Source organism: Aotus nancymaae, unplaced genomic scaffold (genome assembly GCF_030222135.1).
Source record: "Aotus nancymaae isolate 86718 unplaced genomic scaffold, 86718_ANA_hifiasm-v0.15.2.pri h1tg000019l, whole genome shotgun sequence".
NCBI lineage: Eukaryota > Metazoa > Chordata > Mammalia > Primates > Aotidae > Aotus > Aotus nancymaae.
Window position 1 is genome coordinate 10,520,806 of NW_026988431.1, and position 144,179 is coordinate 10,664,984.

At 38.3% G+C, this 144,179-nt stretch overlaps 1 long non-coding RNA gene and 1 pseudogene across 1 annotated transcript; both read left to right on the forward strand.

The window, feature by feature from the left end:
• The first annotated feature begins 46,500 nt into the window (after positions 1-46,500).
• LOC135275871 (uncharacterized) lies at positions 46,501-107,019 on the forward strand. Its single transcript, XR_010343437.1, has 3 exons — positions 46,501-46,548; positions 70,747-70,876; positions 106,955-107,019. It is a non-coding gene; the product is annotated as an uncharacterized LOC135275871 (long non-coding RNA).
• On the forward strand, positions 62,705-66,038 carry LOC105705572 (zinc finger protein 217-like; annotated as a pseudogene).
• Positions 107,020-144,179: the final 37,160 nt, after the last annotated feature.

Consider the following 144,179-nt stretch of genomic DNA (forward strand, 5'->3'; position numbering starts at 1 on the left):
TTGTACATTATATATCTGATAAGGGGTTAATATCCAAAATACATAAGAAATTCAAACAACTTAATAGCAAGAAAACAAATAACTTAAAAATGAGCAAAAGACCCATGGATTTCTCAAAAGAAGTTGTACTAGCCATTTGCTAATAGGTACATGGAAAAATGCTCAGTATCACTAATTAGAAAAATGTAAATTAAAACCACAATTGAAATATTATCTCACACCCAATAGACTGGCTTTTATCAAAAAGATGAAAGATAACAAGTATTAAGAGGATGCAGAAAAATTGAACATATATATATATATATTGTTGGTGGGAATACAAATTAATACAGCCATTATAAGAGTATGGAGCTTCCCTGAAAAACAAAAAATAGAATTACCTTTCAACCCAGTAATCTCACTTCTGGGTATATATCCAAAAGAACTGAAATCAGTATGTAAAGGGTGTCTGCACTGCCATGCTCATTGCAGCATTATTCACAATAGCCAAGATACAGAAACAACTTAAATGTCCATCGACAGGTGAATGGAGAAAGGAAACACGGTTCACATACACGATGGAATATTATTTAGTCTACAAAGGAGGGAGATCTTGTCATTTGTGACAACATGGATGACTCTGGAGGACATGGAGCTAAGTGAAATAAGTCAAACACAAAGACAAATACTGTGTGATCTCATCCATGTGTGAAATCTAATAAAGTTGAACTCTACCAGAAGTTAAAATTAAATTAAATTTTAAAAAAGATAAAGTTGAACTCACAGAATTAGAGCAACTGTTAGCAGTGGTTAAGGTGACAGGTAGGGAGGGATAGGCAAAAAGGGGATGATGACTTGTTAATCAAAGGGTACAAAGTTGGCCTGGGGCGGTGGCTTATGCATGTAATCCCAGCACTTTGGGAGGCTGAGGCAGGCAGATCACGAGGTCAAGAGATTGAGATCATCCTGGCCAACATGGTGAAACCCTAACTCTACTAAAAAATACAAAAATTAGCTGGGTGTGGTGGTGCACGCCTGTAGTCCCAGCTACTCGGGAGGCTGAGGCAGGAGAATTGCTTGAATCCAGGTGGTGGAGATTGCACTGAGCCAAGATGGGGCCACTGCACTCCAGCCTGGTGCCTGGCAACAGAGCGAGACTCTGCCTCAAAAAAAAAAAAAGGGTACAAAGTTTCAGATAAACACGAGTAATATGTTTTGAGAACTGTTTCCCAGCAGGGTGACTATAGTCAATAATAATATGTATTTCAAAATAAGAGAGAAAATTTTTAATGTCTGGTCATAAAGATAATAGGTAAGCAAGGTGATAAACATGTTAACTAGTTTGATTTAATTACGCCATATTGAATATATATATCAAAACATCATTCTGCACCCCATAAATGTAGACAATTATGATTTGTCAATAAAAAATAATATTAATGCTTTAATAAATAAATATGAAGCCAAAACAAAAGCACAGAAAGCTTAAATGTTTTAGCTCAAAAAGCTAATTAATTATGTAACACCACTATTCAAATACATAGCCCAATGTTGTGCAAAATATTTGCAACAGAGAACAAATTACTAATTTTCTCTGCTTTGGGGCTTTTAAAAGAACTGTCCACAGTATATATGAAGACTTTGAAAATCTGTTTGCAATGGTCATATTCTAGAGCCAGTAGAAAAATAGGTTTTCTGATAAGGCATCAGTTTTGCAATGGACACAATGAAATATGTCACTTTCAAGTTGAGTCCATTTTTGAAATTCCAGGCAAAACCATCATAGCCCCTGCCATGGATACTGGATAATTGGGATTCGTTGCACAACCTACATTCTCTAAAAGATGATTGACATTCCTGCAGTTTGTATTGTGTGAAAGTGGCCGCACTGTCAAAACCTGGGCAAACACAATCTTCTCAAAAGGTTAATTGAAATTCAGTTGAACACAAAGAATGGAGAGCTTGTCTCATGTAATTTTAATACACATTTTAAAAGTTATGATTAGAATAAAGTATTTTATCTAGATTAGCACTGACCACTATGTAGCCACCAGCTCTGTGTGGCTACAGAGCACTTGAAATGTGGTTAATCCAAAATGAGGTATGCTATAAGTATAAAATAGGCACCAGACCTTTTAAGACTGTTTTATTAAGAAAATGAATGAAAAATAACTCATTAATTTTTAACTGATTACCTATTGAAGCAGTAATATTTTGGACATATCAAATTAAAATATAATAGTAAAATTATTTTTACTTTTTTTACTTTTTAATGTGACTACTGGAAAATATACATGTATATCTCACATATTTCTACTGGGCAGCTTTGTTTTCAAAAAAGATTAAAGGGTGTATCTTCTCAAACAGTTTAATTAATGCTATTTGAAGCTCATTGGAGTATGTATTTCTATCCACAGCATGTGAAATCAAGATAATAATGTCGTTTCCTACAAGTTTATTTTATATTATGCCCTACTGATGCCTCTAAAATATGAAATAAAAATTTCAGAATAATTTTGATTTATGTCTTAAAGGACCTTGTCAAAACACAGTGCCTTACAGAGTCAGAATTTCTAGACATCCTAAAAAATTATCTAATTTCATCTCATCCTTTTAGAGGAAGAAAATAATAATTTAACCAATCACCTTAATATTATTTATGAGCAAAGCAAAAATTGGAACTCAGATCTCTGAATCCCAAACCACAAGATTTCTAGTGTACCAGTACTATTTCAATCTGACAGTGTTTTAAAAGTAGAATAAAACTATTCGAAGCTTTTTTACCCATAATAAGTAGTCTTATTTTTTCAAAAGAACTTCAGTTCAAAAGCTATGTTTCTAAAAATTGCCACAATTCAGGTCACACTCATTAACCCAAAGATATTTGATTAAAGTAATTGAATAATACATTTCTGTTGGTCTCCTTCCCCAACACATAGAGTTTTATCTAAAAAGGTTTTATGGCACAAAGCGATCAAAGCACAAAACTGACAAAATCACCAAGAAGGAATGACATTTCTAAACCGAAGAAGGGATGCAAGGAAGAAACCAGCTTTATTCAACGAAGTGTCTTAAAGCCATGGAGCAAAGTTGGATTACCTGGAAAACTAGCCCAGCAGGCACGCTGCCTGCATAACAAAAGGCAACAGTACTCCAGAAGGGATAAAATCAGAAAAACAGAAAATAGGAGGACACTGACCAACTTGCAGGAGATATTTTGAAAACCTTGTTAATGTCCTGTATTTGACACAAAAGAAGGTTAATAGAGAACTGTGATTCCTTTTTAGATAGGAAGAGAAAACTGCCCCATAGCTGAGCTTTCCTTGGCGAGAGAGGACCCCTTCAGTTTTGCATCCAACTGCTTCACCGGTCACTCTGATACACCCTCTGTAAAGTGAGAAATTCAGTCAAGCTTTTACCGTTTTTGCACTGTTAATAAAATAATCAGAATTGATATTCCATTTTGGGGAGGCTGGGAGGGAAGGGGACCTAAATTAGTCTTTTCGAGGTCATTTAAAAATAGTCTCAAGATAAAAGGAAAATAGTCATTCTAAATATTGCTTTTACAGAATTGATCAATTATTTTTGGCAAAATAATTCCATGATATATATTGCATAAAGTGACTGGCACAGTACCTGCAAACACTACTCAGTAAATGTTAATTTTATCTGAATCACTCAAAGAGATGCCAGTGTAATAGAAGGTTGGAAATAATTAAGCACTGGGGAGAAAAAAAGCATCTGTATTCTATTTCTTCTTAACATTCACTATTTTATTTTAACATCCTAATTGCAATGAATTTTCATTGCATGTTACCCAAAAAATATAAATAAGGAATATGCCTGGGTACAGTAGCTCATGGCTGTAATCCCAACACTTTGCAAGGCTGAGGCAGGTGGATCCCCTGAGGTCAGGAGTTTGAGATCAGCCTGGCCAACATGGTAAAGCCCATTTCTACTGAAAATACAATAATTAGCTGGGTGTGGTGGTGCATGCCTGTGATCCCAGCCACTCAGGAGGCTGAAGCAGGAAAATTGCTTGAAACTTGGAGGCAGAGGTAACAGTGAGCCAAGATTGCACCACTGCGTTGAAGCCTGGACGATAGAGCAAGACTCCACCTCAAATAATATAAATATAAATAAAATATAAGGAATATAAAGTATAAAATCCTTTTTCTCTTTCATTCCACCCAATATCCCAGTTTCTATTCCCTTAGCATCTGATTTGATTAAACACTATTTTTTGCTACCTTAGTCTTTCTCAAACTCTATTCTCTTCACTTAGAAACCACTTTACTGAATTTGAGAATACATGATACTCAGTTAGGACAAAATGAAATAGCATTAACATCAGTCTCTTTGGCTACCAAGGGAAGGCCAAAGAGTATCACCATGGGGTCGTCAGCACTTTAACTCTAGAACTCAGTGTGTCACTGCATCTAGAAGGGATCAGGCTCTGGGGACCTGGCTCCTATTAATCAAATCATTAAGAACCTGATCTAGAAACCAGCATGTCAATTATCAACATGCTAAGAAGAAAAGATCTACTGATGTTATGGGATCTTTGGTGTGTTGCTTTTCTTGCCAGAAACCTCTGTGGCTGGTGGCGCCTTTGCCTAAATTCTTGTCCTGCATCCAGGAAGAAGGAGACAGACAAGTGGAAGGTGAGCAAACTGAAGAGGAGCTTTACTGAGTGTTAGAACAGCTCAGAGGAGACCCATGGTGGGTAGCTCCTCTCTACAGGCAAGTCATCCCATCAGTGTTCAGCTCTCAGCAGAGAGGAGACCCTGGAGTAGGTAGCTTCTCTAGCTGGTGGTCCAGATACCTATCTGCTCTGCTCTGGCTGAGTCCAGAGTTTTTACGGTCTTGTGGGGGGACACAGGAAACTGTGTGCTGATTGGTCCATCAGCAGCCATGTGTGGGCCCAGGAAAAAGTACCATCAGTTCCCCCTTCAGTCTACAGGACTGGCATCCAGACCCCCAGGCTTCAAGCCTTCCCCAGCTTGAGGGTGGGGCTTCACTGTGGACCCACCACCTTCACCCCAGCATCCTATCTGCCTTTCCCACTGTTCACAGCACCCAGGCTATTCATACCAAGGGGCTGCAGGCCAGCACTGAGCTGCCTTCAGCTCTCCTTTGACATCCCCCCATGCTTGTCAGCACCCAATGTCTTGAGGGAGCCAAGGTGGCAGGGGGGCTGACATGTCAGTGCTTCCCTGAGCATGCCTGACCCATCAGGACCCCAACCTTGCTCCATGATCTCAGTGGGCACCAGGAATGGGGAGAGGCCAGATAATGGGAGCAGGCAATTCAGAACCTGTCAGGGGTGGGGGTTAGGGAGGCCTTCCCAGGCCCTCAAGAGCACAGAGATGACTGGGTCCACAGCCGGGCTTGGGCAGCTACAGCTGCCCATGAGGAGCTCCTGCCCTGCCAATTTGGAAGTGGTAGGGCTCCCACTTGTCCCTTGGAACAGGAGGCCTGGGACCTGGGGGCGGAACTCCTGCCTGCTCTGTGGAGTGGGAGGCCTGGCTGTGCCTCCCCACTGAAGCTGACATGTTGGCAGCAGCCACTCTAGATGGGCCACTGCTGCCATCACTAAAAAGATAGGAAAGTTCCCATCAGTTGGTCAGACATTACTTTCCTGTAAGATAATACACATGGGACACTAAATTATAATTAGTAACTTGCTTGAGGTAGATGGCCTTAATGATTTGTGTCCTGGAGCTATATAGGCCAAATACATTTACCCACTTTGTAGAATTTGCCTGCCATAAGGTCTGGGGAATTTACAGAACTAACAAGAATCCTAGGGAGTGCTGAAGATATTCTGACAAATATTAGTTCTTGATACTTCTTTTTAATTATTCTAGTCTAATCATCTCTCTTCTTTTAATATGACCTTTCTACAAAAGTCTATCATAAGATTGATCAAATTTAGCTTACTCTACCACAAGCATATTCCCATTCTATTTTTCTAAGACGTCTCCTTGTTGGAGTTTTAGGTGTTACCAAGATGTTCCAGTCTTACATTTACAAATATCTCCTGCTTTATCCATCGTGGATGGTAATCCAATCTGTCATGTGGAGATTTTGTTAGATAAACTCCCTGAGGGTGATGCCATTTCCAAGGTCTTGGTGAACACCTCACTCTTCCACCATTTATTGACTGTACAAGGTCCCTTATATACTTTCCTTAGTAATGGAAGTATTGAGCCTCATTCTAAATAATTTAGGACATGTCTAAACACATTTTTCATGAGTAATTTTGACCCACATGACTCAGTCACTTCAGAGAATGCAATATCATCATCTAAAATTTCCAGATCTAGACAACAGGATAAGTTCCTCTGAAGGGCAAATGGTTTTCTATTTCAATTCCTTCTCAGACTTCTGAGGAAAATAGGATTCTTATAGTATTTTCCTAAGCCAAGTAAAAATCAAGTAGTCCTTTGGCAAAGCTTGGGTTTATTAAGTAATGTTTCCATTTGAACTTTAAATATAAAAACCATCTTCGTGTTACATTTGCCTACACCCTAAGGTTGGATCTAGGCATTCACTTCAAATGCTAGTGTAGACGTAGGATTTAGCATACTGCTTTATGCTGCAGTAACATCCTGAGTGAGATACCTGTATAATTTCTATGAAGAACTCAAAGAAAACTTTTTCAAAAATGAATTCACTACACAATATTTACAAATGTTTAATACTTGCATTAACTACAGCTTCTAGAAAAGTACAGATTATAATTTTAATGAACATACCATTGGTTAGATTTCTTGAGATTTATATTACATTAAACCAGACATTGTCTTTTTTCCCTCTGCAGTCCTTAAATTTTAATCACCCTTAATGCAGTTGTATCACAATTCTAATTTTAGAAAATGTACGGAATATTTAAGGAAAGGCAAATGAAGATAAAAATCATCCATTCCTCCCTACTAATCCCCTATATTTTGGAATATATGTTCATTTTTCTCATTAAGGCTAAATTTTTAAGAAGGCTCCCAGAACTGGACCTACCAACTTCCATCTTCCATCAAGTTATAAACCAAAAACATGGTGATGTGCAAGGGGCAGATGTGGTAGAGGTGAGGCTGTGGAAATCAGTAATAGGTCAGTACATGGGCTGTTCATCTCTTTGAACTTTCTAGAAGTCCAAAGTAGCTGCAGTCGTTTAAAATGTGGGAGAAATTTTAAAGTACATGAAGTCTGCTCAGTAAATTGTGAAATGTTATGACTATTAATCTTGAGAAATTATTTAAAACCTCAATTTTTGTTGACATAGAAAAAGAAACAAGAAAACCTACTGACTCAAAGCATCTGGAGATGATATAGTGATTCTGTTGCCTTGCCATCATCACATATATGATTATAGATAGACATGCATCTATATGATGGTGATAGGATCTGAGAAATGCATTATTAGGTGATTTTGTGGTTGTGCAAACATCATAGAGTGATTGTACTTAAACACACCTTGATAGTGTAGTCTACTACACACTAGGCTACACATTAGTATAAATTGTTACTGTACTGAATACTGTAGGCAATGGTAACACAATGGCAACTATATGCATATACAAACATATCTAATCATAGAAATGTTACAGTAAAAATATTGTATTAAGTTGGTGCAAACCTAATTGTGGTTTTTAAATGGGACCTGATCAAACTCCACAGCTTCTGCAGAGCAAAGGAAACAGTCATTAGAGTGAATTGGCAACCAACAGAATGGAAAGAAATTTTTGCAGTTTACCCATCTGACAAAGGGCTGATATCCAGAATTTACCACGAACTAAAGCAGATTTACAAGAAAAAAACAAACAAGCCCATTCAAAAGTGGGCAAAGGATATAAACAGACACTTTACAAAAGAAGACATACATGTGGCCAACAAACATATGAAAAAATGCTCATCATCACTGGTCATTAGAGAAATGCAAATCAAAACTACATTAAGATACCATCTCATGCCAGTTAGAATGGCGATCATTAAAAAATCTGGAGACAACAGATGCTGGAGAGGATGTGGAGAAATAGGAACACTCTTACACTGTTGATGGGAGTGTAAATTAGTTCAACCATTGTGGAAGACAGTGTGGCGATTCCTCAAGGACCTAGAAATAGAAATTCCATTTGACCCAGCAATCCCATTACTGGGTATATATCCAAAGGATTATAAATCGTTCTACTATAAGGACACATGCACACGAATGTTCATTGCAGCACAGTTTACAATAGCAAAGACCTGGAACCAACCTAAATGCCCAGCGATGATAGACTGGACAGGGAAAATGTGGCAAATATACACCATGGAATATTATGCAGCCATGAAAAATAATGAGTTCGTGTCCTTTGTAGGGACATGGATGAACCTGGAAACCATCATTCTCAGCAAACTGACCCAAGAACAGAAAATCAAATACCGCATGTTCTCACTCATAGGCAGGTGTTGAACAATGAGAACACATGGACACAGGGAGGGGAGCACTACACAATGGGGTCTGTTGGGGGGAAATAGGGGAGGGGACAGCGGGGGGTGGGGAGTGGGGGAGAGATATCATGAGGAGAAATGCCAGATATAGGTGAAGGGGAGGAAGGCAGCAAATCACACTGCCATGTGTGTATCTATGCAACAATCTTGCATGTTCTTCACATGTACCCCAAAACCTAAAATACAATTTAAAAAAAAAAGTAATTGCAAAAACCACAATTACATTTGCACCAAACTAATACTATAAATTTGTGGGCCCACCATTGTATATGTGCTCCATTGTTGACTGAAACCTTATTATGCAGACCGTGACTGTATTTGTCTTCTTATTTTCCCATCTTTACACATCCTGGATTAAAAATCTCAGGCTTTTTATTTATTATTTTTTAATTTTTTTATTATGCTTTAAGTTCTGGGATACATGTGCAGAGCGTGCAGGTTTGTTACATAGGTATACATGTGCCATAGTGGTTGGCTGCATCCATCAACCTGTCATCTACATTAGGTATTTCTCCTAATGCTATCCATGCCATAGCCCCCTGCCACCCAGCGGGCCCCAGTGTATGATGTTCCCCACCCTGTATCCATGTGTTCTCATTGTTCAGCTCACACTTATGAGTGCAAACATGCGGTGTTTAGTTTTCTATTCCTGCGTTAGTTTGCTGTGAATGATGGTTTCCAGCTTCATCCATGTCCCTGCAAAGGATATGAACTCATCCTTTTTTATGGCTGCATAGTATTCCATGGTGTCTATGTGCCACATTTTCTTTATCCAGTCTATCATTGATGGACATTTGAGTTGTTTCTAAGTCTTTGCTATTGTGAACAGTGCTGCAGTTAACATATGTTCATGTGTCTTTATAGTAGAATGATTCATAATCCTTAGGGTATATAACCAGTAATGGGCTTGCTGGGTCAAATGGTATTTCTGGTTCTACATCCTTGAGGAATCATCACACTGTCTTCCACAATGGTTGAACTTACTTTTACTCCCACCAACAGTGTAAAAGCATTCCTATTTCTCCATATGCTCTCCAGCATCTGTTTTCAGACTTTTTAATGATTGCCATTCTAACAGATGTGATGGTATCTCATTGTGGTTTTGATTTGCATTTCTCTAATGACCAGTGATGATTAGCATTTTTTCATATGTTTGTTGACCACCAAAATGTCTTCTTTTGAGAAGTTTCTGTTCATAGCAATTGCCCACTTTTTGATGGGGTTGTTTGTTTTTTCTTGTAAATTTATTTAAGTTCTTTGTAGATTCTGAACATTAGCATTTTGTCAGAAGGATAGATTGCAAAAATTTTCTTCCATTCTGTAGGTTGCCTGTTCATCTGATGATTGTTTTTCTTTTTCCTTTTTTTTTTTTTTTTTTTTTTGCTGTGCAGAAGCTCTTAAGTTTAATTATATCCCATTTGTCAATTTTGGCTTTTGTTGCCATCGTTTTATGTGTTTTAGTCATGGAGTCTTTGCCCATGCCTATGACTTGAATGGTATTGCCTAGGTTTTCTTCTAGGTTTTTTTCTTCTATGGTTTTAGGTCTTACATTTAAGTCTTTAATCCATCTTGAGTTAATTTTTGTATAAGGTGTAAGGAAGGGGTCCATTTTCTGTTTTCTACATATGGCTAGCCAGTTTTCCCAGCACCATTAAATAGAGAATCCTTTCCGCATTGCTTGTTTTTGTCAAGTTTGTCAAAAATCAGATGGTTGAAGATGAGTAGTAGTATTTCTGAGGCCTCTGTTCTGTTCCATTGGTCTATATATCTGTTTTCCTATTAGTACCATGCTGTTTTGGTTACTGTAGCCTTGTAGTATAGTTTGAAGTCAGGTAACATGATGCCTCCAGCTTTGTTCTTTTTGCTTAGGATTGTCTTGGCTATATGGGCTCTTTTTTGGTTACATGTGAAATTTAAAGTAGTTTTTTCTAATTCTGTGAAGAAAGTCAGTGGTAACTTGATGAAGATAGCATTGAATCTATGAATTACATTAGGCAATATGGCCATTTTCATGAAATTGCTTCTTCCTATCCATGAGCATGGAATGTTTTTCCATTTGTTTGTGTCTTCTCTTATTTCCTTGAGCAGTGGTTTGTAGTTCTCCTTGAAGAGGTCCTTCACATTCCTTGTAAGTTGTATTTCTAGGTATTTTATTCTCTTTGTAGCAATTGTGGATGGGAGTTCACTCATAATTTGGCTCTATTTTTGTCTGTTATTGGTGTATAGGAATCTTGTGATCATTGCACATTTTATTTACTGAGACTTTGTCAAAGTTGCTTATCAGCCTAAGGAGATTTTGTGCTGAGATGATGGGGTTTTCTAAACATACAATCGTGTCATCTGCAAACAGAGACAATTTGACTTCCTCTATTTCTATTTGAATACTCTTTATTTCTTTCTCTTACCTGATTGCCCTGGGCAGAACTTTCAATACTATGTTGAATAGGAGTGGTGAGAAAGGGCACCCTTGTCTTGTGCCAGTTCTCAAAGGAAATACTTCCAGTTTTTGCCCATTCATTATATTGGCTGTGGTTTTGCCATAAATAGCTCTTATCATTTTAAGATACATCCCATCAATACCTAGTTTATTGAGAGTTTTAAGCATAAAGGGCTGTTGAATTTATCGAAGGTCTTTTCTGCATCCGTTGAGATAATCATGTGATTTTTGTCATTGGTTCTGTTTATGTGATGAATTGTGTTTATTGATTTGCATATGCTGAACCAGCCTTGCATCCAGGGATGAAGCCAATTTGATTGTGGTGGATAAGCTTATTGATGTGCTGCTGGATTCAGTTTTCCAGTATTTTACTGAGGATTTTCACATTAATGTTCATCAAAGATATTGGCCTGAAATTTTATTTTTTTGTTGTGTCTCTGCCAAGTTTTGGTATCAGGATGATTCTGGCTTCATAAAATGAGATAGGGAGGAATCCCACTTTTTCTATTTTTTGGAACAGTTTTAGAAGGAATGGCACCAACTCTTCTTTGTACCTCTAGTAAAATTTGGCAGCGAATCTGTCTTGATCCTGGGCTTTTTTTGGATGGTAGGCTATTAATTACTGCCTCAGTTTCAGAACTTGATATTGGTCTATTCAGGGATTCGAATTCTTCATGGTTTAGCCTTGGGAGGGTGTATGTGTCCAGGAATGTATCCATTTCTTCTCGATTTTCTAGTTCATTTGCATAGTGACATTTATAGTATTCTTTCATGGTAGTTTGTATTTCTGAGGGATCAGTGGTGATAGCCCCTTTAGCCTTTTTTATTGTGTCTATTTGATTCTTCTTTCTTTTTGTCTTTATTAGTCTAGCTAGTGGTCTACTTTGTTAATCTTTTCAAAAACCCAGCTCCTGGATTCAATGATTTTTTGAAGGGTTTTTCGTGTCTCTATCTTTTTGTGTTCCACTCTCATCTTAATTATTTCTTGTCTTCTGCTAGCTTTTGAATTAATTTGCTCTTGCTTCTGCAATTCTTTTATTTTGATGTTAGGGTGTTGACTTTAGATCCTTCCTACTTTCTCCTGTGGGAATTTAGTGCTATACATTTCCCTCTAAATACTGCTTTAGCAGTGTCCCAGAGATTCTGGTATGTTGTGTCTTTGTTCTCATTGGTTTCAAAGAACTTATTTATTGCTGCCTGAGTTTTGTTATTTACCTCATAGTCATTCACGAGCAGGTGTTTCAGTTTCCAGGTAGTTGTGCAGTTTTGTTTCTTAATCCTGAGTTCTAATTTGATTGCATTGTGGTCTGAGAGACTGTTTTTTATGATTTCTGTTTTTTTGCATTTGCTGAGGAATGTTTTGCTTCCAATTATGTGGTCAATTTTAGAATAAATGTAATGTGGTGCTGAGAAGTAGGTATATTCTGTTGATTTGGGGTGCAGAGTTCTGTAGATGTCTATTAGGTCCACTTAGTACAGAGCTGAGTCCTGAATATTCTTGTTAATTTTTTGTCTCGTTGATCTGTCTAATATGAACAGTAAGGTGTTAAAGTCTCCCACTGTTATTATGTGGGAACCTAAGTCTCTTTGTAGGTCTCTAAGAACTTGCTTTATGAATCTGGGTGCTTCTGTATTGGATGAGTGTATATTTAGGATAGTTAAGCCCTTCTGTGTATTTTTTTTTTATCATTGTTCATTTAAAGTCTGTTTTATCAGAGAGTAGGATTGCAAACTCTGCTTTTTTTTTAATTATTTCCATTTGTTTGGTAAATATTCCTCCATCCCTTTATTTTGAGCCTACGTGTGTCTTTGCATGTAAAATGGGTCTACTGAATACAACACACTCATTGGTCTTGACTCTTTATCCAATTTGCCAGTCTGTGTCTTTTAATTGGGGCATTTAGCCCATTTACATTTAAGGTTAATATTGTTACGTGTAAATTTGATCCTGTCATTATGATGCTAGTTGGTTATTTTGCCCATTAGTTGGTGCAGTTTCTTCATAGTGTTGATGGTCTTTACAATTTGGTATGTTTTTGCAGTGGCTGGTACCAGTTTTTCTTTTCCATATTTAGTGCTTTTTTCAGGAGCTCTTATAAGGCAGGACTGGTGGTGACAAAATCCCTCACCATTTGCTTATCTGGAAAGGATTTTATTTCTCATTCATTTATGAAGCTTAGTTTGGCTGGACATGAAATTCTGGGCTGAAAATTCTTTTCTTTAAGAACTTTGAATGTTGTCCCCCATACTCTTCTGACTGTAGGGTTTCTTCAGAGAAATCTGCTGTTAGTCTGATGGGCTTCCCTTTGAGGGTAACCTGACCTTTCTCTCTGGCTGCCCTTAACATTTTTTCCTTCATTTTAACCTTGGTGAACCTGACAATTATGTGTCTTTGGGTTGCTCTTCTCGAGAAATATCTTTGTGGTGTTCTCTGTATTTCCTGAATTTGAATGTTGGCCTGTCTTGCTAGGTTGGGGGAGTTCTCCTGGATAATATCCTGAAGAGTTTTTTCCAACTGGGTTCCATTCTCCTTGTCACTTTCAGGTACATCAATCAAACATAGGTTTGGTCTTTTCACATAGTTCCATATATTTTGGAGGCTTGTTTGTTCCTTTTCATTCTTTTTTCTCTAATCTTTTCTTCATACTTTATTTCATTAAGTTGATCTTCAATATCTGATATACTTTATTCTGCTTGATTGATTCAGCTATTAATACTTGTGTATGCATTATGACATCCTCGTGCTGTGTTTTTCAGCTTCTTCAGTTTATTTATGTTCTTCTCTAAACTGGATATTCTAGTTAGCAGTTCCTCTAACCTTTTTTCAAGGTTGTTAGCTTTTTTGCCTTGGGTTAGAACATGCTCTTTTAGCTTGAATTTGTTATTACACACCCTCTGAAGCCTACTTCTGTCAATTTGTCAAAGTCATTCTCTGTCCAGTTTTATTCCCTTGCTAGTGAGGAGTTGTGATCCTTTGGAAGAGAAGAGGCATTCTGGGTTTTGGAATTTTCAGTCCTTTTGTGTTGGTTTTTCCTTATCTTGGTAGATTTATCTACCTTTGGTCTTTGATGTTGGTGACCTTTGGATGGGGATTTTGTGTGAACATTCTTTTTGTTGATGTTGATGCTGTTCCTTTCTGTGTGTTAGTTTTCCTTCTAACAGTCAGCCTCTTCTGCTGCAGCTCTGCTGGAGTTTGGTTGAGGTCTACTCCAGACTGTTTGCCTGTATCACCAGCAGAGGCTGCAGAACAGCAAAGATTGCTGCCTGTTCCTCCCTCTGGAAGCTTTGTCCCAGAGGGGCACCTGCCAGATGCCAGCTGGAGCTCTCATGTATGAGGTGTTTGTTGACCCCTGCTGGGAGGTGTCTCCCAGTCAGGAGGCATGGGGGTCAGGGACCCACTTGAGGAGAAAGTCTGTCCCTTAGCAGGCCTCAAGCTCTGTGCTGGGAGATCCACTGCTCTCTTCAGAGCCTACAGGCAGGAATGTTTAAGTCTGCCAAAACTGTACCCATAGCTACCCCTTCCCCCAGGTACTGTGTCCTAGGAAAATGGGAGTTTTATCTATAAGCCCCTGATTGGAGCTGCTGCCTTTCTTTCAGAGCTGCCCTGCCCAGAGAGGAGGAATCTAGAGAGGCAGTTTGGCTGCAGCAGCTTTATGGCACTTCAGTGGGTTTCACCAAGTTTGAACTTCCTGGTGGTTTTGTTTATACTGTGAGGGGAAAACTGTCTACTCAAGCCTCAGTAATGGTGGATGCCCTTTCTTCCACCAAGCTTGAGTGTCCCAGGTCAACTGCAGACAGCCATGCTGGCAGTGGGAATTTCAAGCCAGTGGATCTTAGCTTGCTAAGTTCTGTCTGGGATCTGCTTAGCTAGACCACTTGGCTTCCTGGCTTCAGCCCCCTTTCCAGGGGAGTGAATGGTTCTATCTTGCTGGTGTTCCAGGCTTTACTGGAGTATGAAAAAAAAACTCCTGCAGGTAGCTTGGCATCTGCCCAAACAGCCACTCAGTTTTCTGCTTGAAACCCAGGACCCTGGTGGCGTAGGCACTCAAGGGAATCTTCAGGTCTATGGGTTGTGAAGACCATGGGGAAAGCATAGTATCTACGCCAGAGTACACTGTTCCTCATGGCACAGTCCCTCATGGCTTCCCTTGGCTAGAGGGAGGGAGTTCTCTGACCCCTTGTGCTTCCCAGGTGAGGCAACACCCCACCCTGCTTTGGCTCACCCTCCCTGGGCTGCATCCACTCAGATGAGCCAGGTGGGAAATGCAGAAATCACACATCCTCTGTGTTGATCTTTCTGAGAGCTGCAGGCCAGAGCTGTTCCTATTCGACCATCTTGCCAGCCACTGAATTTTTATTATAATTTTGGATAATTGTGAAATTTTTGATTTGATAACTATGATTAATTTTTATTTTAATTTTGGATAATTATGAAATTTTTTGTTTGATAACTACAATTCTTTGAAAATGATGTCAAAACCAAGATATTTTCTCCTATTTCAACAGCCTCAACCCATTTTCATCTCTCTTCATCACATATCTCCTTGTTCTCTCACACTTTGGCATTTTTCCTCACAAAGTTTAGAATTTCTGTAAGAGGTTAGCAAAGGTGACCTATGTCCAGCACGAGAAACAACCCTGTCATAATGAAGGACAGATCCAGGCTACAGTGAGTGATCTATTCATTTGCTGCATGTCTTAGTCTCTTCAGGCTGCTTATAACAAAATACTTCAGACTGAGTAATTGATAAACAACAGAGATTTATTGCTTAGAGTTCTGGAGGCTGGTAAGTCCAACATCAAAGCACCAGTAGATTTGGTGTCTGATAATGGCCTAATAGATAATGAGTAGTTGCTGCATCCTCACATTGCAAGAAAGGGCCAGTGAGCTCACTCAAGCCTCTTTTATAAGGTCACTATTCTCATTCATTAGGGTGAAGCCCTCACGTCATGGCCTAATCACTTCTCAAAGGCCATACTTCTTGATACTATCACATTGGGTATTAGATCTCAACATACAAATTCATGGGGTACACCAATTTAGAACACAGTGCTGCACTTCCATGCAATTTAATGGACTATCTTCTGGTTAAACTTCTCTCTGTGAAACTCTTTAACCCTACAAGCTTACCTCATTAGTGATGCTCTCTGACAGTCTTCCGCTTGGCAATGTACCTTTGTATGGGCACTGCATCCGTGTTACAACACAGTTCTCCATAGGGTTCTGTATCACGAGTTATAGCAGGCATGTTAAGCAAGCTAGCATGAGCTTTTAAGACTCTGAAACACACACTGAAAATCCACAAACATCATCCAGCATATGGAAAGCAAACCTAGGAGGAAATATGGGATTTGGAAAAAGGCATGAGAGAATGACATTAGCAAAATAAATAAAACAATAACAATTTTGGGCAATAGCCAAAAACATAAGTAAAAAAGGAGAGGCATTTTGACCCCCTAATATATTAAAATGTGTCATTCACATACTCGCACTGTATGCATGATTTAGCTTTCTTTTTTCTCAGCCTTAGCAATAGCTAGGAATACTTTGTTGACAGTTTTTACCTCATAAATTTAGTTCCCTGATCTAATTTTTCATTACAGGAAAAAAGAAAGAAAAACACTTAAAGATCTTCCTTCAAATGAGATAGTCTTTCCCTCTGGGTTTTTATTGATTTATAATTGTACAGATATTTCACATTTCTATTAAAAAAAACACCATGTTCTAATGCTCAGTCTGGCAGAGGCTTCCTTTTGCATTTGACAGGACGCCCACCAAATCATTCTATTATGGAGACAGCTTGGGTTTCTGGGAAAATCAATAGGTGTTTAGCTCCTGGGAGGCAGAGAGATGGAGAAATGTGAGCAGTGACTGCTAGCAACCACTGGGTAGGAATGTCTCTGGAGGCTAAAGTAAGGGGCCACAGGTCTGCACACTGGAATTTTAGCAGTTACGTAACTACATTTTTAGGTTAATGATTCAGTCTCTGTGTTTTGGCCCTGCTTCCTTTAGGGTAGCTGCTCCTGAGAGAGAAACATTGTTGTTTCACTGAGAATTGCCACTTCACTGACCATCATTTTTCTGTGAAAAAGAAAGGCCTTTTAGAAAAGGCATATTTGTTTTTAAGTTTCTAAACAGCAAATCTTTGGCCCCTATAATTCACATTACTTTGCCATCAATTTTAGACAGTGTTCAATTACACATTGAGGCAAAGACAGGTCTTCTCTTTAGTTATATCCTGTCAAAAGCCTGCCTCCCTACTGTTTGTGGTAGGTGTTCCATTGTAATGATTCTGCTAACTCTTTTTCCCCCATCTGTGCCTGCAAATCAAATCATCTGCTCAAAAGTCAATGAAATGTCTTAAGCTGCTAGGGCAGCTAAACAAATCTGCTGAGAACAATAACCTTACTGAGGAGGAATGTAAAAAACAAAAAAAAAAAATTTACTTTGTGTTCCTCAGAAGGCATTCTGGGAAACAGCCACACCACACCAAAGCCCAGCACTAAAATGCAACCTATCACTGTGCTGAGCAGATCATATTTTGTGAGTAGGGCCGATGGTTCATGTGTAAACCTATGGCATTTATTCTGCTAATGCCCCACCCACAACTGCTGAGAGTGAGCTTCTGCAATGAACTGCTTCAGAGTGGTTGGGGCTATTATTTAATGAGTTTGTATTCATCATAAAGCCGAGGACCTGAGACTTACTTGAAAAATGTTTAAGATTAAGGCTTTCAAGCAGCAAACCTTAACATCAAGGAGAAAGAATAGCCTCCTATGGGAGATAGCCAAACTTAAAATAAAATTGACCAAGCAGAAAGTTATAAATAATATTATTTTAACAGGGTTTTGAGGTGCAGCCAAACATTTTGGAATGTTCTCAGTCCAAACAAAACCAGCATATTTCTCATTTTTTCCAAACTCATGACTGAGGCAAGAGATAAATGGAAAGGAAAAAAGCCTGCAGTTGCAAAATGTAAATTTAAAAGAAAAATCAATCTGGACAGTCATATAAACCAGGTGGCAGGCAAAAATTAGACTCATTTATGAAGAAATGCAAAGCATCCTGTAACAGGCAACAATTAAGGAACAGTAAAAAGACCAAAGAACTCGGAAACAGAAAGAGGTTCAAATCTTAAGTCCACTACTCACAGAATGTGTATGTCTGGATAAATTTCTTAGCTTCTCTGAGACTCATGGTTCCTCATCTGGAACATGGAGAGGAGAGCACTGATCTCACAGAGTTGTTGCATTTAAAGAGGTTGAAAATGGAAGTACCTAGCACAGTACTCCAGGATTAAGAACATTTAACTTAAGAACATTAAATCTCCACTGTCTCCTACTCTTCCCAAGTCCCTCCACCCCACCTCCCACTCCAGCAAACCAGAAGAACTAAAGATTTGCCTTGGATTAAAATGTTTTAAGCAATTTGGGTTTTGTTGGTTGTTGTTAAGAGTGATAGTGTCATACTAAAAAACTGTAACTGAGCTAGGAATCTCGAGAACTGAGTCTGCTTGATTCTGCAACTTTCTAACGATTAGTTTAAAGGAGTGACCTCACCTTTCTGGGCTTCAGGTTCTTCTGTAAAGTGAGGCCAATGTAATAATCTATAAGGAATACCAGTTTTAGTATTCAAGAAATTGCTAGGATTCTATGCCTGTTATATTATTTAGGGGGAAAGATACAACAGGTCTCCTGTTGTTTTGTTCATTTGTTTGAAGACAGGGCCTTGCTCTGTTGCCCAGGCTTGAGTGCAAAGGCACGATCATAGCTCACTGCAGCCTCTACCTTCTGGGCTCAAGTGATCCTCCCACCTCAGCCTCCCAAGTAACTGGGACTACAGGGGTGCACCACCACACCCTGCTAATGTTTTCATTCTTTGTAGAGACAAGTTCTCTACGTTGCCCAGGATGGTTTCAAACTCCTGGTCTAAAGCGATTCTCCCACCTCGGTCTCCCAAAGCGCATAAGCCACCACACCTGGCCCTGTTTTGTTTTGATTTTGCCTCCGTCTAGTATATTATTTCAAAGTTTTTGTATAACTACTACTATTATTTTCTTTTACATGCAGAGATTTTAGTGAAGGCAAAAAGAGTCTTATTTTCAGAAGTTGTTCAATACATGTTTGTGGAATGAATAAGTTATATTAATTAGGATAAAACAGAATGTAGTTCTTAATATAAAACCTTGGTCCAATCCCAGTGCATTGTTCCTCCTTAATTATAGCTCTCCTGCCCACTACTCCAATTCTCTGAAAACACCAGAAGCATTGCCCCTTAATATTGTCAAATAAGTACATAGCATGTGGTTTAAAAACTTTTGCTTTGGACCTTTTTTTTTTTTTTTTTTTTTTTTTTTTTTTTTTTTTGAGACGGAGTTTCGCTCTTGTTACCCAGGCTGGAGTGCAATGGCATGATCTCGGCTCACCTCAACCTCCTCTTCCTGGGTTCAAGCAATTCTTCCGCCTCAGCCTCCTGAGTAGCTGGGATTACAGGCACGCGCCACCATGCCCAGCTAAGTTTTTGTGTTTTTAGTAGAGACGGGGTTTCACCATGTTGACCAGGGTGGTCTCGATCTCTTGACCTCGTGATCCACCCGCCTCGGCCTCCCAAAGTGCTGGGATTATAGACGTGAGCCACCGCGCCCGGCCCTTGGACCTTTTTTTAAATCAGTAGTTCATTAATCTTTTACTGTTATGTGAAGTTTGAGAGATTCTGAAAAATAATATAATTATCTCTCTCCCTAAATGATATAATCATCTCTCCCGAAATAAATAAAAAATAATTATGAGCCATTCTTTTCAATAATACCTTGTATTAAGACCACAACTAACTGTAGTATTACCTTTCTCTCAGGCCAAAATGAGCAAGAAAGCAGAAGAGAAATTCTTTCTTAGACAACAAGACTTTCTGACCTTGTGGGGTTTCTGTCAAGCATACGTCAGGCCTACAGAACATGAAAATGTCTAGATTAATCTATCAATCAAAGTACTTTTATTTGTATCTTGGGAATTTTTATCCAGTGGGAAGTAAAACTTTAAAATCATGCTTTTCTGTGAAAGAAGAATCCTGCTGTTATTGATGTTTAATATTTGTGGAAGGGGGAATATGTATTCCTTCTACTTTCATTGATTTCTGGATTACTTATTGATCAAGATTGGAATTCAAATGGCTAAAAAGAGAAAGAGGCATTGACTGGGGTTTTCTGGATTCAAGGTGCACACGTGTTATTGCTGTCACTGCCCCACACTCGCATTCTTCTGGTATTTGTGCATCACTAGACTCAGTCCTTCTAGGGGTCCATAACAATGACTGGTATTTGGCTCTGCTTTTAGGGTGAATCCATTTCAATTCTTCACTTGTCACATTATAATTTTCTGCTTTCATGGATGTGTTTTGAATTTCCTCGGCAGTAAGTTCTTCTGTTGAGTGGACGCAATAGATCTAAAAAGGAGTTCTGCCAACACCCCCCCCCCAAAATTTTTTTTAAATCATAGCGTTTTATTGTTGAGATTTCAGACATGTTTGTTTGGCTTTCATGCTTATGCAAATGTAACCATTGACTAGACTACATCTGTTGAGTTGTCGGTTTTAAATAGATTCTCCACTTCTTGAATATGTTCCAATTATGATTCTCTGTATTTAGTTATTCATTTTCTTTTTTGCTGTCAGAAACTTAAGGAAATTTGTAATTGTGCAGATTCTGGGTGAGTATATATAAACAACAAAGTTTTTTTCCCACATATCTCTGCAGTGTGAAAATTTTGTGTTTATAAATTTAGAAAGAACATTATAAAAATTCAGGTTTTCTTTTAATATTTACAACTACTTATTTCCAATAATATCAAAATTATCTTGAAAAACACTGGAAAATTTATTCTGAACCTACTAGGTCATTGCTAAAAAGAAATAAAAAAATTTTTCATGAACATATGAATCATTTATATTAGCTGTCAGTAAAATTTCAATACCTAGGGTACTTATAATTTAAGTTTTACTCAAAACTTTGCTATAGACAATTAACCATCATGTTAATACACATGACCTTTGTGACTCTTCACAATATGGTAGACAATGCTCCTTAATGTTAGTTGCCATTACTCCCTTCCCCACTATTTTATTCCATGTGATCTGAGTAGTGCATATATATTTGCACCTCTTCACCCTTATCTATGTTGGGAATGTTCTACTCTCTCTTTCTATGTGTGGCAGTGATCTAGTCTTTCAAGATATATGTGCAAGTCTTATACTTCTTTAAGACCTAGTGTTGTGCAGGACATCAAGAATATCCACTAAATGTACAAGAGTGACAACTAGAACACTTTCTTTTCAGTAATGTGTAACTACAAGGCAGTCCTCTTGTGTTTTTCTTTATTTTTTAGAATTTTGATAGATTATATCTGGAATATCATGCATATTATATTGAAATACTCTTATTGTATTATCTATCCCTTCACACTAGTTAATATTTGATTAATATATTTAGGTGCTGTAATGTTGGGTGCATATATATTTACAATTGCTATATCCTTTTGATGAATTAACCCCTTTCTCATATAAATATATAAGATGTATGTATCTGTTATTTACAGAAGATAAAATAGACTTCAAGTCAAAAACTGCAAAAAGAGACAGAGATATTTATAAATCTATATATTTACAGTTATATATGGCACATATAATAATAAATATTATAAAGATATATACTAGATATAAGGATATATATTATATAACATAATATACATTATATATTATAATTTACGAAGATATTACATATTATATAATATATATTATTATGTTTGTCTCTTTTTACAGTTTTTGACATAAAATCTATTTTATGTTATATATATAGCAGATACTCCTCCTGCTTGTTTTGGTTGCCATTTGCATGAAATGTATTTTTTCCATCTCTTCACTTTTAGCCTATATGTGTCCTAAAAGCTAAAGCAAGTCTCTTGTAGACATTATATTGTTGAATCTTGCTTGTTTGTTTTTATCCATTTAGCCATTTTAGGTCTTATGATTAAAGAATTTAGTTCATTTATAAAGTAATTATTGATAGGTTAGGATTCATTATTGCCACTTTGGTAATTGTTTTCTATTTTGTAGTTCTTTTCTTCCTTTTTCCCTCTCTTGCTCTTCTTTGTATTTTCATGATTTTCTGCAGTGGTATGCTTTAATAGCTTTATTTTTTCTCTATCTACTAAAAAGTTTTACTTTGTGGCTACCATGGGACTTACAGAAAATATCTTGTTTATAACAGCCTATTTTAAACTGATTTCAACTACAATTGCATACAAACACTTTACATGTTTACTCCCCTATTCTACATTTTAAGTTTTGGATATCATATTTTACTTTTTTAATATTATGTACCCAATTAACAAATTATTACAGTGATTACTTTTAATAATTTTGTCTTTTCACTTCTATTCTAGAGTAAAAGTGGTTTATACACCACCATTACAGTATTAGAGTATTCTGAACTTGACAATATATGCTACCTTTACCAGTGAGTTTTATACTTTTATGTGTTTTTATATTACTAATTAGCATCCTTACTTTTCCATTTGAGAACTCCCTCTAACATTTTTTATATGGCATATCTAGTGATGATAATAATATCCCTCAAATTTTCTTTATCAGGCAAAGTCTTTATCTCTCCTTCATTTCTGGAAGATGTTTTTTCCAGTTAAAATATTCTTGGTTAACAATTCTTTTTTCTTTCAGGACTTGAAATATATCACCTCACTCTCTCCTGGCCTGCAAGATTCATGCTTAGAAATCTGATAGTCTAATGGAATTTCCTTGAATGTGATAAGTTTCTTTTCTCGTGCTGCTTTCAAAATTCTCTTTGATGTTTGACAATTTGATTATAATGTGTCTCAGTGAAGTCCTCTTTAAGTCAAACCTATTTGGGTACATTTGAGACTTGTGTACCTGAATGCCCATATCTTCCCCAATATTGGAGAAGTTTTCAGCTATTAAAGCCCTCCTCCCTTATCTATGGGGATTCATTCCAAGCCCCCCCATGGCTGCCTGAAACCATGGGTAGTACCAAAACCTATATATATTATGTTTCTGCCTATACAGGATCCTTAGGGTGTTGCTTTGCTAGCCAGAAACCGCTGTGGCCAGCAGTGCTTCTGCTTGAGTTTTGCTCATGGCCCCTGGGCTTGTTCTGTCCACTCAGCCTCGAAGGCTTCATTCGGCTCATGCTACCGGCCCGGATCCCATTCCTGCCAAGGGCGATCCAGGCGTAGAGTGGTGAGGGGCCTGTGAGCAAGCAAGTGTGGGGTCTGGCACTTCACACAGCCGGGCATACCATCTGCTGCAGTGAGGCGGGCAGCTTCAGGCACTAACACAGACACCACATCCACATGAAGCTGCAGCTGAACCAGATGTATCACAAGTAGCTTTAGCTGCAGACACCAGCATCTGGACAAGGGGAACACAGTGGCATCCAAAATCTCAGAGACACCAGGAAGTACAGAATCCTAAAGAAGGTGTCACAGCATGTCACAGCCCTAGCTCAGGGAGCCCCAAGGTCTGACCTCCTAGAAGGGTTGCAGCTCTTCTCTTCTCATCACCCACAGCACTGCAAGTGAGTGAGGCATGTTTTGGCAGATGTGTGTTACAGCTCTTTCAGTCCCACCATCCCACTCAGGCCCATGGCTCCTGGGCTGGCCCAGGCCTGCTGCTGCTTTTTGTTGCATGGGGTGGCCACCTGGCACCAGCAGAGGGCAGGAGGGCTATAGTGTTACAGAAGCTCTGGCTTGGGAATCCTGAGGTCTGGGCCCCCAAAAGGGTAGCCACTCTTCACTCCCATAGTCTGGGAGTATGTCACCACTTCAGTTTGGCAAACTGGCCAGGAACATGTTACAGCTCCTTTTGCTCCCACCGTTTAGCAGGTCCTGAGTTATTGTCCCCCATCCAGGAAGAATGAGGTTAAGCGAATAAGTGGAGGGTGAGTAAGGCATAGAGGAACTTTACTAAGTGACAGAATAGCTCTCAGAGGAGTGCATACACAAAGTGGGTAGATCCTATCTGCAGGCATGGCATCCTGATGAGTGGCTGAGTCTGGGGTTTTCATAGGCTCAGAATAGAGGAAGTGCATACTGCCTGGTCCATGAGCTGCCATTGGAGGGTCTGGAAAAAGCACCATCCAATTGGCTAAAAGGCATCAATGAAGTTTTCACTCCAGGTGGCAGACTCCAACCGGAACTAGCAGCCAGGCCCCCATGCTTCAGGCCATCCCTGTCTTGAAGGTGAGTTTTCACCAGGATGCACTCCTTCCCACCTTACAAGGGTGTCTGCCTCTCACTGCCATGAACACACTATCCACAGCACCCAGGCTGTCTGCACTAAGGGGTGTCCACAGGCCCACAGCCAGCTCCTCTCAGCCCTGCTGGCATTCCCCTCTTGCTCAACAGCATCCAAAGTTTCAGCCTCAGAAGCAGTTTCCAGAGGAGACTAAGGTATATCAGGCGTATCTTCCAAGGAGGAGCCTGGTATGTCAGAACTGCCCTGAGCATACACACCTGACCAGCTTGCAATAGCTCCCAGTGTCTGCTATCATGACACATCCACAATTTTGCTGTGCCAGAGAGTGGGTGCCAGAAGTGTAAGGGCAGGGGATTTCTGGGGCCCCTGAGAGCATAGGGATGGCTGGGTGGCTGCAGCTATGCCTGGAAGCACAGGATCCCACCTCACCAACTCAGTAGGGCATAGGGCTCCCACTAGGATCACCTGTTGCTGGCCCCCACCTGCTCTGCAGAGCACACACCCCCAGCTATACCTCTCCTGCTACAGCTAGTGTCCTGATGGTGGCAGTGGCCACTCCAGACAGGCCACCGCCACGATCAGTATGATAAAGTTTAATTTATAAATTAGGCACAGTAAGAGACTAACAATAACTAATAATAAAATAGAATAATTATGAAAATATACAGTAATAAAAGTTATGTCAATATTTTATGCTCTCTCTCACTGTCTGTCTCTCAAAACATATCATTTATACTGTTCCTGAAACCAAGGAAAACAAAACTACAGATAAATGGGGATTAATATAGTTCTTTAAGTTCGTTTTCTTTCCCTTTATATCTTTCTTTTTCTGAGACTCCCATAGTGCATATATTACTTCTTTTCATGGTGTCACATAAATTGCATAAGCATTTTTCATTCCCTTTCATTTTTTCTTCTTTTACAGAATAATTTCAAATGGCTAGTCTTTGAGTTGACAGATCCTTTCTTCTGCTTGATCAAGTCTGCTATTGAAACTCTATTATAGTTTCCATTTCGTTCATTGTATTCTCAGCTCCGAAATCATGGTTGTTGTTTTTAGTAATTTTTATCTTCCTTTTGAACTTCTTATTTTGTTCAGATATTGCTTTGTTAATATCATTATGTTCTCATCTGTGGTCTCTTGTAGTTTACTGAGCTTCCTTAAACAATTGTTTTGAATTCTTCGTCAGACAATTTGTGTATCTCCATTTCTTTGTGGTTGGTTACCGGAAAATTATGTTCCTTTGGTGGTGCCAGGTATCCTTGATTTTTCAAGTTCCTCAAAGTCTTGCACTGCTGTCTTCACATTTGAAGAAAGAGTCACTTCCTCCAGCCTTTAGTAACTGGATTTGAGAGAAATATTTTCAACAGTTAGCCTGGCTAGGGAATCTGAGGCTCTCTCAGAACTTTTCCATGGTTTCACACAATCCATGCTTCTTGGTTGGGTGGAGAAGGAATTCTGATGATTCAATGATTGCATGTCTGCTCTTAAATCCACAAAACCAAGCTGGCTCCTGAAAACTTACTGTTTGTTTCCTCTGGGACAGTGCCCTGAAATACTCAATTTTGTATGCTTCCCAGTTCTTCAAAGTTGAGCCTGCTGACTGCATGTACTCAAAAGTTGTATGTAAAGGCTCACACTCACCATCTGGAGTGCATGTACAGGCAACTGACTACAAGGAGAAAGGAAGGGGAATATGCACAAAACACTGGGAGTACCTATGGGCCAGTTATGGGGAGGTGCTATAGACATGGTGTTCCAAGTGGTTCATGGGTGGGCCTCCTGATGGGCTCTGTGAAATGCTTCAAAGGATACATACTCTGTACTGAGTTTCAAGTCCTGGTTGCTGTGTGTCCTCTCCTTTCTTTCCTGCTACTGCCCTATCCTAGCCATACAGCCATGCTAATATGCTCAATATTCTCAGTTGAGTGAAAGAAAGATGGGCTTCTTGGGAAGTGTCTCACACAGCTGGAATAGCTGAGTACTCACTCATTATACTCTCCTTTTCCCCATGGGAGGAATTGCAGGCTGAAGGGAATCTAAATTAGCACTAAAAAGTGAACCCTGGGGGTGAGGTGATGCAGGTAATTGTTCTTCTTACTTTCTTGACTGCATCTACTCTCAGATATTTTTCTCTAACAGTGTGCTGTTAACTTCTCTATTTAACTCGTAGACTCTGGCAAATGTACTGTCATCCATAGGTGATTGTCAAAATCAGTGCACTATGCAGAGATTATGGTAGGAAACTCTATTTCACCATTGCACTGATATAATTCTTGTCCATGGATTTATATAACTCATATCAAGTACCTCAAGAAAATCTGAATAAATGAAAACAATAGTTTGATATTTAGCTAGCATAATTTTTGCTTAAATAAACATACTTAGAGACCTTGTTTTTATTTTTATGCTGTCATTTCCAAACACACATCCTTTGGGTCATCAGTTCTGTAGAATATCCAACAAATGAGGACAAATTTGATCTTGTGATCAAATATTTTTGGAGAAGTTAGTTAAACGTAATTAAAATAGGTTTTTTATTTTAAGACTATAATATACTAATGAACAATGTGAATTTACAAGAAATAATATAGTATGCAATTTTTCTCAATTTATTTAACTTATTTGACTATGGTACTCTATCTTTATTTTCACCACGCATCCTAAGAAACTAAAGTTTAATAGACACACATTTGGGGGCAAATGCTTCATCCAAGTCTGCAATTTAGAAACCATTGTAGGAAAGCTGAGGAATACAATCAAGTGGTTGAATGTTTTCACATATGTTTTGTTTGTATTGTTAGAGATGTCTAGATTTGTTTTATTCTCTTTTTCATGTACTCTAATTACATGGCACATATTTGAAAATTAAAAACAAACTCAATCCCTGGGCTCACTAATTTTGATTATTTCCTATTGTTTTGATTTCTGCTATTTAATATAATGTATTACGTGTGAAGCTTAGGAAAGCATTTTTATTTGGCCCTGGACATGCCAGAAGTCAAGTTTCTAAATATGATACGCCCTGTGAACAAGAAAGTGAGACAGCATTGAATCTTGTCACAGTAAGTGGTCACAGTTCATTGAGCACTTGCATGAAATAGGATCTCTTTTAAGACCCTTATGATGCGGCATGGTTGCTCACACTTTTAATCCCAGCATGTAGAGAGGCTGAGGTAGGAGGATCATTAGAGCCCAGAAGTTCATGGCAACAGTGAGCTATGATTGCATTGCTGCACTCCAACCAGGACGATAGACTCTGTGTCAAAAAAAAAAAAAAAAAAAAAAAAAAAAGGCCCTTGTCCTCCTTAAACATATTAATTCATTTAGTGCTTATGCTTATGAAAACCTTGAAAAGTAAGTATTATCATTGTCTCCTTTTACAAACAGAGAAATACAGAATTTGAGCTCATGCAGTCATCTTCAGAGTTTGTGTATCTAACCACCACTTTAAACTATCTTCAAGCATTAGCTATAGAAATGTAATTATTTTGAAGTTTCTATTCTTGCTACTTAAATAGATTTAAAAAACTGATATATTTAAGTGTCTTCCATTGCTGAATATTGAAAGAAATACATTTGTCAAACCCCAAAGTTTAAATTATTTTTTCTTATATTAAAATCAACTCTGACATCTAATTCTGCTTAAACCAATGAAACATCATACAAAAGATGCTAGCAGGAAGCATCAGTTTGATTTTATATGTAAGACTTAATAGAAATGAAAATCTTATTCTAAGTCAAAGATATGTAACTAATTCTTCTTCCTTTGTTCAGTATAACTAACATATCCTAAAGGAGTGTTTTCACTGAATACATTCATGTGTGGCTTAAGTGTCATAAATTTAAACCAAAAAGAAAAGAAGAAAAAGCTTAGATTAAAAAATGACAGTTAGCCTGAAAATTACTGGTCTCTAAGATGTACCCTTTAATTATTTCTGAGACGGGAACTTAAAATGAGGAACATTTATTAGTGAATTATTTTTAGCATTGAACTGATCCCTAATGGCTTTCAGAGAAGTCCTGGTTTAACCTTGGGATATATTTCATTAACACGTCTATGGGCAGAGCTCTTTCACAGTGCAGATTGAAACTATAATTTTGAGAGAGAAAATTAGGTAGATGTGTTCTATTTAATTCAATCACCTATATATGATTAATTTCAAATTTTTGTGACACTTTGTGAAATATTAACAATAAGAATAATAAAAAATAATAAATAAAAGTACACAATCCAAATTTAATAATACCCCAAACTCACGAGTTCTTTCTCAAGTATATGCAAGGGTATTATGTAATATTTTTCTTGACAATATCTTTGAAATCCAGGCAATTGACACGTCTTATTCTCTATAAGGGATCTGAATCACAGCAAAACGAAATGACTTATTTAAGGTGAGACAGATGGTTCATGCTATGAACCATGATATCCCATATAGTGTTTTGCTTTGCTTTTTCTTTAAACTCCAGTTCTCCAAGTGACAAATGGAGAGATAAATGTGAAAGTATTTTGTGAATTCTTTTTTGATTAATTAACAATGATGATTTATTTATATGTCCACTTACTTGTTTGGTTATCCTTCTCTGCCTTAAAGAACTTAAAGATGTTACTAAAGCAATAATGTTTATTTTATAGTCATATAATAAGGTTATAGAAATTCTAAGTGAAGTGCTATTGTTTTTCTAAAGGAAATTTGCATTGCATTTACTTTAATCATGATGATAAACCTTGATGCTTGTATATCAGGTTTTAAAAAGTAACCACAGTTGATGTAAAGAACACAGGTAAAGGGCCTCTTATTTCTCTGATAGAATTATTTGTGTTAAGGTACATATAATAATCTGATATAATTTTCAAATACTCCAGTAAAGAAAACTAAAACTACTCCAGGTATTCTAAGCAGCAAGGGATTCAATACAGAGAATTCAGTGTTTATGAAATTGTTGGAAAGGCTAGAAGAGTTGATTCTGGGCTGGGCCTCCAGGAATTTTTTCTAAAACAACACAGAGTCACTGCTTTGTTACCACCACTGAAACTATTGAGTAGGAAAGTACACCCCAGAACAGTGCTCCAGACACCAGGAAGCTGGAATTAGGGACCCATTGCATCTGCTGCTGCCATTCCCATAGCTGCCCCTAGGACACAGGAAGCTGGAAGAAGGCTACCAGAATGCTCTTGCAGAGAAACATATTGTCTTCAAAATCCTGATTGACAGTAGCACACACCCAAAAGTGACAAGAAGACACTCTTTGTCTCACTTCCACATTCTAAGTTTTGTGTGCTCATCTATTTGGCAAAACCCAATTCTTAGTTACAGCTCTAGCTACATTGAAGTCTAAAATATTTTTAAGCATTGGAATTTCCATAGTACAGAGAAGCACAGCAACAGGAGAATGGAAGGAGATTGAATGAGACATCATACAATATCTGCCAAACATGAATTAAAATTTTTAGCCATAATTAGCTTTAGACTAGTTCTTATCAACTCTAAGGCACCCCTGGTTGCATAATATGCCATTGTTTTATTTAGTCCTAAGAGATAAAAATTACTGTCCATTCAATCCTGAAATAGTACTAAGGTGCCTTCAATTGTAAAATACAGCCAATTTTAGAGATAGTAACATGTTAAAAGATGTGCATGTTAGAATCAATGAAATACAGTACACATTTCATGACAGATTGTGATGGTATGGCCTTTTTATGATGGCATGCATGGACATACAGAGCATTTGCTGTTTTAAACAAACACTGATAAGTTGAAATAAATAGATATTTCCATTGTAATTGGTATAATGTATAAAGAAAAAAGAGCAAAACAATAATAGAATGGTAAAAGACTGAAAGAGATATTTTATAATCTACCAATATACAGACAATTTACTAAATTAAATAATAAGAAACTACTTATATCTCCTTAGGTAAAGAGTAGATTACATTGCAGATTTCCTTAAGAAGTGTAAACCTGTTGAAAAATGGAAACATACATTTTGTGGATGATGTTAAAATACATTAAATCGAGCCACCAAGAATGACTGTATTCTGTCAAAATCACCCAATGACAATTACCATGCAAAGGATAGCCTGCCTTTCTCCCTGAGTAGGCCAATGCTTTCATAGGAGGGTAGAGAGCAGTAGAGAGCCAGGAACATGTGCAGAACTGTAACTGGGCAGTTGTGAGCTGACTGGAAGCCTATAAGGCAACCAAGGCCTTAGGTTAAGGCTCACCCCAGATGAATACAGCAGGATCTGCACACAGTATAACACCCTAGAGATTAATCAAGTGAAGTTCAGGAGAAGAAACAATCAGTCAACAGTACTGAGGAAATATAAAGTAAATAGTCTAAGATTGGAGTCTGAGGTAGACATTTGTTGAGTATCTATTACATGTCAGGCACTATTGCAGGTGCTGTTAGCAGAGGCAGGGATTAAGGTCACATAAGATCAGAAAAGTAGTATTCAGAGACCAGAGTTCTCAGAACAAAGTATGTTAGCAGGCCCTGACAAATTATTTGCCTGATGTCTCCATTATCCCACTTTGGTCTTGTCAAATGAGCCTGCTGACCTGAGATCAGAACTTAAAGAGCTGCTCCCTCAGTTGCTAAGAGGACTGAACGTGTTCTGCTATCACCAGTAAGCACAAGTGTTTTTTCACACTCATAATCTGTTCCTGGGTAGCAGCACCAAAACGTCTAGAAAAGAAAAGTTGGCCTGAGATATTTATGGTTCATAATATATTTTGCTGTCAGCTCAAAGATTGCAGATGTCATCTGCCAACAACTTGCTTATTTGATTTATGGAACAATTAATTGTATGTAAGATAAGCAGTGCACTGAAGACAGTTATAATTAATAGATGCTTGCTGCAAAAAAAAAAAAAGAGTCTTTATGAAATTGCAAATGTGAGTTCAGAGTCCACACTACCAGTGTCTCTCACATTGCTTTGCTCTTTCTTCAGGTGCAGGCCGAGAGCTGTTAATTATAGTAATAACCCTTTATATTCATTTCATGTTTTGTAATTTACAAATACAAAGTGATTTCTGACTTGTGCTATTTTGTTAGGCCACTACAACACTCCTGTAATGAACACAGGGAAGGCTTTGCTGTCCTGGGGGCTGAGGAAACAAATACTGAGACATTAAGTGATTTGCCCAAGGACACACAGTGTCAAAGCTGATGAAAACTCAAGCACATGACTTCCAAGTCTGCTGTGGGTAATGACACATATTGTAGCATGTAAAGAAAAGCACTGCTTCAAACGACCTGGATTTAAACCCTGCCTCTTCCATGCATCGCCTATGCAAACAAATCTCTCAATCTCTAGCAGCCTGTTTTTTCACATATAAAAGGGAACGATACAATTTCCATTGCAAGTTTCTTGGAGGATTTGGTGAAATAAAGCATAAGAAAGCTCCTCTCTCCTCTGACTGCTTCCTGTTCCCCATCTCCGAGCCCAGCTCATATCCATCACTCTTTTCCACTGCCTGGCTTAGCTGGATGCTAAGTTCATCAAATCCTCCCCATAATTCTGCCCATGTCAAGGAAAGATCAGACAGCCTTCAAGTGTGTCCTTTATGACTCTTCAATAAAATCCTTTGGAAATAATCCAAACAGATCCACTCCAAAAGAGATTGTGCTTCAAGTAAAAATAAAACAACATTTGAGCCAGGTTCATACTTTTCTATGATAACAAATGCCCCAGTCTAGACATAGTCACGTATAAGAGTCATGGAATTTTGGTCACCATCAGTGCAGTAGCTGTACTTTCATATCTGCCTTCAAGGAATTTAGAGCTTATGGAAAAGATATATATATAGTAACATACATAAATCCTTAGTTATCTTTTCTTTAATTGAACATGGGAGCATAGCTTCTTCACCTGTTAACCTTAAATCACTGCTCAAAATTACAGTTTTTATTTCCTTACAAATGAGGCAACTGTCCTAATTATAATTAATAATAACTCTTGTTCAAAATATCGACAGTGCTCTTCTTACTAATTAATGGCAGACTCACTCAAACAAACAGCAATGGTCACTTTCCCTGGCAACATTTCTGATTGTAAGCTGCAAGGCCTTTACTAAAATAGAATCTCTAGTTCTCACTGTGTCTATCTCTCCTGGCTGGATTATTTCCTACCTAAATCTTGCTGGAGTGTGTGTGCTTGTATGTTTGTTTTGTCTACGTGAGTGCATACATCCTGGAGAGAGGGAGTAGATGGTGAATGCATTGAGGAGTGTACACAACAGAAACCTAACATGGAGTGCAGTTCAGGAAATGGGTCAAACAGCTCCTGCTTTATTGCTCTCTTTCTGAGCACATTTTCATCATCGTCAATAACACTTCTTAGAGCACAGTCTCCAAGTGTGTGATTTCCTCTCTAGGCTGTGGACCATGACTGCAGACTCAGCTGCCGAACAATTTTCCAAAACATTCCTAAGGTAGCTGTGGGTGATATGCCAAATGGGCTGGTCCATTTTTCATCAGAGACCAATAAGCACCAATTTTTCTGATCACCCCTTCATGGAATGTGGTTTCCTCCAATCAATTTAATCGAACGTAACAACTAAAATGAACCGACCAGAATAGCCCTGCTACTGAAATCAGAAATATCTGCCGTGTGATAGAAAATGAATAGTGTTTAGTGAGCTAAACTGATTTGTTTATGGTCATGTGCTTAAGCCTGTTGAATGGCTTTGGGTATTGTATTATTTGTTTTGAAGCAGGTACAGAAAAAGAATAATTAATTTAAAAAAAATAAGTGGGAATGTAAAATATTTGAGCTACTTTAAAGCAATATAGATTGGATGTAATTTTAACAAACACATAATAAACACCTCCCCAGTTCATGGTCCTGTTCTAGGAAATACTGAAAGACAGACCAAAAGACGACATAGGAAGTGATCTTCATGGAGCTCCCTGCCTAGATGGGGAGGCAGGAAGTCACTATGACAGTGCAGTGGGGCAAGATCTACAAAAGAACAATCAAAAGAGGCTGTGGGCACATGAGAGGGGGCCAAGGAAGCATCTCTATAGAGGTGAGGGCTCAGCTGAAAATGAGAGGTTGTGTAGGAAACAGCCTGGAGCAAAAAGCAAGAAAACATTCAGGAGAGGACATGAAAGCCCAGCAGAGTATCATAGGTTCAGGGGACAGGATGCAGTCTGGCCTGACTGTATGTACTGGTGCCAAGGTTGCAAGAGGAAAAATGGTGAGAACTAAAGCAAGGCCAGGTCTTCACAGGCTTAAATGACTTGACAAAGAAACCTCGGAATTTCAACAGATGATGTGATCTAACGTACTTTTTGAAGCATCTCTCTGGTCACACAGTGGAGTGTGAATTTGAAGAGGGTGAGATGGTAGGCAGGGATGCATCCAGAAGAAAGTAATCCTCTCCATTCCAGGACCCGAATCAAAGCAGTCAGAGTAGAACTGGTGCAGAGGGAGCACAGTTTAAAAGTATGTATAAACTAATGTGCCAGGCATTTAAAAAGTAAGATTAATTTTTAAATTAAATCTCCGTATAGAGAGAACACTTCATTTTCCTTTGGCATTTTCTGGTAATGCAATAGCTGGATTGTGCATAAGAAACTTTAAGTTTTAACAGTGAATTTAGCTTTTCATTTGATGGTGTTTTAATCACAATAAAATCAACAAAAAGCTGGAAAGGAGAATCTTTGAGTTACCTAGGCTGACTTAACAAAGAAAGCCTCTTTACCTCTTTCATTCTTTGCTATAGAAAATATTAGAATGGCATTTTCAGCTGTTAAGATTACATATCAGGGACATCCAACCTTTACTAGGCCTATCATTGAAAGCAAAAACTAGAAGTGGCAATGTTAGTTGCCTAGGGAAAGTCCCAGATGAGCCATGTCACTCAGCCTACGAGCATTATAGGGGATGTGGTTACTGAGTGGCAGCCCTACAAAAGGAAGAATAAAATATTCTGCCCAACATAAAATACTAATTTGCTTTTTTGTCCTTAAAAGTTGCTCCTTGAATTCATCTCAAAAATGTGTCACAAAAACAGATTGTTTTTCCGGCTGACTCTTTTTGCCCAGATGTCACTAAATGTTCAAGTGTTCACAGTTTTGCCGTGTACTGAACAGAAGCTGTTTTTTTTGTTTTTTTTTTTTGTATGTCCAGATTACTTTTTATTCCACATTTTATCAGGCATAACTGAAACACATTGTAGTTTTGTTCTTAAACATATAATCATACTGTTTTCTTTTTCCTGCCCAAAGTAAGATAGTAAAGGGATTGTAACTATTTTAAAAGAATGTTAATGACATTTTTCTTCTTCACTAAAGACTGTTTTCATGTCAAGGATGTTATATATTTTAGTCTAATTCAGAATAATTATAGTAAGTTAATTGCTTATCCTTTATGCAGAGCAAAAGTCCCCTGTATACCCGTGTGTACACATGTGAGTGTGTATATGGGGGTGGGGAGGGAATAGCTGGTATGAGGAAAAATATATGGAGATTTTAGAGTTCAAAATTGTAAGAATAAAAAGCCCCATATTAGATATTTATTTGCCTTTCCATTAGGCTTCCTTTTTAGTATTTCAAATGTAAAAGAATATAACTTGTCTCTCTAGGCCCTAGTCTTTCACTATACTTTAAGGAAACTTTTCACTACACTTTAAGGAAACATGTCTCAAATACTCGTGGTATGCCTACTCTGTTGCTACCATTTCCTCAAGGTAAGGACCAAATGTATCTACCATTTCCTCAAGGCCTTTATCATCTCAGGAAATAGTGTAGAATATAGATAATTCTAAAACAAGCCAAATGGGGGAAACTGAGAGAAACAGAAAGACAATTCTCTTTCTCAGAACTGAAATTCCTAATCTCAAAGACATTAGGAAGGGAGAGATCATGTTTATTTACAGGAATTGGGGAATTCCTCATGAAGGAACTGGTTTTGAACTGACTTTGAGGATGAGTTAATGTTCTATTGATAGGAATAGAGACATTTCATAGGAAGGAGGTAACAAAAACAAAACCAAGGTGGCCGGAGAGGGTGTACTGCATTGAAAGTGCACCAAAGAGGTGAGCAGGAAAGGCTCTGAGAAGGGAAAGCTGGGCCAGAGTGTGAAGTTCTTTACAAATATCTGAGTCAGAAGGAAACATTCGAGTTAGAAACTATTATTAGAGCAAACCAGCAACCAACAGAATGGGAAAAAAAATGTTTGCAATCTACCCATCTGACAAAGGGCTAATATCCAGAATCTACAAAGAACTAAAACAAATTTATAAGAAAAAAAAATCCCCACCAAAAAGTGGGCAAAGGATATGAACAGACACTTCTCAAAAGAAGACATTTATGTAGCCAACAAACATTTAAAAAAAAAAGCTCATCATCACTGGTCATTAGAGAAATGCAGATCAAAACCACAATGAGATATCATCTCATGCCAGTTAAAATGGCAATTATTAATAAATCAGGAGACAACAGATGCTGGAGAGGATGAGGAGAAATAGGAACACTTTTACACTGTTGGTGGGAGTATAAATTAGTTCAACCATTGTGGAAGGCAGCATGGCAGTTCCTCAAGGATCTAGAACTAGGAATACCATTTGACCCAGCAATCCCGTTACTGGTTGTATACCCAAAGGATTATAAATCATTCTACTATAAAGACACATGTACATGTACGTTTATTGTGGCACTGCTCACAATAACAGACTTGGAATCAACCCAAATGCTCATCAATAATAGACTTGATAAAGAAAATGTGGCACATATACACCATGGAATACTATGCAACCTTAAAAAAGGATGAGTTCACGTCCTTTGCAGGGACATGGTTGAATCTGGAAACCATCATTCTCAGCAAACTGACACAAGAACGGAAAACCAAACGCTGCATGTTCTTACTCATAAGTGGGTGTTGAACAATAAGAACACATGGACAAAGGGATCTGTTGGGGGTTGGGGGTCTAAGGGAGGGGTAACAGGGTTAGGGGGCTAGGGGAGGGATAGCATTAGGAGAAATACCTAATTTAGATGACAGGTGATGTGTGCAGCAAACCACCATGACATGTGTATGCCTATGCAACAAATCTGCACATTCTGCACATGTACCCCAGAACTTAAAATATAATAATAAAAAAGAATCCTTATAAGAAAAAAATAAAATTACATAAAATATTGAATTAAATTAAAAAAAAAGAAAAAGAAGAAATAGAGATCCACTGAGGGTTTTGAGTAAGAAAATGACTATCATACCTGTAGTTAAGAAACATGTATCTGGCAGTTACGTATTTTAAGGAGATGGAGAGGGAAGACAGTAAATACACTAGGAGGTAGGGAAATTAGGAAGCTGTCTCTTTAGAAAGAAAGTATTCACAGAATCTGAAGAGGATCAGTAAGATGAGAAAAGAGCAACTAAATGCATGCTCATTCTTTCTGTGTCATGGTTATTGTATCATTTTATTGTGATTGGCAAAGGTGCTTCTTTATGTAAGTAAATATAGTGGTTCCCTTGAGTGACATTCCATCATGGAATGTTCCAGATGCAGATCAGTGAGTTCACGCTGATAAACTTCCTGCAAGAGCCAATTCACGAAAGATAACAATGAAGGGGAAAAACATTCAGCTAGTTACTACCAAAAAAAAAATTGTTATAAACTAAATCTTCTTTTATGGTGAAAACCAGAATGAAGTGGGAGGACACTATGGAATGTGTAAAGACAGAAAATTAATGAAAAGTAAATATTACAAAGTTAGTCCTTTAATTAGGTATTACAAGTCCATGGAAACACCACCTAGAAGCAAAAGTGTTGCATTTATTGACAGGCTGGTCTCAAACTCCTGCCCTCAAGTGATCCACCTGCCTTGGCCTCCCAAGGTGCTGGGATTACAGGCGTGAGCCATCGCATCCAGCATATTTATCCAAGTTTTGGATGAGAAGGTTTCATTTTACTTCCTAAAGAAGGCTATCATCTGACAGAATGTAGGAGTCACTGCTGAGGCAGAATTAACAAGATCTGAGTGGTGAGAAGGTAGGAACTTTTCAAGATTCCAGGGAGCCTTGAGCCTACAAGACCAATTCAAGACGAGAAAGAATATCACAGTGGCTGTGTACTTCCCCTCCACTATTCTGAGTAAAGCTCACCCGCCCTACTTTATTCGCTTCCCTTTGTGTGTGCCCTTTCTCATATACACGTTTGGTAGTTGATGAAAGAAAAAATAAAGAGTAGTTTTAGATAAAGTTACCGCACTTTCCAATTCAAGCCAAAGACAATCATAAAGAGCCAAAGTGCTGAATCCACTTTTCATTATAATTTTCTTACTTTTCTAACCGAAATTATCTCTCCTTAACCTCAAACTCTGTCCTTTCTCATGATGAGTTCTGGAGACAGGTCATGGTATCTTAGTTTCAGGTCTTCTTTGACTATCTTATTCCTTTAAAGTCTCTGTGCTCTTTTGCAGCACAAGTAAAGTATGTTCTGTTTTTTTGTTTGTTTGTTTGTTTTTTCTGCCTTACCTCCCATAGAACCAAGCTAAAGCTATTAGTCTACAGCAGAAGTTCTCAACCTTGGCTGCACATTAGAATAATTTTGGGACCTTTAAAAAATCCTGATGCATAAGCCATATCAAAAACCAATTAAATCTGAGTCTCTGGGGATTAAACTCAGGCACCAGTATTTTTAAGACTCCCCAGATGATTCCAATGTGCAGCCAGGGTTGAGAAGCACTAATCAATAGCAACACCTAATTACTTCTAAATTCCCCAAACTGGCATTTACTTTCATAATTTTCTTGCCCATCCTATCTTCTTGGCATCAAATGCCTTGCAGTGTTTTACCACCTAAATGAAACAAAACCTGACCAACCAACAAAGTTCGACTCGAATGCTCCCTTCTCTAAAAAGTCCTCTTTTCTTCCCTACTTCTGGCCTGAACTTTTTGTTTTCCCATTCACTCCCATCTAAGTGATTTGTAGCTATACTCAACATATATGACATTGGGCTTTAAACTCTAGTGACAGGCATGTCCTTTTCCTAAATGGATTTTAAGCTAGAGACTTAAGCTTATTCACATAGTGAACATTCAATTAAATATTTTGAAATCAAATGAAATTGCCAAAAATGAATGATATAAATAAATCTATACTCTTCCTATATATAGTGTAGTGATGACTTGTGCCTTCTATTAAAAATCAGTTATTCAGAAAAGCCATGATACCATCTCTTACAAAAATGCAAGATGTGATTTACTATTCCTGGCAACAGCTGCTGCTCATCAATGATAAACTTTGAAGTCAGTGATAACATAATTCAGCAGACATGGTGATTCTCAATCTATGCATGATGCCATATGGGTTTCAAGACCAAGACAGCATTTTTTCCCTGCTCAAACAAATCCGCTACATGTTTTGTTTTGCAAAATTTGACCTAGATTAAATGTACATTGGTCAAAACATCTAAGTCCTCCCAAAGCAATGTTTATGGGTTAAATGCTAAAGAATGCATCTCCGTGTGTGTTTGCGTGGGGCAGGGACGGGGGGGTTGGGGGTGTGTGTGGTGAGTGTAACACATGTACAAAATTCACTCCAGGAAGAGAGACAACTTAGGCAGGACCACATCTTCCCTGTATTGCGGGTGTCCCCATCTTTCCTCTCTGCTCCCATTTAAACTCCGGGATCTTGATCTTCATATGACTGTGTCCCTGCGCTAGCAAATAGGGGAACAACTGAAACGTAAACATCACATTTTGCTCATTTTTATTCATACATAGCATTTACCTGTCATGGTTCCTATCACACAACAGCAGTCAAAAGGTATTTTTTGAATTCGTAATTGAACAAAAGGAAGAACCCTGAATGATAAAGGAAAGTATTGGTGTGAATAGATCCCTGACTCCAAACTTCCCCTTTAGTTGCCTACGAAAAGCAAGCAGATTTCATACCATGCCTACAGGTACAGTGACTTGAATAGGTTCTTGAGTAGATAGTAACACCTAGAAGAAAAATAATTAAATTAAATATTAATTAAATAGACCAGTAAAAATTAGAGCAAATGTTATTGATTAAGTGATATTACTTGATAATACTTATATAAAAGTTAAGTTATAATCTTCACCTTACTGCTCAAAAATCTTAAGTTACATTTAACTTCTAGGACTAGGACTAGGGTAAAGCAAGTCGGGCACTCACATTGGGTGCAAAATTTAAGTAGTGCAAATAATATTTAATGAGATATTTTTAAAAATCAAAATTAATACAACAAATCATGATGAATAAAATATCACAATTATAAACAAAACTGTGGCATGGATTTTCAAAATATTATATGAGAATTGTATTATGAGCAATATTTTATCAAAATATTATACAAGCATTATTATATAACGCCATTAATAAAACCTTAAGCATAATAACAGCAGCCCACAGGTTTTGGCGCACAGAATTTTAAAACCATGGCCAGCTGTGCACAGATCTGGTTGTTTTAGGAAATAGTTTAACACCAAAGAATGTTGTGGGTTATTTTTCCATAAGAAACAGCAAGTAATTTTTCATGCTTAGGCTTTAATTAGTGGTCAAAGTGTCAAACGTGTAAGAAATTAAATTGATACTGCTCCCACTACAGTGCTCTAAAAAGGTATTTATCTAGTGAAAGACATATGTTTCCATTTAACTACCCATCCTTCTCTCATTTCTTTAGTGTCTAGTGCTGTGCGGAGCATTCAGGCTAATAGTCTGGCCAGCTTGGGGCAGATATTCTCATGAGCAAACACTGATTATAGAACACTAAGAAAGATACAAGAGAACTCAATGGGATTATTATGGGAATGGAAACAACTTATCTCTAGGGAAAGTATAAAAGAACAAACCGAAAGAAATTTCAGGTCAGGGTAATGGAGCTAACTTTAACATGCACCTTTCAAAACTGCATTGTTTTCTTCCCTAAGAGCTAGCTGGCAGTATTTATTAAATGTCTTTAAAATTCTGAATAAATCTGATGAAGCACTTCCATTTCAAGAAAATTCCCTTAAGGAAATGTTAATAGACATATATAAAGATTTTTCACCCCCAAAATATTTAGCATAGTATTTTTTATAGCATATTAAGAGCAAAGGAGTAAACTTAAGTAGTCAATTACATGACAGTGTTGAGATACATACATCGTATAACAGAAGATTTGCAGCGATTAAAAATAAGTTGGTGGATTATTACAGGCACGGTGGCTCACGCCTGTAATCCCAGCACTTTGGAAGGCCAAGGCAGGCAGAAAACTAGAGGTCAGAAGTTCAAGACCAGCCTGTCCAATATGGTGAAAGCCCATCTTTACTAAAAATACAAAAATGAGCCAGGCGTGGTGGCGTGCTCCTGTAGTCCCAGCTACCTGGGAGGCTGAGACAGAAGAATTGCTTGAGCCGGGGAGGCAGAGGTTGCAGTGAGCTGAAATTGCACTACTGCACTCCAGCCTGGGTGACAGAGCAAGACTCTGTCTCAAATAATAATAATAATAAGTTGGTAAGGAATCAGTAATGACATACAATGGTGTAGACACCTGCTACTCCAAGTGTGCTCCCGTGACCAACAGCATGTGCTTCCCAGGAACTTGTTAGACATGCAGAATTCCAGGCTCCGCCCAGACCTACTGAATAGGAATCTGCATCTTAACAAAGTTCCCCAAATGATTTCTATGTGCATTATCATTTGAGAAGCAGTGGTATATGCTGTATTTTTTTAAGCAAAAGAAAAATATGTATATTATGATTCCATTTTTGACTCCCTCAAGTATGACTACATGAATAGAAAAAAAAAGTAGATAGATAGACACGAAAATGTATGCAGTAATGATCTTGGGGTGCTGTACTTTTTATGTTCTGCTTTTATTCTAAATTTACTAAATATTTTCTGTATATTCAACGAAACGTGTATTACCTTTGTTATAAGAAAGAAAAGTAAGTTTTTTAAGTGTATTTATCTTTGTTGTTTTTTTCTTTTAAAATGATTGTTCATGGTAAGTAAATCACTTTTCTATAAAGTAAAAATTCAGGTTAATTGCACATTGAGGTTTGCAAAATTAAAAGTATAATTTTACAGCAACAGGTTTACATCTATAATCATATATATAGTATAATTGTGATGTAGAATATTTCTTCACACTGTTTCCATAAGAATGTTTCTATCTTTCTATTCCTGTATCTTGTTCTTCTGCCTAATAAAGACACGAGTATGTTTGTAGAGCAAGTCTCACCCATCAGGAGATTATGCACTCCCTCAAAAAGTTAGTGATTTTTTTAGAACTTTACCTTCTTCCATGATGTTGTCCTAAAACTGCTAAAATATACAAAATTTCAGTGGTTCTCTTTCATTTAGTTTTACTTTTTGAAAAGCCTCCTTTCAAAAGGCAGGTAATTAGCATATCAAGCTCTGATTAGAATAAATGCCCTTGTTGGGACTGTTTCCTGTTTTTTAGGTTTTGGTTTTGAGACAGGATCTTGCTCTGTTGGCCAGGCTGGAGTGCAGTTGTGCAATAATAGCTAATTGCAGCCTTGACTTCCCAGGCTCAAGTGATCCTCCTACCTCAGCCTCCTGAAGAGCTATAGGACTACAGAGCTACTCTGTGGCTATTTTTAAAATTTTTTTATAGAGATGGGGTCTCATTATGTTGCCAGGCTGATCTCAAACTCCCGGACTTAAGCAATCTTCCTGCCTTGGGCTCCCAATTTGCTGGGATTACAAGCATGAGCCACTATGTCCCTTAGAGGATGCTAAGGGAGGTGCACACAGGATCTGTCAGATTTGAAGCCATAACAAAAGAAAGGAAAGATCATAAATGCTGCTTAGGTGAGCCCTGGTAGCTGCTGAACACACTGAAGCCCACAGAACCCAGACAGATGAAAGGTATCCGGAAAATGAGAAGGGCCTGCTTCCAGCGCTTGCCTACAGCAGTCCCAGCACATTCCAAGACATTGAAGGAACATAAGTAAAATTTCATTTTAATGCAAACTATTGTAAGGCAACATTTTGATAATGACTCGGAATTCATTAGCAAATGTACATGTCCTCTGAGAAGGCACACGGTAAATGTGCTTTGCTCACCTTCCACCATGGATCTTAAAGTATCAGTAGAGTAACAAGGCCTGTGCATGTAGCAGTTTGATTAAAGAAAACCTGACCCTGCTGGGCATCTGTCCTTTTTTTCTATAGCAGGGACCTTAAGTAATAGCAATGAGGTGATAAACAAGACCAAGAAACTGCTTTCCAGAAAGATCACGGGTGAAGATGAGGCAAATTATTGAAAAAATACTAGAAGAGGCCGGGCGCGGTGGCTCAAGCCTGTAATCCCAGCACTTTGGGAGGCCGAGGAGGGCGGATCACAAGGTCAAGAGATCGAGACCATCCTGGCCAACGTGGTAAAACCCCGTCTCTACTAAAAATACAAAAATTAGCTGGGCGTGGTAGTGTGCGCCTGTAGTCCCAGCTACTCAGGAGGCTGAGGCAGGAGAATTGCTTGAACCCAGGAGGCGGAGGTTGCAGTGAGCCAAGATTGTGCCACTGCACTCCAGCATGGTGCCTGGTGACAGAGTCAGACTCTGCCAAAAAAAAGAAAAGAAAAAATACTAGAAGAAAACAAAATAGAGAGGAAGTCCCATTTACAGAGCCTGCGGTTAGGCTCTTACACACATCATCTCATTTAATCCCCATTACAGACTTGTGACGTGCGTGAGCTGGCTGAGATGCAGTGAGACTCATAATTTCTCCAAGTTCACCCACGTAATAAATGGCAGAAAGAGAAATCAGTTTCAGTTTAGCTAATGCCAAAGCCCATGTTCTTTCCACAATAACACACTGCCTCCAGACACAATTCTGATTATGACTCATTTACTATATACTGAAAAACAAAATTTTCAAAATTCCTCAAAGCAGGGTTCTTCCATTCCAATGCATAGACCAACTTATATCAAAATATCCTAGGTATCTTTTTAAAATACAGATTCCTAGTTTTCTTTCCATATAGTCGGTAGGTCTAAATGGAGCCTAGGAATTTACATTTTAGATATTTCCCAGGAAGCTCTGACACACAGACCACACACAGAGATGCCTAAAAGGGACATAATCTAGATATCATTGAAAAAAGACACCTTGTCACTCCTGGAGCCAACGTCGCCTTTTGCCATCAACGCGCCACTGATAACACTGATCCCTTGGTCTGTACTCATATTTCAGTGGCTACTCCAAGGCTCTCTCAGATAGAGGAGAAAGCTCTGAAGTGAAAGGAGGTTGAGACTTAGACCTGGCCATTAACTAGTTATGCTAAGTAAAGAAGTAATAACCTCTTTGAATCTGTTGTTGTTTTTTTTTTCTAGAAAAATGGAGACAATAACTCCTGCCTCAAACATTTCACATGGGGATTATGAGGAAAAAAATAAGATTTGATTAAAATGGACTCAGACTGTTACCGATTTTCCATACAGATGCTAGTAATTGAGTAGAGGATGTGAGAAATGAAAACCCCTGGAATTGAAGTCAGATGTGAATCAGAATTCTGATTCCCCCTCTCAGCCATATAACCTTGAACACTTAACCTCCCAGAACCTCAGTTTCCTTTTGTGTATATAAAGAATGACAGGCCGGATGTGGTAGCTCACACCTGTAATCCCAGCACTTTGGGAGGCTGAGGCAGGTGGATCACAAGGTCAGGAGTTCGAGACTAGCCTGGCCAACATGGTGAAACCCCGTCTGGACTAAAAATACAAAAAATAGCTGGGTGTGGTGGTGGGCACCTATAATCCCAGCTACTCGGGAGGCTGAGGGAGAATTATTTGAACCGGGGAGGCAGGGGTTGCAGTGAGCCAATATCGCACCATAGCACTCCAGCATGAATGACACGGCGACACTCCGTCTCGAAAAAAATAACAAAAATGCATGCCCAGTAGCAGGAATGGAAGTAACCTATACTACCATCCACAGGAGTAGCTAAATAAGGATGTGCTGTACTCTGCCTGTACTGTCAGAGAGGAGTACCTTCTACTCTCTGTAGGCTTCCCTGCAAAGGAGTTTTTAAAGCACCCTGATGATCTTGCTTTTGCCCGTGACTCACTTCACCTGTGAGAAGGTGGTATCACTTATCTGACCGGTAGGTCTTGTCTCAACTGTATTTTTCATTGTGGGAACTGCTGTAAGCTACACAGCAAGATCTACATACACAGCTTCGGTAATAACGAGCCTGCTTGACTAGTCACATAAAACTCTAACTTCTGGTCTTGCCTCTGTCTGCAATAAAATTGAATTTGTGGCCTCCTTATGCCAACTATTTGTCTTTTTTCTCAAACTCTTCAGAACCCAGGGGAAGGGGGCAGAGGTAAAGGGGCATTATTTATTGTTCTGTCAAAAATCCAACATATATATTGAAAACTATTAGCCATAAACAAACAAACAAAAAAATAGAGATGAAGCCATATATACATATTGTCACTTAAATTATCTTAGGACATGCTGTTAAGTGAAAACTGTCAGGTCCAGAACAGGGTATTTAGTGTACTCTTATTTTTATAAAAATAGAGGATGTATACAATTAAACACACATATATTTAATTAGAATATTATCAGGAAAATAAACAAGAAACCTTTTACTCTGCTTGCCCTTAGGGATAGACTGAGACTAAGGTGAGATGAGGAGTCATTTTTCATTGTATATGCTCTAACACTTTTAATTTTTAGTTACACTTGTCTCATTTAAAAAAATATATAAATATATACAAGGCAGGGCACCGTGGTTCACGCCTGTACTCCCAGCACTTTGGGCAAATCACTTGAGGTTAGGAGTCCAAGACCAGCCTGGCCGACATTGTGAAACCCCATATCTACTAAAAATATAAAGGATTAGCTGGGTGTGATGGCACACACCTGTAATCCCAGCTACTCGGGAGGCTGAGGCAAGAGAATCCCTTGAACTGGGGACGCGGAGCTTGCAGTGAGCTGAGATCATGCCACTGCACTCCAGCCTGGGCGACAGAGCGAGACTCCATCTCAAGAAAAACAAAATACAAGAAGTGCTTCACACTGTTGTGTTGAGGAGTAAGCAATACTGCATAGCAGAGTCAATAAATTTTGCTGTCCTTTCTTCATCCTTCTGCCGGCAAGTCAGCTTCCACGTCACAGTACTCCTTTGGGATTGTTGGAGCATTGTACACTGACTTCTCCTAGCCTGAATACATCCCTAGTTATGGGAGGCTTTTCCCCCACCGGAAAGCAAGCTACAGAATAGCAAGGGACCAAGGAACTGTAGCCTTCCCAGCAGTTAGTTCAGTCTCTTAGACTAACTAAGACGCGTTTAGAGCCAACATGTTTACAACACTAAAGAGTACATGAGGCTTTTAGTGCCCAGGCCAGTCATCTACTCTGATTGCCATAGATTTGAAGTTGAGACAAAGAAAGGCTTTGCACAATTCCACTAAGTAGAAAGCACAGCTTCAAAGAGCAGCTGAAACTTCCTGGCAGAACACGGACCCGGCATGTGACATTATGTGCAAAATCACCACATGCCTGCTGCTCCTAACCACCATCCTCTCCCAAGATGATATTTTAAATGGAAACATATGGCTAACACAAAACAAAGCTGATTTTTTTTCTTCCGTGTGTTTGGTGATTATTTATTTATCTGAGTTTAAGAAAGAATAATACACAAATTACCAAAACAAGGGGAAATCAGCTTCAGGCTCCTTTGAAGTTTTTTACCTTGGGCATGGTTACAAAGTTATGCATTCACACCGCAGGCTGAAAAGTTTGGCTAAAGTTCATCTTAGATGGTAGAGTACTCTGGTGAAAGACAGAGGACTAGAAAGTCAGATAGAATGGGTTCAAATCTTGACTTCAACCTAGGCATCTCTGCTGTATTCTCTCTAAGCCTTGGTTTCTACTGTTCTGAAATTAGAGTAACACCTACCTTGAAGGTACAAACAGAACAATATCTGTAAAACACTAGGCAGATGCCCTGTGTATGGTTATAATGATTAATATAGAAATTAATTTGTAAACGATAATAGAATGGAGAATGCTTATAATCACCTATTCAGTTATTCATCGTGCCTTTCCACGGATCTGTAGATCTCTTAGAGGGTGCTCACTTTCCTTTGTTCATTTCCTTTGTTCCTTTGTTCATTTTTAGTGACTCTAGCACTAAGTACATTGTGCTGTTATAGCACTCCCCAGTGAACATTTTGAATGAATGAGGAAGAGAATTGACAGTAACTGCAAGCCTGCTGACCAATGTTATTTTTAGCCATTCCCAAAATGAACCTGCGTATCAGTGCCTGAGATCTCTTTCCTCTTTCTTTTAACACAGCATACTCAATACAAGGAAGAGGAAGAAAATCGGGCCAATTGCATGGAAATAGGTACTAATTCCTTTAAGATTTAAAAATATTAAAAAAAAGAACAGGAAAAAAAAAAAGCTAGAAGCATGTTCCTTGAGTTGAGAAACCAAGTTATAGAAAGTATTTCTTAGCAATATGTAATTTGAATCTCCTTACTTCAAACTCATGTCTTCCTTGTGGGGGTCAATTTATGTTTTGAATAACTTGTTTTGGGACACAAAATAATTTTGAAAAAATAATTAAAGTATAAAATTTGGTCTTGTTAAATGGGGTTTGCCATAGAAAGCTGATTATTTCAATTCCTCAAATATACACTAAACTTCTATCTGCCAGGTGTTATGAAATACAGAAAAATTCAACATGGTTAAGATATAACTCTATTTTGCAAATACTATGTTTGTCACCTGGTAAAAAGACTACATCTCCTTGCTCTACTTTTATTTCTTGTAATTTGTGAAGGTCTCATTAACTTGTTTAAACTGGTACTCCAAAGAATCCTCCATCATTTTCCCACATTTCTAATAAAATTCTACATAATGCAAAAGATAATTATTAAATTTTTTATCAATCAACAAGTGTTTACTTTGCAATTATGTACTATGAGCCCAGTTTTGCCAAAATATGGACACACAGCTTATATGTGCCTTGAATAACTACAAGGCATCTAGGTACTAGCCTGTGTATTTTTGTTTGTCTTGTTTTTTTTTTTTTTTTTTTTTTTTTAGATGGAATCTCACTCTATCGCCCAGGCTGGAGTGCAGTGGCATGATCTTGGCTCACTGCAACCTCTGCCACCTGGGTTCAAGGAATTCTCCTGTCTCAGCCTCCCGAGTAGCTCAGATTACAGGCGCACTACCACGCCTGGCTAATTTTTGTATTTTTAGTAGAGACAGGGTTTCAACATCTTGGCCAGGCTGGTCTTGAATTCCTGACCTCATGATCTACCTACCTCAGCCTCCCAAAGTGCTAGGAATAGCCTGTGTATTTTTCAAATGCATATATTTAAAAGCAAAGCAACATTTGCCAAAATACAGAGTGTTGTCTATTTATTCAAATTAAAAAATAGACTTTTTGTTGAAATACAATTCACATATGGTATACAGTTTGATGATTTTGACAGATGTTTACACCTGTGTAAATATCACATTCCTAACAAGATATAAACTTTCTGTCACCCTAGAAATTTTCCTCCTGCCCGATATCAATCAGTCCCCACCTCATACTCACCAAAGGCAACCACTGCTCTTATTTGTACCATTCTATAGTTTATATATGTACTCTAGAACTTACACAAATAGAATTAGACAGTATGTACTCTTTATAGCTTGCTTTTTTTTTTCTTTTTGCTCAGCACTATGCCTTGGGGTTTATTCATGTTTTTGCCTATATAAGTAGTTCTTTTTATTGTTGAGTAATATTCTATTATATGGATATACTGCTGTTTGTTTACTCATTCTTCTGTTGATGGATGTATGAGTTATTTCTTATTCTGGGCTATTACAAATGAAGACATTATAAGTATTCTTATTTTATAGCAAGATGAGGTAGTGTAAATGTGGTACTGTAAGCATTTTTAAAGATTATTTTGGCTCTTTTTGGTGTATATAAGTTTTAAAATCAGTTTCTACCAAAAAAAAAAAAAAAAAGGAAAAAGTTGCTGCAGTCGTGATTGCAATGGCATGGAATCTATAGAACAATTTGGGGAACATTTATGTCTTAAAAATATTGAATCTTCCAATTATGGATATGGTGTATCTCTCTATTTAGTTAATCTTTATTTAATTTATAAAACATTTCACTTTCTTTAGCAAAGTATTATAGTTTCAAAATCATGGATTTGCATATATTTTATTAAATGTATCACAAAATAGTTTTTATGCAATTGTAAATGACACAGTTTTATAGATGATGTGTAAAAATACAATTGATTTTTATATATTGCTTTGTATCCTGAGACATCATTAAACTTGCTTATTTGTTCTAGTAACTTCTTTGTAGCGTTCTTTAAATTGCTATGGACACAAACTATGTTATTTGACATTTTACTTTCTCCTTTCTAATGTGCATAACTTTTACTTATTTTTCTTACCTTATTGCACTGGAGAAGATCTCTATTACAAATGTTTAATAAAGGTGGTAAGAGAATATATGCTAGCCTTATCCTGATCTTATAATAAAATCTAGTCTTTCATAGTAACATGATGCTATTTTTAGGTTTTTTCAAAAATATTTTTCATTAAGTTGAAGAAGTTGCCTTCTGTTCTCAGTTTGCTGAGATTATATACTTATTTTAATTTTAAATAGGCTTTGAATTTTGCCAGTGCTGTTTATTGATATGATCATGACTTTATTCCCTTATTCTGTTAACATATTAAATCATTTAAAAATATTAAACCATTCTTATATTCCTAGAGCAAATCCACTTATACATGATGTATTATGCTTTTTATATATGGTAGGATTTGACTAGTTAATATTTTGTTAAAATTTTTTATCTCTATGCTCATGAAAAATATTAATTTGTAATGTATTTTTTCATGTTTTTTCAATTATTTTGGTATGAGGGTTACATTGACATCATTAACTTAGCTGACAAATTTTGACCTTTTTTTCACTTTTAAAAGAATTTTTTATTTTACTTTAAGTTCTGGGATACATGTGCTGAACATGCAGGTGTGTTACCTAGGTACACGTGCCATGGTGGTTTCCTGCACCCATCAACCTGTCATCTAGGTTTTAAGCCCCACATGCATTAGGCATTTGTCCTAATGCTCTCTCTCTCTTTGCCCCCACCTCACAACAGGCCCTGGTGTGTGATGTTCCCCTCCCTGTGTTCATGTGTTTTCATTGTTCAACTCCCACTTAAGAGTAAGGGCATGCAGTGTTTGGTTGTCTGTTCCTGTGTTAATATGTGGAGGATGATGGTTTCCAGCTTCATCCATGCCCCTGCAAAGGAAATAAACTCATTCTTTTTTATGGCTGCATAGTATTCCATGATGTACATGTGCCACATTTTCTTTATCTAGTCTATCATTGATGGGCATTTGGGTTGCTTCCAAGTCTTTGCTATTGTAAATAGTGCTGCAATAAACATATGTGTGCATGTGTCTTTATAATAGAATGATTTATAACTTTGGGGATATATACCCAGTAATGGGATTGCTGAGTCAAATGATATTTCTGGTTCTATATCCTTGAGGAATTGCCATACTGTCTTCCATAATGGTTGAACTAATTTACACTCCCACCAAAAGTGTAAAAGTGTTCCTACTTCTCACATCGTCAGGAGCATCTGTTGTTTCCTGACTTTTTAATGATTGCCATTCTAACTGGTGTAAGATGGTATCTCATTATGGCTTTGATTTGCATTTCTCTAATGACCAGTGATGATGAGCTTTTTTTTTTCATATATTTGTTGGCCACATAAATGTCTTCTTTTGAGAAGTGTCTGTTCATATCCTTCACCCACTTTTTGATGGGATTGTTTGTTTTTGTCTTGTAAATTTGTTTAAGTTCCTTGTAGATTCTGAACATCACGCCTTTGTCAGATGGAGAGACTGCAAACATTTTATCACATTCTGTAGGTTGCTGGTTCATTCTGATGATGGTTTCTTTTGCTGAGCAGAAGCACTTTAGTTTAATTAGATCCCATTCATCAATTTTGGCTTTTGTTGCAATTTATTTTGGTGTTTTAGTCATAAAGTCTTTGCCCATGCCTATGTCTTGAATGGTATTGACTAGGTTTCCTTCTAGAGTTTTTATGTTTTTAGGTTTTATGTTCAAGTCTTTAATCCATCTTGAGTTAATTTTTGTATAAGATGTAAGGAAGGGGTCTAGATTCTGTTTTCAGCATATGGCTAGCCAGTTTTCCTAGCACCATTCATTAAATAGAGAATCCTTTCCCCATTGCTTCTTTTTGTCATGTTTGTCAAAGATCAAATAGTTGCAGATGTGTGGTGTTATTTCTGAGGCCTCTGTCCTGTTCCATTGATCTATACATCTGTTTTGGTACCAGTACCATGCTGTTTTGGTTACTGTAGCCTTGCAGTATAATTTGAAATCAGGTGGCCTGATGCCTCCAGCTGTGTTCTTTTGGCTTAGGATTGTCTTGGCTATACAGGCTCTTTTTTTGTTCCTTATAAAATTTAAAGTAGTTTTTCTAGCTCTGTGAAAACAGTCAATGATAGCTTGATGGGAATAACATTGAATCTGTAAATAACTTTGGGCAGTATGGCCATTTTCATGATATTGACTCTTCCTATCCATGAGTATGGAATGTTTTTCCATTTGTTTGTGTCCTCTCTTCTTTCCTTGAGCAATGGTTTGTAGTTCTCCTTGAAGAGATCCTTCACATCTCTTGTAAGTTGTATCCCAAGGTATTTTATTTTATCTGTAGCAATGTTTTGGTTGGTAGAATATTAATTACTGCCTCAGTTTCAGAAATTGTTATTGGTCTATTCAGGGATTCAATTTCTTCCTGGTTTAGTCTTGGGACAGTGTATGTGTCCAGGAATTCGATTTCTTCTACATTTTCTAGTTTATTTGCATAGAGGTGTTTATACTATTCTCTGATGGTAGTTTGTATTTCTGTGGGATCAGTGGTGATGTCCTCTTTATCTTTTTATATTGTGTCTATTTGATTTTTCTCTCTTTTCTTCTTCATTAGCCTGGCTAGCAGTCTATTTTGTTGATCTTTTCAAAAAATCAGCTCCTGGATTCATTGATTTTTTGAAGGGTTTTTCATGTCTCTATCTCCTTCAGTTCTGCTCTGATTTTAATTATTTCTTGTCTTCTACTAACTTTTGAATATGTTTGCTCTTGCTTCTGTATTTCTTTTAATTGTGATGTTAGGGTGTTGATTTTAGATCTTTCTTGCTTTCTCCTGTGGGCATTTAGTGCTATAAATTTCCCTCTAAGCACTGCTTTAGCTATATCCCAGAGATTCTGATACGTTGTGTTTTTGTTCTCATTGGTTTCAAAGAACTTATTTATTTCGATGTCATTATGTACCCACTAGTCATTCAGGAGCAGGCTGTTCAGTTTCCATGTAGTTGTGTGGTTTTTGAGTGAGTTTCGTAATCTGAGTTCTAATTTGATTCCACTGTGGTCTGAGAGACTGTTATTGTTTCCATTATTTTGCATTTGCTGAGGAGTGTTTTACTTCCAACGATGTGGTTAATTTTAGAGTAAGTGCTATGTGGTGCTGAGAAGAATGTATATTCTGTTGATTTAGAGTGGAGAGTTCTGTAGATATCTATTACGTCTGCTTTGTACAGAGCTGAGTGCAAGTCCTGAATATACTTGTTAATTTTCTGTCTCATAGATCTGTCTAATATGGACTGTGGGGTGTTAAAGTCTCCCACTATTATTGTGTGGGAGTCTAAGTCTCCTTGTAGGTCTCTAAGAACTTGTTTTCTGAATCTGGGTGCTCCTGTATTGGGTGCATGTATATTTAGGATAGTTAGCTCATCTTGCTGCATTGATTCCTTTAACTTTATGTAATGCCCTTCTTCGTCTTTTCTGATCTTTGTTAGTTTAAAGTCTGTTTTATCAGAGACTAGGATTGTAACCCCTACTTGTTTTTCTTTTCATTTGCTTGGTAAATCTACCTCCATCACTTTATTTTGAGCCTGTATGTGTCTTTGCAACTGAGATGGGTCTTCTGAATACAACACACCAATGGGTCTTGATTCTTTATCCAACTTGCTAATCTGTGTCTTTTCATTGGGGCATTCAGCCCATTTACATTTAAGGTTAATATTGTTATATGTGAATTTGATCCTGTCATCATGATGCTAGCTGGTTATTTTGCACATTAGTTGATGCGGTTTCTTCATACTGTTGCTGGTCTTTATATTTTAGTGTGTTTTGGCAGTGACTGGCACCAGTTTTTCTTTTCCATATTCAGTGCTTCCTTCAGGAGCCCTGGTTGTGACAAAATCCCTCAGCATTTGCTTGTCTGGAAAGGATTTTATTTATCCTTCACTTGTGAAACTTACTTTGGCTGGATATGAAATTCCAGGTTGAAAATTCTTTTCTTTAAGGATGTTTATTATTGGGCCCCAATCTCTTCTGGCTTATAGCATTTCTGCAGAAGATCCACTGTTAGTCTGATGGGCTTCCCTTTGTAGGTAACTTGACCTTTCTCTCTGACTGCCCTTAACATTTTTTCTCTCATTTTAATGTTGGAGAATCTGGTGATTGTGTGTCTTGAGGTTGCTCTTCTTGAGGAGTATTATAGTGGTGGTCTCTGTATTTCCTGACTTTGACTGTTGGCCTGTCTTGCTAGTTGGGGAAGTTCTCCTGTATAATATCCTGAAGTGTGTTTTCCAACTTAGTTCCATTTCTTCCATCACTTTCAGTGACCCCAATCAATCATAGGTTTGGTCTTTTCACATAGTTCCATATTTCTTGTAAGCTTTGTTTATTCCTTTTCATTCCTTTTTCTCCAATCTTGTCTTCATACTTTATTTCATTAAGTTGATCTTCAATCTCTGATATCTTTTCTTCTGCTTGATTGATTTGGCTATGATACTTGTGAATGCTTCACAAAGTTCTCCTGCTGTGTTTTTCATCTCCGTCATATCATTTATGTTCATCTCTGAACTGGTTATTCTAGTTAGCAGTTCCTGTAACCTTTTGTCAAGGTTCTTAACTACCATGCGTTGGGTTAGAACATGCTCCTTTAGCTCAGGGGATTTTGTTTTATTACCTACTTTCTGAAGCCTACTTCTGTCGGTTCATCAAACTCATTCTCTGTCCAGTTTTGCTCCCTTGCTGGAGAGGAGTTGCAATCATTTGGAGAAGAAACATTCTGGTTTTTGGAATTTTTGTGCTGGTTTTTCCTCATTTTCATGGATTTATCTACCTTTGATCTTTGAGGGTGATGACCTATAGATGGGGTTTCTGTTGGGGGGTGTCCTTTTTGTTGATGTTATTTTTTGTTTGTTAGTTTTTCTTCTAACAGTCAGGCCTTTCTTCTGAAGGTCTGCTGGAGTTTGCTGGAGGTCCACTCCAGACCCTATTTGCCTGGGTATCACCAGCAGAGGCTGCAGAACAGCAATGATTGCTGCAGAAGAGCAAAGATTGCTGCCTGCTCCTTCCTCTGGCAGCTTTGTCCCAGAGGGGCACTGGCCTGATGCCAACCGGAGCTCTTCTCTGTGAGGTGTCTTGTTTACCCCTGTTGGGATGTCTCTCCCAGTCAGGAGTCATGGGGATCAGGGACACACTAGAGGAGACAGTGTGTCCCTTAGCAGAGCTCAAATGCTGTGCTAGGAGAACCCTCTGTTAGGATTCATTGCTCTCTTCAGAACCAGCAGACAGGAACATTTAAGTCTGCTGAAACTGCACCCACAGCCTCCCCTTTCCCCAGGTGCTTTGTCCCAGGGTGATGAGAGTTTTATCTATAAGCTCCTGACTGGGGCTGCTGCCTTTCTTTCAGAGATGTCCTGCCCAGTGAAGACGAATCTAGAGAGGCAGTCTGGCCACAGCTGGTTGCTTTGCCACACTATGTTGAGTTTCACACAGTATGAACTTCCAGGCCTTTTTAGCACAGTCAGAGAAAAACTACCCACTCAAGACTCAGTAATGATGGACGCCCCCAACCCACCTAGCTCAATCATCCCAAGTTGACTTCAGACTGCTGTGTTGGCAGTGAGAATTTCAAGCCACTAGTTCTTAGCCTGCTGGGCTCCATGGGAGTGGGACCTGCTGAGCAAGACAACTCTGCTTCCCAGCTTCAGCCCCCTTTCTGTGAGAGTGAATGATTCCGTCTCACTGGGGTTGCAGGAGTCACAGGGGTACAAAAAAAAACCTGCTGCTACTTTGGTGTCTGCCCAAACAACTGCTCGGTTTTGTGCTTGAAACCCAGAGCCCTGGTGGTGTAGGCACAAAAGGGAATCTCTTGGTTTGTGGATTGCAAAAACAGTGGGAAAAGTGTTGTATCTGAGCCAGATAGCATAGTGCCTCATGATTTCCCTAGGCTGGGAAAGGGAGGCCCCCCACTCCTTGTACTTCCCAGGTGAGGTGACATTCCACCTGCTTCTGCTTGCCCACCATGGGCTTCCCCCTTTGCCTAACCAGTCCCAGTGAGATGAACAGGATACCTCAGTTGGAAATGCAGAAATCAACTGCCCTCTGAGGCATTGGTCTCACTGGGAGCTGCTGACCAGAGTTGTTCCTCTTCAGTCACCTTGCCAGATCCAACTTGTTTTTTGAGAGTTAGTTAAGATAGTCATCACAGTTTCTCAAGTTTGATAGAATTCACAAGTGAAGCTATCTGAAAATGGAGTTTTTCATGGGAATGTTATTAAATATGGATTAAGTCTCTTTGTTATGTATAGCTCTGCTCAGGTTTCCTGATTTTTTTTTCTTGTACCAGTATCGATAATTACTGTATTTTAAGATATCTTTATTTTGTCTAAGTTGTTATAGTTATTATTTAAAAATTGCTTATAATATCATATTGTTATCCTTTCAATGTCAATAGAATCTGTAGATTTGTCTCATATTTAACTCTGGACGATTATAATTTGTATGCTGTTTCTTTTTTTCTTTAAACAGTCTAGCCAGTGGTTTTTCACTTTTATTGATCTTTTCCAAGGACCAATTTTTTGTTCCACTGATTTTTTTTCTATTGTTTGTCTATTTACCACTTCATTGATTTTTTTCTCTTGTCTTTATTATTTTCTTTCTTCATCTTATGTTTAGTTGTTTTTTCTTTGTCTAGTTTTTTAAGGTAAAAGCTCACAAGATTGATTGTATATCATTGCTATTTCCTAATTAGGTGTAAAAAGCAATAAAATTTCCACTGAACATTATTGTAATTGCATTCTATCAATTTCAATATGTTGTTGGTTTGCTAGAATTTACTTTAAAAATTTTACATTACTCTTGATTTCTTCTTTGATAAATAGGCTATTTAGATGTGTGTTTCTTAATTTAAAAATGTTTGTAAATTTTTGAGAATTTTTAAATCAATTCCTAATTTCACCCCACTGTGGTGAAAAAAGATACTTTTAAATTTATGGCTTGGTTTATGACCTATCGCATTTTATAAACATAAAATAGCACATGTTTTATCTTGTGTATATTCTGTTTGCTTGAAAATAATGTGTGTTCAGCAGGAGTTTGGTGTAATTTCTCATAAATGTTAGTTACATTCATTTTATTAGTTATGTTTTTTTGAAAAGATCAACAAAATAGACAGACCACTAGCCAGACTAATAAAAAAGAAAAGAGATAAGAGTCAAATAGATGCAATAAAAATGACAAAGGGGTATCACCACTGATTCCACAGAAATACAAACTACCATCAGAGATTACTACAAACACCTTTATGCACATAAACCAGTAAATCTAGAAGAAATGAATAAATTCCTGGACACTTACACCCTCCCAAGACTAAACCAGGAAGAAGTCGAAGCCCTGAATAAACCAATAACAAGGGCTGAAGTTGAGGCAGCAATTAATAGCCTACCAACCAAAAAAAGTTCAGGACCAGATGGTTTCACAGCTGAATTCTACCAGAGGTAAAAAGAGGAGACGGTACTATTCCTTCTGAAACTATTCCAAACAATACAAAAAGAGGGAATACTCCCTAACTCATTCTATGAGTCAACATCATCCTGATACCAAACCTGGCAGAGACACAATTAAGAAAGAAAATTTCATGGCAGTATCCATGGTGAACACTGATGCAAAAATCTTCAATAAAATACTGGCAAACAGAATCCAACAGCACATCAAAAAGTTTATCCATCACAATCAGGTCAGCTTCATCCCTGGGATGCAAGGCTGGTTCAACATACGCAAATCTATAAACTCGATCCATCACATAAACAGAACCAAAGACAAAAACCACATGATTATCTCAATAGATGCAGAGAAGGTCTTTGACAAAATTCAACAGCCCTTTATGCTAAAAACTCTCAATAAACTAGGTATGCATGGAATGTATCTCAAAATAATAAAAGCTATGACAAAGCCATAGTCAATATCATACAGGATGGAAAAAAAAACTGCAAGCATTCCTTTTGAAAACTGGCAAAGACAAGGGTACCCTCTCTCACCACACCTATTCAACATAGTATTGGAAATTCTGGCCAGAGCAATCAGGCAAGAAAAAAAAAAAATAAAGGGTATTCAACTAGGAAAAGAGGAAGTCAAATTGTCTCTATTTGCAGATGATATGATTGTATATTTAGAAGACCCCATTGTCTCAGCCCAAAATCTCCTTAAGCTGATAAGCAACTTTGACAAAGTCTTAGTATACAAAATCAATATGCAAAAATCACAAGATTTCAGTACACCAATAACAGACAAAAATAGAGTCAAATCATGAGTGAACTCCCATTCACACTTGCTGCAAAGAGAATAAAATGCCTAGGAATACAACTAACAAGGGGTGTGAAGGACCTCTTCAAGGAGAACTACAAACTACTGCTCAAGGAAACAAGAGAGGACACAAACAGATGGAAAAATATTCCATGTTCATGGTTAGGAAGAATCAATATTGTGAAAATGGCCATACTGCCTAAAGTAGTTTATAGATAGTTTCAATGCTATCCCCATCAAGCTACCATCGATCTTTTTCACAGAACTGGAAAAAAAATCCTTAAACTTCATATGGAACCAAAAAAGAGCCCACATAGTCAAGACAATCCTAAGCAAAAAGAACAAAGCTGGAGGCATCACGCTACCTGACTTCAACTATACTACAAAGCTACAGTAATCAAAACAGCATGGTAATGTTACCAAAACGTGGATATAGACCAATGGAACAGAACAGAGCCCTCAGAAGTAATGCCACATATCTACAACCATCTGAACTTTGACAAATCTGACAAAAACAAGCAGTGGGGAAAGGATTCCCCACTTAATAAATGATGTTGAGAAAACTGGCTAGCCATATGCAGAAAGGTAAAACTGTACCCCTTCCTTACACCTTATATAAATATTAACTCCAGATGGATTAAAGACTTAAAATAAGACCTAATGCCATAAAAACTCTAGAAGAAAACCTAGGCAATACCATTCAGGACATAGGCATAGGCAAGGACTTCATGAGTAAAATATCAAAAGCAATGGCAATAAAAGTCAAAATAGACAAATGGGATCTAACTAAACTTAAGAGCTTCTGCACAGCAAAAGAAACAATCATTAGAGTGAATTGGCAACCAATAGAATGGGAAAAAATTGTTTGCAATCTCCCGATCTGACAAAGGGCTAATATCCAGAATCTACAAAGAAGTAAAACAAACTTACAAGAAAAAAACAACCCCATCAAAATGGGTGAAGAATATGAACAGACACTTTTCAAAAGAAGACATTTATGCAGCCAATAAATATATGAAAAAATGCTCATCATCAGTGGTCATTAGAGAAATGCAAATTTAAACCACATTGAGATATCATCTCACACCAGTTAGAATGGTGATCATTAAAAACTCTGTAGACAACAGATGCTGGAGAGGATGTGGAGAAATAGGAACAGTTTTACACTGTTGGTGGGAGTGTAAATTAGTTCAACCACTGTGGAAGACAGTGTGGCGATTCCTCAAGGATCTAGAAATAGAAATATCATTTGACCCATTACTGGGTATATATATACCCAAAGGATTATAAATCATTCTATTATAAAGACACATGCACATGTATGTTCATTGTGGCACTGTTTACAATAGCAAAGACCTGGAACCAACACAAATCCCTATCAAGGAAAGACTTGATAAAGAAAATGTGACACATATACACCATGGAATATTATGCAGCCATAAAAAGGATGAGTTCATGTCCTTTGCAGGGACACGGATGAATCTGGAAATCATCATTCTCAGCAAACTGATGCAAGAAAAGAAAACCAAACACTGCAAGTTCTCACTCATAAGTGGGTGTTGAACAATGAGAACACATAGACACAGGGAGGAGAACATCACACACTGGGGTCTGTTGTGGGGTTGGGGACTAGAGGAGGGACAGCAGGAGGTGGGGAGATTGGGGAGGGATAACAGAAGAAATATCTGATGTAGGTGATGGGGGGGATGGAGGCAGCAAACCACCATGGCATGTGTATACCTATGTAACAATCCTGCAAGATCCGTACATGTACCCCAGAACTTAAAGTGTAATAATAATAATAAAAGAAAATGTGGCTCATATAGACCACAGAACACTATGCAGCCATAAAAAGAATGAGTTCATGTCCTTTGCAGGGGCATGGATGAAGCTGGAAACCATCATTCTCAGCAGACTGACGCAAGAACAGAAAACCAAACACTGCATGTTCTCAGCATAAGTGAGTGTTCAACAATGAGAACCCATGGACACAAGGAGATGAACATCACACACTGAGGCCTGTTGGGGGATGGGGAAGCTAGGTGAGGTATAGCAGTGGGCAGGGAGATTGGGGAAGGATAACATTAGGAGAAATACCTAATGTAGATGATGAGGGGATGGATGCAGCAAACCACCATGGCATGTGTATACCTATGTAACAATCCTGCAAGATCTGCACGTGTACATCAGAACTTAAAGTATAATTTCAAAAAAAGTAAACATAAAATATGCTAAAAAAAAAAAAACTAGAAATCTACAACAGAACATTTTTAGAAAAATTATAGATCAGTGGAAACTAAATACATGCTTCTGAATATCCAATGGGAGAATGAAGAAGCTAGAAAAGACAATTTTAATATATCTTGAGACAAATAAAACATAAACTCTGGGGAAGGGGCCAAGATATAGTAGTGGCGTTTGGAGGCTCCCATCAAATAAAACAAAGAAAACATAACAAGGATGTGACTCCTTCACTGGCAACCAAAGTATCCAAATTGACTACCAGACTGGCATGACCAATGGAGAAAAGGAGAAGCAGTGTAGTGTGGTGCCCACCTGAGAGCCACATAAGGAAGGGGAATCCCCTTCCCCACCAAGGAGGGTGGTGAGTGAGTGCACTACCCTGCCAGGTAAACTGTGCTTTTTCCACAGAACTGTGCAACCCACTGGTGGGAAGATCCCACTTGCAAACCCACGCCACCAGTGCCTAGTGTTCCAACCCCAGAATGCACAGATTCTTGCAGCCTCTCAGCTGGAATCTGCTTAACTCTACCAAACTCCCCAGAGGAGGGATGACTAGCACCAGATGTGGCTGCCTGCTAAGCCATTTGAGCTCCTTGGGGGAGGGGCAGCAGCCAGCACTGGAAATCCCAACTGCCTAGCACATTAAACTCCTGGGAGGGGCAAGGGCAGCACTCATTTTTGTAGCTCCAGGCTGTGCTATTCCCCTGCTATAGCAAGGGAGGCTAGATAGTTTTGTCACAAGACTTGTCCCCACAGTTGAACACACTGGCTGTGGCAATCTGCAGCAGAATGCCTCTTCAGGCTTAACCACCCTCCATCCCTCCTCATTGGGTGGGGATTCCCTGCAGAAACTCCAATAACTCCTGCCAGAGGCTCAGGGACAGAATTCAAATGTCCCTGGGCCTGAGCCCCTAGGGGGAGGGGTGGCCACAGTCTCTGTAGACTGGCAGACTTAGCTTTTCCTCCTGGGAGTTCTGAGGAATCAGGGCAGCCCAGAAGAGTGAGACAAAGTGCTTCATTAAATGCGTCCTGCTCCCCATGCCACCCAACTGGGTGAGCCCCTCCAATAGGGGTTGTCAGACACCCTAGACAGGAGCAATTCTACTGGCATCAGCTTGGTGCCCCTCGAGGTTAGAGGTCCCAGAAGAAGGAGCAGGTGCCCATCTTTGCTGTTCACTCCTTGAGTAACAGCTCCAGGCACAAGAACAAATCAGATTAAAAGGGCCTGAAGTGAACCGCTAGGAAAATGCAGCAGCTCTACAGAAGAGAGACCTGACTATTGAAAGAACACAAACAAGCAGAAAGTCATGACAACAGCATCAACAACAACAACAAAAAGGCCCCCACAAAAGCCCCATCCAAGAGTCAGCATCCTCAAAGACCAAAACTAGACAAACTCACAAAGATGAGAAAGAATCAATGAAAAAATACTGAAAACTCAAAAGACCATCTCCTCCAAATGATAACAACATCTCTTGGTCAAAGGCACAGAACTGGACAGAGGATCAGATGAATGAAATTGACAGAAGCAGGCTTCAGAAGATGGGTAATGAAAAAACTACACTGTGCCAAAGGGATATGTTCTAACCCAAAGCAAAGAAACGATGAAACTTGATAACAGGTTAGAGGAATTGCTAACTAGAATAACCAGTTTAGGGAGGAATATAAATGACCTGATGGAGCTGAAACACAGCACGAGAACTTTCTGATGCATACACAAATATCAATATCCAAATTGACTAAGCAGAAGGAAGGATAGCCACCTTACTGAAATAAGACATGCAGACAAGAATAGAGAAAAAAGAAGGAAAGGGAATGAACAAAGCCTCCAAGAAATATGGGACTTCATGAAAAAACAGAACCTATGATTGACTGGAGTATCAGAAGAAAACAAGGAGACTGAAAACAAACTGGAAAACACACTTTAGGACATTATCCAAGAGAACTTCCCCAACCTAGCGAGATAAGCCAATATGCATATTCAAAAACTACAGAGAACACCATTAAGATACTCCATAAGAAGATCAACCACAAGACACGTAATCACCAGATTCTCCAAGGTCAAATTAAGGAAAAACTGTTAAGGGCAGCCACAGAGAAAGGCCAGGTCACCTACAAATGGAAGCCCATCAGACTAACAACAGATCTCTCTGCAGAAACTCTACAAGCCAGAAAAGACTGGGGGCCAATATTCAACATTCTTAAAGAAAAGAATTTTCAACCCAGAATTTCATGTCCAGCCAAACTAAGCTTCACAAGCAAAGGAGAAATAAAATCCTTTACAGACAAGTAAATGCTGAGGGATTTTATTATCATCAGGTCTGCACTGCAAGAGTTCCTGAAAGATGCACTAAATATGGAAAGGAAAAAATTGGTAACAGCCACTGCGAAAAGCACTAAAATATAAAGACAAATGATACTATGAAGAAACTGCATCAACTAGTATGCAAAATAACCAGCTAGCATCATGATGACTGGATCAAATTCACACATAACAATATTAACCTTAAATGTAAATGGGCTAAATGCCCCAATTAAAAGACACAGACTAGCAAATTAGATAAGGAGTCAAGATCCATCGGTGTGCTGTATTGAGGAGACCCATCTTACATGCAAAGACACACACAGGCTCAAAATAAAGGAATGGAGGAAAATTAAACAAGCAAATGGAGAGTAAAAAAAAGCAAGGGTTGCAATCATAGTCTCTGACCAAACAGACGTTAAACCAACAAAGATCAAAAAAGACAAAGAAGGGCATTACATAATGGTAAAGGGAACAATTCAACAAGAACTAACTATTCTAAATACATATGTGCCCAATATAGGAGCACCCAGATTCACAAAACAAGTTCTTAGAAACTTACAAAGGGCCTTAGACTCCCACACAATAATAGTGGGAGACTTTAACTCTCCACTGTTAGAAATTAACAAGGATATTCAGGACTTTAACTCAGCTCTGGATCAAGTGGACCTTTGTAGACATCTTCAGAACTCCTACCCCAAATCAAGAGAATGTACATTCTTCACAGTGCCACATGGCACTTATTCTAAAATCAACCACACAATTGGAAGTAAAACACTCCTCAGCAAAGGCAAAAGAACTGAAATTGTAACAAATAGTCTCTCACACCACAGTGCAATCAAATTAGAACTCAGGATTAAGAAACTCGAAAACCCGGCCGGCCCCAGTGGTGTTGGCTCAGTCCCGGCTGCCACAGTGTGAGGAAATGGCAGAAGAGCTGGAGTCGCAGGGTTTGGAAATCCCTTGTCTCCAGGTTGCTGGGATTGACTTCTTGCTCAATTGAAACACTCATTCAGTGGAGACAAAGAGAACTAATGCTTTGTGTTGATTCATATTTGTATCAAAGCATTGGGGAGTCTGTATGCTTTGTTTGTGGAAAGAACCAGTGACACCACCAGCAAGCTTCCTACAAGTTCTGAAGAAGTTATAGGACTATACACTTTCTTTTGAACTTTTGTAATAAATATCTGCTCTACTTCTGAAGCCCAGGGCTGTTGGAGGGGTGAGTGACAAGTCTTACAAGTGGCCTTATTCCAACTCCAGAGATTCCCCAATGGAACTCTGAGATTATCTTATATGCAATCGAACATGACAGGAAACATGCCAACTCAATCCCTCTTGATGTACATGGATAGGCCAGAAGTGATTGGCAGCTCTCTTGGCAACCACATGGAGATGGATGATGCCTTGTCAATGAAAGGGGCCTCTGTTGTTCCATTCAGAGTGATGCAAGAAAAAAATGTCATCCAAATAGAGGGGTACATGGTCTTGGATTGCATATTCTGCAGCCAGACATTCACGCATTCAGAAGACTTTAATAAACATGTCTTAATGCAGCACCAGCCCAGCCTTTGTGAACCAGCCATTCTTCGGGTTGAAGCAGAGTATCTTAGTCCTCTTGATAAGTCAAGTGCAGGCAGAATCTCCCAAGGAAAAGAATTGCAAGGAAAATGAAGAATTCAGCTGTAATGTGTGTGGGCAGACATTCAGAGTCACTTTTGATGTTGAGCTCCACATGAGGACACAAAGATTCTTTCACTTACAGGTGTAGCATGTGTGGCAGAAGATTAAGGAGCCTTGGTTTTTTAAAAACCACATGCGGACACACAACGGCAAATCGGGGGCCAGGAGCAAACTGCAGCAAGGTTTGGAGAGTCCAGCAACCATCAACAAGGTCGTCCAGGTCCATGAGGCTGAGAGCATCTCCTATCCTTAAAATATCTGCATAGTTTATGGCTTCCTATTTCCAAATAAAGCAACTCTAATTGAGCACAATGAGGTGCACAGCAAAAAAACCTGCTTCCGGTCCCAGCAGCACACAGACTGACTCTCCACCAGAGGGAATGTCATCTTCGAGGGAAGAGTTCCTGCAGTTTTTAAACTTAAGACCAAAATCTCGCCCCGTAACTGGGAAGAAGCTTGTCAACTGCATACCTCAGCTTGATCCGTTCATGACCTTCCAGGCTTGGCAGCTGGCTACCAAGGGAAAAGTGGCCATTTGCCAAGAAGAAGTGAAAGAATCGGGGCAGGAAGGAAGCACCAACAATGATGACTCGAGTTCCTAAAAGGAGCTTGGAGAAATTTGGGGCACCAGTAAGAGCAACTTGGAAGGTTCTGGAAAGGCCAAAACAAGTAAGGGCAGTTGGACAGGACTCTCACAAGATAAAGAGAAGTGTAGACCCTCCAACGGGGGTGGGGGGTGCCTTCTGTGGATGCGGATTACAAGATACCCAGCAGCGAAGAGAAGCCCACCCACTGCTCCGAGTGTGGCAAAGCTTTCAGAACCTACCACCAGCTGGTCTTTCACTCCAGGGTCCACAGGAAGGACTGGAGGGCCGGTGCTGAGTGGCCCACCATGTCCACGGACGGGAGGCAGCCGAGGACGTGCTCTCCTGACCTCGCCACCCCGCTGGATGAAAATGGAGCCGTGGATCGAGAGGAAGGTGGTTCTGAAGATGGATCTGAGGATGGGTTTCCTGAAGGAATCCATCTGGATAAAAATGATGATGGAGGAAAAATAAAGCATCTTACATCTTCAAGAGAGTGTAGTTATTGTGGAACCGTTCAAACTATTACCTCAATATTCATCTCAGAACCCATACAGGTGGAAAACCATATAAATTTGAATTTTGTGACCACACTGCAGCCCAGAAGACATCTCTGAGGTATCACCTGGAGAGACATCACAAGGAAAAACAAGCCAATGTTGCCGCCGAAGCCAAGAGCGATGCTAAAAATCAGGACACTGAAGATGCACTATTAACTGCCGACAGTGCACAAACCAAAAATTTGAAAAGATTTTTCGATGGTGCCAAAGATGTTACAGGCAGTCCACCTGCAAAGCAGCTGAAGGAGACGCCTTCGGCTTTTCTGGGCAGCGCTGTCCTTTCACCAGCAAACAAAGATACTCAGGATTTCCATAAAAATGCAGCTGATGACAGTGCTGATAAAGTGAATAGAAACCCTACCCCTGCTTACCTGGACCTGTTAAGAAAGAGATCAGCAGTTGAACCTCAGGCAAATAACCTCTGCAGAAGCCAGGCGGTGGTTACTCCTCCTCCAGATGGCAGTGCCACCTGTAACCTTGAAGTTAGCCCCAAAGAGAAGCCAGTGGATGGCGCAGCTGATGGCAGACACAGGCCAAGTGTGGATTGTCATGAAAAAACCTTTAAACTTATCCCTGGGGACACTTCACAATTGCCTGGCAATTTCTTTGAGTAAAAGTTTAATTCCAAGTATCACCTGTCCATTTTGTACCTTCAAGACATTTTATCCAGAAGTTTTAATGATGCACCAGAGACTGTAACGTAAATATGATCCTGACGTTCATAAAAACTGCTGAAACAAGTCTTTGCTCAGCACCGGATGCCCGCCAGCACTGCTGGGAAAAGATGTGCCTCCCCTGTCTAATTTCTGTAAACCCAAGCCCAAGTCTGCTTTCCCAGCACAGTCCAAATCCCTGCCATCTGAGAAGGGGAAGCAGAGCCCCCCTGGGCCTGGCAAGGCCCCTCTGACTTCAGGGATAGACTCTAGGACGTTAGCCCCAAGTAACGTGAAGTCCCACAGGCCACAGCAGAATGTTGGGGGCCCCAGAGCCGCCACCAGACAACAGCAGTCTGAGCTGTTTCCTAAAACCAGTGTTTCCCCTGCACCGCAGAAGACAAAAAGGCCCGAGACAAAGTTGAAACACCTCCCAGTAGCTCCTTCTCACCTCACCCTTGGCAGCAGCAGCATCAGTGGTTCCATTGACTACCCTCCCAAGAACGACAGCACATGGGCACCTCCAGGGAGAGACTATTTCTACTTCAATGAGCCCCTTCCAAAAAGACTGAAGTTCACCATGGTTGCCTTTGACATCAACCACCAGCCTGGGGCCAATTACAGAAGAGGCTGTGACCTTCCCAAATACCACCTGGTCAGAGGCATCACATCACTGGTGCCGCAGGACTGCATGTACCCATCACCGGCGCTGTCCCCCAAACCCAGGTTCCTGAGCTCCACCGAGGTTGAGTCTACAAATGTGCTGACTGTTCAGAAGCCTTACGGTGGCTCCGGGCCGCTCTCCACTTGCTGACCTGCTAGTAGTCCAGCCTCCAGCTCAATGCTAGAAGGAAAAAGACCTGTGTCATATCAACACTTATCTAATATCAACATTTATCTAAAAACATGGTACAAAAGAGAAACTATGAGAATTTTTGGGGGAATGTACATTACCGTCCAAATGACAAAAAAAACTTGATTCACTAATTTGGGGGATAAAAGGGTTGGTGCACATCAGGGCTTACTCTCCATGAAATTGAATTGTAGTTCATCCTTTGAGAAGTGAACGGTGAAAGCTACTGAAATAAGCTGTGATTGTACTGTACATAGAACACACAAGGAATCTGCAAGGAACACTACAGTTTTGTAAAGTTGTCCAGTTAACTTTTGTACCAAATAGCAATAAAAACTAGCTGAAACAGTTGGAACCTACATACATGGGGACTGGAAAGCTCTATTTTGTCCCTGAATAATATTTTTTTTAGAATCGACAAAATAAAAAGTGGAATTTTTGCATATCTGAGCATTGCTGAAAAATCATTTGGGTTGGCGGGGGGTGGTGGAAAAGTATATAATGCTTGCTTCTCAGGTAAAAATCTGTAAATATCTAAGTTGTAAACCTGCTTGTTCAAATACTGTGTATATTCGCTTTCTCTAATACAGCTCATCACTTGGAGCAGTTTCTGCTATTATGCTCTTTCATTTAAAATGTATGTTTTTTTTTTTTAAACTCTCAATGATTTTGTATTATGTTGAATCCTCTGAAATCTATTGTTGTCTTAAAATTGTTAATGGAAGTATTGACTCTTTATGAATATGTGCTGCAGATAAGGAGGTCAGCCATTCTGAATTTGGCAGCATTTTATTGCAAGTTTCAGCATGTCAGCTGGGGAAGGCACCTTCTTCCTTGCCTCTCCAGATCATCCTGGAACCTCCAGGATCCTTGACTGAGGGGGTTGGGATGGATTACAGGATTTTTAAGTGAGTGTGTCTACAGAGAAGCATTTTCTCTGTAGAGGAGGGCCACACATCATGTAAACACAAGAAACTGTATGTGCAGTTACTTAAATTGTTTCTATCAAATCATTTTTGTTGGAAAATTCAGTGTTTGGGGGTATTTACCTAAATTAGCATATAAAAACATAAATGCTAAATTATACATGTGGATTGCAGATTTTGGAAACAGTTTTAAGGGAAAGTTTTTGGGGAATGTTTTAGGTTTGTATGTGGTAGTCTTAGTGTGTCTGGCATTTGGATGAGCTGTGGACAGACATACTGGAGTTGATTATAGACACATTGATTCTGAAGAAGGAACTGCTGGCTGAGCCTCCTGGGAGTCGAGAAAGAGAAAATCCATTTCTGGACCTCAGTTACCTTCCCATTTTTGGCTGCTTGGAAGCAGTAACATTTTTCTCAATGCACATGCAATTTTGGTTTTAGAGAAGATGGCCACCGGCTGGCTTCCTAGATATTTTAAATTTTTGTTCTTTAATGTGCTGGCCATGGCTGAGTTTATTAGTACATGGGCTTAGCAACCACAAAAGACTTTATTAAGAAACTGTTTCAAAAATAAGTTTTCACTGTTCATTTTTCTGGCCTTGCTCTTCTCTATAGAGCAAGGGTAAAGTTCTAGAAGAATCTTTTTTTTTTTTTAATTATGCAACGTAAGGTGTCCTTGATAGGAATCTTAGTTCCTGTGTTACAATGGAGAACTAATTTGAAATCAGTCTGCTGGCATTGCAATGAAGTGCTTTGTATCAGGAAAGTGTACACTATTGACCTTTTTTCCTGTTCACAAGCTGAGCCATATGTACATAATCTAGATTTTGTTTTCATAGTTTTGCACTTTTATAGACTATTTTTGAAGATTAACACATTTGCAAGATGATTGACTCAATCTTTGCCTAATCCAATGAGTTACAGAGAGCTTGCTGTGACTAGAAACATAAATCTTAAAAGGGGGTTTGTGATAATAGAGGGCTGGAATTTAAACCTGCATTTAAAAAAAAAAAATCACCAAATCTATTTGAAAACAAGTCAGTTTGTGTCATGCTGGAATTTTTTGGGCTTTCAAATTTGTCTTTTTAACCACATTTTTAATGTATAAAAATACCAATTATTTTCCTACAGCCCTTTGTACTGCAAAATATGTTTTTGCATCCATTAGTATTAACTATTGGTATACTACTGGTTTTATATGTATTTTTTTTTCTTTGAGACAACAGTATATATAATAGAGGTACAATTTGTGGGATTTTTGTTTATGTATTTATTTCATTCCAGTTTGATTGATTTTAATTGTCGATACTTAAGTTGTCAAACAGTAGATATTACTTATGATATAAGCTGAAATATATCATAAATAAAACATAGTATATTATAACATAATATGTTATGATATGTGGAAGTGTAAATATAGATTTGGTGAAATAAGCTGAAATATATCATAAATAAAACATAATATATTATGATAATGTGGAAGTGTAAATATAGATTTGGTGTTTTGCAAAAAAAAAAAAAAGAAAGAAAGTAAAAAGAAACTCACTCAAAACCACACAATTTCATGGCAATTGAACAACCTGCTCCTGAATGACTCCTGGATAAATAACGAAATTAAGGGAGAAATTAAGAAGTTCCTTGAAACTATTGAGAACAAAGAGACAATGTACCAGCATCTCTGGGACGCAGCTAAAGCAGTGTTAAGAGGGAAATTTACGGCACTAAATGCTCATATCAGAAAGCTAGAAATATCTCAAATAGACATCCTAATATCACAATTAAAAGAGCTAGAGAGGCAAGAGCAAACTAATCCAAAAGCTAGCCAAAGACAAGAAATAATAAGATCAGAGAAGAATTGAAGGAGATAGAGACACAAAAACCCTCCAAAAAAATCAATGAATTCAGGAGCTGATGTTTTGAAAACATCAACAAAATGAATAGACCAGTAGCTAGACTAATAAAGAAGAGAGAGAAGAATCAAATAGACACAATAAAAAATGATAAAGGGGATATTACCACTGACCCCACAGAAATACAAACTACCATAAGAGAATACTATAAACACCACTATGCAAATAAACTAGAAAATCTAGAAGAAATAGATACATTCCTGGATGCATACACCCTACCAAGACTAAACCAGGAAGAAGTCAAATCCCTGACTAGACCAAAACAAGCTCTGAAATAGAGGCAGTAATTAATAGCCTATCAACCAAAAAAGCCCAGGACCAGACAGATTCACAGCTGAATTCTACCAGAAATACAAAGAGGAGCCGATACCATTCCTTCTGAAACCATTCCAAACAATTGGAAAAAGAGACTTCTCCCTAACTCATTTTGTGAAGCCAGTGTCATCCTGATACCGAAACCGGAAGAAGACACAACAAAAAAAGAAAACTTCAGGCCAATATCCCTGGTGAACATCGATGCAAAAATCCTCAATAAAATCCTGGCAAAAGGAAACCAGCAGCACATTTAAAAACGTATCTACCATGATCAAGTCAGTACAGTCATTTTCACAATATTGATTCTATCCATCCATGAGCAAGCGTTGTGCTTCATTTGTTTCTGTCATCTATAATTTCTTTCAGCAGACTTATGTAGTTTCTTCTAAATTCTTAAATAAATTTAACATGGCTATTTTAAATCATTGTCAGTGTCAGCATTTGTAATATCTTTACATTTATTTCCGTTGATTAGTTTTCTCCAGGTTATGTGTCACGTTTTCCTGCTTCTTTAAATGTCTAGAAATTTTGTTGAGATTCTAGATTTGTATTTTATCTTTAGAAAGTCTTAAGTTTTGCATTACTACCCAATTAATTTACTGGTATATTATTTTGATCCTACTTAGGCTTAATTATAGATTTTGGTAGGTTGGGTTCAGAGTAATTCTTACTGTGACACTTACTCTTTCGTTCTTTTCTTTTCTTTTCTTTTCTTTTAAATTGAGGTGGAGTCTCTCTCTGTCATCCAGGCTGGAGTGCAGTGGTGTGATCTCAGCTCACTGCAACCTCTGCCTCCTGAGTTCAAGTGATTCTCCTGCCTCAGCCTCCCAAGTCACTGAGATCACAGGTGCCCATCACCACCCTCAGCTAATTTTTCGTATTTTTTAGTCTAGATGAGGTTTCACCATGTTGGCCAGGCTGGTCTTGAACTCCTGACCTCAAGTGATCCACCCACCTCGGCCTCTCAAAGTGGTGGGACTACAGGTGTGATCCACCATGCCCAGCCAATCCTTACTGTTTCTAAGTTTTGGCCTTTCTGTGGTCTCAGGTGAATTTCCAAATTTCATTCTGGCTAGATGAACTTGAGTCTCTTAGTACAGTGAAATCTTTAGAATCGCATTGCTCAGTTTACACATCCCAGTGGCCACTCTCTGCCAGACCTCATGGAATCTTGCCTCATATGAACACATGTTAGTATTCAGCCAGAGACTCAAGGCAGCCCCGGTGCAGATTTCTGGAGCTCTTTCTCTAAACATTTCCTCTTCTTCACTGCCCTGATCCACAAATTCCAGCTGCCTCAGCAGTCCCCGTCTACAATCCTGGTTTTCTACATCTCATAAGACCACTTCTGTTTCTTTGGGCTCCACAACCAGAGACTGCAGTTTTGTAAGGACCTTCATGCAGAAACCCTCAATGAATACGGAGCTCACCTTACATGTTTCCTCTGTCAGTGATCCCAGTACTATGCTATGCATTGTGCAAAGACTGAAAATACATGTTGCATGCAGTTTTTCTAGTTTTATAATATTTGAAGGGTAAGTCTGATGTATCTTATTCTATTATGGCCAGAATTACAAACCTAGGTCCAAACCATAGCTATAAAATAAGATGTAATAAGAGCTTAAGGCAACAAAAGACCAAGAATAAAAATATTATTATTATGTTTCACAATGACAAAATTCTATATAGCACTATATTCCAAAGATGAGAAAACTGAGACTCAGAGAGGTTTAAGTAAAGTCAGTTAAACAGTAAATGACCTAGACATGATTTGAACAAAGACAAGTCTTAAGAGTCTACATGTTTTTCTACTTACCAAAATGCTTAAAGTAATTAAAGCACACTTTTTTTTAGATCAATTGAGAATTGAACTGGCTTAGAAAGACTGACGAACTTTGGGTTGGTGGACAGATTCCAAGAGCAGAGCAGATCCTTGGTAAAGAGAACGGAATGTGGTGGGAAGTTTGCGAGGGCCAAACTAAAGGTAAGACTTTGTGTGGAGACGAAATTGAATAGCTTGGGTGAGGTACAGCAAGACTTTTCAGATTGCAGTTTATTAATAACATTCTAGCAACTGATTTTTTTTTTTCAAATTTACTGACAACTACATAATTATATACACTTTCACAGAAGCTTCCTTTTCTGTGTTTATAGTTTCATGAATACTGAAATCTTTGCCAGTCTTATTTAAACAAATGATTAAAGAATTCGAAAAAGAAAAAAAGGTGGAGTTTGCCTGTTTTTCTCTATTTGTGTCTAGTTGCTTTTCATAGTAATGTAAATAATTTCTTCAAGCCTACTCAAATATCAAAAAGTCTTGAGTTGCTGAAATTCCCTTTCTATGATCACAGGAGATATCTTGCCTCTTCTAATTTAGCTAAAATTTTATCTACAAAGTCTTCCTTTCAGCTCATGACCTCCTCATCCACAAGGATCATAATCTATTTAGAACAATTGTTTGAACAATCTTTCTGCTGCAGGCTGGGTCAGACTTGCCTTTCCAATTCTAACTTTTGAAGAGAATTCATTCCTCAGTTGTACAGAATTGCTTTCTTTGTATGAAAACTAATTTTAAAGAAAACTATTTGTTTGGTTTTAAAATCTTGAAATTTCTTTAAAGATTTATGGGACAGCTTAGATTTTTCTATATAACATTTATAATTTGACTGCTTTAGAGCCATACTACTTGATATCTAATTTTCTTAATACCAAAGTCAGCTAACAAAGTCTCAGCACTTCTGTGTATCAGGTGACCTCTGCAAGAATGACCTCATTTGATGAGGTAGGTTCTACTGTTATTATTTTCATTTCACAGATGAAAAAAATCTGAAGTTTGGAACATTTGAGTAACTTGTTTAAGAATACCCAGCAGCAAATTGCTTCACCAAATTGAAGAGTTGAACTCAAAAGTTCAAATACTTGAAGACAAACCTAGACCCCGAGCATACATAGAGACACAAAAATAATTTTCCAAGACTCTATGTAGAACAAAGAGCTTTAGAATCGGACAAAGTTAAGTTCATATTATGGGTCTCTCATTTTCTAGCTAGAGGATTTTGGAAAAATTATTTATTCTTTGTTACCCTGTTTATCTCCACAATTCAGTGAGCTTACCTCTGAGTGAGCTTATGATGATTACATAAGATAGTATCAAGAAAGCAATAATAGTTGCTACTATGATTTATTATTATTATTATTATTATTCTAATGGACTTTCATCTTTACTCAAACTTAAGATTCAGATTTCCTTGAAATGTAGTCCCCCATTTACTAGTTCCATGACCTTAGACATATTAAACTTTCTAGGCCTGTTTCCTCTTCTTAAAAGGTGATAATAATAATTATCTACATGTGATGTTTGTAAAAACTAGGTGGGTTACATAACAGTCTCTGATATATCACTGATGTTCAGTGGGTTACCTATTATAACTATGGCTAGACAAAATGTTATAGTGGACTTGTTCACAGTTCAATACACATGATGATCAAAATGCATGCGAGCTTGACTTAGAAGAAATCCATCATCTTTAAAGGATATCTGTTACTTGGATATGTCTCCATGCCCTGCTTCCGACAGACTCCTGTCTGCATCCCACCTAGAGCAGTAAAGTCTCAATGAAGAGCTGTTGTTTATCAAGGCTACTGTGGACCCTCTCACTTATAGAGAAATATCCAATGAGGAAAGAGCCATTCTTCTTCCTATACTTGGTCATTACATTGCATGGATCTCGGGCACAACACTGTCTCAGTGCCTCAGTAACAGAAACTGGTAGAAAAGTGGAGGTACCACAGTGCCCAAGAGGGCAGTAGCTGACAAGGATGTGGAAGAGACTATGGTTCTTAGAGAGTCATCAATAGCAAAGTAGTGATAGGATATAGCAAGAAATGCTTGTTGCTGAGCACATCTAGAAACTGGCAGAAATAACTGAGAAGGACAGCAGAACTCTATCACTCAGGTGTACACAATGAGTCAGCATAATTTGAATAATGACTAATAAGGTGACCTCATTTATACCCACAGGTTGGTGACGTCTGGAGAAATTCAGGTCACATTATAATGAAAACAAGTAATTATAATTGTGATTATTGTGGCATAATCTCATTTGAAACATGGATTTTGTTCAGTTACTTGCTTGATACTTAGGGTTGCACCAGTTTTCTCATGGCACAGACCCAATTTTCTAGTGGTTTAAGTTTTTTGACTTTCTCTTGACATTGCTTAATGGATCAACATTTGCATTTTCGAAAGGGAAATGTACTTAAGGAACAAACATACAATTTTTTAAATTATACTTTAAGTTCTGGGGTACATGTGCAGAATGTGCAGGTTTGTTACATAGGTATACACATGCCATGGTGGTTTGCTGCACCCATCACTCCATCATCTACATTAGGTATTTCTCCTAATGCTATCCCTCCCTTTGCCCCCAGCCCCTGATAGGCCCCAGTGTGTGTTGTGAAACAAACAAATTTTAAAAGCTTTTTTAAAATTGTAAAATTTAAAAATTTAAAAATTGTATGTTTGTTTCTTAAGTACATTTCCCTTTCTAAAACGCTAATGTGTTTTTCTATGTGCCTAATTAAAGTTTGCATAAACCTGCAAGTTTGTACTTTCCCTTGCATCGTAGAAAAATAAAGAGCTTTTAAATGATGTAATTAACATGTAACTAAATGATGTAATTCCACTCTCTTATTTCTGTCTTACTAGAAATAAGATATCATGAACTAGTGAATTTTTCATTATCAATTAAATTGTTCATTATTAATTAAAACCTAAATAATATTTCTGTAAAAAGCATTAATTCAACAGGCTACTATTTCAAATAAATGTATGACAAGGTTATCCAGTGTGATTCATACTACGAACATATCACAGAGAGATCAGGAGATTAAACTTTGCTTTTTATGGTTTTCTTTATTGCGTTTAGTTTTAGTTGTTTCAGAAAGCCACACAGCTATAGTCATCTTGTTGTAGGCCTCATAAATACAATGAATAAGGACAAGAGGTTAATTTTAAACAAAAGGCGAATTTATATATTCAGCACTGCCTAAGTAGAATTTTTTGCTCTAGCTAATTTCTCTGTAAAATAAATCTCTTCTTCCTGGAAAAACTACCAAAAAGGTAAATAATCTGCGAACTGATAGCAAGGTTGCTCAAGGAAATGAGGCGCATGTTTCTAGGAGAAGAGAGCAAAATCTGCTATGTCTTTTAGAATTTGACCTCAAAAAGTAATGTTTACTTGACAGACAGCCTAGGAAGATAAGCTGCTTCATACAGAAAAAGCAAGGTCTATTTACTCCGAAACTGATCTTCATCCAATCCTGCATTGTAGGTATCGGTGAGAATGCCTTCAGTTGCCTCGTTAGTTAAAAATGGACTTCCCCAAATCTTTCCTATGTGCCAACTAATCTTGCTAATATGGAAAGTATGCTGTCAATGCTATTTAACCAAAAGATAACTGCTCAACCTTGAGGAGCATAAAACTTTTGAAGAAAGATAAATTTTCAACCCATCAAGTACTTCTAAGCAGAGTCAGAACTATGATTATTTGAGAACAAATCTCTGTCAAACACTTAGAGCCACTATGCTAAACACTTTACATAGATTATGTTTTTCTAATCAAAACTATGTAGGGAAGGTGTTATTATTGATCCCATTTTATAGAGATAAAACTCAGACTTGGAGAAGTTATATAATCTATCCAAGTTCACACAATCAAGTTTTACAGGCACAAATCTAACAGCTGGAACTTGCTTTCACAAGTGTGCCCTTATCCACCATATTATTTGTAAGATACTGTGGCAGGGGCTGTAGCTAGAAGATCTCTAAGCCTGAGTCCCTGCTTTGAGTTATTTATAATCTCCTATCTAACAGGATGCACTACAGGGAGTAGTATCATCCCAGGTGTATTGAGTTTGTTCCAAGTCATCTTCACTCCAGCACTCCACTCATTCCAAGACCAGGTGCTTGGACATTTGGAGAGGGAAGCATGGAGGTATTCGACTGCCTTGCCCTCAAAATATGCCAAGATAAAAGCTTACAAGTGCCTGGGAGCATTAATATGATTTTACATAACTAGAAATTTTACCTGCCACTACGCCTTGAGATTCAGGAAAGTACAAGCAGAGACACCTGCCATAAGTGTGGTCAGCTGGCAGCAGGGAATCAGCTTAATGGAGGAAAGGGAGTAGAATGTGCCTGCTTTAAGACTCCAACTTCCTGTGATTCTGGTCATGTCGATTTGGCTGTGGTACCTGGTTGGAGGAAAGCTAGCCATTGAAATATCTATTTTCCATTTGACACTTGTGAGACTTTGCTTTAACAAAACCATTTTCATAAAGCAGAAAACCAACTCTTTCCACACGTTTTCCTATTTGTATGCTCTATTTTCAAGGTGACTAATAGATTAATTCTTTAGCCTCTGAAGAAAATTTTTTCTCAGTGTATTCTGACTTTTCTCAGTGTTTCCTTTGTAGAAGTGATCTGAATTAAAATTACCTAGTCTGTTACTGATTTTTCCCTCTAAAATTACAGTTGTACTATAATGTTCAAATTTTCATTGTGCTTCAACATGAAATTAAAATTACATAGTTGTAAGAAAAAGAAACTCAATTTACAATTTTTGAAAAGAAGTCTTGAACTTCAAAGTATAATTACCTAGAGCTCATTAAAATGCAGGATTATTAACCTGAGAGTTGAAGTTTCTAGTAGTAGTGGACCTCTTATAAGAGTAATTATAAGAGACATAAATATTAAGCATGAAAGTAACACTTCACACTTAAAGGCAAAGTGTATGCTCACATCTTACCAAGCTTAATGTGAAAAGAAGACAACACAGCAGCCACCAGAATGTTAAAGAGCTAAACACAAGCCCTGTGTTTGGACTCTTGATTAAATTAAGCCATTATGATAAAATGATCTATGATAAAAAGTCAGTGGATAAAATACGCTAATGAAAAAGGCACCTAGCAGCACCGTAAGTTGCCTTTTTTCCTAAATTCTCCAGGGGGGAGGAGGGTTAGTAGGTAGACATACTATAGTTAGTATATGACAAGAATTATATAAAAATGTGAAAAACTGACTAGAATAAAATATATGCAAATATTAATAGCAGTAATCTCTGAGTGGTAGATTTAAGGTGATATTTCTAACTTTTTAATAACTTTCAGCAATTTCTCAGCTTTCTACAATGAGCATATATTTCTTCTAACCCAGCTGTAAATTACTTTCAGCAATTATAGTTTTATTTCCAAGATTTCTAGTTCTTTTTATAACTGTCTATTCTTCTTTTACATTTCATTATCCTTTACATTTCTCCAAATACGAATTAGATTTACTATATTTTGTGGTCGATGTCTCTTTTCAATTATCTTCTGCATCTGTTCACCCACATTGTCTACAGGGAGGAGTTCAAGTCACTGCAAACTTGCATAGCCCAATGCTTAGGGTGTGTATGTGCCACTGGGCTATGTATGCTACAGTTGGTCTTCTGGGAATGAGAGTTCCTTTCCTTTCCAGGTTATCATCAGTCAGCTACTATGAGCACCACCTTGCCTCTGTTCCCAAAAGTCCCATGCTCCTTGCCTCACCTAGTGGTAGACAATCTCATTGTTGTTCCTGGATTACCTCTTGCCATTTGCTTCCATAGACTCTACATGAAGCATCCTTGTCCTGCATCCTTTCTGTTTAGCACTTTCCTCCCAGGATTATGATGTCTCCCTTCTCCTAAGAATTTTCCCATTTTGTGATATAACAAGAGTTGTTCTGAACATGAACTATATATTTAATCAGTAAAAGACATGAACAAACAAAAATTTTCTCTACTATTTCTAAATATGTGGACCGAAGAGGCAGACCACAAATTGTGTTTAGGCTGCCATTGTCAACAGAAAAAAGTAAACAAAGGCCAATGTTTAAATGTTACCTAAAACTACCATTTCCATAGAGTTGTCTTTTTGCAAATTAAAGAAACTAAAAGCAAAGATGAAAAACTGAATGATGCGTTCAGCATGCAGTTCAGAAGATGTGACAAAAGTCCCTCCACTCTTATCACCTGGTCCTGGTTTTTGCTTTTTACTATTGCTCTGGTGGAATGATTATCTTTTCTGATAATTTTCCTTGTTTCCTTTTGGTAAATAAATGAAGATTTCTCACTGAAATATTGAGTCTTCAAGCATACAATTTTAAATAAATGGCAGTATTATAGTCATGTAATCATCATAATTAAATTAAAATTTTAAAACAATTATGATTCCAAATGTGGCTTAGACTTACTAATGACTTGAAGCAATGAAATTTATGAAAAATTGCATATTCATTGACTGTGGATGCATCTGTCTGTGGATGCATCACAAAAGCTAGATCATTCTAAGTGCGTCAGTATATACTAGAGTCAGGTAGCATTTTGAAATAGGCCTCTTGAAAATGCTGTTAATATAATTTCACTCAGTTTTCTCAGAAGCCTCTTGAAAAATCAGAAGGCTCATACTTTTAATTCTGAATTAGTCTTTATGACTTGGGGTATAATTGATCCATATGTTTTCTATAAAACTTTACTATCTTTTTTTTAAATAAAAACTGAGAAAACATATATAAAAATGATAACCAAAAAGAAAAACACCAAAATGGTTATTCCTTTACTTCATGATTTTGAAATATTTTGAAATTTTCAGATTGAATTTTATCCTCTTAAGGTTCAGGTTGCATTTACAGCCAACAAATAACATATCCTGGTTCTATCAAAAGGGTGAAGCCTCAAATTCTTTTGAACATCTAGCACATCTTAATAAACTCCATTATGTGACAATTTAAGGGTAAAGGAATAAAAATCAGGCATAATCTTTTTAAATACACATAGGTTAGAAAATAAAGGTAAAGAGAGGCTTGGCATAGAATACCTTTGATTTTGCCAAGGCCTGAAACATTTAGGCACAAAATACAATAAAAAATAGTTCAAATTATCTACCAAGTTCCAAATACGGTTTGTCTCTTCAATATGTAAAAATACTGGGTATTAACTTTTTCTGGAATGAACTTCAGCAGTTAACAATTTCTTAAATGAGGAAAAAGAAAGAAGTCTAAGAATTGCAATATGTTTGTGCTGACTAATCTTTGACTGGGTCTAACTCAAAGATCTTGTCTTCTTGAACTTATGAACTTAGATTTGAGGCAGAACATTAGCAGAGAAATTCTCTTACTGTTTAGTACACTGTTTACATGTGGACTTAATAAACATCAAACTTACAAAATGAGCCCTCCCTAAGGCCAAAACCAACCATATTCACTGGAGATACAAAGGTGAAGATTGTCTTTGAATCTGATCCTAGTACTTACACTAAGGACAGCCAACCCCAATCTGAGCTGCTCTGATAGAGAAGGTGAGCAGAAAGTGCTCTGTGGTCATCTTAACCTATAACTGAGCCACAACTAACAAGCAAAAGAAATCATGTCCCACAAATGGCCAGTAAAAACACAAACACAGAAAGACGTTCAACTGTATTACCAATCAGGAAATTACTAAAGTGAAACAATGAAATGTTATATTCAATCATTTTCATCTATCAGATTGGAGATTACAAATATTATTAGCACCTAGTTTGGGGAAGGTGTAAAGAAATAGCATTTTCTTGTATAAGTTCTTACAAATTTTCTGGAAAGAAATTTGACAAAATGCAACAAAACTTTCTACAATTCTACTTCTGTATTCTAACATGCATGTATAGGAATATTCATTGAAAATGTAATGTGAGAAAGTCATAAGCAACTCAAAAGACTGATGATAAGGGATTAGGTTCATGTGTTATAATACACTCGTAAGAGAACCATTCAAAGTGATGCTATAAAATATAAAATAAAATGGGAAAATGTTCATTATATCATTGCTAAGTGAAGCAGAGCAAATTAAACACCATGTTAGAAGATGATTATGTCAAATGTGTATAGTTGAAGAAATTCCTTTCACATCTTTGCTTTATTTCTTTTGGAGAATTCAAGAATCAATACTTCAATATCCCCTCAATACCAGTGCCTTGGGTGATCTCAACCAGCCTCATGGCTTTAAATACCATATTTACTCCAAGAGTCCCGAAATGAATATTTTTTCTAGACTAGCCTTCTTTCCATCTTCTAAATCCATCTATTCTAATTTCCACTTCGATAGAAAATGTCTCAAACTTAAGATGCCCCAATCCTAACTCCCAAGTTCTTGGTCCCCATGAAAACTATTTTTTTCTAAAGTTTGTCTCATCTCAATTAATGCCAACTCTATATTTCAAGATACTCAAGCCAGAAAACCTTAGAGTTATCCTTGGCTCCACACTAGTATTTATATCCCACATATCCACTGAAAAAACCCTTTCAGCATTTTTTTCAAGGTATGCCCAGAGTGTAACCACTTCTCTCTACCTCCACTGATACCACTCTGGTTCAAGCCAACAATATTGCTCATCTGGGTTGTTAAAATAGCCTAATCTCCATCTTTTAACCTTTTCCTTATTGAGGGTTCTCTAAATAGCAACCAGAGTCACCATATTAAACAGTAAGTCAGAACACATCACTCTTCAGCTCAAAGTCATTCAATGACTTCCGGTCTTACTCCAATTGTTAATAAAAGCCAAATTATCCCCATGGGATATAATGCCCTACTTGATCTGGCTGATCCTTATCATGATGAACGCCTCCACCAATCTCTTGCTGGCTCAACACGCTCCAGCTACACTTGCCTCCTTGTTTCTCTGTTTCTTGGACCTCAGGGTCCTCACTTGCTCTTCCTTCTGCCCAAAATACCTTACCCTCAAATATCTTCATAGCTCATTTTCTCACCTCCATCAAGTCTTTCCTTAAATGTCAAAAATAGAAAATTCCCTAAACACTCTAAGTAGAATCACTTTTCCTACGTATTCTCCCTATTCCCCTTGCTTGCATTCTTTCATAACATTTGCTAACATTTACACCGTATAATTTACTTTGCTTGTTTTCTGAGCCCTCCCTCTGTCTGAGGTGTAACATAAGCTCCACTGAGTAAGGATTTTTCTCTATTTGAGTCACTGCTATATCCCCAGTGTCTAGAACAACCCCTAATATATACTAAGTGTTCCATGAATAATTGTCAAATGAATAATAAAGATGTATACTCAAGTGAGCGGTAATTATCACAATATGGTAAAATTTGCAGTGATTTTGTTTCTTCTTTCGTGAATTTTTGAAATATAAACTTTATGTTTAGAGCAGTTTTAAGGTCACAGCAAAATTAAATGGGAAACAAAGGGAGTTCTTGTGCACCCCTTTCTCCTGCACACTCACAGCTGCCTCTCCCACTACCAACAGACCCCACCAGAGTGGCACATTTATTACAAAAGATGAAGCTACTCGACCCATCAATTATCACTCAAAGTCCATCATTCACATGAGGGATCATTCTCGGTGTACATTCTATGGGTTAGGACAAATGTATAATGACATGTATCCATCATTAGAGTATCATACAGAATAGTTTCACTGTTCTTAAAATTCTCTGTCCTGCTTATTCATCCAACTCTCCCCACTAATCTCTGACAACTGATTTTTTTTTCACTCTCCATAGTTTTGACTTTTCCAAAATGCCAACTAGTTGGATTCATTCACTCTGTAGTCTTTTCAGATTGACTTTTTTCCCTTAGTAATATTTATCTAAGGTTCCTTCATGTCTTTTCACAGCTTAATAATGCATTCTTTTTAGCACTTAATAATATTCTGTCGTCAAGATGTACCACAGTTTACTTACCCACTCACCTACTGATGGGCCTTTGGGTTGCTTCCAAGTTTGGGAAATTATAAATAAAGCTGCTATAAACATTTATGCACAGGTTTTTGTATGGACATACATTTTCAACTCATTTAGGTACAGTTGTTGTATTGTATGATCAGAGTATTATTAATTTTATAAGAAACTACTAAACTGTCTTCTAAGGTGGCTGTACCATTTCACATTCATAACAGCAATGAATGAAAGTTTCTATTGTTCTATATCTTCACCAGCATTTGCTGTTGTCAGTGTTCTGGATTTTTACCAGTTTAATAGGTGTATAGTACCTCATTACTGTTTTACTTTGCAATTGCTATGCCATACAATTTTAAGCATCTTTTCCCATGATTATTTGCCATCTATACGTCTTCTTTGGTGAGATGTCTGTTGAGATATTTTACCAATTTTTAAATTAAGTTGTTCATTTCCTTGTTGAATTTTAAGACTTTTTTTGTATATTTCAGATAACACTCCTTTTTTATTTATTTATTTATTTTTGAGACAGAATCTTGCTCTGTCGCCAGGTTGGAGTGCAATGGCGCAATCTCGGCTCACTGAACCTCCGCCTCCTGGGTTCAAGTGATTCTTCCACCTCAGCCTCCCAAGTAGCTGGGACCACAGACGTGTGCCACCATGCCCAGCTAATTTTTTGTATTTTTAGTAGAGACGGGGTTTCACCATGCTGGCCAGGATGGTCTCGATCTCTTGACCTCATGACCCACCCACCTCAGCCTCCCAAAGTGCTGGGATTACAGGCATGAGCCACCGTGCCCGGCCAACACTCCTTTTTTTAGATATTTCTTTTGCAAACATTTTCTCCCAGTACATGACTTGTCTTCTCATTTTCTTATAATGAGTTTTATAATTGGTAAACATTCAACATTTAAAAATATGTGTCATAGATCTGACAAATGAGAATTAAATTATGAACTTATGGCTGGGAATGTAATAGCTATGTTATACCGGTTATACCATAGAGAGTGTACATGAACCAGTATAGCCTGAGTCTGTATAGTTGGATATCCTTCTGTGCATATTTTTTTAATGTAGCCATAGCTAGGATTCCTCATTTTATGCAGTCCATGTCACATCACAGTTTTTATAGGCACAGCAAAAAAGTGGGACCATATAATGCAAATACTCTATTTTTTAGAAAAGCATCTGTCCTGTATCTGGTAAACTGAACAGCACCTTCCCTTTTTGCCTTGAGCAGAAAGTGCCCCAAGCAGATGTTAACAATTTGCCTTGCTTTTGGACCTGTCTGCTCACAGAACAAAGCATGACTGCCTTCCCAGAAACTTTTCTAGCTCCAAAGACGTAGCCACCTAGCTCAAAGGTGTTCAACGATCTCACAGTCCAAGAAGTCCCAATATTTCCAATTCAACAGTCTGTTATCAAAATGCCAAGAGGCCAAAGACCCCCAAAAACCAAAAGTCTATTCTGCATCCTCAGATTTTTCCAATCCCTTAAAAATAATTGGTTTCATAATCTTTTCTTTGCCTCTACTAAGACCTGCTAGAGGGTCGAGGGGAGTAGATGACTGCCTGCTCTACTCTCAGGCCAAGAGACACTACGAACTATTTTAACTTCTAATGGAAAAAGAAGCTGAAAATAAAAGAACATTTATCTCCTGACTACAATTTAGGATTTTTAAGCAAGTTTCTTAATCTGTGTGAACTTCATTTTTCATATCGGTAAAATAGAGATAAAATTGTCTTCCTTTCAGAGCTCCTAAAAAGACTAGAAATGATGTGTGTAAAACACATTACACGTCTTAAATACTCAACAAACCTCTTTATTGCTGCTCGTTTCCTCATCGTTCATTCTATTTACATTTTTCACTCAACTCCCTCTCTCTGTTCATACCATTCTCAAGTCCATGTTGCACCCCCAAAGTGTTCCCTGAGAAGAAATTGTATGAGAAGACAGAATATTCATTATTTGTATTTCATTTACCTAAGCATCATCGCATATGAGATGAGTTGTTCTAATTTCTAAGTCCTAGCAAAGTAAATGGGGTGAGTAAAGCCGAGATCTGACGTTGCACATTGAGCATGTTCAGCAGCGTATCTGGAACTTACATTCCATCCGTGGACTGATTTCTATTCTAATTTTAATCGCCAGGAACTGTTTTACTGTTACAGTCATAGAATGTGAGAGACGACAGGAAACTAGAGCTCCGAGAGGTCTTCTGCCTCCCCGACTATGCCAATTTTCCCAGTACCACTCAGTTACACTCACTAAACTGTACTCATTACATGGTTCTGATTTATCATACTATAATAACAAAAAATTTTAATTTTCAAGATATTTAAATCAGAAGTGTAGCTGGGTTGTAGGGATCTGGCTCAGAAGTGACCGGGCAGGAAAGAGCTAGAGAGCGGGGCTTGCAGGATCAGAAGACAGTACAAAGGCACCACACTCCCACCACCTTCTCTGAACCGTCCTGGTTTTGCTGCTGTCGTGCAGCCTCGTGCAGTCTCTGAGATCGCGTCAACATAATTTTGACAACTGCCACATCAATCCATTTCTTTTTTTTTTTAATTGTGGAGAGGTGCCATGGTTAAAGACTATTTTTTTCTTTGATCTTCTAACTCCATTGTATCCCCATTTCTATTTTTTTTTTTGATATTTTAATTTATATTCAATAGAAATATTTAGAGATTGCTTAGCCACTTTTTCTTCAACCCAGATAGTATGAATGACAGTGAATCTCTCTCCAACAGAGAAACACATGGTGTAGTTAGATAAGCAATTTCTAGAACCGATACAAAGCTTAGAGACTCAGCTCTGAAATTACTTACTCCTGTATATACAATCAAGTGTCACATAACATTTCGGTCAATGACAAATTGTGCATACAACAGTAGTCCCATAAGATTATAAGACTGTATCTTTACTTTACCTTTTCTATGCTTAGATATGTTTAGATAAACAAAGTCTCATTCTGTTAAAATTGCCTGCAATATTCACTACAGTTACATGCCATACAGATGTGTATCCCAGGAGCAATAGGCTATACCATTCAGCTTAGGTGTGTAGTAGGTTGCACCATCTGGGTTTGTGTACGTACACTGACAAAACCACCTAACGATGCATTTCTTAGAGCATATGCCCATTGTTACGTGACACATGACTGCATTTGTGTGACAAGTCACAAACTGAGGCTTAGTTTCTCATCTGTAAAGATGAATAATATCAAATGTATAGGACTATGTTGTAATCCTTTGCAAATGATATCGTCTATGAATCACAAATTTTATTTAATTCTGACTGAAAAATATAAGAAAATAGGCAGACAAGCCTAGATTATCACCAGCTGAAAGTCAATGTACCCTTAAGAATGGCTTTGACACTTTCTCAAATGCACAATCCAATTGAATGATGTACCGCAATGATAAAGGAACTATCAGATTCTTTGCAAAAATGCAGTGACGTTATAAAAATTGTGACCATTATTAATGAATATTTGCAGAGGGTAAACATCTTCCAACTGTCAGCAAATCAAACACCAGAATGGCAGAAGGTCACTTGGTATTTGAAAGACAAACTATGATGGCTCAGTGGTAATTACAATGAAACCAATTAGAAGATTAACAAACCCCAAATGGCATAATGTCATATAAGTAACTATTTAAAAGTCAGAATTTTGAATTCAGAGGATGAGAATCTTGGAAATCCTCCAGACAAATCTTCCCTAAGGCCCAGAGCTGTGAAGCGATTTACCCAAAGTCACACAAAAACTTTGAATAAGAACCTCTAGATAGTTGCAGGTGATATTTAAGTTCTTATTTTTTTTTTAAGTTTGACAAAAATGATTGTTTTGCTGTTATATATGGTAAGCTACTAATTCTCCATGTGTATTAAGAACCAGGCATTACAGAGAATATTTTATATACATCATTTCTTTGTTTCCTCTCAACCCAATGAAATGAAAGCTACCATGTTTCGCATTTAAGAGGTGAGGAAGCTGAGGCCCTGGGAGACCCTGTGGTTTGAAGCCATGGAACTGGCATGTGGCAATTATGCTTCAAATCCAGACCTGTCTAACTCCACAGTTGGTGCTTTTTGCCTTATCCTTCCTTTTATTCTCAACTTTGGCAAAATTCAGTTATTAAAGATTCCAGAGTAACTGACCATGTCGGTATTTCACCCGAAGGTATTTGTAGGATACAGCCCTTCTGACACATTATCACTGAGCCTGAAATGCAGCCCTCAGCAAGAACAATGGCCACTTTCTCCATCTTGAGTCCTGTCCTGAGCTATTGGTTTCTATAAAGCTTCAGCAAAGCCATTTGAAAGCACATCAAGGCTACAGAACAAAGATATAGTCCTCCCCAGATGCATGAATACCCATCATGTTTCTACAAATATTGTTAGAAAGAAATTTCAGGACAAATAGCCCTTATGGGGTCATAAAAGAAGTCCCAGAATTAAAGTCAGAAGATCTGAGTATATACAAGACACAGCGCCACCCCTGCAACCTGTATGACCTTAGAGCAAGGCTCTTAACTTCACCTATAAAATCAGACAAGGCTTTGAAAGGATTAAGTGAAATAATTCAAATATTCTTTGAAAAATTGTTAAGATGAATCATCAACAAATTTATAGAATACATCATTTTGATTTAAAAAAGTATGGTGTAGAGAAACCTACTTATGCCATGTTTAAAACACAGTCCATGCCTTCAAGAAGTTGGCAAGCTAGATGGTAAAACAAATGTGCCTAGTTGTAAAAACTAAACAAAAATTGGGCATCTCAGTTTCCTTCCTCATTATTTCCAGGTTACAAGTAATGTTGGCATATTTGTAATAAAACATTTCTTTTGCCTTTTGAAATTTTTCTCAGCATACATTTCTAATGTATAATTATGTCTAATTTTACTGGTTTGAGGCATGTATCTGGTTATCTATTGCAATAATAAGTCATCCAAAAACTAAGTGCCTTAAAACAACAATCACTTTTTCATTACTCCTCATGGTTCTAGGGGTTGACTGGGCTCAGCCAGGCAGCCCTGTCTCTGGTGGTTTCAGTCAGCTAGCAGCTAGTGCTGAAGTCATTTCAAAGCTGCCATGTTTGCAAGTCTGGTGGTTGATGCCAGCTGCAGACTGAGATCTCAGTTGGAGTGCTTGCCCAGAACACCTACACAGGGTTTTCCATGTGTGCTTCCTGCTTCCTCATGGCATGGTTCCTCAATTCCAAAAGCAAGCACCTCAGGAAAGCTAGGCAGAGCCGGATCACTTTTTATGACCTAGAGTTAGAAGTCACGTCCCATCACTTTGGCTGTAGTCACAGACCCACTCAGATTCGAGAGGAGGGAACACCATCCCTTCCTCTGAATAGGAGTGCCAATTTCATATTGGAGGAAATCTCGTTGCAACGCTATCTACCACAGGGCATCGTAAGCAGAATTCAAGGGTCTATTACGTTGTAATAAAAATCTGTTACAAACTTGTGCATAGGAACAAAAATAATATACCGTATAGCAAAGAAAATTACTATTGTACTAGAGTATTGGGGTTAAAGAATCATGAAATTCTTCCAAGTGTCTGTTGTAGCTACGCTGTTTTTTATCTTTCAAAATGCTCACTCCTGACACTACAGCATCTGCATACTCCAGAGTGGCCGGACTGAAGAACTCAGGTACACAAGTTCTCATGGGCTTCTGGGCTCTCAGAAGATAAAGAGATTGAGCCTTTGTGCTTTCAGTGACAGTAGACCAGAGACAGCTCTTGAAAAGGTCAGGCCGTGTGAGGAACTATTTCAGGAAGATGCATCCTAAACTGGGTAAGAAATGGGGGCCCTTATGGGCAAAGACAGTAGCTCAGACTCCAGTGGGAAAGATCAATTGTACAGACATGAGGGCTTTGAAGGAAGGAAAGGAACATGTAAAATGTAAAGAAAGCAGAAGTGAGACCCATTTGGAGAACAGAGATCTGTGCGGTCAGATGACAAAGAGCCAAGGGCAACTCCAAGGCTGCCAGACAGGTAAGGGACCGTCTATAAATCAGTCACTGACCTAGATGGGCAGGGAGCAAGTTTCAGAAGAAACTATGGGGAATCCCTTTTTTGTTTTCTTCAGTCTTTTAATAATGAATTTTGAAGCAACAAGCACAGAGACGTGTTTGCTAATCCGTGTTAATCTTGCTCAATACATCATCTCTCTTTATTTTCAAACTTGTTCTTCCTCTCTCTCCCCCAACATTTTCTCCTATACTCTGTTGAATAATTGTGTTTTATATTGTATGTCTCACCTTAAAAAATCCTTCCTTGGGGAAGTCTTCACTTACTCCTAGACTCAATTAGATGCTCCTGTTATACACAGGCACAGCATGCTACAGCCTCCTTCGCAGCTCTTAGCACAGTTATAATTATTTAAGTGTTTGTAAAAAGACATTTGTTCCATGTTCCTCACTAGACTTTAAGCTCTCCTGTGGAGGAGTTTCATCCAACGTGTCTCCCTTGGCATACCGAGTGCCACCACTGTGCCTGGCACATAGTAGGTGCTCAGTAACTGCTGCCTGAGTGACTGCCAGCTCTGTCTTCTGAGTTACTTGGACTAGGTGTTACCAATTCAAATACCTCTGGGACAGAGAGGTCAGGGGTCAAGGAGGCCAAGTGGTGAGAACCGTGGTGTATTATAGCACAAGCCCATCCAAAGCGTTCAAATTCTCATTAAAAGTACAACAACAAAACATACCCTCAGTATCACCAGCTCACAGACAATCTTCCATCTCTGGTTAGAGTGATGTTCTTCCAGGCAGAATGACTCCTCATACAAAGAAACAGTTAATCACCAAACACAGATCTTCCAGAGGGCACTCAGACTTAAGACAATGACCTGCATTATCACTCCCTTCATATGAATTCTGCACATTTGCAAAAGATGAAATTTAAACCCTGTTACGACACGTCATCCACTGCTCCTTTCTACAATCCTCTTCCATTCAGTGAATTTACAACCTATAGAGAAATGTAGGCATTATCCATTCTAATCCACTCATTTTACAGATGAGGAAACTGGGGCAAATGATTCACTGGAAAGCACACAGCTGGTTACTGGAGATTTGGAGATGGGAGAACACAAACTCATCTAAGCACTGTCCAGTGTTTTTCCCAAGCCACCAACACATCTGATCTAACATTCAAGGTGACTTTTGGAACCGAAACACTATGAAAATACTAGATGCAGAAATAATTTTCATCATGCATCTATTTTAATATAAGATATAAATGTGCACATGAATAAGCATTCTTACACATTGCTCTTCTTTAATTCTGGGCATGACCTAGGCTGAGATCTGAAATTGATCCCTTGCTAATGAGGAACAACTAAAAGGCAAAGATTTAATGATAGAAATTGTTTAGAGTTGGCCTTAAATAATGCAGTAATGGAATATTTATTGATTCTGGGTTCAGTAGCTCAAATGAGTGATGGACTAGGAAATGCCTGCCACTTTCTGGTGCCTTTCACAGAAGCACAATCCACCCCATTAAGGGAACGTGCTAAAGCCGAGAGCCAAAAATTGACTGAGCTATCTGGATACTCCAGGCTGACTCATCTGCAAGATGGTTCTTTTCTTAGATTCTCAGGATAGAAAAGACATAAGTTTTTGTGCATTGAAAAAAAAATGATGTGACCTTGTTTCCTATTAGTTCTGTCAAGCTGAGGAAAATCTAGAGGTGTCAAATGGCCTGAAATTTAAGTTCATTTCATGGCCCATCTGGCTCACCAAGTCCTGGACTCCTCCTCTGAAGAGCTTCAGAATCTCTGTGCCACTATTCTTTGTTTGCATTTTAATTTCCTCAGAGCTCTAGAAATTCAAACTTGTAGCCTCGATGCCTTTATCCCTCCCCCATGCCTCCCTGGCACAAATACCAAATAGAAACCACCTTGCTGCCTCTGTTTAATCACAGAATGACAATATTTCAGGATAACAGAGGGGCTGTTTGTGCTTTATCTTTTACTGTGTTTTTATGGGGAGCAATATATTTTCTTCCTTTCCTCCCCTGATACTGCCACAATCTTTCCTAAATTAAATATGTAACAAATTTCTCATATGACTTTATTGCCAGGCTCTTCTTACGCCATCATTAAATATCTTCATGCTGTTTGACAGTTATTCCTCATCAGTGTGTTACCTTAGAGACTGTCTGGTGTGAATGGAGGTTTACAGTATGTGGAGAGAGAGGGAAAGATGCCAAGTAGGAGCCCAGGGAATGGCCAGACCCACCCCCATCAGGCAGGGATGGGCAGAGCATGGTCAGGAGAGGGTGACAGCCAGGAGGCACACACCTGATAAGCAGAGAGTGTGTCCCATTCATCTTTGTGTCCCCAGGACCTAACTCTGTTCCAGGCACAGTGAGGTTCTCTGAAGATACTTGGTGGAGAACAAAAAAGGATAATAAGGAAAAAAAGATACAATAGAAAGATAAGAAGAGGAAAATGGAGAGGAGGCAGGGGCCGGCAGTTGGGGGTAGGTGGAGAAGATTCCGAAATTCAGAATGATGCTCAGTGAAAAAAATAAGACAGATGGGAAGCTCCACACCAGAGTGAGATTTGGGGTAATCTACCATTCATTAATCAATTTGATCCAAGACAAAATATACATAATGATGTTAAAATGGGAGGATTTCAGCTGCTGAAGAGAATGACAATCGTTAGAGCAATCCAAATCCTAAGACCATGCTCTGCAGTGCAAACAGGCTGCCACAGCCAAGGCCCCAGGCCAGTGCAAGAGGCATTTGATGGGCAAGAAGGTAAACTCAGGGGAAAGGGTATTGGACTGAGCCACATTGCCGTAGGGGATATTCACTGGATTGGATGAAATATGTTCCCCGGTGAGACTGGACCAGCAGCCATGATGCCCCAGAGGAAATTACAAGAGCCAAGAAAGAAGAAAACACATTTAACATTTCTAATAGTAGTAATTATCTGGATTTATTGATCAATTCACTGAGCTTATCTGAAAGACAAGAAAACAAACTGGGATTTGACACTGACTCCAGTCATAACCGCTGTGTGTCAGCTTCAATTTACAGCCATTCTCTTTGACACACAGTCTTTGAGGTATTGAGCAAGAATTGGTAAGCCTTATAAGTGGCTTATTTATATGACTTCTGCGGACACGAGGACCTCACCTAATGCACATTAAAAAAACAAGCTGGACACGAGCTACATTTCTGTCTCTTAGGTAACAAAGTTGTGCATAATCGTGCTATTTCGGCACTTTTTGTTTTGGTGTCAATCCAGACATGTAGAATCCTGCAAAATTAATTATGGAAGAGGGGAATATTTTGATTAATCTTCAGTGAATAATCTAGTTCAGCCAACATTTCTTGGCAATCATGTACACTGCTGTCCACAGGGTTATTTCTTGTTAGACTTCCTAACAGGATCTAATATTGCACATTGTAAATACATAAGCAAAATAATCAAGTCCCAGGGTTTTTTATCTGTTTAGTGTCAGGGTATGTTTTTTCTTTTTTGAGACAATGTTAGACCTATAGAAGAGTTGTGAAATATTACAGAGAATTTTCTTAGAGCTTTCACCTAGCTTCCCTTAATGTCGACATTTTGCATAACCACCATACAATTATCAAAGCTAAGAAATTGACATTGCTACAATACTATTTACCAAACTACAAAATTTATTCAGATTCTATTTCTTCCACTAATGTAGTTTTCCTGTTCCAAGATCTAACGGAGGTCTGATTTTAACCAGGGCAACACAAGATTGTCTTTGCATGTAAGAGAGGAGGTGGAGTTCTTAAGTCATGGAATCCCCTAGAAGTTAAGCTCCATGACAGCCAAGACCTTGTCAGTCTTGTTTATCTCTGTAACCCCAGGCCCAGGAAGAGTGCCTGGAACACAGAGGCTTGAAATGTTGAGTGAAGGAATGGATGACTAAGTGACCAGTCAGAACATTCCCTTCATTTTTACAGAAACAAACTCAACAAGACCAGATTCAAGGGGTTATTTTAAATATTGCATTTTCCCTTAATTTCTAAATTCTCATGGTCAGTTTGAGATTTTTATATGGCATAGTTAGACTGGAATTGGACTTGGATGATTAAGAATCCTGAAGAAACAGATAACAATCCCACCACTAACTACCTCCTACCCTAACCCACAAAGCTAAGGTAAATCCCATTACCTGTGTTCCATTAAGTATATTTCATCACCATATTTATTATACTATACTATAATTAACTGTGCATTTAGAATGGATTTCTCAGTAACAGATTTTTCATCTGATTATGCCAAATATCTAATTGATGTTAGATACACAGCAACAACACTGAAAAAATGCCTGGTTACCTTTCTTCAGTACACCAATATCACCTATACACCAACATCAAACACACAATGTTATTTGCATCACATTGTTGATGCTAATAATTAGCCAACTGTTCATTATTAACAATAATGTAAAGTTGTTCATGCAAAAACTGAATTGCACACCCACATTCTGAATCAAACCCTTGAAAGAAAGTTTATTCTAAGATCAACTAACAAATTCTGATATTCCTTTGAACTTCTAGATCTATTTGTGACTTATAAGAAGTACATCTATTTTCTTTATATGTTTGTTAGACTTGCCCAAACAGAGTGAGCTGGTTTATTTTGATTATGTTATCCAAGTACTTAAAACACAGCCACATGCTACAAGCTACTCAATAAAAAGCTGTTCTTGGTGTAATCAAAAACAGAGCAGAGAATATGAAAGCCTTTCACACCCATGCTCCCAATGCTTTATGGCTACTTCCTAAAACCATCATTCACTCTCACACACAGTGACTCAGGCAAACCCACATCCTTCTCCATGACAGGTGCGGTTGCCCCACTGGCTTCATCCTACTGGGAGGCAAGACCTCATGGTGAGAGTAAAGGAGTTTAAAGGGTTTTAGATCAGCCAGCTGGTGGATAGGACAGAACTCCAAATAATCAAAGCTACTTCACTCCTGGGTGCATATGTAGTCACACTGTAAGCAAGTCTGTCTATCAACAAAAACAAACACAACTGAGAAATCGCATCATAGAGAAACAGAGCTGAAAGGGCCCATGTAGAGGAAAACACAGGATCCTAGAGAGCTAAAGTAACTCACCTTAGACCAAGCAATGAAAGGCCCGATTAGCAGCCAAAATACTTCAGAATGAAAATCGCTGGACTGATTTTTCCAAAATCACTGCTTTGAAACCACTAAAGCTAACAGCAGCAGGTATTGTAAATCAGACCATGTTGCTCCCTTGCTTGAGACCTCTGAAAGGATTCTGGTTGTGCTGAGGGGCCAAGCTCGTCAATGTAACTTACCGGCACTTCAACTCTCTGGTCTTGCTTGCTTGCCCATCTCGCTTATCATTCCCACTTCTACTCCACAGGCTCACCTCACACTGTCCTGTTTTGAGTTGATCCGTGATGTCAAGTCCATGTTCCATGTTGTCTTTGGTCCCTGTTCCCTCTGCTAGAACAAATGTCACCGTCAGTCACCCTCCTCTTTGCTCTCCTTGCACCCTCTACTTCCCTATATAATACTGCTTAGGCCAGAATTGAAATTGGCCCTGGTTTTTGTTTTGTTTTTTTTTTTTTTTTTTTTTTTTGCCATTTTCTCTACAAAATAATAAAACACTTGAGAGCAGCAATCATATCTTTCTGATTCATTGCCCAAATCCAGGCCCTTGTACAATGCCTGACACATGATAAGTAGTAAATGAATACTTTTTCAATAAATAAATACATTAAATTAAAATTTTCTTATTAATTACCTATAAATAATTACCAAATATCCCATGAATATCATTTCCTCCCAGGGAAAATAACACTATATGAGTGTAAAACCAAACCATATCATATTTCATAGGAGTTGGTTTGCTATAAATTGAAAATCAGGTCATTATCATTATTATTCCAGAGTATCATGCTATATCTGTGCCCTTTAATAAATTAGGTTACCAAAAACTATATCCACCCACTCGACTCCCACAAAATGATATTCAGAAAGCAGTTTCAACCTTCTGGGCTCTTAGATATCTGCTCCACTAATTTTGGATTTGGAGTTGTCTCCTTAATAGTTAAAGAAGAAAGCTTTGAATTCCTAGCCCCTGAATACCGACTATCTGGACCTTGGGCACCGTGACATTGGAGCCCACACACCTTCTTGCTGACCCTAAAACGATAAAATTGCACCACCCATTATAGGTATCCTTTCCACTATAAAGACGGATTTCCTATTTAAAAAAATGCTTTATAGCACAGTGTCATTTTATTCACATCAAAGAGCTAAACTTTTATTTTTCTCATATTCCAAGGTTTTTCTGAGGGAACCACGTGACGATAAAGCTGTCTTTCTGCAAGTATTTACATCTCCTGTCTTCTATTTATATCTCCTGTCTTCTTCTGAACATGCATAAAGGATTGCATTTGGATCCCTGCCAAGATAAGTCTTAATTGATTTTTTTCAGGTGTTTCCTACTGCCATGGCAACCATAATCAAATATCTTTTCATGAATAGCTTTGTCAATTGCAATATAATATTCTCACTGAATACAGTCTCCAGTTCTCTTTCTACAAAGCTCTCGGGAGCTTTTCTTCTCTGACCTAACATTTCTTTTCCTTCAAGCCTCTAGGCCCCATGAAAATCATATATTTAAATAGCCCTCATGGTTTTTTAAAATGAGAACCTCCTATGATTTCCATCAGTAATAACACACACAAAGATAAAAATAGATTATGCTTTCAAGGGTAATAGATATTTTATTACTAGCATGATTTGTCAAATACCTATAATCCCTCTCAAATCACCTCTGACGATGTTATTTCTTTTTTTTTTCATTTTTGTCTCCCAAGAAAAATCATTATTCATCTTAAGAGAGAACATCTTGTCAGTGTTGCAGTTCAACAAAATAAGGAAAACATCTCTGCCAAAATGTAGCAAATGTGATTACACAAGGCCAAGGAGAAGCCCATAATTAGATCATTACCATGGAAACAACCTAATTACATGTGTAAAGCAGTGAGGGCTGAGTTGCAGATCTGAATATGTTAATACCATTGTCTATGTTATAATATTTCTGCTACTATTTTATATTTCCCCAAATATAAAATATAAATTATATAGATAAATCTCAACTCAGTTTAAATGAATGAAAAAATACCATACAGTTATGTGAATGGAGTTCAGGGATATTCACTCTATTATAAACACATACATATACCGTAAATGAGAAAAAATGTTTCAATGTGCATATTAATAATAAATGTACATTAGCATGTAAATAGCTGAATGGCCTTAAATGTGCATTCTAAAATTTCATACTGTGCAAAAAATATTTGCTAGAACGACCAAAGTTCTGATAAGGTAATTCAATTTTTTTCGACTTTATTTTATTATTTATACTAGGGAGTAATTTTATGTTAATCTGCCCTTCGTTATTTAGAGGCCTGTTGTTTCTTTAAGGACTCATTTGACCCTTGAAGGCTAAAATGTGCATCTCCATTCATTATTCAGGCCACAGTTAAAGAAATGTGCTGAATCCATAGGGGCAGGGAAAAGCTGCTCGGAACTTTATTTATTGGGAAAAGCTGCTCAGAACTTTAGGTGTGCATTTACTTTTTTAAATTATCAGCTCCAAATATCTGTTTCCAACTGCCTTTTAACACTATTTGCAAGTGCTTTTGTCATTAAATTTCTTAAACACTTCCCTTACTCTCCTTAACTGTCCATTTGGAAAGCATCTTCTCCAGCAGCACCAGATATTAGCTACTCCCTGACCTCCTCCACCTCTCCTGGAAACAGTGTGGCTTCCAGAGTTCAGTAGGCCAAGAGAGGAGATATTGCTGAGGTTCCTTCCTCCCAACCTCTTATGCTTTCATAATCATGATCAGAATCAGAGAGAGGAGCCCAAACTGCAGGGCTGAGGGTAAGAGTGTGAGGGCCCTTGTTATTTCTGATTGGTCTGCACTACTCACATCACCTGTGCCTCTGACTCTAGCAATGTGCCTCTCGTACTGTCATTCCCTACCCTTCCCTGCAGCTATAAGAACTGGTCTCCTTCTGGGGAGAAGGAAGAATGAAGGAAACCGTGGCTCTTTTGGATGGAGGTACAAACTCATTCTGGTGCAATCTTCTGCATGCCTCCATTTGCTTTCTTTTTTGCAGCACATCACACACACACACACACACACAATCATACACACACACAACAACCTGAGAACAGAATAGATGTGGCAAATCCATCAGCAGCTCAGGGATCCAAATAACTGAGTCTCCCTTTAACAGAGGCCCCAAGGGGTGTGATGCATAAACACATAACTAGCTGGGGACAGAAAATAGAGCTCATCAACACAACCATAGAATCTGAAGGAGGAAGTGAGCTTGACAGGAAAAACAGCTGGACTTACAGTCATGCCATCACATTGCTATGATGTATGAGTCACTTTCCCTTTGGGCCCTCAACTGTACCTCTCTGCAAAGCAATAGGATGTGGCTGGATGGCATTTAGGTCTTTCATAAGTTCTAACATGCTTATCCTATGGCTGTAATGTAATCTAGGTCAAGGCTGATTCCTGTTTTCCCTCTCATTCAACCTGACTGGTGCTGGGTCAGGATGCCCCTGGTCCCTTTATTTTCCATCCACCCACCCTGGAGCACACACACTGTTAAGATGGAAAGGAGTCTGAAATGGAGAAAAGATTACTCTATTTGTCCTATTAATCCTATAACCTCTGAGGGCCTTCATTGCCTTTTCACTCAAATGATGGTCACTGCAAGGGTATCCGGATGGGGCAGTGACTGAAGGGATCTCTACAAGTCCTTCGAGCTGTTCCGATGTAACATTCCATGAAGAAAGTTACTTTTCTTTGTGTACTTCAGCAGCTCTCATCTATACTCAGAAACCTTTGGTGACTCCCCATTTTCATAAATGCCAGAACCAAAAGCCACTGCCTGTCTTTCAGAACACCTGTTAATCTAGCTGCAGTTTTCTTGCCCAAACTTGTTTCCCACCATCCCGTACCTCGAGCTCACTGGTCTAGCCAGGTGTTACCACAGATCCACACATCCTCAATCCCAGTGTTCTCCCTACTCTCATGCTGCTTCTATATTCACCAGCCTGGCACATAGTAGGCCCTCCATACAGATGTGTGGCTTGACTGTTGAAGCACTCTCCCACATCCAAACCTCATCCCAGTTTTCAAGGAACAGGTCAGGCCTCCATCTGTAAGGCTTGCCCTGGTGGTTGTGAATTACACGACTGTGCTTTCTAATCTACAGAATTTATTATGTGACACATCATTTAGGACTGACACTCATGACCTCTTTAATCACTGTTGAAAGTGTGAGGAAATTTACTACCCCTTATGAGTAAATATTCTGAAGATGAGTAGCAAGCCTTCTATTTCTTTATCATAGTGATAGAAAGAAACCACCTAACCCCACACTGAATCCTTGATAGGTACTCAGGAAATATTAGATTGATCGGCTAGGAGGTGCTCCAAGAACATTTCCTAACCAGGATGAATACCATTCCTACTGTACAATCTCCACTTGGCTAAATGCTCATCTTTCAAGAGGAAATTCAAATGCCAGTTCAATGTGGCCTTTCTCTACCCTGCTAGATAGAGCTTACCTTTTCTCTTCTTAGAAATGTCTATCGGTGGGAGAGAGATCCAAGATGGCCAATTAGCAGCAGCTCAGGATTGCAGCTCCCAGTGAAAGAGCAGAGAGTGAGTGGGCGCCACACTTCTGGATGAATTTTTGTTGCCCACGGACCAGGAGATTCCCAGTGGAGGAGCCCCACGGGTCACTAGCATGACTCTTTTGGCTGGCGTGGCTGTTTTGCCGGTGTTCCAGCGCAGCGGTTCTCAGTGTGGAGTATACAGGACTGGGTGCCCTTTTAGTTGGCATTTGGAGCTCCAGGAAGGCAGAATCGCCCATTCAGCTGATTGAAAAGGGAACTGGAACAGGGAGCCAGACCAGAAGATTCCCGGGAAGAAAAGCGCCACGAATCTCAACACCGCTGCTTCAGCTGGCACAGTGGGTCTCTGCAAGAGAAATCACACAGATTCCGGCACCCTTTCAACAGGTGACTGGAACACCTGGGAGCCCCCACAAAAAAAACAGCAACTAGAAACGCTGAGGATTGAGTTTCACAGCAAGCACAACTAAACCCGGGAAGGTCCAGCTCTGTGGGGGAGGGGTGTCCACCGAAGGAAAATTAAGAAACAGAAAAAGCTTCATCACCAACAAGCTGGACGTCCACTCAGAGACCCAATCTGAAAGTCAGCAATTACAAAGACAACAGGTGGATAAATCCAAAAAGATGGGAAGAAACCAGTGCAAAAAGGCTGAAACCACCCGAAATCAGAATGCCTTTCCTCCTACAGGGGATTGCAGCTCCTCATCAGCAAGGGAACAAGGCCTGATGGAAAATGAGTGTGATGTATTGACAGAATCAGGCTTCAGAAAGTGGATAATAAGAAACTTCTGTGAGCTAAAAGAACATGTTCTAAACCAATGCAAAGAAACTAACAACCTTGAAAAAAGGTTTGACAAAATGCTAACAATGATAGACAATTTAGAGAAGAATATAAGTGAATTAATGGAGCTGAAAAACACAATAGGAGAACTTCATGAAGTATGCACAAGTTTTAACAGTTGAATTGATCAAGCAAAAGAAAGGATATCAGAGGTTGAAGACCAACTCAATAAAGTAAAACGAGAAGACAAGATTAGAGAAAAAAGGGTAAAAAGGAATGAGCAAAGTCTCCAAGAAATATGGGACTATATGAAAAGACCTAATCTACGTTTGATAGGTGTACCTGAATGTGACGAAGAGAATGAATCCAAGCTGGAAAATATTGTTCAGGATATTATCCAGGAAAACTTTCCCAACCTAGCAAGGCAGGACAATATTCAACTCCAGATAATACAGAGAACACCACAAAGATAGTCCTCAAGAAAAGCAACCCCAAGGCACATAATCGTTAGATTCACCAGGGTTGAAATGAAGGAGAAAATACTAAGGGCAGCTAGAGAGAAAGGTGAGGTTACCCACAAAGGGAAGCCCATCAGACTCACAGCAGATCTCTCAGCAGAAACCCTACAAGCCAGAAGAGAGTGGGGGCCAATATTCAACATCCTTAAAGAAAAGAATTTTCAACCCAGAATTTCATATCCAGCCAAATTAAGCTTCGTAAGTGAAGTAAAAATAAAATTTTTTGTGAACAAGCAAGTACTCAGAGATTTCATCACCACCAGGCCTGCTTTACAAGAGCTTCTGAAAGAAGCACTACACATAGAAAGAAACAACCAGTATCAGCCATTCCAAAAACATACGAAAAGGTAAAGAGCATCACCGGATCCAAGATGGCTGACCACTAGCAGCTCGGGCACATAGCTCCCAGTGAAAGCGCAGAGAACGAGAGGACGCCACACTTTCAGACGAATATTTGTAGCTCACGGACCAGGAGATTCCCAGCGGAGGAGCTCCACGGGTCGCCAGAGCGACTCTTGTGGCCGGTGCGGCGGTTTTGCTGGCACCTTAAAGTGGCAGTTCTTGGTGCAGAGTCCAGAGATTCCTGGGCAGAAAGGCACCATCAATCTTAACACCGCCGTCTTGGCCGGCGCAGTGGATTGCTCAGATTTTGGCGCTGGGAATCAAAAAGTTGGACGTCCGCTCAGAGACCTAGTTAGAAAGTCGGTAATTACAAAGACAACAGACGGATACACATATAATGAAGGGAAGAAAGCAGCCTAAAAAGGCAGAGAATACTCAAAATCAGAATGCCTCTCCCTCTACAGGGGATCGCAATTCCTCATCAGTAACGGAACAAGGCTTAATGGAGAACGAGTGTGTTCCAATAACAGAAGCAGGTTTCAAAATGTGGGTGATGAGAAACTTCTGTGAATTAAAAGAACTTGTTCTAACCCAATGCAAAGAAACTAAGAACCTTAAAAAAAGGTTTGACGAAATGCTAACAAGAATTCACAATTTAGAGAGGAATATAAGTGAATTGATGGAGCTGAAAAGCACAACACGAGAACTTCGTGAAGCATGCACAAGCTTAAACAGTCGAATTGATCAAGCAGAAGAAAGGATATCAGAAGTCGAGGACCAGCTCAGTGAAATGAAACGAGAAGACAAGATTGGAGAAAAAAGGATAAAAAGGAATGAGCAAAGTCTCCAGGAAATATGGGACTATGTGAAAAGACCTAATCTACGTTTGATAGGTGTACCTGAATGTGATGAAGAGAATGAATCCAAGTTGGAAAATACTCTTCAGGATATCATTCAGGAAAACTTTCCCAACTTAGCAAGGCAAGGTAATATTCAACTCCAGGTAATACAGAGAACACCACAAAGATATTCTTCAAGAAGACCAACCCCAAGGCACATAATTGCCAGATTTATTAGGGTTGAAATGAAGGAGAAAATACTAAGGGCAGCCAGAGAGAAAGGTCAGGTTACCCACAAAGGAAAATCTATCAGACTCACAGCAGATCTCTCAGCAGAAACCCTACAAGCCAGAAAAGAGTGGGGACCAATATTTAACATCCTTAAAGAAAAGAACTTTCAACCCAGAATTTCCTATCCAGCCAAACTAAGCTTTATGAGCGAAGGAAAAATTAAATCTTTTGCGAACAAACAAGTACTTAGAGAGTTCACCACCACCAGGCCTGCTTTACAAGAGCTTCTGAAAGAAGCACTATACATATAAAGGAACAACCAATATCAGCCTTTCCAAAAATATATTAAAAAGCAAAGAACATTAATACAATGAAAAATTTACATCAACTAATGGGCAAAACAGCCAGCTAGCATCAAACGCCAGTATTAAACTTATATATATTTCAATTGGATAAAAAGCCAAAACCCATCGGTATGCTGCATCCGGGCCCATCTTACATGCAACAATACACAAAGACTCAAAGAGAAGGAGGAAGATTTGCCAACCAGAGAGTAAAAATAAACAAATAAACAAAAAGCAGGAGATGCAATTCTCGCCTCTGATAAAGTAGACTTTAAAGCAACAAAGATCAAAAGAGGCAAAGAAGGACATTACATAATGGTAAAAGGACCAATGTAACAAGAATAGCTAACGATTCTATAGATCAACGAGATAGAAAATTAACAAGGATATTCAGGACTTGAACTCAGACCCGGAACAAGTAAACTTAATAAACATTTATAGAACTCTCCACTTCAAATACACAAAACATACATTACCACCTCACACCTATTCCAGAAGTGACTATATAATTGGAAGTAAATCACTCCTCAGTAATCGCATAGCATTTCATAGGTTTAAATGAAATATTGGTTGGCTGTTTGTTATCTTCTTCCCTTATTCCTTCCTGACTACATCATTAAGTATAATTTTCAGTATACAAGAGGTTTTCAATACCCATTACTAAATTGCATTCTAGCCTGGGCAAGAAAGCAATACTCCCATTCTCTCTCCCTCTTTCTTTTCCTTTTTCCTCCTCCCCATTCTCTCTCTCTCTTTCTCTTCCTTTTTCCTCCTCCCCATTCTCTCTCTCTCTTTCTCAAAAAAAAAAAAAAAAAAAAAAGAGCATCACCATAATGAAGAATCTACATCAATTAATGGGCAAAACAGCCAACTAGCATTAAATGGCAGTATTAAACTCACATATATCAATATTAATCCTAAATTTAAATGGATTAAATGCCCCAATCAAAAGACACAGACAGGCAAATTGGATAAAAAGCCAAAACCCATCGGTACGCTGCATACAGACCCATCTTACATGCGAGGATACACAAAGACTCAAAACAAAGGGATGGAGGAAGATTTACTAACCAAATGGAGAGTGAAAAAAAAAAGCAGGAGTTGCAATTATTGTCTCTGATAAAATAGACTTTAAAGCAACAAAGACCAAAAGAGACAAAAAGGACATTACATAATGGTAAAAGGATCAATGCAACAAGAAGAGCTAATGATCCTAAATACATATGCACCCAATACAGGAGCACCCAGATACATAAGGCAAGTTCTTAATGACTTACAAAGAGACTTAGACTCTCACACAATAATAGTGGGAGACTTTAACACCACATTGTCAATATTAGACAGATCAGTGAGATAGAAAATTAACAAGGATATCCAGGACTTGAACTCAGACCTGGAACAAGTAAACTTAATAAACATTTACAGAACTCTCCACCCCAAATCCACAAAACATACATTCTTCTCAGTATCACATCACACCTATTCTAAAAGTGACCACATAATTGGATGTAAATCACTCCTCAGCAATCGCACAGCATTTCACAGGTTTAAATGAAATATTGGTTGGCTGCTTGTTTGTTATTTTCCTCCCTTATTCCTTCCTGTCTCCATTGTTAAGCACAATTATTGGCATAAAAGAGGTTTTTAACACCCATTTTTAGACTGCATTCTAGCCTGGGCAATAGAGCAACACTCCCGTTCTCTCTCCCTCTTTCTCTTCCTCTTTCTTTCACTCTTTCATTCTTTTCTTCTTTCTCTCTTTCTTTCTTCTTCTTTCTTTTTCTTTCTTTCTTTCTTCTCTTTAAAAAAAAAAAAAAGGCTCCCTTCCACTTTTCCTTCCCCAGTGTTTGTCTACTGGAAAAAAAAAAAAAAAAAGCTATGACACCTTAGGCAGGTTACCCAGAGTTCCTGTGCCTCACACTGGTACCTAAGAAATGGGATAATCATAATACCCATGTCACAGAACTGTTGAGAGGATTAAATGAGAAAATGCAGGGCCATCTTTCTGGTAGATAGCATTGTCAGTCTGGTAGATAGCCCCAAATAGCCTCTTTGCCTAGAATTCTGTAAAAGCCCATGGAAGCCAACTGCCTAGATACCTTCTTTCTTGTCCTGCTGAGTTTCCAGATTTCTCCATCCCTTACTGGCACTCAAGTGGTGATATCACTCTGTAGTGTAGCCTATGATGTGAGGACAGGATTTTTGCCTCTCTTGCTCACCTCATCTCTCAGAGTCTAAAGAAAAATGTCTATCGGCACTTCTCTCATTGCTGCAACTATTTGTTCATATATCTGTCTCTCCGCCTAAACAATAAATTACTAGCCTTGAGGAAAATAAGCAAATTTTACTTTTGTTACAATTGCATTTCCAGTATCATTCCCATAATACAATAAATGTTTAATAATGTTGAATGAATGTATAGAAAAAAATGCCCACACCCTTTAGGAAAAGAGTGTAATTTTGCTTCACTTTCTCTCTCTCTGAGCATGGTGAAATCAATTTTTGGCAATTTGAGATGAAGGACTAATATGAGGCTTGGCATCCACTTTGCAAGTTCATGATTTAAGTTGCATACTGAGTTAAAGGATAGAATTATCCATAGGATGGTAATATTTATGCCATGCCTTCTCCACTATGACCTTTAATAGTCCTGAGTGGCTATGCATGGATACTGCACTCTCTGGCTTTTGAAATCCATATTAAAGAATAATTAAGTAGTTAAAAGCCACCATTAAGAAATTAAAAGAGTTAATATATTTGAAAGTGCCGAGGAGGGTGGATCACTAGGTCAAGAGATCGAGACCATCCTGGTCAACATGGTGAAACCCCATCTCTACTAAAAATACAAAAATTAGCTAGGCATGGTGGTGCATGACTGTAGTCCCAGCTACTCGGGAGGCTGAAGCAGGAGAATTGCTTGAACCCAGGAGGTGGAGGTTGCAGTGAGCCGAGATTGCGCCATTGCACTCCAGACTGGGTAACAAGAGTGAAACTCCATCTCAAAAAAAAAAAAAAAAGTAAAAAGATTTTGCTTGTTACAATATCTTCTTGCCAGGTGGTTCAAAGATTGTGGTAAGACATTAATTGCTTCTTTTAATCCCACACGTGTATCTTTCATCGTCACTATCTACTTTGAACTTTGTTTGTTTGTTTGTTTATTTGGAGATGCAGTCTCGCTCTGGCACCCAGGCTGGAGTGAAGTGGCATGATCTCAGCTCACTGCAACCTCCGCCTCTCAGGTTCAAGCAATTCTCCTTCCTCAGCTTCCCAAGTGGCTGGGATTACAGGCATATGCCACTACCCCCAGCTAATTTTTGTATTTTTAGAAGAGACAGAGTTTCACCATCTTGACCAGGCTGGTCTCAACCTCAAGTGATCCACCCACCTCAGCCTCCCAAAGTGCTAGGATTACAAGCATGAGCCACCGCACCCAGCTTCTATTAATTTTTTTAAAGACAGTATCTCTCTGTCACCCAGGCTAGAGTGCAGTGGCACGATCATAGGTCACTGAAGCCTCAAGCTCCTGAGCTCAAGCGGTCCTCCTGTCTCAGCCTCCCAGGAAGCTAGGACTACAGCTGTGCACCGTCATGCCCAGCTAATTTCTGTTGTTGCTGTTGCTAGAGAAAGGGTCTCACTATATTGCCCGGGCTGGTCTGGAACTGCAAGCCTCAAGTGATCCTATGGCTTCAGCCTCCTGATGAATGTCATTTATTAGCAACATGGCAGAAACTGCTTTTATCACAGTAAGAATAATTAATGTCCTCTGCCTAAACAACCAGCTTGTTTTACACAATCGTCTTCATGAATTATATGACCACTCTCATTACCACTTGTAGCAAGCATGGAGGATTCACAATACAATTTCATATTCAGAAGACCATCTCCTTCTTTCTACCTTTGTTTTCCATTTATCTAATTTTTCCTGCTAATTTCAATTTAATATCATTTTACTATATATAATATGCATCTTTGTAAGGTGTCTTACTTTCAGACCAAACAGGTCTTCATGAACAAAAATAAACAGATCCATAGATAAAACAAATAAAAATGAATAATAAAATCTGAAATTTTCTTGATTAAAACTTATTCTTGATGAAAATTATTTTTAGATTTGCTATTGATAAATTTCTTTAAATTGTTATTACTGAATCACAACTTTAATCACTTTATAGATTGTTCATAATTTTGCTCATACTTAAAAGATAACTTTTGCTTTCCATTTAGTCATCTGGCTTTATTACTACACACTTCCAACTTAGCTAGTGGTGAACTGGGAAAAAAAAAGTGAGAAGATGAATAGTTGTCTTCAAAATGATCTCTGTATTTTAAGAGCTGGGATATATAATAATATGATCAACACATATAGCACTTACTATGGGCCAGCATTATACAAAGAACTTATCACCATTGAATCCTAACAACAACCGTAAGAGACGACACTGTTATTAACATCCCATATTAGAGATAAGGAAACTGAGGAACTCAGGCATTTGGTAACCTTTCCCAAGATCACACCACAAGTACATGGCAGAACCGGCATTGAAACCACTTTGCTACCCTGCCCTCGACTATGCTGTGTCTTCCAAGTCCTTAAAGGGTCAGTGAGGTAATGTTGAAATGTTAGCTTCCAGTATTGTCGGAGAACTACCGCAAGTAATAAGAGGTAAAAGGGGAAGAGATGATCAGTTATGCCGCTGCAAGTAAAAGACAATTGCCCCCTCAAATCCCACTGTTCTTCTTAAGATGACATTTCCCAGCACTTACCCCTCCCAGCCAAAGCATTAACGGATGATGCTTTAATATAAACTTTGTGGACTTGTAAGAAATCCAAACGCTATTTAAGCGAAAGACATTGTGCAAAGGGGGAATTTTCTTTCACTCTCAGTAGCAAAATTATTCATTGCCTCCTGCTATTATGAGTCATCCGTTGCTTCAGTCAGTGCTGCCCAGGGCTTTGTTTGCCATCTCTGTGTTTGAGCTTTGAAATGAGGTTATCGATTTATGATCAGTGTAACTCCTGGCTGACTCCTGGATGTTAAGATACAATAATAGAGGGTTTTGTGGAAAATCACCAGCTGCCCTTGAAGGCCGGATTTACATCTTGTTCATTTTTTTGTCACTCCAGCATCCAGCACATAATAAACACTCAATAAGTATATGCCGGATGAGTGACTGCTTCCATCAATTATTAGATGGTTGTAGACTTTAAGTTTATAATGGATAAAGACTCTGTTTACCACCTTATATTAGGCCAACACTGAACAATACAGATATAATAAAATGAATGAACTACTTAGAGTTTTAAGAAAACTGGAAAAGGGTTTATGTGTTGCTGAAGTCATATGCTAGGAGACATGTGAAAATAAAGGTTCTGCCAACTAAAAAACTTTATTTTAAATCCCATGAATCCTGTTTTATAAGGAACCAGCTACTTCATAATTCATTAACTGGAGATTTAACTTTTGTTATTTTTTCAGTGGCATAAAAGGGTATTAAGCTTTCTTTTATTTCCTTTTTTAAATCTCCATCACCTTAATATAGTGACTCCCAGGTATAATAGGCATTGGAAAAATAAAAGACATAATATATTTATCTGGGAGATTACTTAAAAAGGTTTCTGTTCTTCTGTTTCACTATAAAGGGCCGATTATATGCCGTGCTGAGGAGGTTTTACAATAAAAAGTGTGAAAGAGGTAAGGGGAGAGAGTCCCAACTAGCCTGGAATGGAAATCCAGAAATATCTGGCTTTGGCTTTAGAAGAAACTGCTGTCCATTATAGTGTTTATATTCACCTGGTGATTTACATGGTAGATGAGAAATCTTCTCAAAAATTGCAAGGTGTGTTCTCAGTTGGGGATCAGATTCATGCAGGAATGAACAGAAGACTGAAAATGGCAGGGAGAGAAAGCAGCCAAGGTGCCAGGAGAATTTGGCTGAATCTCTGAGAGAAAGTGTGAGAAAGTGTTCTAGAGAGGAAGGAGAGAGGCCTGATAAGCCGGCCTCAGCCATAGGGCTGAGCAGGAGGAGGACGAGGGGTCAGAAACACCAGCTCGTCCTGGTGCTTTCTCAATGCCCCTGCCGCATGAGTGCCGTATGCATGAGCTACACCAAGCTCCCAGCACCACTGAGGGGTCCACTTAACCAGGTGTAACTGCTCAGCCAGGAAGTCTTTCCCTTCACACTTCCCAAAGGGCTGCCAGCTTGTGAGACATGAGATCTGCTCTTCAGCAGGGTGGGGGCTGGGCAAGCAGCAAAGGACCTGGTGAGGGGAGACCTCGACTGGATCCCTGAAGGCTCATCAAGTTACCACGTGGGGCCGACAGAAATATCTGGGATGAACTTTGCAGGGATTAACATGCCTGTATGAATGAGCCGAGCTGACAGCCAACAAAATGTTCCTTTATCCAATGGCAAATTCAGGTTTAATGCTAAATGTGAAGTCACCTGAGCCCATATGCTGGGGAGACCTAAACACATTCAATGTATAAATTATTCTGTGAGAGAAAATAGAAATAAAATTATAAATTACTCTATATTTTTAGGCCAGGTACGGTGGCTCATGCCTGTAATCCCAGCACTTTGAGAGGTAAAGGTGAAGGGATCACTTGAGGCCAGGAGCTCAAGACCAGCCTGGGCAACATAGTGAGACTCCATCTCTTAAAAAATAAAAATAAAAAAATAAAAAATACCAAATAGCGGGGTGTGGTGGCATGTGTCTGTAGTCCCAGCTCCTCCGGAGGCTGAGGCAGGAATATGCTGAAGCCCAGGAATTCAAGGTTGCTATGAGCTATGACCTTACTGCACTCCAGCCTCGGCAACAGAGCAAGACTCTGTCTCTAAAATAAATAATATTATTAATAATTTTTTTTTTTTTATTGAGACGGAGTTTCGCTCTTGTTACCCAGGCTGGAGTGCAATGGCGCGATCTCGGCTCACCGCAACCTCCGCCTCCTGGGTTCAGGCAATTCTCCTGCCTCAGCCTCCTGAGTAGCTGGGATTACAGGCACGCGCCACTGTGCCCAGCTAATTTTTTATATTTTTAGTGGAAACAGGGTTTCACCATGTTGACCAGGATGGTCTCGATCTCTTGATCTCATGATCCACCCGCCTCGGCCTCCCAAAGTGCTGGGATTACAGGGGTGAGCCACCGTGCCCGGCCCCAATAAATTTTTTAAAGATATAAATTACTCTGTATTTTTGACTGGCATCATGCTTTATGGTTTCATAAACTTCTCATTTCTTTCTTAGAAACCTATTTGGCAAAAACAGGGCAGATATTATTCTCATCTAATAGCTGAGGAAACTGAGGTTCAGAGAGGCCAAGAGATTCGACCTCGATCCTACAGCTCATGTAAGGTGCGGGGGCTAGTCGGGGTGAAGTCAAGCCTGTCATTGCAACAGGGAAGTGCAGAGATGAACTCCCAGCACAGATCATTCTCCAACGCGAATTGTAATGTTCTTTTCTTCCCTTGTTTTCTCTTCTCTGCCCCTTTTCTCATTTCTCCTCCTCCTCCTCTCCCCTGATAGGTGCCAGGGATGTCCTGCCAGGAGCACAGCAGTTCCTTGGAGAAGGAGAAGATGGAGGAGAGAGACGCATTGGGGGAAGGTTGACAAAAGGCAGAGAACAGACAGGACTGGCAGAAGCTCTCCCCACCTCCTCTCCTCACTCCGTGCTCTTTAAAAACACTCCCTGAGTCATTTTCCTTTTAAAATCTCATTTCACCAGAATGTGTAAACACAATTAACCAAACGCAGTCATGTACTTACTGAATAAAGAAAAGCCGTGGCAGCTTTTTTGAAAACAGCAACAAAAGTGCAGCAACCCATTTGCCAACCAGCGGTAACGAGGGCTAGGAAGTGTAAGACTTTCCAGTATTAAGTGGGCTTTCAGCATTTTTTCCTCTCCCCCATCCCCCTTTTCAGAATTTATTCCCATGTCTTCTCTATGTCCCTGCAGAAGCCAGTCCACCAAAACAATCTACGTAGCCTGGCAGGGAGCCTGGCAAGCAAGCGTCACACACAATCCCAGCCTGCCCCCAGCACTCTCATGTCGGGGCTGGAAGAGTCCAGTGAGGGAAAGGCCTTCTAGCCAATATTTTTGTCTTAGGAAAAAAGCAGGGAAAATGAAGGTCCCCAGGGGCAGATAGGTTGGTAGAGAAAGCTTGGCTCTCAACTACTGCAATGAAAGACTTACACTGAGGTCAAGCAGAGTCCTTTTAGTTTCTGAACAAAAGAAAATGTTGTCCCCATTCCAGTGCTCCCTGATCAGGTTGAGGCCACCTGCCCCTCTCCCACAGCTCATGTGATTGCACCCACCCTGTAATAAAGGTCAGAGGAGCTGGTTGCATAAGCCTGATTAAACAGTTCAGACAAGCACCACGAGCTTTGGGGAATGAATCAGAGTCAGCTTTTGACACTGTTCTTCAGCAAATTCCACTCCTCAGAAATTTAGCAAGTGACTGCTACCTGCAAGGTGCTATGCTGTAAATTAAAAATTTAAAGGAATTCTTAGAACCACTGTTACCTTTGATGGATAATCCCTGGGCAGGTAGAGTTACTCTTGTTATCCAATGATGAACTGAGGCCCAGTGAGGTTCTGTGACAGTGATGAGCCAGAGGAGCCTCTGAACCTGTGAGAAGAAGTGAGTTGCAGCCCTGGCTTTCAGCAGGCCCATGTAGGAGCTGTGTAAGATTCAACCACTTACGCCTCAGCTCCTCAGCTATAAAGAGCAGGAGGGTTGACCAAATGGCCTACAAAGATGCCTTATAGTTTGCTTTTATGCTTTGTAGCTAATATTTATTGAGTACCTACTATGTGAAGTGAGTACCCATTTACACATATGAATATTTTTGACATTCTATGATTTCTAAAGATCCCATACACTTAAAGTAAGACCATATAAATTTTATAAGGAAATTCATTTACATAGAAGAAATAAGGGAAAAGTGAACAATATTTTCTTTCCTTTCTCAACCAGTGTTTCTTTAAGCCAAAATTTCTCTCATCTCATCCTTTACTTTTAGTTTTATAGGGAATTTGGTGTCTGAGCCACAACATCAAGACTTATTTTGGATTTTAATGCAAAAAATAGTTGCAGAGAGAAGACAGTTTCGAGTCCATCCTAGAGCTGACCCAGAAGGTTATGTAAGCTTTCAACAATTTAGAAACCAAACATTCACCCTTTTGCAAGCCCATTGTAAACAGGCTTTATGATGTATATATTGTTCTCGACTGTTACTATGTATGTCCGTTGCAGTTTGCGTTTGGAAAGTATTTTTGTAATTATTTAGCTTAGTCTGGTGATAACCTTCTAAGACAAGACTCAGCCTCAGTAATGGATGTTTTGACCCCACTTGCCAAGTCTACAAGCAGGAAATGAGTGAAGACCTTTGGTTGGAAAAGAACCTTTTTGTGTGTTTCTGGCAAGTAAACTGTCATCACATTTAATTGAGATTTGAGAAATGGGTAGCGAAACAGCAGCGAATGATGGCATTTGCAAATTAGTTGAAGCCAAGTGAATTTTTGCCTGGAGTGTTCTGACTGAAAAACATAAATATAAGGAAAATCAATGTTAGCAGAGAGAATCTTTCTTGTTTCCCTACTGATTTTCCATGAAGTAAAGTGCATGTAGTTGATTCACTATCTTTTTTTTTTTTTTTTTTTTTTTTTTTTTTTTGCCCTTTAAGGGAATCTGTCAAGTTTCAGATGAGACGTTGCAGTAGAAACAATCTTTGAACTTACTGTACTGATCAAAGTAATGATTCAACCTGTATCTTCCCCTACTCAGCCCCTAATATAGATTTTTCTTTTCCAAGGAGTGATTTCAAATGTTTCTAAAGAGGGGGACAAAAGGCTTTTCAATTTTCCTCCCTTTCCACTGTGATATGTTCTAAACCATCAATACCTATTTCTGCCAGTAATTCACACTCAGGGTTATCAATGAGTTTATGCCAAGCTCTGTTCTCAGCACATTCTTGTTGTGCTGTTATAAAATTTAAGTACATTGAGGTCAGTGCAAAAGTAACAAACAGTGAAAGAATGTTACCTAATAAATGCTTTATTCTAAACATAATCATCTGTAACGTACATGTCTAGAAATCTGTAATAAGACAGTTCTCTATCCTCAGTGCAATATGTTTAATTTAGATTTTTAGAGAATTTGCCACATCATTAATATTAATCTGTTTTTGAGAGAACATTTCATATTTTGCAGATAACACAATATAGTGTTTTGGCTTTATAATTGCTTTAAATCAGCCCTATGAAAAGATGATTAAGAACCTGTTTGTCTTTTCACATTTATGTATACATAGGGAATACATACACATATATAAAAGTTAAAATTTTCTCTGATCGTTCTCTATATCAGTAGGTTACAGTAAATATAAAGCTTCAATAAAGTAATGGGATTTTTCTATACCTAATTTGTTCTAATTCCAATGATAAATAAGGAAAGAGATGATAATCCTTGTCTTAAGTGACAATTGATCTTTTTTTCCTTATCGTAAGTGACACCTGATTTCTTTCTTTCTTTCATCTTTCTTTTTTTCAAGGTCTGTGGCTAGGCACTAGAAAAGGTTGCATCATTTTAGAATCAACATTTCCACTATGATTCTATTTTTTTCCAGCTTTTACATTGAATATGTCTCTTTATAAAATCAAACATGCTCTCATTTAAAATTAAGCTTATTTCCAACGCTGACATAAAAGGTCTCACAATTTTCATTGCTATTTTCAGCCATGGAGCTGCAAGAAACCCTTCTAAGTTTGTGTGCATAACGGGTATGTGGAATAGTTGTCACCCCTACCATAAACGACACAAGAAAAGAAAAAAGGGTTTCAGGAAAAAAAAAATGAAACATGTCTCATTTTTAGAGGTCAAAAGTCACTTTCATCCCCTGAATACGCTTTGAAAGTGGTCCAGACTTCAAATTACTGTAATTTTCACCTACTCCTATGTAAGAAAAGGGAAGTAAAAGCACAAGGAATCATAAACATCTCAGCGCAGGACATTCTTCCTTTCGGTAGACCCTCCATTGTGTCCGATTCCTGCACCACTTCCCAGCACTTCTGCTTCACTCGTCCCCTTATTCTTCTCTAATATGTTTCACATTGATTTTTTTTTTCAATTCTCTGCTGACTGCACAGTCTGAAAATGCTTTGACCTTTAAGTCAAGGTCAAGTTTGCATTCCTGGAGTAAACAAGAAAGAAAGATGGAAAAGAGAATTTAAAACCATTTGACCAAGAAAAACTACAGAGCAAAATATATATCCCAAGAAAAGGGAGAAAACAGTATCTTTCTTCTGAGGTTTCTCTTCCTTCTAAATTTAACATTCAAGGTGACGAATATTAATATAAACTACCAATGAAAGAAGAGAAATTTTTCCTAAAGTACGATTTGTGTGGAGACTATTCTGGCATTGACCATTCCTATCACTATGTAGACTAATAGATCTGTTAGAATAAAACTCCTAACCATACTATTATTCTCAGGTAGTGTACTGGAAAAGCAACAACCATACATTAGGGATCCAAGGAAAACTTAAACAAATTATGCTGGAAATACATGTTTAAAAACCCACAAGTTTGAATAATCTTCTAGAATCATTTCATGTTTTATAAAGACTTTATTGTTGTCTCAAGGCCTAGCTACAGTAATCTGACAGTTAACTGCGTAAAAAGATAGTATATCTTGAAATGTGCATAACTTTTCATTTATAACAAAGGCAGAAAAACTATCACATTTATAAGAAGACATTTTTTCCTTTCCTACTGTGAAGCAAAATTCTAACACAACTAACAGAAGGCACTTTAAGACTTCAATGTGACACATTAAATGTGGACATGGTCATCCAATGAGATTAACTCAGTTGAGTATCTGGGAGACCTTTTTTTTAAACAAAGTCCCTCCGCTGAAATACTGTGTCTTTTGCAAAAGCCTTTTCATGATCCAAGTTTTAATTATTATGTGAAACTATCCAGAAAGCAGTTTCAGTAATAGGTTTATGTTCACATGGACTGCCTAGTTAAGTTTAGAGGTTTGTCATAGAGTATGTGGTAGCTCTGTAAGCATTGGAAGCATGCTTTCACTTGGATTAGAAACCTACATAGGATATTTGGTGAATAGTATTGGTGCTCACCTGACATTCATTCCCTCTTCTTTCTTTTTTCAATAGAACCTAATTTTGTCCAGATATTCATCTTTCCTTCTCATAGGCATGAACCTCACCTCCAGGGGTAGCCTCACTGGAATATAGATTTATTCATTGGTCTCTATTTCCCTTGCCAGTAATTAATTCTGGAATGGACATATAATCTAACTCTGGACAATGAGACATGGGGAGAAGCTGTCAGAAAAATTCAAGAAAAAGAGAGAAGCGGTCAGGCATGGTGGCTCACACCTAATAATCCCAGCACTTTGGGAGGCCAAGGCAGGAGGATCTCTTGAGGTCAGGAGTTCGAGACCAGCCTGGCCAATATGGTGACACCCCACCTGTAATAAAAATACAAAAATTAGCCAGGGGTGGTGGCACATGCCTGTGATCACAGCTACTCGAGAGGCTGAGGCTGAATTGCTTGAACCCAGAAGGTGGAGGTTACAGTGAGCCGGAATCGTGCCATTGCACTCCAGCCTGGGCATCACAGCAAGACTGTCTCAAAAAAAAAGAAAGAGAGAGAAGCCTGAGGAGTGACTCTTTTTTCCTTCTCCTGGGTGTTATTGCTCATAAACACACTGCTTAGATCTGCCATAGCCTTTTTGCTACCAGTCTAAAAAAGGAAACCAGCTTAAAAGATAACAGAGTAAAGAAAAATTTTCTGCAAAAACCTAAATGTTTTTAAGTCACAGTATCAACCAGCCCTGAGACTCGCCCTATGTGAGTCTTAGCTATGGGAGAAGTTATTATTGTCATTTTAGATACTTGGCATCTGGGATTCTATTCTTTGCAGCCAGTAGCAGGCTAACCAATTTCTCTTGGCTTCCTTTAATTGTATCCACCTTCCTGCTTAGGCCTTTCAGAAGAAGAGGGAGTCCTAAGCCAATGTGTTTACCCTTGTATTTAACTTGAAACTTTCTGCCGTTAACATGGTGAACAAGGTAAATGTACAGAAACAAAAACAATATGATTTAACGACACCAAAACATTAATATCTGAAATGTATCTTGGAGGGGTCGCTTCATGTGCCTGGCAACGTTGTCAGTGTCAGGCTGCCGAGTAGAGATGTGAATGACAAAGAACGTGTGACATGCGCTCACACAGAAGATGGTCGGTTTAATAAATCAAACTGGACAAAAAACATTCAGTCTGAGAACATGTTCTCACTCATAAGTGGGTGTTGAACAATGAGAACACATGGACACAGGGAGGGGAGCACTACACACTGGAGTCTGTTGGGGGGAAATAGGGGAGGGACAGCGGGGGGTGGAGAGTTGGGGAGAGATAGCACGGGGAGAAATGCCACATATAGGTGAAGGGGAGGAAGGCAGCAAATCACACTGCCACACATGCACCTATGCAACAATCTTGCATGTTCTTCACATGTACCCCAAAACCTAAAATGCAATAAAAAAAAGAAATGCTACACAGCAGTTAAAAAGCATGAGGTACCTCTGTTTGCACTATTTTAGGTAGAATGACATGATATTTGTTGAATAAAAGAACCATGCTGTAAATTTAAAAAAAAAAAAAATTCAGTCTGTCTCCACAACCTTTCTCAAACCTACTGTCAGAGTTTTCTTCTCCTCCCCTCAATGACGTCTTGGGTGGATCCACAACTTCTTGCTTATTTTCAAGTACTATAGAACTTATTTTCAGAAACCAAAAAACTCTAACCCTATCATGTACCAAAACTTCAATTTCTCCTTGAAATCAATGCTTTTCCTCCCCAGCTCAAGTGTGTTTGTGTCTTTCTTTGTTGCCAAAAGCCCTGTGTAGGACAGACGTTCCAAGAAGTCTTTTTCCTGAAGTACCTCTGTTAATTCTTTGGAGACCCTTTCAGGGACTCAACATTTCACATTTCCGGATGCATGCAAAACACTCTCTGGTTAATCTCTTATAAGACCCTTGACTCCGGTACCAGAGGTACTTGGGATTCCTTCATTCCAGCAAGCGCCCCTCTTGGTGCGAAATGGTGTGAGGTCCTTTCGAATAACTTGCACTATGTTGCATAGTGCTACTCGTCCTGCGGAAGCATGAACACCTCCTTCCCCGTCATGTTCTCAACCCTCCAGCACTGCTGCCTGTGGCCTCACTTTGTCAAGCTGCCCATCTTCAGCCACCTCACACCTGTGATTTCTGTTGCAGAGTCAGGCACCAGGCCCTGTGCTGCCCACACTCTAAAGCTGCCTGACCAAACACAGAAGCCACTAACCACATGTACCCGTTGAACACTTGAAATGTGGCCAGTCCAAATTGAGATCTCAAAGCCTTAGTATAAAAATTAAAAAATAAAGCAAAATGTCTCATACTAATTTTTACATCAATCATGTGATAACACTTTGGATATATCGGCTTAAATGGAATGCATTAGCAAAATTAATCACCCATTTACTTTCACTGTTTTTAAACGGGCTAATAGAAAATAAATTACATGTGTGGCTCATATCATATTTCTGTTGGTCTGCACTTCTCTAGAGCCTTGGATACAAAGAGTGCCCCCAACCAGAGCACTGGCATCACCCAGGAGCCTCTTAGTTATAGAGAGCCTGGACTGGCAATAGGGCTCAGAACGGTCATTTTAACCAGACCTCTAGGTGAATTTCCGATGTAGGGTAGAGGTACTTAATCTGAGGGCTGAGCACTCATGTTGATTCTAAACAGTCTGTTACCAGTTCATGACACAATTAATGCAGGAATTTAGAGTACCGTTCAGAAATTTTCATAGCTATTTGATGTTATAATACAGAGTATGTAATCTCCTAACATTGTTTCCATTTCATTTTTCTAAAAATTCAGTTCTGTTAAATCTATAAACCTGTCAGTCCAGGATGGATTGAAAATTAAAACAGGTTGGTCCTTTATCACGGAAAGTTTGTAAAGTCCTGCTGTAAAGGGCACATTTCAAACGCTCTGAGGAAACTTCTCGAACTCTGTAAGATGGCAGATCCCCTGCTAGTGAGCCTTTCTGTCCTCACCACTTTTTCTCCAAAGGGTTTCCCCTCAATTTCCTCCCTTAGATCAAGATGAAGCCACACAGCAGCTAACCCTTCCATGCCGCAGCGCTTTCTTTTCCTATGAATTGCTTTCTCAGGCTATTAAATGCATCCTTTGGAGTGACAATATTTGATGACTGGCCAACACCTTAGCATATCCTATGGGGGGACATGTCTAAGTACCTTTCTTCAGAATGTGCAACACAATTGTCACAAGTTTTCCTCAGCTTTGGACTTTAGCCCCAATTCCAAAGCAATAGGAAATTTCTCAGTCTGTATCAAGGCAAAGACTCCCAGATTCTCTGGGGAACTTATTTTGGGCTCTGGCATTTTCTGTTTTGTCTTTTCCCTCATCAAAACACTCCTCCAATTTCCTCACATGAGTTGAAGTAGTCATAGCAATCAATCCTAATTTAAAAATTTTAATTGGAATAATATGTAATCTTTCTTAAATATTATACTCTGGGTTTCTTCTACACTTTAAGGAAAATCTTGTAAATGTGCCCAACACATTCTATTAAGATATAGATATATGTAACAGTGCATATTACATATTCCTGGCAAATGGGAATTTAAACCTCTTTTTCGGTCAATTTAATGTCCACAAGCAGTTCACTGCTTAATCTGTGGATCATTTTGTATAAATAAAGTCTTCATTATTAAATGAAGAACCACTTTCTAATTTTCCATTTTAACAACATAATCACAGATTTCCATGCAGCAAATTTATTTAAAGAAAAATACACCTGAGTTTTCCATTTATACCCATATTAGTATTTTATTAAGAGTTTGAATGTTAAGTGGCAATCATATTCCAAAAACCCTGAACATTTCATAAATTTCTTTCTGGCTTTTAAGAGCTTTGCTTCTTGCCACGATACTTTCAATAGATTTATAAGTGTAAGCAATTTAATTTTTTTGAGGAAAGTAATGGATATGTATTGATTTCTTAATATGCACTAGACACCCTATTAGAATGTACTGTTTTGTACTAAATCTACAAAAATGAATAAAACATGTCCTTTCCTTGTGGAACTCAAGAGTCTAGGCAATGAGACAGACTCCTACACAGATAATACAACACAAGGTCGGGGTTATAAGACAGTCTTTTGTGCAGGATTCTGTGGGGGTAGAAGGAAGGGGCCCTTAACTTCTAAGGAGATTAGAGAAAGGTTTCCAGGGGAAGATGAAGCCTAGAACTAGAACTAGAAGGAATCATAGTAGGTTTTTCAGGTTTAAAAAAAAAAAAAAAAAAGAAGTTTGCAAAACATTCAAGGCAGTGGATACTGCATGATTAAGTATTCAAACGCATGATACAGTCTAAAAGTGTTAGAGTTGAGTAGGTTAAAATGAGGCTGGAGAATAGAGAGAAACCAGGCGATGGAGACCCTGAATGTTATACCTAGGAGCATGAACGTAACTCAACAGGTGTTGCAGGCTATGAAAGTGGTTCAAGCTTCTAACTCTATAGTTGTCCATTGCTTCTCTTCTGATCTAATTTTGCAATCGTTTCTATACGAGATCTTTAATATAAACCTTTGTTGAGTTCAAGGCCACATATAAAAATCAGAGAGAATAATAGTGTCAGTGAAACAAGCAATATATAAAAGAAGCAGGAATACTCTCTAGCTCCCTTCATGAGTAAGAAGAATTGCCTTAACTGTTTCGGGCACTAAGATGCATTCTCATGTGGCATTCTATTTTTGGAGCAATTTTGTGACATACAGTAGACAGCTATCATTTTTTCCATTACAGTTGAGAAATGGCAGAGGAAGAAGATGGAACCAGGTCTTTAAGCTGCAAATTCTTTGCTCTTCTCCATCATCAGGAGATGGAATCTATGCTAATGAAATTTCTTGCCAAATTTAAGAGAAATTGTTGATAATGAATGCCATAGGTAACATTACCCTGACACACACATGTTTTATAAATTTGTCTAAACTGTTTGCTATGTAAAATGATACTATTAATAATGATTAAAAACTAATAATTTATTGAGCACCAGAAAGTGGCTATTTATTTTTCTTCCTTTGTTGTGTTTTATTCTACAAATTTCCTCTAAGAATCACTTTAGCTACTTCTCACAAATATTGATATTTTGTATTTTTATTATCATTTAGTTCAGAATATTTTCTGACTTCTCTTGTGAGTACTTCTTTGATCCATGGGTTATTTGGAAGTGTGTTGTTTAATTTCCAAATATATGTATGTTTCTTGGTATCATTTTGTTATTGATTCCTGATTCAGTTACACTGCAGTCAGGGAACATAATCTGTAAGATTTTAGTCTTTTCATATTGATTGAGATTATTATTAAGGTCCAGAATATGATTGTGAACAGTCCATGAGGACCAGAAGGACTGTGCACTCTGCAATTATCAGGTACAGTGTTCTGTAAATAGTGATTAGGTACAGGCAGTTGATGACGTTCAGATCTTCTGTATAAATAGTCTTCCTGAATTTTTTGTCTGCTAATTCTGTCAATGAGCAGACAAATTACTGAGCGACGATTTCTAAAACATCTAACTGAAATTCATTCTAGATTTGTATGCATTTTCCTATAGTTATGTCAGATTTTTGCTTCAGGTATTATGGAGTTCTTTTATTAGATACTTACACATTTAAGATTTTTGTGCTTTTAGCCGGGCGTGGTGGCATGTGTCTGTGGTCCCAGCTACTCGGGAGGCTGAGGCGGAAGAATCACTTGAACCCAGGAGGAGGAGGTTGCAGTGAGCCGAGATTGCACCACTGCACTCCAGCCTGGTGACAAAGCAAGATTTGGTCTCAAAAAAAAAAAAAGATTTTTATGCCTTACTGATGAATTAGGCCTTTTATTATTCTGAAAGTGTCCTCTTTACCTCTGGTAATGATCTTGGTCTAACAATCCACTTTGTCCAATATTAATATAGCCAGGCCAGCTTTCTTACGTTTACTTTTGGTATGGGCTACCTTTTGCCATACTTTTGTTTATGCTATTGCCTTTACTGGGCATCGGTTGACTTGCAGCATCCACGGGGGATGTAGAGAGCTGGAAGGAGTGCTGGTCCATCTTTAATGCAGAAACAGCAGCAAGAGAGGACATACGTATCATCTCCAATGCTATTTACTCCATTCCATAGTCCTAATTTCATTTTCTTCAGGTGAAAGAACTTCCTTTAGCATTTCTTACAGCTTAATTCTGCTTGTGACATATTCCCTCACCTTTTGCTTTGTGAAAATATCTGGTAATGCAGGTCCACTAAAGATGAATTCTGAATTCTCTCAACTTTTGCTTATGTGAAAATGTCTCCATTGCATCTTTAGATTTTATTTTTCTTTTTAATGACAATAAGGAAATAATAAAAGTAGGAGGTAATGGATATACTAAGTATCCTGATTTGGTTTTTACACAATGTATACATGTATAAAAGTGTCACACTGTACCCCAGAAATATGTGCAATTTCACCTTTATTTTTGAAAGATGTTATATTACTTTTACTTTGCTGCCATCACAAGTGACCACAAATTTAGTACCTCAAAACAGCAAAAAGTTTATTATTGTACAGTTCAGAGATCTGACCTGGGTCTCACTGGGCTAAAATCAATGTGTCAGCAGAGCTGTGTTCTTTCTGGGAGCTCTGGGACAGAATCCACTTCCCTGTCCTTTCAAGCTTCTAGAGGCCACCTGCATCCCTTGGCTCACGGCCATCCTCAAAGCCAGCAATGTCGCATCTCTCTCACCTTCCTTACATAATCACATCTCCCTCTGACCACAGCTGGGAAGGATTCTCTTTTTTTAAATACCCACGTGATTATACTCGGCCCACCAAGATAATTCTGAATAAATATCACCATATCAAAGTCTGCAACCTTAATCACATCTACAGAAGTCCCCTTTGTCATGTAAGGTAACATATTCACAGGTCCTGTGGATGAGAGTATGATGGACATTTTGAGGGGAAGGGGGCATTATTCTGCCTACCCCAATGTTTAATCAGAGTGTGAAATTTAAAGCCACAGATTTTTCCCTTCCTTTCAACACTTTTAAAGTGTTATTTCATGTATTTAAGTCCCCACTGTCTGAGAAAGCAGCTACCTTCTGTATAATTGCTCTTTCGTACTAATTACTTCCCTCTTTAACTTTGGTTTCCAGGAGTTTGAATATGATATGCTTAGGTATGGTTTTATCTGTAGCTATCCTGTTAGATTATGTCCAGCTTCTTGGATCTGTAAGTTGGTATGTCCTTTAAAATGTAGGTATTTTTTGGTTTCTACTTCTCAAACACATTTTCTACTCAATTCCCTTTTGCCTCTTTCTCTGGGATTTCAAATCCACATATCTTGGACCAGTCAATATTGAGACCTGTCACTGAGAACACCACTCTATTTAGCTCCCCCTCTCTGCATAGTGGCAAGAAGGTGCTCCCAGGGGGAAAGCGGAGCCCATCGTGACACGAACTTTCAGGCTCTCAGTACTACATTGACTCTTTTCTAATGCCTGGAAAAGGTTACCTCTTGCATTTTGCTCATTTTTATAGTTGCTTATGGCAGGAGATGTAGATTGGTATCAGTTATTCTGTCATGGATGAAAATAGAAGTTGCCAAGAGTCCTTTATAAAGAACAGTTTATAAGCTGGTCTTAGGGTCAGAATAGGAAGTCATCTTTCCATGTTATAACATTGACAGGAAATGCCATAAATAAGTGTAGGTTAAAAATTGTTCTAAACATAGTAATTTCATGGCAATAATAGAGGAAATTTTTGTAGATTTGTATGCAAATCCACTATCAAAATTATTTGTCTTCTTTTTATTCCAAGACAAAAGGTATTTTACAAACATCTCTCATGAATTTAGAGACAGCCACGTTGTTTACCTATGTCATCTATAATTTTGTTCCACCGACTTAGCAAATCACCTGCACTTCTTAACTGTAACCAAAGAGACAAATTGGTTAAATGCAGTGCTCACATTTCAGATAGCTTACAGATGCAATTTTTAAAAAATTATAGAAAGAAATCAACAATATACAGTGGATTTATCCAGTTTGCCAAACCCCATTACCCTTTCCAGCTACTGTGACCTCTGACTCCACATGCAATTGTTAAACGTCTATTTTTCACAAAGCATAATGCTAGGTGCTGTAGCCTGTATGTAACTGGAATCTGCCACAGCCAGGGAATAGTCTTTAAAAACAAATCTTAGTTTGGATACTGGTTTCAATGTAACCTAGGAATTTAACCTTCTAGGGCTTCCACTTTTAGTTCTTGTAGTATTAGCTTAAACATAACTACCCTGTATGGTTGTGTACAGGTAAGTGCAATAACTTCACACTACCACCCCATTTCTAGCCACAATTCCATAGAAGGTGTGATTAGGATAATTAATTTCAGTCTGTTTCCTATTGAGTTCTAGCATTCCTCTTAAGTGGTTCTTGTAATGGCAGAAGTTATAGGCACTGTTAAAATATTTTCTCTCTTTATTGTATTCTGGGTTGATGTAAATTTTTAAAAATAGATTCCAGCCTTTTATTTATGTATTTATTTATCGGAAAAAGACATTTAGCACTGAGTAGAGTGCTGCACACCTGTCGTCCCAGCTACTCAGGTGAGCAAGGCAGAGGGATCACTTGAGCCCAGGAGTTAGTTGAAAGCTAGTCTGAGCAACATAGTAAGATGCCATCTCAAAAAAGAAAAGGAAAGAAAGGAAATGTCCTATTTTTCTCACTATTATTCATGCATCTCTAGAAGCAAATACTTGTAGAAGAGTTAGAGATGAGGGAATATAATCTTCTTCCTCTTTCCCTCCACTCCAGTCTTTCTCACCTCTTTTCTTCATGAATGAGTGAGCTCACAAAATTGTCCTTTCACCATAGATACTTTACAGGAGCTCCACATGGACTAAATGAGGAAGTAAAAGTCACTACAAGAAGAAGGTATGCGATCAGACCATATTACCCGGCACTGACAACAAAGTTTAACACATTGCTATGGCCCATGATGTTTTTAAATACGTCCATAGACATCGTTTTGGGTAAGCCCTGCAGTCAATTTGACTATGAGAAAATAAAGAATTATCGTCTCCATTAAACAAATAGGGAAACTGAAGTTTCATGGGACCTAAAGAAAAGAGAAAATAGAGAAGAGAAGGAATTTTGCTTTCTCACAATTGACATTCTGTCTTTGGTCTATCCACCAAAATATATGCCAATCAATTGAAGCATTGCTAATGCATTACTAATACTAACTAATAACTAATTACTAATACTAACTAATAACTAATTACTAACATAACTGGTGTTAGTAATGCATTAATAATGCTTCAATTGATTGGCATATATTTTGGTGGATAGGCCAAAGAAAATGCTAGAAATATGTATCTCAGATGAATATTTCTCATTGTATTTTAAATATTTATCATTAGACTGCAGTATATATAGATTCTTCCCTTCATCTCTCCAGAATGGGAATTATTCACGATAAACTATACCTTTAAATTCTAATTTAAACAATTGAGTACCCTTCAACGGTATTTATTGACACTTCTATTGAGCTATTTTCTTTCTACTTCTCCACGTAACTCATAGCCTGTTAAGAAAAATAAATTTGAGCCAAAATCCTTAATTTACCAAAACAGGTAAAGAATTAAAATTATATTGTTCAAAAGAACAATAATCAATAACCAACAACTCTCTGTCAGAGTTCAGAGGATGTTTATGCACTAAGAGGAAACGCTGCCTTTGGCATGAAGATGGGTTAGTTTCAGACAAGGTACGTCACTGAAGTTGTAGTCCAAGTTTATTGTAGCTCCATATCTTTTTAATTAGGTAATTTTAAGTTTATAGTTTTGAATCATCAGGGAAAAAAATTGCAGCATCGTCTGTTTAGAGTCAAGGCATGCTGCTGACACATTCAAAAAGTTCTGAACCTTCATATATAAACACTGCCAATGTTTATTCCAAAACATCTGAGAACAAGGGAAATACAGTGACTCTGAATGCTTCAGATTGAAACAATTTGGGCTGATTCATCATTATCTGTGGATCCCTTCTGAGATACAGTGAAGTGTGTTCAGTGCCTGCCAAATACACAGATATGAATAATTATGGAAGGAGAATGTCATTACAAACCTTTTTCTCTTCCTAAAACACTGCCAAAAATGTCTGGAAAAATAATTTTCTCTGTATCTAGATAAAATGGCTTTTACTTTCAGGGATCTTAGAAAAAACTTTTTCAAAGAGAAAACTTTTATAAATTGATTCTGGAATCTTGTTTCTTCATTTCTCTTACATTTGGTGAGGAGGTTTTTTTTTTTTTAAGACTTGCCATGACATTGTAAGTTGAGTCCATAAAGCTAGCTTCTGAGGTTATTTCTCTTTTCCTCATAGAATCTGATTCGGTGGTTTTCACGAAATAAACAGTGGGGATGTTTTGACTTCAAGGGTCAAATGATTGGACATACTTTAGGCTTACTATAGGGAAAATAGCAAACACTTTTCTATTAATATGTGTTATTCCACAGGAAAAGATTATGAAAGCTGTTAACATTTGTCAATCTACAACTAGTGTACAATCTTACAAATATTATGAGTATTACCTCTCAGAGTTTAATCAAATATTATGTTCATATCCAGGAATAAACAGAAAATAACCTCAAACACATCTAAACATTTTTCTTTCAACTGAGCTGTCCAAAGGCGTATGCATTGTTCTCAGAGGTTGGGACTTGAAAGCAGCTTATGTGATTTTTCTCTCATTTCCTTCACGCAATTCAGCATTACAGAAACATTTATTATCAGTTAGTACGTGATAGACACCATACCAGGCCCTGGGAGTGGAGAATGGGATATGATCACTGTCATCAAGATTGTCATTATCTAGCAGATAGAAATAGATTTGTAAAGAAAAAGTTAAATATGCGTGATAAATCCGTAAGAGACAATGAGGATCCAAAGGAAAGACATTTTTGGAATGTGCTAGTAGAATCATTGACTCTCAGTATAGTAGGCTGGATTTTTTCTTGATTCTTCAAATAAAATTATTATTCTATGACATTCTCAAAAAGACTAAGTTGAAAATAATTTTAAAATATGACAAACCGGAGCAAACATTAAAATTTTAGTGTTAACTCATACTGCAAAATCAGATCATTTGTTAATTCTATTTTATGCAAAATAACACACCTCTTAGAAAAGATAAATTTATAAAGTAGTCTCATTTTTATAGTGCAGGGTGTTCCATTTACTCGCAAGTTAGAGTTGGGAAATTTTCCCTTAAGAATGACACATAGCTATGTCAAGGAGACTGGAGAAGAGAGGGTTTGGAATAGCACCCACGTAGAGAGAACAGAGTGATCAAAAATCAAAGGATTAAAAAAAGAATGCTCAGTTCAAATAACCGCAAATTAAATTTTCCTTTTTACCAGTTAAGGTTCTTCACACCAGATTCTAACTTTTGGTGAATAGATCTAGCTTGTGTCTTCATTTTCTTATGTTATCGCAACTCACGGCTGAAGGAAAATTCATGGCACGGTGTCACTCTCAGATGTTAATTTTTAAAAATCTTCAGACTTGAAACTTTTTTTCCTGTCTAAGCAGAATCTTTTTTACCTTTTGAGTCCTTTCATGCTCAGCTCCTTATCTGAGTTCAGTAGCAGATATATTTCCTTAAGGGCATCAAAATGTACACTTTTCTCACTAATTAGCCATCTTAATAGCTAACGCTAAAAAAAAAGAAGAATACCAAGTGTTGGTATGAACAGGAGAACCTGGAACTTTCTTCCATTGCTTTGGAAATAGGTAACAGTATAACCCCATTGGAAGATGACTGGGCAGTCTCCTAAAAAATTAAACATATCCCATGGCTCACCAACTCCACTCTTTAATATGCAACCAAGAGAAATACATGCTTATGTCCAGCTTAAAAATAAACAAAATGAAATAAAATTTGTGTTAAGAGTATTTATAGAAGCTTTTTTATAGCCATAAACCAGAAAAAATTGCAAGTTTTTTTCTAGTCTTCACCAGAGTGAAGGGCTGGTGACAATTCTCTAGTTTACCAGTCAGAGAATGGATAAATACCATGTATATCTATCTACACGGTGGAATACTTTCAACAATTTAAAAAGTGCAAATTACAAAGGGCTAATATCCAGAATCTACAGAGAACTTAAATTTACAAGAAAAAAAACAAAAAACCCCATCAAAAAGTGGGCAAAGGATATGAACAGAGACTTTCAAAAGAAGACATTTATGCAGCCAAAAAATATATTAAAAAAAGCTCATCATCACTGGTCATTAGAGAAATGCAAATCAAAACCACATTGAGATACCATCTCATGCCAGTTAGAATGATGATCATTAAAATATCTGGAGACACCAGATGCTGGAGAGGATGTGGAGAAATATAAATGCTTTTTTAATTCAACCATTGTGGAAGACAGTGTGACAATTCCTCAAGGATCTAGAAATTGAAATACCATTTGACCCAGTAATCCCATTACTGGGTATACACCCGAAGGATTATAAATCATTCTATTATAAAGACGCATGCACACCTATGTTTATTGTGGCAGTGTTCACAATAGCAAAGACTTGGAACCAACCCAAATGCCCATCAATGATAGACTGGATAAAGAAAATGTGCCACATATACACCATGGAATACTGTGCAGCCATAAAAAAAAGATGAGTTCCTGTCCTTTGCAGGGACGTGGATAAACTGGAAACCATCATTCTCAGCAAACTGACGCAAGAACAGAAAACCAAACACCACATGTTCTCACTCATAAGTGGTGCTGAACAATGAGAACACAGGGACACAGGGAGGGGAACATCACACACTAGGGCCTGGGGGGTGGGAGGCTAGGGGAAGGATAGCAGGGGTTGGGGGGATTGTGGAGGGACAGCATTCTGAGAAATACCTAATGTAGGTGACAGGGGGATGAAGGCAGCAAACCACCACTATGGCTCGTGTATACCTATGTAACAAACCTGCACAATCTGCACATGTACCCCAGAACTTAAAGTATAATAAATCTTTTAAAAAGAGTAAATTACTAATACATCCATGTACATGAACCTCAAAAATTCTGTGTTAAATAAAATAAGCCAGAAAAAAATTACATACTGTATTATGTAATTATTTAGCTCAAGAAGAAACAAAACTAATCTGTGGAGAGAGAAGTCAGAGCAGTAGTTTCCGGTCAGGTGGAATATTGCCTGGGAAGGGATGTGGGGAAGCTTTCTGAAGTGACAGAAATCATCTTAATCTTTATCTAGGAGTGATTATAAGAGGATACAGATATGTTAGAAGTCAATCAGCTTATAACTTAAGATTTGGGAATTTTACTGTACTAAATTACACTTTAAGAAAGGAGACTGCAAAATTCCTAAATATTTTAAGAGTCTAACTTTTATACTGGAGAACAGCAAAAAACATAAAGACACTATGTGGCTGAAGTTTTAATCAAAGAACATAAAAGTTCTCCATGTCAGGCAAATCCACTGAGCCAAGTAAAAAGCCCCAACCATGACTACTGACCGTTTAAAAATGAATAGTTAGAAATTGATAAAGTAATCTGTGTAAACACGAGGATAACCGAAAGCCTGGACTGAATTTACAAATAAACTGGTCTGGTTTTCCATAAGAGAAATGAGCTAACTTCAAGTATGTTAAGAAAAGTGGCCTAGGATATCCAAGAAGAAAAAGTCTGTGAACTTTGCACAATAGTCTGAAGAGGCCAGTATTGGTACTCAGATGTGACCCTAACAACACGGAAGAAAAGGGTTAGTGGCATACAGAACTTCAAGATCACCTGTGTCTACTTTGTCTGAAAGGGGAGTTGGTTGGGGTAAGAAGCCTCACATTTATGATAAGAAACTAGTGGTTTGACTGGACTATCAGAGCCCTTGAAGAAGAAAGACAAAGCTCTCTCCCTGAAAATTCAGGTCTGTTATCCTCGGCAACCACAGAAACCTTTTCTAATACCACCCCCTCTTTTTTGCCATTTCACTCATGGCACTACAACCAGAAAGTCAAGAGGGAGTCTTCCATGTCTGTGGGGTCTTAACTCAGACTTCTGATGGCAATATCCTTCTGATGCATACAAAAACCACTGAAATAAAGGATCCTAGAGTCCGGGAGGCGAGGTGGGGGTGGGTGGTGGAAACTTGGAAGTGGATGATTAGGTGTAGTCAGAAAACACATCACCCATTCTCCATGCACTGTTCCTGATCTAGCCAGAAGAGGAAGCTGGGCACTTCATCCACAGGAATAATAGAAATTGACTAAGACTTGGGCAGTGGAAAATGCAGCCAAGATCTCCGCTTCTGCGTCTCTCTTCCCTGAACCCTGCATTCCCAGGCCTCCGTGTTTTAAAGCAGCCTTCTATTATAACGGCCCCTGCTCTGCTCATATGCCCTCTGCTGAAATGTTCTTCCCCCAAATATCCATGTGGCTCCTTTCTTCATTTCCTTGAGTCTTTGCTCAAATGCCACGTTCTCCGGAAATTTTGCCCTGACCACCTTACTTAAAAATTGCAAATCCCCTGGTCCCTGAAAAAACACCCACTTAACACTCGGGTCCCTTTTCCTCTGTTTCACTAGGATCCCTAGCCCTTATCACATTGTAGCATACGACAGAATTCACTTTTTTATTTATTTTGTTTATTTTCCATCTCCTTTAACTAGAATATAATCCCCATCTTCTTTTTTCACTCATGTATTCCTGGTCCCCATAACTGCAGCTGGGACTCAATCAATGCTCACTAAATATTTATTGAACTATTCTGCTGAATAAGTGAATAAATGCCATAGATGAAAGCTATGAAGGTGCAGGGACTAATGTGTGTTCATTTTTGTATTTCTTGCAATCAGTGTTGTATTTGGCATATGCTAAGCTCTCAAAAAAATGCTTGTTGAATAAATAAATGGATGGAAAATTTAATCCCAAATTGAAATAGCTGACTTTGTTTTTTGGATCAGAGTGGAGATTCCTGCACAGTATAGACAGTAAGTCAGAGGAAGGAGGAATGATATAATCATAGTAGCAGTAGCAATACCAACAAAAACAATAATAATAGCCAGTTAGTGGTAATGTCTATCTATCAAGCTTGGGGTTTGATACATATCAGGTCCAGGTCTCACACTCACTCTGCAAGAAAGGTATTAATATAATTAACTTCATCTTATAGATAAAGGCATTAGGGATCAGAATGTTTTAACAACTATTCAGGGTCAAATGGATGGTAAAGACAGCTGGGATTTAAACCTGGGACTACCCGCCCTAAAGACAAGGTGCCATTTTGCATAATGTATTTTTGCTCTTCAAATCTGGAAACCAAACAGTGTTTTTCTTCCCAACACGTGTGTGCTGATGTGGCAGAAATAACCATGCTGGCAGCATTTACCACCCAGCATGTTAAGGCATTTGAAAAAGAGAGTAGCCTCATGTGAAAGAGTTGCTGTCTTCAGAAACCGAACAACATAAACATAAATTGAGAAGTAAGAGGAGTAGACCTCCCTGTGGTAATTCAAGAAAAGTTCCCAAGAGGCAACAAATATGGAGGAAGTATTCAAATGGGTGTTAGAGATGAGGAAGGGAAAAGGCAGTGCATCAGCAGAAACAAAAAAGTGGACTGAGCCCAGTAGAGAACAAGAATAATTTATTAAGCTGATGTGCACTATATATAAATTCATTCCTTCATACATTCCGTCATCCAACATCTACTGTGCAATTTCTGTGTTCAGGGACCTTTTTTGGCACTGACATAAGGGAAAATCGTCATCAGGAAAATCCTTTCTCTCATGGAGCTTACATTAAAGTGGTGGAGGGAGCAGAAAAATAACACTTAGGTGTAAAGTATATCACACGGGATTAATGCTAAATAGCAAAATAAAGCAGAAAAGGGAGGTCAGAAATGTTGGGGGTTATAATTTAAACAATATGCCATGTTAATATTATTTGATATTATCAAAGAAATTGATGCATTTAGGGCAAAATTGCCAGACTTTTGTAAAACAATTCAACCTTGAGCTTTCTCTCTTCAAGATTTCCTCATCCTTAAATCAAAGCTGGGTGATGTACTGTGCCTCTGTACTTGAAACCTCTTCACTGATTGCTCTGAGATGAGAATAACAGCAGAACTCCAGCCAATTTCTAGGCTGGTGAGAATCTTAGGGAAAGAGAGTTTTAAAAATATTATGCCCTACAGAGTCACCACAGTTAGTGAAGAATGACAGTGGCTCATTAGGCCAGCCAGAACTCTAGCCTGACCACTAAGTGTCATTGTGGTCTCAGCACACAGACCTGGGTCAGAAAAAGAAAAGAAGTGGTATAAAAATGCGGATCATGAGCAGTGAGCTTCATCGTATTTGATAGGTTATTTCTAGAGAATTACACCATTAAGGGACGTGGGAGTACGGAGTAGCAGATATACAGAACTTCAGAAAAACATCTTGCATAGTGCTTTAAAATTAGTTAGGAGCCTAATAAAAATTGACATCTATATGGACACTGTCTCATGGTTGAAAAGCCAGCTGAAAGGTTGAATAGACTGTAAACAAATGAAAATAAACGGATAGCAAGTCATACCGGGAGGAGTTCGGGTTGACATTTGAAGAGCTCTTATTTAGCATGAGAGCTTGGTGACTAAGCTATTACATTGGGATAAATAGATTGGGAATGAAATGTGCAAATGAACTAAGCTGGCGGGAATAGTTAGAAAGGTAGGAAACCCTACACCAGGGAATTGCTTATATTCAGATTTAGAAACGGGCTGCTTCTGAACATCTGCTTTCAGAATATATAGCGGGGGCCTGTGGGCTGGAAAGCCAGGAAGAGGCTGCACTCATGAATGGAAGAAAGGCAGCTGGTACAGGAGAGGAATCGAAAGGGTTTGGCCCACTGATGATAAAGCAGGAAGCAATCTGTAAACACTTAAAAGATGTGAACACCAAGGAGAGTAAAAAATTACTTATCCTGATATCCTAGGGTAGAGTAATGGGAGGACATTTTTAAAAGGATAATTACAGTCAAATAATTTCTTTCAAAAATTGTGGACCTCATCATTTAGACTAAGAAATTACTCAGGGATACTTCATATTTCAAGACCCACTGCTCAAATGTCATGGTGTTTTTGTGGTTTTTGTTGTTGTTGTTTTGTTTTGTTTTTGAGATAGAATTTTGCTTTTTTGCCCCAGGCTGGAGTGCAATGGTGCAGTCTCAGCTCACTGCAACCTCTGCCTCCCTGGTTCAAGTGATTCTCCTGCCTCAGCCTCTCAGGTAGCTGGTTTTACAGGCACATGCCACCACGCCCGGCTAATTTTTGTATTTTTAGTAGAGATGGGGTTTTGCCATGTTGGCCAGGCTGGTCTTGAACTCCTGACCTCAGATGACCCACCCGCCTCGCCCTCCCAAAGTGCTTTGTTGGTCTTTTTGACTTCTTCTCTCCCACATCCCCCAAGGCAGAATTCACTCCTTGGATTTTCCCCTCAATGCATTTAAAAAATGCTTTTATTATAGCACTCACCACTATGCACTTTAGTTATATCTGGTCTCTATGACAAGAGAGTGTGTTTCTTCTTTTTCTTGTCAATGTTTATTTTAGAATCAAGGGGTACCTATGCAGGTTTACGGTTTAGTGATGATTTCATTATTTTTTATGCCTGCGTAGTGTTTCATGGTATATATGTACTATGGATTTTTGTTGTTGTTTGTTTGTTTGTTTATCCAATTTACTGTTGTTGGGCATCTGGGTCAATTTCATGTTTTTGCCATTGTGAATAGTGCTGTGATGAACACAAGGTGTGTGTGTCATTTTAGTGGAACAATTTATTTTCCTGTGGGCATATACCCAGCAATGGGATTGTTGGCTTGAATTGTAGTTCAACTTGCATTTCTTTGAGAAATCTCCAAACTGCTCTCTACAGTGTCTGGACTAACTTACACTCCCAACGACAATATATAAGTGTCCCCTTTTCTCCACGGCCTCATCATCTACTATTTTCTGACTTTTTAAGAATACTCATTCTGCCAGAAATGGTGACTCACACCTGTAATCCCAACATTTTGGGAGGGTGAGACAGATAGATCACTTGAAGCCAGGAGTTTGAGACCAGCCTGGCTAACATGGCAAAAACCCCATCTCTACTAAAAGTACAAAAATTAGCCAGGCATGGTGGTGCATGCCTGTAGTCCCAGCTACTCAGGAGGCTGAGGCAGGAGAATGACTTGAACTCAGGAGGTTGAGGTTGCACTGAGCCAAGATTGTGCCACTGCACTACAGACTGAGTGACAGAGTGAGACCCTATCAAGAAAGAAAGAAAGAAAGAAAGAAAGAAAGAAAGAAAGAAAGAAAGAAAGAAAGAAAGAGAGAGAGAGAGAGAGAGAGAGAGAGAGAGGGAGGGAGGGAGGGAGGGAGGGAGGGAGGGAGGGGAGGGAGAAAAAGAGAGAGGAAAGAAAGAAAGAAGGAAAGAAAGAAAGAAGAAAAAGGAAAGAGAGAAGGAGGGAAGGCGGGAGGGAGGGAGGAAGGAAGGAAGGAGAAAGAAAGAAAGAAGAAAGAAAGAAAGAAAAAGGAAGGAAGGAGGAGGGAGAGAAAGAGGGAGGAAAGAGAAAGAAAGAAAGAAAGGAAGAAAGAAAGAAAGAAAGAAAGAAAGAAAGGAAGGAAGGAAGGAAGGAAGGAAGGAAGGAAGGAAGGAAGGAAGGAAGGAAGGAAGGAAACAAAGAGAGAGAGAAGGAGGGAGGAAGGAAGGAAGGAAGGGCCGTTCTGACTGGTGTGAGACAGTATCTCCTTGTGGTTTTGATTTGCATTTCTCTGATGACTAACAATGATGAGCATTTTTTCATGTTTGTGGGCCACTTGTGTATCTTTTTTTTTTTTTTGAGAAGTATCTGTTCATGTTCTTTGCCCATATTTTCAAAGGATTATTTGCTTTTTGATTTCCTTATAGATTCTGTATGTTAGACCTTTTGTTGGAGGCCTAGTTTGCAAATATTTTTTCCACTGTAGGCTGCTGTTTACTCCCTTGATAGATTCCCTTGCTGTGCAGAAGCTCTTTAGTTTAATTAGGTCCCACTTGTCAATTTTTGTTTTTGTTGCAATTGCTTTTAAGGAATTAGCCATAAATTCTTTGCCAAGGCTGATAACAAGAATGGTATTTCCTGGGTTTTCTTCTAGGATTTTTATAGTTTGAGGTCTCACATTTAAGTCTTTAATCCATCTTGAGTCCATTTTTGTCACTGCATATGGATAACCAGTTATCCCAGCACCATTTATTGAATAAAGAGTCTTTTCTTTGTTGCTTATTTTGTTGATTTTTTGAAGATCAGATCGGGGTCTTACTACGTTTTGCACCTCAAAGCACCTAGAATATTGATTAGTATATAAATGTCTAGTGCATTGAATGTCACCGTTACGTGTTCATTTGAGATTTCATTACAAAAGTTATCATTTGTTACCTATGGCAAGACTACATTGTGTCTTTAAAAATATATATGTGAGAAAGTATTTTACGTACTGACATGACTAGATTGCCAAGATGTCCATATACCTTAGTAAAATGATAAGGTGCGAAGTGTTGTGTATAGCTTGCCTCTTTATGTATAGAAATGAGAGTCAAGTAAGGATATAGTCATAGGTGCTATTATTTTCATAAATAAGACCTGGAAGGATACTTAAGCTAATTGCTGTTTACCAGTAAGAAAAAGAGTGGTGATAGCATGATGGGGAGAGCAGTAAAACCAAAATTTTTTACTGTATACTTTTTATATTTTTTGACTTTGTAAATATTTGTTCATTAGATATCACCTGCTCAAAACATTTCTTTACAAAACCTGCCACTTGGGGAATAAAAATAGCCACAATAAAAGGCTGCATAAGATTACATGGATAATTAGTTTAAGCAGAAAGGTATTGCCATTTGTTTGTTTAAAAAAATGAATTCGGCCGGGCGCGGTGGCTCACGCCTGTAATCCCAGCACTTTGGGAGGCCGAGGCGGGTGGATCACGAGGTCAAGAGATCGAGACCATCCTGGTCAACGTGGTGAAACCCCGTCTCTACTAAAAATACAAAAAATTAGCCGGGCATGGTGGCACATGCCTGTAATCCCAGCTACTCAGGAGGCTGAGGTAGGAGAATTGCCTGAACCCAGGAGGCAGAGGTTGCGGTGAGCCGAGATCGCGCCATTGCACTGTAGCCTGGGTAACAAGAGCGAAACTCCCTCTCAAAAAAAAAAAAAAGAAAAAAAAATGAATTCAATTCCAGTATGGATAAAATTATTGTTGAAGAAATTGAAGGGAATTTATATTTTCTTATGCAAGTCATGGTAATCAAAATTCTTTTGAAAGGTTCACTGGATAAAGGTGACTGCTTCACTATGTTTCTGTTAATTGCACTACGAAGGGTAGCACGCCTTGAGGATCTTCCATCTGTTGCATAGAACCCAAGACAATTCCTTAACATATTGTTAGAAAATCAATATTTTAAATAATGAGATTTATATGTCCTTGAGGTAGTGCTGGATACTAAAATAGATTTAGATGAATTTTCATTTGTCTAAACTAATTGGTGATTGCTTCTCTGGCTGATTACTTTTCAGCAGAAACTCTCACACCAACATATATAGGTTCATGCATTTGAGAGGCATTTGTCAAAGTATAATTTTCAAGAAGCATAAAGCATACAAATACAGAATGAGCATGAGTTAAAGATTTATTCAACTTGTTAATAAGAGAACCAGCGGGACAGTAACGCTGATTCAAAGAAGGAGTAGAGAAGAGGAATTATATAGGCATGGGAGCAAAAACATTTGAATAAGATGGCATCACATGCAAAACGGGTTAATACATCCCATAGAGCAATAAAACCATGGCCGTTGGGTTATCATTTCTACTGGGCAGAAATCATTTAAATCTCTACTAGATAAAAATCTACCCAAAAACTTGCAGCTTCACAGAAAGTGGATTTTTAATCAATAGTTACATATAATCAAACAGAAGTATATTCCCTGAATAATTAAATAATCTTTGGGCAGGCCTGTTAATGTTCTGATATGACATTGAAAGGACATATTGCCCTCTCTCTGCCTTCTTTCCAAGTAGGTAATGTTTCTTAACACATGTTAGTGAAAGTCAAAGTTTGTGAAAAAATGATATGAGCTAAAATTCCTATCTTTGCCCTCAAGCCTGAAGTAAGAAAGCAATTCAGAGACAGGGAACAACGGTATATTTAATATTTTTAAATTAGGGCCTCTTCTAATAGGATTCTCCCCATATAAAGAGCTAAAAGAAAAGAGGGAATGATTCACTAACGTATAATATGTTGCAACTAGTATAATTATGCTAAGGATAAAGAGAAGGTTGACACCATTAATAAATATGGTAATAAATCTGACTTTACTCAGTCAGTGATGAAATGCATCAGTACTCTTAGACTGAGTCCTTGAGATGAGGAAGCATTGTAGTCTACAAAACTACCCTGACTGGTAGAAAAGCATTTTATGTTTATGGTGACTGGAGATGCAGCTTTAACACAAGGAAGTATCTTAACAATTCAACCTTGTTTTTCCTTGTTAATTAGGAAGCTGAAAAGCGAAGCTCATAGCTGTGTTTGTTCAGAGTAAATGATAGAATTGAGCACCAGAATACGTATTTTTTGATGCATTCAACCCAGCCACAGTCAGTTCTCTGAAATGTAATTAAGACAGTTGTGTAGTAAATGGGAATGCCTTAGCCAGAGCTTTTCCAGGAAAAGTGAAGAACTAGAGAAAAACCAGAAATACAAAGTTCATGCTAACAAAAATAATTTTTCAAGGATTAATGCAATGTATATTTTTTCAGAAATTAATATAAGACATAATTTCAAGGATCACTAAGTGAAACTATGCTATATGGCTATTTTTTGAAATAATAGTTTAGTCAAGAAAAATTCTTAGAAATTTGTTAAACAGACCGGGCAAGGTGACTCACGCCTGTAACCCCAGCACTTTGGGAGGCCAGGGTGGCAAATCACGAGGTCAGGAGATCGAGACCATCCTGGCTAACACAGTGAAACCCAGCCTCTACTAAAAAAAAGTACAAAAAATTAGCCAGGCATGGTGGCATGTGCCTGTGGTCCCAGCTACTCAGGAGGCTGAGGCAGGAGAATCGCTTGGACCTGGGAGGCGGAGGTTTCAGTGAACCGAGATCCCACCACTGCACTCCAGCCTGGGTGAGAGAGTGAGATTTGATCTCAAAAAAAGAAACTTGTTAAACAGATAATTGACATACAATATTTTCACCTGTGAAATCATGGGCCAAGCCAAGAATAAGAATAATCCTATTTATCTTTGTCCAAGACACTTACAACTACTTTCCCTACATCTTTTCATTTTTGTTCTATTTAATATCCTATGGAATTTTAAGTTGGAAAGTTTACAGCTGACATGAATATTCTTTTTATACCTCCCCATAGAAATATCAGACATGTTACGCCTGCATAGAAATTTGCCAAAGAAGAGGAGGAGGAGAAGAAGGGGGGAAGGAGGAGGAAGAGGACGATATTATCCAAATATTTCTCTTATATTGGGTCGATGACTTGGAAAGGGGAAACTATTATAAAGAGAAGCATACACAATTTGAATTATTTGAAAGCCCTACAGCTATTATAGAAAGAAATCTGGCCCAAATAGAAGTGTCTCCAATACTACTCACTATTTTCTTATACACTAAAAGCTGATGTACTGTTTGGGAAAAAATAGCTGGAAAAATGTCCACTTAACATCTTCAAAGAAATGTCATTATCCTTCATATTTCTCTGTGCCTGAGGCAGACTTTTCCTTTGTTCTTTTCTCAACTGGTCTCTTAATAGAGCCTAAGGAGGAGAAACTTTGCCTTACCATTAAAATCAGGCTATTAATTAACTAGATTTGCCAAATAAGACTGGGAGAGCAAAGTATTAAGTAGGAGTCAAATTCAAATGCTGGGAAGTACTAACTGTGAAAGCAATACAGGGAACTTTCAATGTGCTTTAACTTATAGGCAGGTAAAACACCAACATTATTTTAAGATCTGGTTGCTAGCAATCAAAACCTAGGCTTTTGGGCCTCCTTGTGATGTATGGTAGAAAACTGTGTTGTGGTGGTGGTTTTTTGCTTTTTTTTTTTTAATTTGTGGAAAAATCTCAGAAAATGGCCTTGACTTAAAAAAAAACAAAAAGCAAACAAGTAAGCAAAAAGTCCTGTCTAGAAAGAGACCACGTGGGACCTAGGAACACTGTTGAATAATTCCAGGGAAGAGGAATTTCCTCTCTCGTGCTGATTTGACAAAAAGGAGAAAGCCTTAGAGGAGTTAAACAATGGTTTAAGGCAGAAATAGAAAAGAAAATATCTCCACGAGAAGTTCTATTCTCAGAAGCAGACGGGGCTGAAAGCTGCCTCTGGCAGACAGACTCCCATTCTCAAAGAGGCAGTGAAGGCATGTCTTATTGGGGAACTGGAAAAAAGAGAATGTAGAAGCTCATCAAAATGGAAAATATAAAACATAACAAAGCTTTCATCTAAAATGGAGGATTCTTATCTGCAAATGAGTCAAGTGAAACTAAGAAGCGACAGTCAAAGGGCAAGCCAGAGGTAGGGGGAAGTAGTTTTCCTAGTCATGCAAATGAAGGTCTCAAATTTGATTTGGGACTTCACAGATGAGAAACTGAAAGTGTCCTAGATCATTAGAAGTTTAAGATAATGTTATATGTCGTGGGAGAGAAAAGTTTTCTAAATATAAAAGGGATTTGATATATTTTTTAACTCGAAGACACATTAATTTCATCATTCTTACATTAGTCTTCATCCAGCACGGTAGTGCCCATCACAGGCAATGTGGTCTGTCGGTCAATCAAAGAATTGAAGATGTAGGAGTCAGATTCTTGCCCCAATTCTGCTTCTTAAAGTAACCTCAGGAAACAAGTCTTAGATACTTACTTTCTTCTCTGAATACTAAGCCTCGCTTATTTCCATAAAGGGTTCCTATTTTAAACAAGTATTTGAATCCTCAAATTGAAACATTTTAAGCAAAGAGAAAGAACAAATTAAAAATTTTTTATAAAAATTGCTAAGGTTTACTAAAGAGGAAAAAATGACATACGCATGGGAAAAGATTCTAAAACAAAATGAGATTAAAGTCTTTGACTTATTAAATCACTAATCTTGGAAGAATTGAGATTTCATAGTTATTCTTTAAGTGGAAAGAATGATCTTGCATACTCTGGTACAAATTCTATTCATACTTTTATAAAAGGAAGGAAAAAAGTACGTATTCCAGGATATTGCCTTTTTTATCCGTAAATCTTCTTAAACCTAAAATAAGCCTCTGAGAGAAGAGTCCACCAGGAGGCTGGACTTTGCCTGCTGTGAGGAATTACATGGGTGTGGGCATAATTTGTAAAATATTTCTGTATATGGAAATATATTAAAACGTCAGTTGAATTTTTCAGGTTCCTTTAGTTTTTGGACAGAAGAGAAGTATTTCTCTTCTTATAGATTGTAGTGGTAAATGAAATGATAACACCAAAGTTTTACCTAAACATAAAGATTAACTTTAAAGAGAAGGAGAGGAGGAAAAGTTGAAGGAATTTGGAAAGGAAGCAGAGAATAAGAAAAGAAGAAGAGGAAGAGGAGAAAGAGGTAGAGGAAAAGGAGAAGAGAAGGGAAGAGGAGGAGGGATACAAAGCTTTTTTATTTTCAAAATAGACTGTGTGACTGAATTCCAGTTTTCCTTTTCCTAAGCTGGTTTTTATTGATATTGATATTGTCAGAGGTTAAGAGAATGTAATTTAAACGTTGTTAATGAGATGTATCAATACCTTCCTCTTACAAATCAGCCATGCTTGGCCAGGAAAGTGTGGCTTGTAGTTTCATCTGAAATGCCCATGTTTGGTGCATGCAAAGGGTAAAAGAAAACTACAATTAATAGAGCTCTTACTTGGGGTGGGGACTTTAACAGTGGAGGCAGCATTCTGCTTACACTAACTTATGTGGCAGTGAGATTGTCCATTTTGAAGAGGAGTATGTGGATGTTGCTTAAGGTTGCATGACCAGGTAGAGGCAAAGCCACAATTCAAGCCCAATTGGGCTTGACCCTCGAGCCTCCTCTCTCTTGCTACCCCTTGCTACCTCTATGAGCCTGACCGGCTTTTAGTAAGTATTTGACTTCATCCAAGGCCTGAGGAAATCAGCACTCCTTCACTGGCCACGCATCTCAAAACACATTCTTTCATTCTTGTAAAACACCAAGGCAAGTCTTTCACATGAAGAAGGCATATTAAGGGTTCTTGGTTCCCGACAGTCACCTATATTGATAGAAATATCTACAAGGACACTTGCTTCTCATTGTGACACATGTAAAGCCTTCATTACATTGAAGGTAGGCTTTCAAGTCAAAGAGGAACAAGTCCTATAACCACAGAAGCTTATATAGGTTAGTGTCTTTGACACAAGTAATGTCCTCTAAACACTCTAAGTAATACACAGTTTTAAATCTTTAGTGCTCCCCTGTCAAATTGCCAATCAATGGCTTAGAAAAAGCCACCCAGACTGGACTTTTCTTGTCCTGTATATTCCATTGATTGGTCTTTTTATTTCAAATTAATTGCACCTGCTTGCACTTCCTGGAGTTTGGAAGAGTGTGGGTCACTCTTTTACTATAACCACCTAATGGGGTGGTCTCATATGAAAAACCAAAGATAACCTGGATGAAATATGAATATGTCTGAAGAGCAATAAGAAAAATTATTGATTCTACTCTGATCTACAAGACTCATGGAGTAAAAAAAAGAAAGCATTTAACTACTCCAATAAAAGAGAGGGAAAAAAAAGCTATGGCTCCTTTATGAGAGTCCTTCCGACTCACAATGATGACTGCTTTATAGAGAGTTTGAATTCAGTCTATCTCACTTTACCTCTTAACTCATGTGTAGTCTCTGAACCTGCAGTATTAACATCACTGTGGAGCTTATTAGAAGTGCAGAATCTCATACTGCTCCCTCTGCCACTGCTGCATCAGAATCTGCATATTAACAAGATCTCTACCCGAGGTAGCTCATGTACTTATTCACACACATTGACCTCTTGAACCTTGGCACAAAAAAGAAATATTCCTTTTCTTGGAGTTTATACTAGAAATAATAATTGCACTAAAAATAATAATGTAATAGTAGAAATAACTTTAAAATAATAATAAATTTTCATAAAATAGTAATTACACCATTATATCCAAACAAAAAAAGCTAAAAAAAAAAAAAGAAAAATGAGGGTAATTTTAAACTTAATATTTTTAAAATAAGCCATGTGATTGAAGTCCAATTTTTGTTTCCTGAACAATTTTGTCAACACTGATATAACCAAAGGTTGAGTGAATGCATTCCTTCACCTATAAACAGGAATAAGATTGCCCGCCCCACAGTATTGTGATGAGAATTAAATAAGATAATGTGTGAACAGTGCCTGGCACCACACAGGCACTCAAAAAATACTAGACATTATTCATAACAATTATTACTAATTTTTCATAACAATTCAAAGCAGTCATTACTAATTTTTGTACCAGAGCCAAAGTACATTAACTGGCCAATTTAACTAGCCTCCTAGTCAATTTAATTTTCTCCTCTGCCCTTTTAGAAACATGTAGATTTATAATTACAGCAAAACTTAGCTCTATATTTCTTAAATTTTTGGGAAATATACATGATGTGGCTAGATAAAGGGAATTCTTAAACTACACCGGATATTATTAAGACACTGATTCTACATTTTCCTGTGACTCAAAAATAAACAGTACAATATCCACCAGTGCAATTATAATTAAAATAGGAAATGCTTCAATTACACTTTGTCTCGTGACCTAGATTATCATCCAGTTCCCATTCCCTTAGCATTCTCTCTCACGTGACAAACCCACCACAGTCTATAACCGTCAACCTGGTTGCCATTTCTAATCCTAGCCACAGAACTGTGAGCCGTATAATTATCACTATGCCATATTAACATTTGTGGGTTCCCTTGATACTAATGGGATGCAAAAGGTGACATGTGTATGGATCGTGTCAAGTTGTCACACTGCACAAAAACATGGTCCCAATCCCACAGGCGGTAATATCCACCTAATGATACACTCATGTCACAGAAGTACATAAATAGCGTTCTGGTGCTCGCTATGCAGTAGGATGAGCTCAGGGGGATGTAAGTGAATGAGTGATCACATGTCACAGTAGATGATTAAAAATGAGTGGGTCCCTTTTAGAGATTAGTGGATGTTAAATTATTTCATTCACTTGCTATTCATGATGAATAATAAATCACTCTCAGAGTCTGCTGGTCTATTCATTTATTACATGAGGATGTTTAGAAGCTAATTACTCTGAGATAGCCGACTCAGCAAGAATGGAGTGAAGGGATGAGGAATTCCAGTCTTGATTGCAATTTTTTTTTATGCTAGGCCTGATATTTAGCCAGATTTTTTTCAGTTACTCATAATTATATCTGTTTCCTAGTTTTCTTTAAGACTTCTGCTTAGACTGTCCTAGTGTTTTAAATACTATTGGAGAGTCTTTTGAGATCAAAAAGCCTATTAATTTAAATTAATACTTCCTAAAACTATATTATTTCAGTCTCTATTCTGTAGGTATCTGGAGGATGCATTTCTTTACAGAGCATCTCTTAAACTCTTCACAGAATATACAACACTCTCAATCCCTTTCTTCTAAGAATGCAATTAATCAATATTTCAGCTAGCATTTATTGAGTGCCTGTTATACTCTCAATGCTCTGATAGAGATTGTAGAAGAGAAGACTATAAGCCATATTTCTGACTCTGGAAGAGCTTAAAATCCAATTAGGAAAATGATATTAATATACATAAAATGATAAAAGATCAGTAAACATCTAATGTACATGAACTTTAGGCTAATTTAACTGTAACAATATTTGGGGGTTAGTCTTCTCATCATTTTACAAATAAAGAAATTAAAGCTCAGAGATGTGATTTGCTTGTGTCCAGACAGCTGCTTGGTGGAAGAAGTGAGATTCAAACCCCTCTGAACTCTAAGCCCAGTATACTTTCTATAATTTCAAATCTTCCAAATACCATGTGTGAGATAATTAAGGGCTAATTTGTGTGGCAAGTAAACTGAATCTTCTAGTTCACTGAAGAGGGTGCAGAATTATCAAATCAACCTTTGCAGAGATAGGGTCTTCACTGAGTGGGGCTTTGAAGGCTGAATATGATGCAAAGGGCAGAGGAGAAAGGAAACAACAAAGGTGAAAGCCCGGAGGCCAAAATAAAAGAGTATTCCCAAGCAGATAGGATCGGATTATGAAGGGCCTAGAGAGTCAAGCAAAAAGCTGTTAGATGCCCTGCAGTAAGAGAAAGAGCTACTGGAAGGAGTTAATGAAGATTCTGTCTTTGACCAAACTTTAGACACGTTCCTCTGAGCCATATTCTCAACTAGGTTTAGTTCTCAGCTGAGTCCTACAAGAACTGCAAACTCTCAGAAAGAAATGATTTTGTCCATCCTCACCCCCACACTAGGATACTTAAGCTCCAGCATGCCTTCTATCAGCCCCAGGCCAGGTTCTTAGAATGACCTCAGTCCCCTGAAAATACCTGCTTGAGGGAAGCTCAATACTGCCAAAGGATTTACTATTTTTTCAGCTAAACCCAGATTGTAGGCCTCTGACATCTTTCTCTTAGAGCATTTACTTCAGAAAGCTTCCAATTGCCAATCTTTTCTATCCTTTTGAGATGTATCTTCTACAACCCAGGAACATCCTTCTCAAAGACCTAGGAGCCATCCCTTTGAGATTATGAGGAAGAACAGGACCTCTATTGCTCAGTCTTTGTGGGAAGGTGGGAAACTTAACTTTCCTAAGTACCGGTTAGCAGACACAAATGGCCTAATCACTGGCCAACAGCACCCCCCACCAATATCCTTCAGTGCTTTTCCTTTAGCACACCAGTGTTTGCAAAGTCTCCCACCTTTTTTCTTTTTCTTTCTTTTTTTTTTTTTTTAGTAGAGTTGACCTCAACTGGAGTCTCTTTCTCCTACTACAGCCTTTCTATCTCGAATAAACACTGTCTCTGTTTCTATTTGATGGTACTGGGAAGGAAAGTGATAATAAAAAGTGTTCCACTTAGTAGCAGGAAGCAAAATGGGTCTGTGTCCCCTTAATATCCTTTAGTAGATCCTTATCACCTCTAGGTTAAAGTTCAAAGAACTGAGCATGTCGCACAAGGTCCTCCAGGTCCTGGTTGCCATCTGCCATTCCAGCTTCTTCTTAATCCATTCTCCAACCAACACTCGCTATTTCTGCTACAATGTAAGCTTGCCCTTCCCAAAACAGACTATGCTTTTTTCTCACCTCCATCATTTTTCAAATGCTATTCCCTTTACCTGGACTAGCAGGAAAAAAAAAAAAAAAAAAAGCTAGCATTTAAGGTGTGGTAAGGTCAATCTTAAGAAATCTCCATTCATTAGCCCTATTGATCTTCTTCACAATCTTATAAGCTACATGGTCCCCTTCTATAGACAAGGCAACTGCAGCTCATCTATAAAATGAGGTTAGGGAGAGTGGCAAAGTCAGAATGTAACTCAAGTGATCTGAATCCTGACTGCGTTTGCTCAAGATCAAATGCACCATAGTATTTCCCCTCCCCTTGGGCTATGTTTTCCCCCTTTGTTCCCCTAGCAAAGTTCTAGGCATACTGCAAAACGCAGTTCAAGACTCTCTACCACTTAAGATAGTTCTAATAACTCTCCTCTCTGCTTTTATAGCATGCTGTGTTTGCTGTGGTTACAAACCTTGTCGTATCGCAGGTGGTGTTTTGCGTCCATTCTTCTCTCTCGCATCTTGACCACAGAATTTCTGGTTCATGTCGAATTTCTGGTTCATGTCAGTCCTAAAACCAATACTCACTGCACAACATAAACTCAGTTGAAGCCTTTTGTGTAAATGCTTAAAAGTGGAGAGAGGCCAGCATGAGACAAGTAGCTGGAAAAGTTGTGGTAATAAGGGCTTACGTTAGTACTGGCGGTGAAAGAAAGATGTACATTCTAACTAAAAAAAAACAAAAAACCACAAAAGAAAACCAAAAAGCCGTCCATGCTTGCTAATTTGTTGCACAGGATTACAAAGAAGTTTTTAAAGTTGATCTAGTCAATACATACTTATTGAACCTCTTCTGTGGCCCTAGTGCTGTGGTGAGCACTCAGAAGACGTCGAAATTTCCAGCATCGTTCCTGGGAAAACAGTAAGACTGTTGACGGGAACAGGAGCATCCTTCCAGAGAAGTGATTTGGTTTGGGGCCTGTATTAAAGAAAAGAATTAGGTGTTCAAAACGATGATTTACAAAATCTTCAAGAAGAAGATATTTATTTGCATGTGTCTGTTTCCATCTGGTTTTCTTCAGCAAGATGAAAGATGCGTCTTTGTCAATTACAGAAGAAAAGTTCATTTCCGCAGTGTTTTCCATAGGTGGCAATATAGGAGGGTGGTTTTGAATGAGCATTGGTTTGGTAGCTACGTAATTAAGATTGCAGTGTTATTAATGTTCCGGGCTTCTCGGCATAAAACATGAATTGTTTGCTATTTTGCATAAATTTACATACCAAATTAAGGGAATTTTTACTCCGTGTGTGGGGGAGGGGAAAAGAAATTAATACAGTCTGTATAATTATATTCAAACCCAAATTAAGAGGTTGTTATGCATATCATATGCAGAATAGTTTAGTAAATCCATCAACCTAATCAAGTCCCAGGTGAAGGAAGGCAAGCTACCGTCAGTGGTATGCTGGTAAATATTTAAAAATTGACTCTCCAGGAGGAAAAATGTTCTAATTTACAAGGGTTTTCAATTTTCTAGGTGAAAATACTCCCACCATGGAAAATTCCAAGCTATCAATGTGACATTTCTGGACAGTGAGTTGGTAAAATACGTATACATTTAGCTCTCAGGAGCGATTACACGAGTTCCAACATAACACTGGCTTCCTCTGAAGATTAAAACTTCTCACATCCCACTTATTGAGCTTCTAGACTTGAGAGCTTCTTCTAAGAGAGGGTCCCTCCAACTAATCAAAGGAACATCAGTACTCATGAGAAATGGCTTTGTTAAACAGTGAACCACATATTTCTTACGTTTCTGGAATTTGTAGAAGAACTAAAGCTAAAAATTTAAGAAAAGCAATTATTTCTCATCATAGGATGGTATATGAGGGAAGGGATATTTGCTGATGCACTAAATTCTAAATGATTCTACTCTTGGCACCAGGTATGGGCCATGTAAAGAATAGATGCACAGGCCCCAATAGGGAAAGAAAACAAAGTACCTGACAGCCGTGAAATTATTTGTTTAAATATCTACCTCTCCTTATATATCCTCAGGCCCCTAGAGTGTCAACCATGTCTTGTGTCTTAGTCAGCATTTTATCTCTGTTGAGTCCTTTGACAAACAGTGGGCTTTGGATTACTGTGTAAATTGACTGAGTGAGTGAATTCGCAGGGAAACATAATGTTCTGGACAGCTGCACTGTTTGCCTAACAGTTACATTGTAAGGATAATGCAATGACAGGTGAAAAGCATTTTGGAAAATGAAATAATTAAATGCTGGGTATTATTATTACTATGTTTATTACCACATCTTAGAAAAGCCTGCTATAAACTATTGAGAGCATTATGAGTCTTTCACTCAAGATATCGACAACAATCTCTTACAGTAATCTGGGGATGTGGTAAATGCCTTGAAATATGGCCTTCTAAGTACATGATAGATCTTCAGTTTCAGAGGTTCATGTATGCAGAGAAACTTTAGAAAATGGGAACCTTTGTGATACTGTTTCTAAGAACCATCTTCTGACAGCAACTCTACCAGTATGGTTTACTTGTTGATTTTTTTTACTGAGATTATTTTTCAGCTATTTCTTTTAAGCTTTTGCTCTGTTGCCCAGGCTGAAGTGCAGTGGTGCGATCTCGGCTCACTGCAACCTCTGCCTCCCAGGTCCAAGTGATTCTCCTGCCTCATCTGCCTGAGTAGCTGGGATTACAGGCATATGCCACCACGCTCAGCTAATTTTTGTATTTTCAGTAGAGACAGGATTTCACCATGTTGGCCAGGATGGTCTCGATATCCTGACCTCGTGATCCACCCACCTCAGCCTCCCAAAGTGCTGGGATTACAGGTGTGAGCCACTGCACCTGGCATATTTCTTTTAATCTTCTAACTGAACATGTAGTTAAATCCTACTGTATTCATTTTCATCAAACAACAGAATCTCTGGTCTGTTGACCGTAATTTATTGGTCTGTCATTTTGTATTACCTCAGAGGTTTTCAAAAGTGGGTTTCAAGCAGGTCAGAGTCATCTGGGAAACCTTTTCACACTACACATATTACTCAGAAATTCTAACAGGCCCATACGTAATATGTCACTTTCCTCCACATAGGCTGAGAATCACTGTTTCACAGGGACATGTGTCCTCTCAAATACGATGGGATGAGAAAACAAAAAGATCATGGGCCACTGCTCTGAACTAGTTTGAGATAAGTGCTCATAGAAAAAAGTTATACGTAAAGCAGAATTTGGAGCTAAAATGAACTTTTA